At 47.6% G+C, this 143,065-nt stretch overlaps 5 protein-coding genes and 1 gene segment (V, D, J or C); 3 read left to right on the top strand and 3 right to left on the bottom strand.

The window, feature by feature from the left end:
- The first annotated feature begins 14,495 nt into the window (after nt 1-14,495).
- On the top strand, nt 14,496-18,726 carry LOC129210746 (olfactory receptor 6J1-like). Its single transcript, XM_054836907.1, has one exon. The coding sequence runs from the start codon at nt 16,685-16,687 to the stop codon at nt 17,630-17,632; it is 948 nt and encodes a 315-aa protein (XP_054692882.1). The 5' UTR covers nt 14,496-16,684; the 3' UTR covers nt 17,633-18,726.
- Nucleotides 18,727-24,613: 5,887 nt separating this feature from the next.
- On the top strand, nt 24,614-25,579 carry LOC129210830 (olfactory receptor 1020-like). Its single transcript, XM_054837130.1, has one exon. It carries the CDS (start codon nt 24,614-24,616, stop codon nt 25,577-25,579), a length of 966 nt encoding a protein of 321 aa, XP_054693105.1.
- A 22,036-nt stretch (nt 25,580-47,615) lies between these two features.
- Nucleotides 47,616-73,212, bottom strand: LOC129210650 (NACHT, LRR and PYD domains-containing protein 3-like). 4 transcript variants are annotated; one of them, XM_054836633.1, is made up of 10 exons: nt 73,089-73,212; nt 69,004-69,303; nt 68,510-68,548; nt 66,330-68,052; nt 64,374-64,466; nt 62,533-62,703; nt 61,323-61,493; nt 60,709-60,774; nt 55,531-55,701; nt 47,616-48,392 (listed from the first exon to the last, which is right to left on the bottom strand). In XM_054836633.1, exons 2-10 carry the CDS (start codon nt 69,281-69,283, stop codon nt 48,299-48,301), a joined length of 2,808 nt encoding a protein of 935 aa, XP_054692608.1. In that variant the 5' UTR covers nt 69,284-69,303; nt 73,089-73,212; the 3' UTR covers nt 47,616-48,298. The 4 variants fall into 4 exon arrangements, 3 of the variants coding, with proteins under 3 accessions (XP_054692608.1, XP_054692610.1, XP_054692609.1); XM_054836635.1 differs by lacking the exon at nt 64,374-64,466; XM_054836634.1 differs by lacking the exon at nt 60,709-60,774.
- Nucleotides 73,213-76,093: 2,881 nt separating this feature from the next.
- LOC129210654 (T cell receptor delta constant-like) lies at nt 76,094-91,369 on the bottom strand. The segment is given in 5 exon segments: nt 76,094-76,801; nt 77,247-77,366; nt 77,837-77,899; nt 78,626-78,910; nt 91,134-91,369. Coding segments are annotated over 4 exon segments (540 nt in total).
- Nucleotides 91,370-107,029: 15,660 nt separating this feature from the next.
- LOC129210652 (olfactory receptor 14A16-like) lies at nt 107,030-107,989 on the top strand. The gene has a single exon (XM_054836636.1). It carries the CDS (start codon nt 107,030-107,032, stop codon nt 107,987-107,989), a length of 960 nt encoding a protein of 319 aa, XP_054692611.1.
- A 16,367-nt stretch (nt 107,990-124,356) lies between these two features.
- On the bottom strand, nt 124,357-125,292 carry LOC129210653 (olfactory receptor 14C36-like). The gene has a single exon (XM_054836637.1). The coding sequence runs from the start codon at nt 125,290-125,292 to the stop codon at nt 124,357-124,359; it is 936 nt and encodes a 311-aa protein (XP_054692612.1).
- Between the last annotated feature and the right edge of the window lie 17,773 nt (nt 125,293-143,065).

Below are 143,065 nucleotides of genomic sequence, written 5' to 3' on the forward strand. Positions count from 1 at the left end.
AACAGAAACCACCACCACACAGACTAGAAAATGGCTGTATGGAGAATACACGTGGAGAGCACTGCACACTACTTTCCTGTCAGGACGCAGAACGTATTCTGGTTACACAGCAGAGATGGGCCACGTGAGACACCCACCCACACGTGAAATCTGGGGACGCTAGGGAATGAAGGGGAGGGTCTCTCTGTACATCAGGCACACTCTGCCTACAGAAGCACACAAACGGGGGAGGTGAGGCTTTACAGGTAGTAAGTATGGGGCTCTTCTGCCTGTATGCGGAATATAGGCTGTCTATAGAGCAGAGAGATGTCGCTGTACTTAGAACATCTACTGCTCACCTGTACAACAGGCCCAGAGAGGCTAACCCAGTGAGGAATGCCTGCAACCACGTACACCAGCACAGGCCTCTCAGACTCTGCAGGCAGGGTGGGTGTGTTGGGGGGGGGGGGGGCAGCAGACTTCAAGCAACATCATCTCACACCCCACGTGTGAAAGCAGAATGACTGGGCACCCGTCTCTACCCTCCGCTGGACTCCTTGTCCACAGACAAGGAAAAAAAATGATCAAGGATGCAAAGGTCAAGGGCATGCTCGGCTGCAGCCACCATTCGGTTGTAGAATTTAAAAACCTGAGAGAAGTGAGCAAACCAGCAGAATCACAACACTAGACTTGAGCAGAGCAGACTGCCGCTTCCTGAAGAGCTTTGGATGAGGGGCAACAGACAATTTGCAGATTCTGACTCAAAACAAAGAAAGTCACTCACCACGAGGGTGCCCAAGCACTGGAACAAGTTGCCCAGGAATGACACCGAATCTCCATCCTTGGAGACAGCCTAAACGTGACCGGACACAGCCCAGAGCAACATGATCTGACTGGACCTGCTCTGAGCAGGAAATCAGACTAGATGGCATCGGGAGGACCCACCCGACCTACCCCACTCTACGAATCCCCACAGATTTCTCATTTCACTCCAGTACTCTCCTGTTTCATCACTGGCCACTGCTCATGTTGAGAGCTCTACGAAAGTGTTTGCGGAGCACAACACTTGTTCTTAGGACATCAAGAGAGTTGCTTGAGGCAGCAACCCTTGTAAGGCCCTGATAACAAGTGAATGTCACAAACACCCATCTTGACGTGGACAGGGATGGGCTGACAATGACGAGGGAGTGTTGACCAAGAACGGAGCCTGCGGAGGCAAGATAACGTCTTCTGAGACCACTCCTCTATTTCTGAAACAAAGACCACCTGTGCCCTGTGCGCCATATGCCTGTGACAGATCACCACTCACTTGGTCAGCCCTGGGGTGGGGGGGGGGGCAGTGAGACCCCCAGGACCCCCACAACCCACCAACTCATTTCTAGAACATTTCTGAACATTATGAACATTCTGAACATTCCCGAGCACATACTGCGCCTGCTCAGACAGGCCCCCACCTATGGAGCGGGCACATCAGGTTATAAAAAGGGAAAACACAAGTTTTCGGCGCGCGCCCACCACCGGAAGACTACAACTATGAGCAGAGAACATCACTGGATCCAAGGGTGGTGATATCTTTTCTCTCTCTTTTCTTTCTTTTCCTCTCTATCACTCTCTTTGTCTCTAACTTCATTTTCAGCACATTAGGGTAATATCGTCACACGTTTTGCTAAATCCTTACCTTTCATAGTTCTGCTAAGTTTTGAGCCTTGTTATGACTTTTGCCAAGCCTCTATCTTTTGTAGTTCCACTGAGTTTTAAGTAAATTTGTGATTGGTTTGAACCTCTAAAGTAACTGTCGTTACTTCTGATTACCGCGCAGAGAATTAAACAGTTAACCTCACCCTAACCCCGAGTGGGATGGGACAACCCTTACCTTCCATCACTTCTACAGAGCTGAAGCATGGCAAGCCTAAGGCACACTAAAGCCATTTCAGACAGGTAACACAAATGAAGGCAGAGTTTAAAGGCTATGTCTTCCCATCAGAAGCCATCTCAGACCAGATGGGGGCAAGTAAAACAGTTCCTGAAAGCACAGGGCTGACAGGCACATGAGAAGACACAAGACAGCTCCTCTCGGGGAAAGTGGGCCATGTGCAGCTCAAGGTCCTCCCCCTGCCTTTCTCTCCCCCAGGGGGAAGAAGGAACCGCAACCAGCTAAACTTGCTGTCACCCTCATTGAGGGCACTCAATGAACTGGTCAGACTGTTGGGTAGTATCTGATACAGAGACACCCCCCTTCTGGGCTAAAAAGAAAAGTCTTTTTTATATATATATATGTTATTGAAATCTATATACTGACATCAATATTTACAGACTTCTAAAATACCAGTACTTTTATAGAAATATCATTCATAAAAATATTCCCATTTAAATATAAATGTGGGCAGGACTACAACTCAAGCGGAGCGTGCCACATACAGCAAAGGCAAAGCATGTTTAGCCAGGGCAGCTATCTCAGGGCGACTCGGGTGCAATTTTGCTCTGCAAGGGTCCACAACAACTGCAAACCTTGCTCCTGGCCTCCCCACCGGGAACAAATGGTCACTTTTCCCAAATGCAAGATGCTACCACAAGCACCAGATATGATACTGTCTTTACCAAGCAGAAAGGGGAATCCCTCCACCCTACCAAGTGAATTCACCTTGGGAAGGCAGAGAGGAAGGAACCAAGGAGATTGCCTTTCAGGAAGGCAATAAGCCTCGGACAGAACAGGCTGATCTAAGAGCAGAGATGAGTTTTTATGAAATGAGTCAAGTGGAAAGTATTTTGGCCTTGGTGACATCCCACTTTCTAGCAAGAAGTAATGCATTTCAAAGCAAAGGCTATTCTAGAATCGTCTGAGCTGCTGCTGCCGCTAAATGTCCCCATTTCCTGTGGCTGGGTGCAAACAGACCTGTCAGACAGACAGACAGACAGCAGGTGTCAGGTACCGGTACTTGGAGGGTATGCAGACAGGAAAAGCTCAGAAAAGGGAGAACAGGCTACACTTAGCTTTCAGTCGGTTCAAAGCATCCCGCACCATCACTGAGCGTGAGCACAAGCTACCGCTACGCTAGCTTGTGAAATCTGGACTTGGTGTCAGCTAAGAGAGGCATTCGTTTCTACCAAGTTTTGCTTCCATTCAACTTTTCACCTTCAGAATACTCTTTCTTCACAACTTAGTTTCTTACCAGCCAGCTTGAAAGCCATCTAAGAGCAGGTCCCCGCTGCGTATCACAGAGAAGCCAACTTGGTGACCAGTCTGCTCTAGTCTCCTCATCTGTCTCAAGCTCATCAGAATATGCTGCAAGAAAGAAGCAGCATTACTACACTGCAATATAGATGAAAAATAAAGCAGAGAGACTCATTTCTGGGCTGCCAAACAGCAGAATGCAGCACATTCTGCAAACAGCTACATAGCAGGGAAAGCAATGTGCAAGCCAGCGCACTCTAGACTAGACCCCACAGAACTTTCACAAGCATGAGGGCGGGGGGCCTCTCTGAAAGCCAGTCCCCTCCTCCCCCTGGGAGCAGCAGGGATGGAAGAGCAACAGGCACCCTCACCAGGAGGTGGGAGGCAGGAGGCAGGGGCAGGAGGGCTGTAATAATCTTTGGTGAGGTGGAAACCGGCAGCACCTGAGGTCCCCAGCCTCCACCTCCAGTGCTCAGCCTCTGAACCGCTGGCACCTCAGCCTTCGTGCCTGTCGCAGCGCCGGGTCCTCACGGCAGGGCCGGGCACAGGCTCCGGACCTCTAGGCAGGCTGCCCGCCGCCTGCTCCCCGGAGGAAAGCGGCCTTCTCCCCTCGCCAATACCTCGGGATCAGGTGCCCGCTCCCCCGGCCGTCCTCCCCGAAAACGACCCCCCCCTCCTCCTCCTCCTCTGGGCAGCGCCGCTCCGGCCCGCTGGCAGCTCCACGCGCAGCGCCCCGCTGCCTTCAGCGCGCCCCAACCCCCCCACCTCGCGCCGGCCGTTCCCGCCCGAGCCTTCCCGAAGCCCCGCGAGCACCCGCTGCCGGAGGGAGGCAGCGCCCGCCTGGCGGCAGCAGGAGAGGGGAGAGAAAGCGGCGCCCAAACCAGAGCCGGCCCTGCACAGTCCATAGCCACAGCAGGTCATTCACCTAGGTAGCAACAATGTAGTGAGGTCATTCAGGAATGACAATTTACTGACAGCATAGCTCGGACTTGGGGTTTTTGTTGGGTTTTTTTTTTTTTGCTTCCTCCCTTACAACCATTTCCCTGGTAATTAGCCTTAGATGATTTCTCAGAACACAGAGCACATTCTCTACAGACAACTTGCAACCCTTCTGGTAGCAGTTAGACTAAAGACGTTAAACACTAAACATGTCAAGTGCCATGGAGATGGTACCCTTCCTTTCTTGGCTGGTGGAGTCTAAATACACTTGCATGGAAATTAATCCTGCTGTGCTTAAGAGTGCAGTCGTGCCAAAGAGCACGAAATAAAGGTTAATGGAGCCCTGTCTGGCTGTGCAACCTCGCACGGCTCACTATGACTGCCTCAGGTGTGAACTTGCTGAGCCCAACCCTCTACAAGCTTTGCCCTCAAGAGAACTAAGCGAGCCAGGCAAGAAGAGAGGGGGAAAAAAACCCCTAGGAAATACGAACAGCACTTCAATTAACAATTGCCCTTCTCTCCCCCGTGCACGGAACATCCATTGTTCCCTGCTCCTTACTTAGCAAGAGGAGTTGAATTTGACACGCTGAGTTTCACTTCCACGTGGAAGTTTTACACGTTTACAAGAGAAGCACTTTGCCATCCGTAGTCACGCTTGGCTGACGACCTGCCCTGAGCCGTACACACACCGTTCGGGTAAGGAAGGCATTCTTGTGAAAGGCACGGCTACAATAGAAAGCCTGCAAGAGTTAGATTGCAAGTAAGAAGGGCTTTAGAGATGCACACAGCCCAGCTTGCTTCATTATCAAATCTTGATAATTTTAATTATAATCATTTAGTTATAATGTTTTTAATTTTAATAAATAAGACCTCAGATGCAGTTTTAACCGTGTTCCTTCCAAGCTTCAAGAGAACACGTGCAAAATATTTGTTCTCTCAGCAAGAAAATCACTGGTCCAAAGAAAAATTTATTAAAAAAGACAGCCACGCTTGCAATATTTGTTTTAGAGCATCCTAAGACTGTAAAATTGTATGTTACCTCAGGATTTCCTATCAAAAGAAAAATAAGAATAAAAAGTAAGTATGAAATCTTGAGATCTAAATCTATACAGTTAAAACATGAATCATTTCTGTGCACACATTTTGCCATGGGGACAGGAGAAAAGTTATAGAAATAATTTACTGCAGTAGCCATTTGAGATGCTGAGAAACACTTCGGTAACACCTAATATATTCCCTGTTTTCATTGTAATACTCCAGCTCTGAATGGGGGAAGTAGAATACAGAGATCCAGTAATACCACACTAGACCATGTCTAATTCTCAATAAAACTCCCTAAACTCGGGAAAACATGCACTTGCCGTGCAGCATTTTTGTCAATATGTAAGATACAAGAGCATAAAACCACATCAGTTGTGTCTCACTTCAGCTGAAAACCATCTGACAAAGTGAGTGCAAGTTTGCACTGGCCCAGCAACCTTATCACGGACAAGGCCAAGACCTCCAGCTTAAGAAAAGCAAGAGCGCAGTGTAATGCATAGCAAGCTGCAAATCCAGTGGTTTTCACTTACGGTAGCTGAAAGCATTTTAGTCCCTTCTTTTTATCCATCGATGGGTTGTGGTTGGCTTCCTCCCCTCCCCCCCCCCAGTTTGAGCTATATTCACCAACTTGAGACAGAAGCAGGGACAACTAACAGACCAAAACCAAGGTGAAGGGGACCCTGTATCCTCCCCTTGCCAGGCAGAAGGCAGTAGCCTCAAAGGGAGGAGTGAAGGGAAGCAAGTCCCCACTCGGCGTGGCAGGCAAACCTTCTCCTCCTCGCCCACCTTGCCTTGCCACGTACCCCTGTACAACAGGTAGGAGGCTCTGGCTGTGGAAGGCCACTCAAGGGAGGATATGGATGGTAGTCGAGCTACACCAGAGGTAGCGCCTAGGCCAGAAAGGCCCGCACCTCGTGTTGTGACCACCCCCACGAAGAAGAAAAGGTGGCTTATAGTTGTAGGGGACTCCCTTCTGAGGGGTACAGCGGGGCCATTATGCAGGGCAGACCCTCCCCTCAGAGAAGCCTGCTGCCTCCCGGGGGCCCGCGTTAAGGACATTATGAGGAAACTCCCCAGCCTGGTACGGCCCTCTGACTATTACCCACTGCTGCTCCTCCATGTGGGTGGGGATGAAGCAGAGACATGTAATGCAAAAGCGATCAAAAGGGACTTCAGGCTCTTGGGATAGTCACTGAAGGATTTGGGACCGTAGGCAATATTCTCCTCCCTCCTTCCAGTTGAGGGCAGCAATGTTGGGAGGAACAGGCGGACCCAGTCCATAAACACGTGGCTCTGTGGCTGGTGTCAACGCCACAACTTTGAGTTCTTTGACAATGGGACGGCCTATACGGCACCAGGCTTGATGAACTCTGATAGGATTCACCTCTCTCAAAGAGGGAAGAGGATCTTTGCCCAGGAACTAGCGAGGCTCATCGACAGAGCTTTAAACTAGGCTCGAAGGGGGAGGGGGATAACATCAGGCTTGCCTGCGACATGTTGTGGGACGACGTGTCCAACATGTTGGAGGGACAGGGTGCTGGTGAGGGCCCTCAGCGTATTGCTCAGAGACGTGCTGGACACACTGCAGCATGCTCGAAGCCTAGAGGACATGAGCCAGGGGCTCCAGATGCAATGGGAACCAACAGGGAGACACTGGGAGAATACATCAAAAGAATTCCAGCCGCTCCAGCCAATAAGTCAGCCTCATCGGGAACAAAACTGAAATGCCTCTACGCGAATGCACGTAGCATGGGGAATAAACAAGAGGAGTTGGAGACGTGTGCGCGCCTGCAAGGCTATGACCTTATTGGCATTACAGAGACGTGGTGGGATAGGTCCTATGACTGGAGTGTTGGGATGGAAGGATACAGGCTCTTTAGGAAGGCCAGACAGGGCAGACAAGGAGGGGGTGTCACCCTCTACATCAATGACCAGCCGGATGGAGTGCATGGAGCTCCACCTGGGGATGGATGAGGAGCCAACCAAGAGCTTACGGGTCAGGATTAAAAGGAGTGCTGGGGCAGGGGACATCATAGCGGGGGTCTGCTACAGGCCACCTGACCAGGGAGACCGAGCAGATAAGGCCATCTATAGGCAGATAGGAGCAGCCTCACATTCACAAGCCCTGGTCCTTATGGTGGACTTCACCATAAAAATATAGCATCAAAGCAATGAAAGACAATGTAAAGTCAACGTCCTCTTGGATTTGCAATGCATGTTCCCCTCATTCAGGCTGCAATCCAGATCTCGAACACACTGACTGATCCTCCTCCCACAGTTATCCAATGCTGCACCCAATGTTTTAACTTCGTCCAACTTTGCCACAGCCAACCGGGCAATGCAGCAGGGATATAGGGAACCAAAGAGCAGGATTGTGGGAACTGGCAGGGGAGTTATGTTCAACTAGTATCCTACCAACAACCTCCTCTTGTAAGGAAATGCTGTGGCGACAGGCAAAGGCAGGTGCGTCCACCTGTATTGCTCGGTGGGTGTCCATCAGCTGCTGGTAAGCTTCATGCTGAAACGGCGATTCCGGAAAGAGAGACTCGCCTTGTTGAATGTGCAGCTCTTTGAGGAAAACTCTGTGGTGTGGCCAAAGAGGATTTTAGGTACTCTTGCGAAATTGTTCCATCCCCAGACCCTCACATGAGCACGCAGCTGCTCTGCGTTGATGCCCAGCTGGGTGAAGGCTCCTTGGAAATGAGGGATTTCTGCTGAGATCACTGCACAGCCCGACTGCCCTGGCAGCTGCTCTCCTGCTTGCTAAGGTAAGCGTGTTGCCTGGTGAGAGGCAGCTGTCAGTTTTCCACTCCTGCTTCTGGAGTGTTTCCTCTCAGGCCCACCCAAAGACTGGACTACACAGGACTCGTGGCATCAGTGTTCCTGATGTCACTCTGCCTCTGTCCCCTGTAAATAAGCAGGAAGGGGGGATGAGAACTGAGTCGTTTGGAGATAAAAGCTCCTGCGCACCCTGCGGCAGAGCTGGTCGCCCGTGGGGGGGAGCCGCTGGCTCCCAGCTGCCCTCCCGGCGCTTCCCCCTGGGCCGTGGGTGCTGAATCCCTCCCGGGGGGGCCTACAGGTTTTCCTCCCAGATGCTGCGGATGCAGACACCGCTTCTGCGCCACAGCCATCCTCCTCTCCCCAGCAGCCCCGTCAGGAGCAGTGGCGCGGTCTTCTGCCGAAACAGGAGGAGCGAGAGCTGCGCGGCAGCGCTTCACCTCCCCGCCCGCACTGACGGTCCCTCAGGGCGTCCCCTCCCGTCACGGTGATAACCGCGCTCAGTGGTGAAGCGGTCCCGTGGGGGCAGGCGAAGATTTGCCCCGCGAGTGGACACACACGGTCCGGACCAGGTGCTGGGACATAAGGTGCTCTGGTGCCGAGGCAGGCGGCAGCGGGGGCCATCGCTCTGCCCCGCCGACCCGCTCCCAGGGCGGGCTCAGCGCGGGAGAGCCGCCCCCGCGGAGAGGCCCCGCCGAGGAGGGCCGGTCCCGCCAGGCCCCCCGGCCCGCGCTGAGGGCGGCGGGGCGAGCCGGGATGGCGCCGGGGGGCGGGCGGTACTTCTGCACGGCGGGCGGCGGGCTGGAGCCCTTCCTGGCGCGGGAGGTGCGGGCGCGGCTCGGCGCCACGGAGGTGAGGGGGGAGCCGGCGCCGCTGTCCACCCGGGGCGGGGCGGCGGGACCGGCGGCCTCGTTCGCTTCGCGCCCCGGAGCCGGGCGGCCGCGGCGTGGGCTGTGCCGCCGCCTGCGTGGGGCCCCACGGGTCTGGTCTTGGTGTGGGTCGGAAGGGACCTCGACAGGCCGCCTGGTCCAGTCCCTGCCGTGGGCGGGGACCTCTGAGATTTCAGGCCGCGTCCCCTCGCCACCCCCACCCGGTGAGCTGAGGTCTGCGCTGCCTCCTCCGTGCTGCTGGGCTGCTGGAAGCGCTCACCCAAAACGCCTTCCCGGTTTGGGTTCTGTGTTTTCCCCTGGGGTGGACTGCGTCTGAGGAAAGGTCTTCTGCAGCACAGAGGCAGAGCCGGGCGAGCTGAGGAGACTCAGTGCTGTAGAGCGACGGGTTTTGGTGCTTGGGAAACTCCCCCAACGCTTGCCGTGCCTGTAAATAAAGGTATGGCACCGACTCCTTCCCTCGGGCCATCCCCTCTGGTTTGTTCACAGGGTGTGCTCTCAGGAATGCGAAGCCCAGTTCAAGTCCTTTTCGTAAAGTTAATACTTGACTTAGTTTATTTATTAACAGCTGTAGTTCTAACTGACAATAATCGAAAGCCTATCTTTCACTCAGATCTGTTTTCAGGGCTTTTTTTTTTTTTTTTTGTGCCGAAAATGGCTTTAAGAATGTTTTAAATAGCTATCTTACCCGCCTGTGTTCTGCCAGCACTGTACACACGTGTGTATGTGTAACATCACCCCCCAATAAAATTAATGAAAGTGAAGTCCCATTCTGGACCCCTTGTATGCATTTTAAGGATGAGTCATTTTCCTTTAGGCGCAGTGGATCCAGACGTGTCTGTTGTGTCACCTGTTCATTACACAGATTTCTTGTAAATCACAGCTACTCACGTCCCATTCTCTGTCAGTGTTGGGATAAGAATTTCAAGTAAGATGGATATCTGCGTGCTGGTGGGATTTTATTTGGGAGATCCTAGATGGCCTTCAGCTTGGAGGATCAAATCTAGCCATGATTCTAAATGAGAACTAGAAATACCTTTTCTCCCTTTTCTCTCTCCCCCCCCCCCCCCGCTTCAAGATTTTTACGTGAATTGGCCTCTATATTCTTCGCAATCCGAGGAATGCCTGGGTCTCTGCTGGTGTGGTACGTGGGTGTTGAGAGCTCAGCTGTGCCTGCGATTGCTGCTGCTGCTGTGCTTCCTGGGTTCACACACTGATGAAATCTGAACACAGCCTCTGTTAACAGCTGTTGTCAACCTGTAGGAAAATCAAATGCTGAGACTGAACTACTTGCCCTGAAACTGCTTTTTCTTCCAGGGAAAATGCTGCATGAGCTCAAAAGCCTTGTCGTTGAGGAGTCAAAGCATTGGCTGGATGTCATCTCTATCTGGAGAAACCTTCATGGGCATGAGGGGAGAAAAAGATGATGTCTCTCAAGAAAACCAATCGCCCCTGAAGAGAAAATCAGAAGAAGAGACAACTATTGCAACTAAAAGGCAGGAAACAGAACAAGTGAGAGACCGTGGCTGAGGAATGTCAGACAGAAGCTGGAGAGAGGTGTGTGGTACCAGAGAGAAAGAGCGATCAGGATTGCCGGATTGAAAGCAAGACTTCCTTAGAAGACCCATCCAGAAGCAGTGGAGAGAAACCTATTGTGAGTGAGCAGCTTAGCTTCAGTTTCAGAGTTTCTCGTCGTTGCGGTGGAGCGATTGCCAAAATACTTACTTCATGGGTATGCTGAAATATCTATGTTTTAAAAGAATTTAGCAAAGGTGAAGGGAGCTGTGTAGTTTCATTTGTCACTTCAGTTGTGTGTTGTATGTTTTAGAAAAACAAAGCGATCTAAGCTTTTTCTGTATTTTCTCAAAAAAGCTCTTAGCCTGCCTTTACCTTAACCAAGTGGAAATACAAGGGCTGTTGTTAATTTCTGGGCACTGTTACCTGAATACTTTTCAAATCAATGCCTTTTATTGAGGATAAGTCAAAGAAAGAGGTTGAGGTAGCTGGGCCTGTGAAGTCTCGTGGAGTCTGAGGAGCAATCTGATGGTAGTTTACAGGTACTGAAAGGGGCGTTGCAAGGATGATGGAGCCAGACTGCTCTCAGTTGTGGCAGTCAGTGTAGAAGAAGGGGCAAAAGCCAGAACTTGCAGTTTCAGTGGTTTCTGGTTGGGTATTGGGGAGAACTTGTTCCCCAGGAGGGTAGTGGCAGCCCTGGGATGTGTCCTGGAGGGGTTGGATCTTGGTCCTTGGACATTCTTCAAGAAGGAAATCTTAAAGGCACAGGAGAAGGTCATCCCCGTGTGCCGAAAGGCAAGCCGGTGGGGAAGAAGACCAGCCTGACTGAACAGAGAGCTTTGGATGGAACTCAGGAAAAAAAACAAAAAGAGAGTTTATGATCTTTGGAAGAAGGGGCAGGTAACTGAGGAGGACTACCAAGATGTCATTAGTCGATGCAGGGAGAAAATTAAAAGGGCCAAAGCCTAACTAGAACTAAATCTGGCTAGTGCTGTAAAAGACAATAAAAATATTTTGTAAATACATTAACAACAAAAGGAGCACTAAGGAAAATCTCCATCCTTTGCTGGATGCAGGGGGAAACATAGTGACAAAGGATGAGGAAAAGGCTGAGGTATTTAATGCATTCATTGCCTCAGGCTATCAGTAAGACCATTTGTTCTCTGGGTAAGCAGCCCCCTGAACTGGAATATAGCAACAAGAGCAGAATGAAGCCCCCAAAATCCAAGATGAAATGGTCAGCGACCTGTAACATCACTTAGCCATACACAAGTCCATAGGATGGGATCCACCCAAGGGTACTGAGGTAACTGGTGGAAGTGCTCACCAAGCCACTTTGAATCATTTCTCAGAAGTCTTGTCTAATTAGGGAGGTCCCAGTTGACTCCAGGTTAGTAAATGTGACACCTATCCACAAGAAGGGCCAGAAGGAGGATCCAGGGAAGCCTATCATATTGAGTGCCATCATGTGGCACGTACAAGGTGATCAGGCCCATTTCATGGGTTTATGAAAGGCAGGTCCTACCTGACTAACCTGATCTCCTTTTATGACAAGGTGACCTGCTTAGTGGATGAGGGAAAGGATGTTGTTTACCTGGACGTTAATAAAGCCTTTGACACCATTTCCCACAGCATTCTCCTGAGGAAACTGGCTGCTCATGGCCTGGACAGGTATACACTTCGCTGGATAAAAAACTGGCTAGATGGCTGAGCCCAAATTGTTGTGGTGAACGGAGTTAAATCCAGTTGGTGACCAATCACAAGTGTTCCCCAGGGCTCAGTATTGGGGCCAGTTCTCTTTAATATCTTTATCAGTGATCTGGACAAGGGGATTCAGTGCAGCCTCAGTAAATTTGCAGAGCACACCAAGGTTGGTGGAAGCGTTGATCTGCTTGAGGGTAGAAAGACTCTACAGAGGGCTCTGCACAGGCTGGATCGATGGGGTGATGCCAAGGTTCAGCAAGGCTCCTGCACTTGGGTCACAACAACTCCAAGCAACGCTACAGGCTTGGGAAGGGGAAGAGTGGCTGGAAAACTGCCCGGTGGAAAAGGACCTGGGGGTACTGGTCGATAGCCAGCAGAATATGAGCCAGCAGTGTGCCCAGGTGGCCAAGAAGGCCAACAGGATCCTGGCTGGTATCAGCAATGGTGTGGCCAGCAGGACTATGGAAGTGATTGTCCCCCCGTAGTCAGCACTGGTGAGGCAGCACCTCGAGTACTGTCTTCAGTTTTGGACCACTCACTACAATAAAGATATTGAGGTGCTGGAGCACGTACAAAGAATGGCAACAAAGCTGGTGAAGGGTCTAGAGCACAAGTCCTTTGAGGAGTGGCTGAGGGAACTCAGTTTTTTTCATCTGGAGAAATGGAGGCTGAGGGGAGACCTTATTGCTCTCTACAGCTACCTGAAAGGAGGTTGTAATGAGGTGGATGTTGGTACTTCTCCCAAGTAACAAGCGATAGGACAAGAGGAAATGGCTTCAAGTTGTGCCAGGGGAAGTTTAGATTAGATATTAGGAAAAGTTTCTTCTCCGAATAGGTTGTAAAGCACTGGAACAGTAAAGCACTGCCCAGAGAAGTGGTTGAGTCACCATTCCTGGAGGTATTTAAAAGACGAGTAGACATGGCGCTTAGGGATATGGTTTAGTGGTGAACTAGGTAGTGTTAGGTTAATGGTTGGACTCAATGATCTTAAAGGTCTTTTCTAACCTAAATGTTTCTGTGATTCTATGATAATTTCAGAAGCATCACTTCTACAGACCCACTTCAATGGTCTCCTTCCAATTTCCCTTTAAGCCTTCTCTTGACTCTAATGCCTACAGCACCATAATTTGTGTATTATTTGTAATACTGAAATTAAGACACTCGGATAAGTTCCGAATGTTTTTAGTCATGGAAAAATACCTTTTAAGTCTAAAGGAAAACAGAATTAGCAAAAAAGTTATCAGGCAACAAAACAGGAAAACAGAAAAGGGGGCTGGCTGAGTTTAAACAGGTTGCTCGTCAGTAGGCTTCTCTGATAAAGCTCTGCACTTGGTCACCACCCTGTGTTCACATTAGAGCCTACTTCCAACTACCTTTTTTGTTGGTGCCATCTCTGTTCTTAGTTGGCATGTGTGAATGGCAATGAACACAAAGCTGGAATCACCAGTGAGTAGGATACGAGGTGTGTGATCCAGCAGCTCGAGCAAGACTGCAAACTCCCTGGACGCCACTGTCTGGGTGGATGCAGTGGGGAGACCATGAGGATCTGGGTCCAGGTTCTGGAATAGAATGAGTGCCTGAGGCAGACCTGGGTCTTCTGATGGTCTGGAGAAGGCTGATGGGTTTCCTCCTTCCCACTGGCAGCACAAGACTCACAGGGTCCTGCTGACCATAGGGCTCAACGCTGCAAGAGCTGAGGAAGTCGTGGAGGAAAAGCATGGTGCAACTTGCCAAAATGGGCTTTAACTCCTTGCCGGGCCTGGCTCTCCACACTATACCTGCATGGATTGATCAGGATACACTTCTTCAGCTGCCACCAGCATTGGGTGAGCACCAGGGAGGACCCTCAGCTCCCTTCCGTTAGGGGAGCAGTCGCTGGGAACAAGTCCATGGGCAGAGGCTTGCCAGAAGATGGGGCTGGGCTGCCCACCCTGAGTGCGAAGAAAGTCCTACTTTCAGGAGCCCTGTGGAGAAGGGTGGACTAAGACCCTCCCTGTACTCAGGCAGAGGGAAAGTATTCTTCATTGTCATCAAGGAGGAGACTCCCAACGCCTTGAAGAATGAGTCCTGTCACTTAGCTTTAGAGGAAAAAATTCCCTCATCAAAGCAGAGGTACCTTGTCCTATTTTAGACTCACTAAAATGTGCAGAGAGGCTTTTACAATATTGACAGTTTTAACACCAAACCCTCAGGAGATCAGCTTCCTTTGGGAATGGAAGGAGAAAGTCCTTCAACGACAATGTCTATCTCTTCAAATCTCCCAGAAGGCTGCAATGAAGAGGCCAGATGTCAATTTGTCAGTCAGGGTCCCCCTTGCAAGTGCAGAAGAGGAATCTACTCTGCTCATCTACCTTTAGAAATCCATTTCTGCAATAAATTGAATTGTGTCCTAAACTCCATCAACAAACAGACGGAAAAACTAAGGACATTACTCAAACATTCTAAAGACAAGGCAGGGAGCATGGAAGTAACTCCAAAGAAGCTGCTTTCACAGTTTACATCTCTTGACAGCATTTTTTAAGATTTTGTGCTTTTCCTTTCCCAAATTGATGTGGTTTAGGCCCAGCTGGCAGCTGAGCACCATGTGCCACTCGCTCACCCCTCCCCGCAGTGGGCTGGGGAGGAGAACGGAAAAACAACGGCAAAGCCTTGAGGGTTGTGATAAGGGCAGTTTACTGGGACAGCATGGGAGAGGGAAAACAATCAACAACAGTACTGATAACAGATATTCACAATGGGTGATAACAGAGAACAATTTACCCATCCAACGACCGACCAACCGGACGCTCAGCCTGTCTCAGAACTGCACCGAAACTGCGCCGCCCCCTCCCCTGCCCGACTAGCCCCCCTTTTATGGTGAGCATGATGTCACATGGTATGGAATAGCCCCTGGCCAGCTTGGGTCACCTGTCCTGGCTCCTTGTGAAATTAACTCTGTCCTTGCCAGAACCAGGACAAGAATACTTCACAGAATGCATCTAGACTTCTTCAGGGATTAGGTCACCTAGCTACCAGCTAGCATTTTAATTAATCTCCCATCACCCTCTCTGCTGAGGAACCTCTTATCACACAAGGCCATGACTCCTCAGGGAATGTAACAAAAGACTTTGAACAGTTTTATATGAAAGGGGAAGGAAAACCAAAAACTAACTCAGTGTGGAGCGAGTGCCTCAGAACAAATATCATTAATATATGATCCCAAAAGGCTTTACCACAGCCTTGAAAGGAGACATGATAGATTGTTCTTTAGGGGTTGTGAGAGGAGAGGAAAGGAGATGATACTTCATACAAAGTCTACTGGGTTTCTGTTTCCCCTCAATAATGCTCCCAGCACATCGTAGATTAATGTAAGTGCTTTATCAAATTTCACCTCAATTTTCATTGATGCCTACCTTCTTACTTGCTACCGTTCTGTGATATTCCTCCTTTTCCTCTGATATTTCTCAGGAATGAAACCTGTGCCTGGATATCTACCCCATACTTTGATTTTAGTTTGTTGACTCAACTACACAGAGTGGGGTGGTTCTGAGGTTTTTTTAGGCTTCTGTAAGATTTACAAGCAATAACGGCAGGACAAAAAGGACATGGCTTGCATAGAGGAAGGCTGTCTTGAAAGACACACTGCACCAAGAATTCAAACTTTTCAAGAACTTAAATAATGAATTCAGGACCAACTTCTTATGAAATGAAGCTTCATTTATACAGTGTTCACAAGAAAGAAAAGACAAAAAAAAAAAAAAAGAACAACCACCACAGGAGAGAGAGGGGGCTCAATTTTCTATTAGTTTATTTAGTTTCTTTATTTGTTTTCAAGGTAATTTTTTTTTACTCCAACTGAATGAATTTCCATTCTCTGCTCCCCCCACCCCAAAATCTTTTTATACCCTTGGGTTTTTCCTTTTGATTATTCCTCTCTTCTTAAAGCTGCTTTTATTTTTCCCTCTGACAGCCAGAATATTTTATCAAATCTGTTTTTCAGCAAGAAAGCTGGTAGTGATTGAGGAGGAATCTGTTTATAAAGCTTTCTGTTCTACCTGGCAAAGTTCAAGCATGGATGGAAAGACAGTCCTGAAAACAGTATAGTTTTAAACACAGGATGTTTGTCTTTTCCCTGTTTGGCTCTGGTTTTCCCTGAAAACCAGATCTTTCCCAGGGAATAAAACTACCCTCTTCTCTAACTGTCCTGCTTACCTTTACTTCCCACATATCTCCTCGTTTGTCACCATCTTCATGCAGCCTTCTCTCTGTCTCCCTCCTAATGAAAAGGTGAAAACCATTTCATTGAGGTGTTTTATTGTTCACTACAGTACATTTTAGAGCATCCTAAAATACATGTTTAAATAAACTACAGTAAGAATGATTGAGAAATGGCAATTTTTTTCCTCCAGTGACTGTAAAGGGACTCTGGACTAAAGAGCTCAAACACAATGCCTTACATATTATTTACAGTAGATTCCTACTGTAACCCCCATACTAACTTTACTCTTAGTGCACAAAATGGTGCCTTGTTCCTCTAGGTTGAGTCTCCTCTCTTGTTTTCCTTCTAGCCTTTGCTCGAATGTCTTATCCTTCTACATTCTTTTGCTCTGTCTCATCTTCTTTTAACTTCCTGAAGCATTGTTTCCTCCACTGACCTTCTGCCTTTACTCACTGCAGCTTGGATACAGAAATGTTGAACGATACGAGGGTCACAGAGTTCCTTCTCTTGGGCTTCCCCTCCCTTCACCATCAGGAGCGCCTAATGGCAATTGGTCTCCTGGCTTTGTACCTGGTGACCTTAGGGGGAAACCTACTGATCATTTCCATTGTTCTTGCTGAAAGCGAACTCTACAAGCCCATGTACTTTTTCCTCTGTAACCTGTCTTGTTTGGAGATCTTCATCACGACATCCATCATACCCAAAGCCATAGGAAATTTGCTGATGGGCAGCAAAGCCATTTCCTACCCAGGCTGCTTAACTCAGTGCTACTTCTACTCCCTTCTGGGCTACATCGAGTTTGTCCTTCTGGCTGTGATGTCCTATGACCGTTATGTGGCCATATGCTATCCTCTTCAGTATGCCATGGTCATGAGCAGTCAACTTTGTCTTCAGCTACTGTTGGGCTCGTGGACTGCGGGCTTCTTGGCCACCATTGTTTCCACTGTCCTGGTTGCCAAGATGCCCTTCTGCAATGACAATCGTATTGACCACTTCTTCTGTGACAGCATGCTTTTGATCAAGTTGTCCTGTGCAGAAACACAGATTGTTGAGCTGATCACCTTCATGGCCTCGTCCGTCATCATCCTCGGTTCACTAGGCATGACAGCAATGTCCTACCTTTGCATCATTAACACCATACTTAGATTGCCCTCAGCTTCCTCACAGCAGAAGACATTCTCTACATGCTCTTCTCACTTCACCATTGTCATCTTGGGCTACGGTAGCTGCATTTTCATGTATGTCCAGCCTTCAAGTCATCACATTTCCTATAATAAGGCAGTTGCCCTTCTCAACACAGTGGTAACTCCTTTGATGAGTCCCTTTATTTTCAGCCTGAGGAACCAGCTGATGAAAGATGCTGTCAAAGCAGGCTTGAAGACAAGTGTGATAATCTTCAGGAAGCACTTTTCTGTCTAAGAAGATATTTTGTAAATGGATTTTGAAAGGGAAGAGGGCTGGGAATGCAATTGCGGAAATGAGATCTCTCTTTCTTAGCAGTGTAAAGTTTCCTGAAATTAATATCACACCAGGTTCTCTCCTGCAACATATGATAAGAATGAAGACCTTAGCTGGGAGTGCCTTTCAAATGACCTAAAAGCACTGTAGAGACCCTGCCTAATACCACAATGGCATTTTCTAAGTGTGGAAACCAAGACAGAAAGCAACAAGCAGAGGACTTCGTCCCTCCATGGCACACCGAATTCTCAACAAACTTCACCCTCTTCCAGTTCTGATGAAACTTCTCATTGCTCCTAAATCTGGTTTCCTGATTATTTTTGGTAGCAGATCTTTGTTGAACCTCTTAATCTTTAGAAAATGACAGAAAATAGGCAGAACACAATAAATAGAAAAACAATGACTTTGTTTCTCTTCCAAGTGGCACTTAAATCTCCATATTTTGTTCTCCTGCTTAGAACAAAAAAATGCCTAAAATAAAGTCCAGTTTTAACTGTCTAAAATTATCTCTCTTCTACTTTGGTACAAAATCTACAATACTTATCTGCAATGTAGTCTTGGGTAACAAGATCTAGATCACGTTTGGTGAAATAAATGTCCAGTCCTTGACAGAATGCTCTCAGACAGCAATACTTTAGCTAATCTGGAAAATTCAGATTAATTAGTTTATGCAAACATAGACTTTTGTAAGTGTCTAAAAAGATGAAATCATCATCTGGCCTCCTTTGATAGTGGGGAGGAATCGGCACTCTAGAGAGTGATAACATATTGTGGTCTTCAGGAGAACTGTACTTAGCATAGACTTGACAGCTTAATTCTTCAATATGTAATGCCAGGTGCACTGAGCCACATGCTGGGCAATGTGTGGTAATTGGCACAAGTGAGGGGGTCTTGCTAGTGGGGCCATCCTTTGAAGACATGAAGATTGCAGCTGTACCTTAAACTCTCTTCAGAATTAAACAGAAACATCTCCTCTTCCCTCATCCCTGTCACAGCGTTGCCATTTTGTAATTTTCCTGGATTACTTTTCACTCATGGTTTGCAAGAAAAATAGGCTCTTTTGGAAACAGAGTCAAAACCAGGATTTGCTCATTCATGTAAATAAAAATATGACATTGTCATTCAATGCAGACATTTTTTGCGTTTGATCTGAGAGAGTTTTCTTGCATTGTTTAAATAACTTCCCTTCCAAGCCATGGAAACACTGAAATATATAGATCATTACATCAAGCTGACATGTATGTTACTTATACAGAAAACTAAGATGGATGAGTGTAGTCCCAAATGCCTCAGTTAGTGGGATGAATCCTATCCCAGCCAAGCTGGCAAAGAGTGCCGCCAATGCTTCTTCAGCAAACAGATTTATGGAATCATAGGCAGTGATTTAGCTTAGCTGTCTTAGGAATGTTTTTGTGAAAAATCCTACCCAAAGTCATTTGTGCATCAATGACTCTGATATTTTTGTGTAGATAGCTTAGGTTTGACTGAATCTCCACTGGTGCCTCTACACAGCAAATATCTGAGGTCCTTTGTCTTGCTCTAATGGTACGTTCTCCAGACTGTTCTTATTCACCTCATTCACACCAGGAAAATGTCCGAGTGCTGCTGCGGGCATAGTTCATTCAGGAAAGCACTCCTTATAAGTAAAGCACAGGTCACTCCAAGAGCTGTTCCTTACAAGGCATATATGAACAAGTGTGCTGCTTCCTCTACTCTGGGCAGATGCCAAACTGTATTTCAAGCCACAGGTGCATGCAGAACATCCTTAGTGTCAGCCTACAAAACAAAGCACGCATTACAGCCCTCACTTGATTTCATGCACTCTGGGGGGAAGAAACACAGAAATACAGGACTATTTCTCTGGGCTGCATGGAATCCTCGTGAGACCCAGGAGACATGGAAGTTACGCACTACAAGCAGCATGGCCTGAGGACCAGGGTTTCCTCCCTGTAATGGGTGTGGACAATAAATACAATACTTTCACACTCTAAAAGTCTTAATCTGGAAGTATATTTTCTTTTCTTAAAACTGAAGATAGATCAATTGGCGTTCCTGTTTGGAAGTTTTAGTAGTTTGGGGACAGAGGCAAGTTGGGGGCTGGACCCTCAGGGCTCACAGATGGAAATGGGCTTTCTAAAATCCTGCTGGAAAGAGCCAGATGTGGGATTTATGGTTGAACTCAAGGATAGGGAGAACCCCTGGATCAGCCTTAGGATCTGAGGCAACTGCGCCTTCAAATCAGCTCTTCCCAGCTGGACACTGCCAAGGAATAACTATGAGTGGTGGTGTTCAGGAAGCATGGTATGCACGAAGCACACCCAGAGCTGCGCCAGGGCCTGGAGAAGACTTCAAGCAGAGCCAGGGCTGATGGTGACAGTTCCCAACAGGTGTCCAGCTCAGGAAGATGCAGGTAAGGTGCCACAGAGGGAACACTGACTGTGACTTCTTTTGCAGGGATAGGATTTAACAGCAGAAGGGAGACAGGACGAAAGGCCCTTTGAGATCAAAAGTGCATGAGAGCTGCCACAATGAAAGAAGACAGGGTTACAGCCTTGGTGAATAAGGGAAAAGCAACTGATATCATCTACCTGGACTCATGCAAAGGATTTGACACTGTCCCACACAACATTTCCAAATTGGAGAGATACGGATTTGACAGATGGACACATATTCTGTTGGTTGCCATTGAACTGAAGATCAAAGCAGTTTCAGTCAGCTCTGACAAATTTTACCTTGAAAGTACCTCCTTCTTTTGATCTATGATCCTGACTCATTGCAAATGGCTTCTGTGGAGACTTTTGCAACTATCTGAGATGAATGCCTCCCAAATCACCTTCTCTGAGACACTCCTCTTGGTTCCTTCTACTACCCATGGGAAGACAGAAATTTCCCATTCATGATTCTTCATGTCCTAAGATGGGTGACCATATAGTCTCTCCACTGACCACAGAAAAGGGCCTCAGATGAAATGCCTAATAGAAATATTACATTGGCGCTCAGATCTAAGTTCAGAGCTATGATTTTGACCTTAATTTAGACTACTGCTACATTAAGTGGGATGATTCATAGTTCCTGAATCGTAAGTGAGGCTAGATGATGAGGTCAGCAGAAGGTATTGTAATAAAGATGTCTGTACTTGGACAGAACTCCTCTGTCAGGGAGCAGCAAGAGCTGAGATGGTCCCTACAAGAAGATAAGCTGCGAGCTGAGGGACACATCATAGCTGGCAGCATAGGTGCCTCTCCAGCTAGGCCGCAGCCCCAGAGTATCTGAGGAAGGCAAGCAGGACAGGCATGGGGATGGTGGCCTGCAGTCAAGCCAGGAAGTCAATCCATTGGTTAGCTTGAGGTTCAGGTCCAGTAATCACCAAGCAGGCCCATAGTGATAAGGTGGTGCCAAGATCAAGCCAGGAAGTCAGTCTGAAATTGAGGTCTAGATCAAAGGGCTCCATGGCCAGACATAGACATGGGTGTGGGAGAGTCAGAGGCTGATCTGGAGATCAGTAATCTTACAGCATAGGGGAGGGACTGAAGGCCTAGAGCTCCTGTGCCCATGACTGTGGATGGAGGGCTTGGCTAAGGCTGATCAGGGTCATTGAAATTTATTAATTCCCTTAGGCCTCTGACATCCCCCAAACTCCAAAAAACAAGTTGAACAGAGTCTATGAAGCTAAGCAGGGCAGTAGGCCTGAGGGAAGATAAAACAGAAGGATGTCTTGGTGGACTTGGAAGAAGATATACCAGTTTTGACTCCCTGAGTAGCCAGTGTCACCTTAGCCTGAAGACCTGGAGAAAGAGTCTCTCTGACCATTCTGATCCTCAAAAGTCCTTGTATCCAACCTGGGACACTATGGCCTGGATGGTATACAAGAGTGGATGAAAGCTGTCTGGATTAGTGGTCTCAAAGGGCAATGGGGAATCTCCTGTACTCTGCCCAAAGTCCAGCTACTGTCTGGCAGGCTGCTCTGATCCAGAATACTGCATCCGGCACCCCACCACCTCTGTACAAGAAAGACACTTGTAAACTTTCATGAACTCATCAGAGACATTAAGATGGTCAAGGGGGTAGAACACCTCATCTGTGAGGACAAGCTGAGGAAAGTGGCTCTTGTTTAGCTTGGTGAAGACACACCTTAAAAAGAATGTACTAGCATCCTTCCAGAATCTGAGGAGGCCACTGAAAAGACAGAGCTGGGCTGTTCACAGAGTTGCCTGGCAGGAAGACAAAAGACATGGTCATAACCTGAAACAGGGGCGATTCTGACCTGGAAGAGGAAGAACATTGACCGTGAGGATAGACAGACATTGAACCAAATTGTCCAGGCAGTCTGTGGAATATCCATCCTTTGAGGTTTTTCAAGACTCCACTGGACACAGGCCTGACCACCAAGTCTGATTTCACTGGAGACCATGCTCTGTGCACTTGCTTACTGTAAATGACTTCTCAGAGTCCCTCTTTCCCTTAATTTTCATTGGAGAGACAAAGGAGTCCACTTTTCATGAAGTGCAAGTCAACAGAGCTGAGCAGTATCATGCCTTCTTGCTCCTCTTGACCTAAAGCCAGAGCAAAGGAGAACCCTGTGCACCGTTCCTTTAGGAGAGTGGAGTCCTAACTGGGAGTCTAGATCAGTAGCAGATCTCACTTCAGCCCCCAGCAATTTAGGCACCCTTGCCTCTGGGAAAGGTTAGAGTTTTCTCTCTCAATAGGCAGAACCTTGCACATACGGGGGTGATTCATCCTGTCCCACATTGCCATTCTTCTCAGCTTGGAGGAAATGCCTCCTTTCTCCCCACTGACCATTCATGGTGTCTGGAAGGAGAAGCTGTGACACATATCTCATTGTAGTTCTTCTCCATGAGTTTGAAGAGATCACGGCTCATTCCCCTAGCTCATTTCGCATCTTTCTAAGAGCATAAAGATCCAGGGGAGGGCAGTTCAGGGCTTTCATCCCCACAGGACTCACTTTCTGTGATACAAAGAGAGCATTGAGGTGCAGGATGAACCTTCAGGAGACTCTTCTATAAACCCAGGAGGCACTGCAGAGCTGGCGACATTCAGGTGCTGCTGAAGGCTCACAGGAGGAGATGCTGGTAGAAGAGTGCCTGAGCAGAGCAATGACTGAGTCTTGGGTCAGGGTCTGCAGGCAGAATTGGACAGGGGAGGATGGAACGTGGAAGAGGCAGAGGATGACACACAGACCTTGCCTTTCACCCTCCATTACCCTCAGAGGAAAGGTCATCACATCATGCTGGGGATTCCCGGTAGGGGCTAGATTTGCTGAGGTAGGTGTGAGTGTGATTAATGCACCAGTGGCAAGTAGGAAGTGAGACCATGTGTCTTGGTACAGTACTGTCCTGTATCTCTTCTTTTTCCAGTTCACTCCTTCCTTCTTTCCTCTAGTTACCCTCTCTGCATCCTTGACACTGTTGAAAAGAGATACAGGCAGCATGGTTGTCAGTGCAGTGTCAGAGCTGTGCGGCATAAGCTCATGGCACTTGTGCACCTCAGTGGACATGAAGAGGTTTGGACAGAGTGTATGGGGCCACTGTGCCAAAACATATTCCTTGTCGTCTCAACTTTCTTAATCTCTCTCCATCTATTTCTCCATCTTGCTTGTATCTTAGGGATTGGTCTCAATCACTCAGCTATCTCACAGTTGTCTCTCAGCCATCTACATGGGATGTGATTTACAGAGAGCAGTGAATCTGAGGCATTCTCCTCATGGAAGCACCTTCAGGGACAAGGCATCCCAGCGTAGGTTGGGTGAATCACTGAGTAAAAGGGCTCCTCCATCCTAGGAACTCTCTGGGCTGTCTAGGTGCATACCTTGGCCATCTCCAACTCTCTGTAAAAGGTATAAAGTTCAAGACAGGGAATCATCAGGGACAGTGTTTTGTTTGACCTGAGCGTTATGAAAGCACAAAGAGGAGGCATGGGCAAAGTGCTCTGTCTTTCAGCCATGGACATTCCCTGAGCAGGCAATTAGGCATTTACTGGAAGTTTGTGCTTGACCATGATCGTGCACTGCCTCAGCAATGTTTTCATTGCAATGCTGAACAGGGAGCTCTGAGAACGCAGATGGCAATCCTGAGGTGTAGGTCTGTGCTGCTGCAGGGAGGCAGCCCAAATGGACTCAGAAATTGAAGGTGAGGAGGAAAAGATGTTCAGCAAATGATCATCATGCCTGTCCTTTTCTCTCCTCCTTGGTCAACATCAGTTTTCCTTATTTGGCTTAGATAGCTCAGGTACCTCTTCTTTGGAATTCAGTTTTCCCTACCCTTCTCTCCCAAGTTCACAACTGCTTATAAGTCTCTTGTCTAACAGAGCCTGTGCAGTGCCTTCAGCTACCAAGCTAGTAACTCCTGGGCACTCTCGGTCAGTGCAAAGAGAAGGACTGTCCAGGACAGAATTGTCTCATCAGAAAGTAAATGCTTCAGGGAGTTGAGACCACTAATCCTATTCAGTGTTCACTCCTCCGCAGTTTGAAGAAACAACTTATGGCATGATGCGTTCCCCTAAAGGCTTTTTTGCATGATGGGGCTTTTCTATCTGGCCCATCTTTCTGTTGCTGGAAAGCAGGGCTTGGCTAACGCCTACACTAGATACTACTAGGGATAACTTCATGTGTCATAATGTAATGTGAGAAAATGAACATTCTTTTTCATTCCACAGAAATAGACACCTCAATGCACCTCATCTCTCTAATCAGAGGAGGTTCTTCTAAGAAAAGCAGATTGGCCCTCTCGAAGAACCTGTTCCTGCCCTTTCACTAGGAATGAAGCCCCTAAACTAAGTGTGAATTTAGTCAAATGAGGGAAAACTTCCATGTTGTCTCTGGCAGTGCGTTCCTCCTAATTCCTTTTTACAAGAAACACAGAAATGCATGCCCTTCCTCAGGTTCCCTTCCTGCCAAGTGGGGAAAAGAAGGTCCTACAGCACTTCATGGAGAAAGAGGAATGGGACAACCGGACATCACCAGTGGAGTTCCTCCTGCTGGGACTGAGTAATGTCCCCAAGCCTCAGGTGCCTCTCTTTCTCCTCTCGCTCATGATCTACATGGTGACCATGTTTTCCAACATGTTCATTGTCGTGCTGGTGGTGGTAGACTGGCATCTTCACACACCCATGTACGTCTTCCTGGGGAATTTCTCCATTGTGGAAATCTGCTATACATCCACTATCCTACCAAGGCTGCTGGTCAGCTTCCTTACTGAGGACATAACCATTTCTGCTCAAGGCTGCATGACACAGTTTTTTTTCTTTGGCTGTTTTGCAGGTACTGAGTGTTATCTGCTGGCCACCATGTCCTATGATCGGTACTTGGCCATATGTCAACCCCTGCTCTATGCAAGCCTCATGAATTGGACGCTCTGTCTTCAGCTAGTGGCTGGTTCCTGGCTGGCAGGATTACTAATGTCTACCATAGTCACTGGGCTATTTTCCAAACTACAGTTCTGTGGTCCCAATGCAATTGATCACTTCTTCTGTGATTTTGCCCCATTGCTAGAGCTTGCCTGCAGTGACACTACGGTGCTTAGTCTAGTTACTTTCATAATCTGCTTTCTGGATGTAGTCTTCCCATTTATACTCACATTGGTATTCTATATATGCATCATAGTTGTGATCCTGAGGATCCCAACCAGCATGGGGAGGCAGAAGGCCTTCTCCACCTGCTCCTCTCACCTCATCGTGGTCACTGTTTTCTATGGCACTCTCATCGTTGTCTATATGATACCCAGGACAGCCTCGCTGAGGCAGCTCAATAAAGTGCTCTCTTTTTTCTACACCATCCTCACGCCCATAGTCAATCCACTCCTCTACAGCCTGCGGAACAGGGAGGTCAAGGGGGCTTTTGAAAATGCACTTAGAAAAACTGTGGCCTGCATCGAGAGCTCATACTGGTTGTGATCCACCAGGAATAAACAGGTTGTGGTTATGTCAAGTGTGGACAACTCTTAAGTGCGTATTTTGTGTACCAGGTAAATCTTTAGAAGTGCAGAATCTGGGGACTGTTTGGGGAATGAGAATTGGGAAAAGAGAATTTGTGTCTTAAAGAAATATAGGTCTGGTGTTGAAGAGTGTAAAAAAATTCCCTGGCTTTCTTCCTTCTTTAATGTAAACACAATTGTGATCCTGCAAGTTGGAGCTGTTGAAATGCCACAGCTGCCCAGGAGTGGGAGAAAACTCACTTTAAACATGCTGTTGTCTCTTCTGCTACCTAGACAAGATGAGGGGTGTGATTCCTGCATGTCCGGGATTCCTCAGGACATCTCCATATTGACAGTGAGAAGAGGGCAGCTGAATCAAGGTCTTCCATTGGACATGTCTAAATCTGAATCCCATCCCTCCTGGTTTTTGGGCTTCCTAGCAAAGAACTGTGAAGGCTAATCTGATAGGGTCAGCCCTTCTGAAGAAAAAAACCTAAACAGAAAAGTAGATCCTTCTTCAGAAGAAAGCTACACAAACTAGGTCTCAGTTTCTCAGTTTTTTAACACAGAAATCATATACTTCCTCCTTCTTTCTTTGTCATAATCCAGCCTCCCGCCCCCAAAACTTATGTTTCCCACTGGCTGACTTAGATCTTCCACAGTGAGTTCTGTTTTCTTCTCTTCCTATCCTACTCTGCTTTCCTTCTTTTACTCCCACATTTCATGCTTACAAGACCTCTGAGGCTCTCTTCAGCCTTTCCTTGCTTTGCCTCATCTGCAATCATGGATGAAAGCCTGATTTATTTCTTTGTTTTGTTTGTTTTGTTTTTATAATTGAACCAATCCTATCCTGCTGCAGTGGGAGATGAAAAGAAACAGGGCTACTAATAAAGCAAGCTCCTCTACTAGTCAAGTCCTATGCCCAGAGAGATGAATATGATATAACTGTGTGACATAAATCAGTCATTAAATTCTGGGTACCCTTAATTACCTCCAGGATATAAACATAAGCAGTATGTAGATTCTCTGGGTGACATTCATATAACTGAGGTTTGAAATGTAGCCCTCTAAGTCTTGACTTAGTGACATTGCTCCCTTGTCTGTTTTAGAACTGTACTTGCAGAGGGCAATTCAATCCCAAGAACCAGTGTCTCAGAGATGACTAGAAGTTTTTTTGATCATTGCAGGATTCCCTTTTCTCATCACAATAACATTGTGCTGGCTCGAGTGTGGGAACTTACAGTAGCAGTATGGTATGGGTTCTCAGAAATATAGTGAACTCTCGATACACATAGACTCCTCACATTAAGGCATGTGACAGCTTGCTCTGCTCTGAGCGGGTCTTGGACTAGATGACCTCCAGAATAAGAAACTCACTTGAGAATCCCTGGATTCAATTTATTTTTAAGGATAAGTCCTCTGAAATTAATCTCAGCAAACTTTTAGGATCCAGTTCTCAGCTAGTCAGGCACACTTCCAGATTAGCCGCAGCAGAGAATGACAGGTCGTCTTCTAAGATGTATGCCCTCATCAGGTAGGATGGATTCTCCTCTGGAGATCCAGAGATGCTTCTTTCTCATAATTGCCTATGGAGGAAGCTGAGGTGATGGCTTAGAAAACTGGCTCAGACTTTGGCACAAGAGGCTCTATCACTCTGTATTCATAGGTCTTCAGAGCCATTTGAGAAACTCTAAGCTGGCCTGCTTGGCCTCAGACTCCTACTCCACAAGGTCACGGGTTTCCTGTAGGTGATGTGCACATGTCCAGTGCATCTGGCATAACACTGGCTACCAACAAGATGTGCCAACCAACTGAGCTTCCTCTTTGAACATGCCTTCACACTCAGTGAGACATTTTGAGAGGCAGGCACCTCACCTTATGCTCCTTAATTGTCTAAATTAGCACTAATGACTTGAACAGTAGATGCTTTCCTTCACTGACTAGTAAGGAAGTCAAGGAGAGACATCTTTACTGTAACCACTACTAATTAGGTAATAAAGTGCTCAGAGCTTTCTTTTTGTTTTGGTAGTTCTAAAGAATTCCTTGACCCTCCTGTGGAATCAGGCCATCTTGACCTGTCCCACACTAAGCAGAGGTCTATTAAAACTCACTCTCCCCCCTTTTCTCCACATATCAGCAGGGGAGAAGTTCTCTTTCCCATGCATATCGGGAGAAGACAGGGATAAAGAGGTTTCTACATTCCTGCACTGTATCCTGAAATCCAAGGGACCAAGTGTCTAGTTTGCTTGGTTATTGCACAATCGTCAGGATATATACAAAAAACCCAAAAGTATGAAACCGTGAATGACAGCTATTGTTTTATTAGAATAAAAAGGCATTCACAGTCTTATTTCAGGAAGAATTATGGATATTCTACAGACTTGGTTAAGCTGAAATCACTGTGGTGATGTCACCGAAATTTGGGAATAAAAGAAAACTCCTTAACACCAATTTAGCCTTAAGAAGCAGGCATTTCCTTTAATTGCAGCGCTGGGTATCAGGAGGATAGTTCCTCTAATCAGGCATACCTAACTCTGGTTCTCTTGTCATATTTATACACAAATATTACAAAGATTACAAAGTGGTACACTCCCCGTTACAATAATTGGTTCATATTTCTTCGCCTAGTATGAAGACTAGAACGCACGCTCAGTTCCTTTCTCTGCCTCTATCTTTTGAGTAGGTGGGGCTTATGGGTCGGTGGTCGTGGGGACCCTGGCCCAAATTACCAAATTACCTTTCCCCTAGTTTCTCAATACTTCGGTGTTGGTAATTGTTCGCTGTATGCCTCAGGAAGATAAGGATGCTCCTAGTATCCTCCCTTTCTGAAAATTATGTACATGAGGACCTTGAAGTGTCTTGTAGCTCCTCCTTTTTATCACGATGTGTAACAGGTGCTCATTCTAAGAATCGTTAGCCTTCTACCTAAAGTAGCAATGAATAGTTTCTTATCACATACAATACAAGTAGGCCTCTGTTACAGGCCTATCTTTCTGGCTACAGTACTATCTCTCACAGTATACTTCTGGATAAAATGCCCAGCACACAGCTAGACAAGTGCATAATACGTGAGCCATTGGTGGATAGGTAGGGCTCAAATGGGGTGACATCAGGGGAGCAGCCAGTCAGCCGCAGGGTTCCCCAAGTCTCGATTTTAGGGCCAGTGCTCTTTAATTTTTTTATACACGATCTGGATGCAGAAATCGAATGTCCATGAACTAAGTTTGCCAATGACACTAAACCAGGAGGAGCTGTTCAGAAGAGAACCAGGATTGATTTCTCCCTGCAGGCCCACAGCTCCCATGGGCTCACTGTTCAGCTCACAGCTTTCCTGATTGTTTTTCTCAGTGCCCCCGTTCCTCCACCTAAACTTTGTGGTCCTCAAGCTGTATATAATGGAATTGAGCAGGGCCCTGAAGATGGCATAGAAAATAGTCCAACTATTTTAGGAAGGCTGTTCTGAATATCACACAGACAACAATGAGGGTGTTGTACAAAACAGTGAGGCATTACTGAGGTGAGAGGAGCAGAAAACAGTACATGCAAAAGGTAAATAAAATAGTAATAACACCACTGCGAGTAGATATGGTGCTGTCTCCAGTCAGGAAGCAGGCCAGCAGCTGGGACAGGGTGGTGGAGCTGTAGCAGGTTTCCAGGGAAGACAGATTCTCCAGGAAGGAGTCCATAGGTTTGAAAAGATACTGGTTTTCCACAAGGAACACAATGATGAAGGTGTTCCCAACCACAGTCCCAGGGCAGGTCATGTGAGAGAGGAGGAAGAGATTTGTTAAAAGGTTAGGGACATTCCCCGTTCACACTAGGGGAAACTCCATTGATGATGTCTGATTGTCCTATCCCTCTTTCTCCATGGAAGGCTAAGGCCCTTCTTATCCACTCTCTTCCAGTAGGACACCTGGGAGGGAGAACATTTGTTTCTTTGTTAGTTGCTTAAAGAAATTGTGAAGATCCGAGAGGTGAAACATGAAGGTCTCTGTGCCTCTGAGTGCATGCATACTCCCTAGGTGTGCTCTGTGCCCTTGCACGCAGAGGCAGTGCAGTGCAGCAGTCGTAGTGTCTCCCTGGCCTCCTGCTGCCACTCCCAGAGCTATCAGGCACCTCAGCCCAATGTTGTATTGCCCAGCTCTGCACTCGTCTGAGATGTCCCATGGCATTAAGAATGGACACAGGGACCTCAGTTCAAGGAAGCACATCCCAGTGCTGTATTCAGTTGGTTTCCCAGAGGACATTACTCTCACTGTGAAGTGACCGCAATACGCCTTCATGGCACTCCCAGGAATTGCTGATGGCATTTGTGCTCACTTGGGTTCACTTCCCCACATGCACACCATGTGCAATGCTTATGTCTCATCTGTACAATGCAAACATGGAATTCCCACCTAGTCATTCCATGTCCCTCTGTGGAGGGAAGAACAGCCTCCCTGAACTGTGCTGAGAGGCCACTTCTAGAAATGGTGGTTGTTACTGGCTGGTCTGTGATGATGGTCCTGGGGGAGCTTCCCAGGGGTGTCCAGAACATACAGGCAGAGAACAGACGCTGTGCTGCTGGTCCTTTTTGTCTCTCCCAGGAGGCCTGGTTGTGTGAGGACACTGCTGCGTGCTCACACTCCGCACACTCACACACTTCAGCTTTTCACTCGTGCTTTCCTGTCCCTGGCACTTCCCAGCCTAGCCCCTCCCTGGGCCCACCCCCATCTCCCTGTCTCAGCCTGGCAGAGAAGCCCAGTCTGGTTTGGCCCTGCAGCAAGAAATAAAGGAAATGGAGGTCAGTGACAGCATCTCTCTGGCTGGCGTGCTCGCGAGATCACGAGCCCAGAAAGCCTGCAGCCCCAGTGCCAGCCCCACTCCCCAGAACATGCGTTCATGTCATGCATGAGAGAACTGGCTCTTCAGACAGCTCCTCCTGCTCCACTCACAGGGCAGCCTGCCCCTCTGCTGCCACCCACAGCAAAGGGTTTCTTTTTCCAAGTCTTTCTTGCACACACATGGTGCCCTGCTCTTCTCCCAGACATCCCATCTCCCCACAGAGCCTTTCCCCAAGGAGACCACATCTGCACTGGCCTGGCCAGCCATTCCTGAACCCTGTCCCCATGGTCCCCACAGCCCCTCAGCTGGGGGTGCTGTTCTGCGGAGCATAAGGGCTGTTGTGCCCAGGGCCAAAGGGTGACTGCGGGGCCGTGCCGGTCAGGCTGGGAGGCAGACCCAGCTGATGGTGGTCACTGCCACAGACCACCTCCCACACAAGGTCTCATGTGGCCATGGGGGTGGCAGTGTGTGCTCAGAGGTACCCTCCCTAATTCCAGTGCTGTGAGATGTATTTGAGGGCTTCACTGGATCGAGGCTATGAAAGTTGACTGAGGGTAAGTTCGCGAGACTCTTTTCCCTGTGCCTGCTTTGTCCCCTGGGGCTGCCAGCTCTTGTTTGCAGGTTCACACCCAGAATTAGCATATTATCCCTGGGTGACTCCAGGATGGACAGGCTCATGCTGGGTGGACTCCATTTACTGCTGACTCTCTGGCACGTGCTGTCCCCGCAGATCCTCTGTACTCTTCTGGCAGCTCCCAAGTCCCTCCAGAAAAACATTCACCTGCCATCAGTGCTAATACATGCTGTAGAGCCCCAGGCACGTTAGTGTGACACCATTCACTATTTGTGTGGGTGTTGGCCACCAACAAGCAAAACCTGAACCAGTCCTCAGTCCCTAGAAGGCCATACTGGGACCCTGTTCTCATCACCCTATGCCCCCAGAGAAACAGCAAAACAACAAGCCTCTTAAGAGTCTATTCCTTGAACATGTTCTTGAGAGCAACTTTGGAAGAAGACCTAAGCCTTCAGGCACTGCAAACTTACTCTCCTGTTTCAGGAAGATTTTTGGCAAGTCCCTGTCATGAACACCATTTGGTGATGGCTGATGGTCCCACAGGTAGCAGAGGGCTCTGCTGTGGCCTCTGGAGGAGTCAGTCCTACCCTACAGTAATAGGTAAAAATTAACATGGGGCGATCTCAGAATAAATCCACTTGTGATATCAAAGAGCTTTTCAGCATTGTCACTCCCAATTCACCTGACAGCAGAGCTGAGCTGTGGGGATTTTGTTTTGGGTATTCTGTTCTAATGCCCCACCACACCTGAAGCAGAAATCCTTGGCATTTCTGCTGCTCTCAAAGTGAAACCTTGTGGGACCTGAGAGGCAAAAGGACTTAATGCAGGGTGAGAAGATCTGGTCTGTCCATCAGCCCTGGTCCTAGCTGTCCTGTTCTGACAGCTCTTTGAGCTAGAGAACGGTCACCTGAGAAGAAACTGGGCACTGCTGAGAGCAGATGAATCCAGTTTCCAAGTGCAGATCTCCAAACTCCTCACCCTGTCTCCAGACTCCCTTTCCAGCCAAGGACACAGGGAGCTCATTCCAATTTCCCAAATGCAGCCCAGTGGTAGTATTTCTCTTGCCTTAGTGTCTCCACAGCTGCTCTGCTGGGCTCCCAGATATTGCAAAACAGCAATGGAAAGCTCTGTTGTTTTGGATGTCCTAAACATGGGATGCTCTGGAGTGAGAGTAACCTTTTCTGCCACCCATGAGCCCTGCGGGGTCCAGAACCCTACAGGTAAGAAGGTCTCTTGGTCACTTTCTTCCCATGGACGCACCCACATGGGAGGATCAATGGGGTGAGTGTCTGAGATTCAGCCGAAATCCTCATCCCGAGAGCCTCAAAACAACAGTAGCAGCATGGGCAGGTGGAGAAACAAAGACAAATACCACACTGCTTCTGCCAAGGGAGGGAGGGACAGAGTCATGCCATGGACCCTGTGGTCTTAATGGCAGAGGCTCTGCTGGGTGGGAGAGGAGACCAGTGGGTTGCTCCAGGGAAGGTGTCTGAACTGCAGGGGATAGCAAGGAGCTGCCTGAATCCCCTCTCAAAAAGAATTTCTGGTAGCAGCTCCCTCTTACTTCCTGCCCATGTCTCTGCTGCCTGGAGCTGTCACTGCTGGGAGCTGTTTCACTGTCCCCATGTCTCCTCTCTGTCAGAGCTCGCAGATGTCCATCCCACCCACTGTGTGCCCAGCTCTGCCCTGCAGATACATCCTGGGGACAGACCGCTGTATAAGGGCATGTCAGTGTTTGGAGATCCTACAGACCAGCCCTTCGGACACCACAAAGATGATGTTTTTACACTGAGGTGGGTGAAAGGACTTCACAAGCTTCGTTGCCAACCTATGGCTCTCCTAGTGCAATACTCAAGGAGTCACAGTCTCCTGTACAAACCTGACAGCTCTATTACCATGCAACCTGCCACCCTATCACAGCAGGAAACTGAAAGCACAGATTCCAGAAAGTGCCTTCCCCTTCAGGTAGCCCCTGCTTTGACCACCACTTGAAAAGCCCTGCTGAAATATCCTGCTGTCAAACATGTTCTCCACATTGCAGAAACTGGGAGAGCTGCCCTGCCATATCCTATCATCAGCCATGGGAAGTACCAGCTTTAGGTGACAACTCTGACCACCCCATCTGCATTGCTCTGCAGCCACAAACTTACCATGTCAAGGGCTCTGAGGTTCCTTCTCCATTGAGCTCTAAGTTGTCTTTGTACTTCCCAAAGCCTTTAACATCTTGTTCTTTCATCTCCCCTCAGTGCCTGCAAGCAGCGCCCTCAGCCTTGCTGCACTTTACACAGCAGCTGCTCCTGGGAAGAGTTGCCTCTCTGCAGCGCTGCCTACTTGCCATGAGCTCACTCTATCCCAGGAGCCTGGTCCAGCTCAGCAGCAGAGGACCAGCCCAAGGTAGCAATTTTGCTGCCCCTTCTGGGCTCCCTCCAGGTGTGCCTGGGGCTCCAGAGGAACTTACTGTGAAACAGGCTGAAGCAATTGCTGATGTTCCCTCCCTCAGCGGGAGAGACACTTCTTTCCACATGTGTCATTTCTCCTATCAGAATTAGATTTAGGTCCAGGAATCACCTTTTCATTGTCCCATCATTAGTCAGGACACCCAGACAGGGTCAGGGAGGGGTCTCCTTTACCCCTGCTAAGGGAAAGGATCCAGCTGGGTAAATTGAAGGCATCCCATCCTGGGTTTATAGTCCTGGAGTTAGAAAGGGACTCAGCTCCCTCCCATGCCTACTACAGAGCCCTCCCACAGGAGATGGGATTCCTCTTGCCTCAATCCAGGTGTTGACAAAATACTCTTGTATAAGCTCCAAGTTAATTAATGGAGATGGAGGGCAGCAGCAGGTTGTTTGGAAACAAACATGCGGTGATACCTGAGATGCCAGAGGTGGTCCAAGATACAAGGATTGCTAGCTGCAAGCTCTAGTGCAGCAATGCTGAGAAACAGAGCAGCATCTGGGGGGCATCTTGTATGCTGGTGAAGTCCTTTGGCCAGGTGCACGCTGCATCTGGAGCTTGCAGTTGGTGTATCTGGCGTGGTGATGTGGTTCAGCCCCAGCTGGCAGCTGAGCACCACACGGCTGCTCGCTCACCACCCTTCTGCCCCCAACTCCAGCGGGATGGGGAGGAGAATGGGAAGACAAAGGCAAAGCCTCGTGGGTTGGGATAAGGACAGTTTACTGGGACAGCAAAGGGAGAAGGAAATAACAACAGTACTGATAACAGAATGTTCACAATGAGTGATAACAGAAAGCAATTTACCGATCCGATGACCAACCGACTGGACACTCAACCCATACTCAACCCGTCCCAGAGCCGCGCCGGACCCACCCCTCCCTGACTAGCCCCCTTTTATGGTGAGCATGACATCACATGGTATGGAATAGCCCCCTGGCCAGCTTGGCTCACCTGTCCTGGCTCCTTGTGAAAATTAACTCTATCCTAGCCAAAACCAGGACATTATCCACCCCTTATTCTATACCATCTATGTCATGCCCAGATCATATACAGATATCATTCCCTTAGTCTATGGGCCATCCTTCTAAAATGTCCCTTGAGTTCATTTAGCCCATGACTTTGGGTTCCATCTGTCGTGACAGTCTCTCAGGGCAGGAGCGATGCTGCATGTTGCTGGATTGTTGCATGCTGCATCTGGAGTTTCGCAGCTGGTGTATCTGGCGCGGTCCATGCTCGCAGTCTATGCGTCGAAGATGTTGATTTTCAAGGAAGTTGCTGGGCACCAGTTGCTGAAGCCAGTTCTAGTTCCATCATTGCAGCACTTTGCTCAATTTCATCACAGTCCATCCTTCATTAATTTGGGTGATTCTTATGGTAATATCATTGATACAACACAGAGTAATTGTGCCAATGATGACATACAATGGCAGGGTTATTTAGCAATTAACATCATACAATTTAATTTAAACCTAAAATCAAATCCCCTTGAGGTACACATCGGACTTCCCCATCCTTTCTTGTCACCCACCAAGTGCACCCTGGTCCCTGAGCAAAAGCAATCCCACATATAGGTTTGCCTTTGCCTGAAGCAGGGATAACCCAGACTGTTTTACCCAACATATTTTTCATGCGCACTACCGGAACTTTATCCCCTTCTGCAGGGTGTAGAAGTTTTGATTGGGCAGGGTTGGCTCTATTGGCAGATCCCCTAGTGTTAACTGACCAGATGGCCTTTGCTAAATGTGTGTCCCAATGTTTGAGGGTCCCACCACCCATTGCTCTCAGTATAGTCTTTAGCAGTCCATTGTTATCATTTGATTTTCCCAGAGGCTGGTGCATGATAGGGGATGTAATACACCCGCTCAATGCCATGCTCTTTGGCCCAGGTGTCTATGAGATTGTTCTGGAAATGAGTCCCGTTGTCTGACTCAATTCTCTCTGGGGTGCCATGTCTCTGCAGGACTTGCTTTTTAAGACCCAGGATAGTGTTCCGGGCGATGGCATGGGGCACAGGATATGTTTCCAGCCATCCAGTGGTTGCTTCCACCATTGTAAGAACATAACGCTTGCCTTGGCGGCTTTGTGGCAGTGTGATGTAGTCGATTTGCCATGCTTCCCCATATTTATATTTCAACCATCGTACTCCATATCAGAGAGGCAACCCACTTGGCTTGCTTGATTGCAGCGCATGTTTCACATTCATGGATGACCTGTGAGATGGCATCCGTGCTCAAGTCCACCCCTCGATCACGGGCCCATCTGTATGTTGCATCTCTTCCTTGATGTCCTGAGGTGTCATGGGCCCACCGAGCTATAAATAATTCACCCTTACGCTGCCAGTCCAAATCCACGTGAGCCACTTCAATCTTAGCAGCCTGATCCACCTGACGGTTTTTTTGATGTTCCTCAGTGGCCCGACTCTTGGGTATGTGGGCATCTATGTGGTGCACTTTCACAACCAGCTTCTCTAGCTGGGCAGCAATATCTTGCCACAATGGGGCAGCCCAGATGGGTTTGCCTCTGTGCTGCCGGTTGCTCCACTTCCACTGCTGTAACCACCCCCACAGGGCATTGGCCACCATCCATGAGTCAATATAGAGGTACAGTGTTGGCCACTTTTCTCTTTCAGCAATATCTGAAGCCAGCTGGATGGCTTTCACCTCTGCAAACTGGCTGGATTCACCTTCTCCTTCAGCAGCTTCTGCAACTTGCCGTGTAGGACTCCATACAGTGGCCTTCCACCTTCAATGCTTTCCCACGATGCGACAGGACCCATCAGTGAAGAGGGCATATGGTTTCTCATCTTCTGTTAGTTTATTATTTGGTGGGGCCTCTTCAGCACGTGTCACCTCCTCCTCTGGCAACATTCCAAAATCTTTCCCTTCTGGCCAGTCTGTGATCACTTCCAGAATTCCTGGACGACTGGGGCTTCCTATTCGAGCTCGCTGTGTAATCAGTGCAACCCACTTACTCCACATAGCATTGGTTGCATGATGGGGCCCTCTCTTTGAACATCCAGCCCAGCACTGGCAGTCAGGGTGCCAAGAGGAGCTGTGCTTCAGTGCCAATCACCTCTGAAGCAGCTCGAACCCCTTCATATGCTGCCAATATCTTCTTTTCCGTTGGAGTGTAGCGGACCTCAGATCCTCTGTATCCCCGACTCCAAAACCCCAGGGGTCGTCCTCGAGTCTCCCCTGGTGCTTTCTGCCAGAGACTCCAGGTAGGGCCGTTCTCCCCGGCTGCAGTGTATAGCACATTTTTCACATCTGGTCCTGCTCAGACTGGCCCAGAGCATGGACAATTTCCTGTTTAATTTGTTTGCCTAAGAAAGCTTGTGTTTCCTTTTTGTTGGTCAGTGCAGACATGGCTGCTATTTTGTTGATCACATCCATTGGGATCTGACAACGCCCTTCGTGTCCTCTTACTCCTAAAAACTGAATCTCCTGCACAGGCTCCTTGACCTTACTTCGTTTTATGGTGAGACCAGCTTTCAGGAGGATTTGGACTATTTTCTTTCTCAGAAACTTCTTCTGCTGAGTTGCCCAATACAATGATGTCATCAATGTATTGCAGGTGCTCTGGGGCTTCACCCTTTTCCAGTGCAGTCTGGATCAGTCCATGGCAAATGGTGGGGCTGTGTTTCCACCCCTGGGGCAGTCGGTTCCAGGTATACTGGACACCCCTCCAAGTGAAGGCAAACTGGAGCCTGCACTCCGCTGCCAAAGGGATCGAGAAAAATGCATTAGCTATATCAATTGTGGCATACCATTTGGCTGCCTTTGACTCCAGTTCATACTGAAGTTCTAGCATGTCTGGCACAGCAGCACTCATCAGTGGTGTGACTTTGTTCAGGCCATGATAGTCTACTGTCAGCCTCCACTCTCCATTGGACTTCCACACTGGCCATATGGGACTGTTAAAGGATGAGCGGGTTCTGCTGATCACTCCCTGACCCTCCAGTTGACGAATCAGCTTATGGATGGGAACCAGGGAGTCTCTGTTGGTGCGGTATTGCTTCCAGTGCATGGTTGTGGTAGCGATTGGCACATGTTGTTCTTCAGCCCTCAGCAACCCCACATCAGAAGGGTCCCCCGAGAGACAACAGTTCAATTTCCTCTGTCTCTAATGCAGCTATACCAAAAGCCCACTGGTTCCCTTTTGGGTCCTTGAAATATCCGCTCCTGAGGCAGTCTGTGCCCAGGATGCACGGAGCCTCTGGCCCAGTCACAATGGGGTGCTTTTTCCAGTCATTCCCAGTTAGACTTACTTCAGCCTCCAACAGAGTCAACTGTTGGGATCCCTCTGTCATACCAGAAACAGATGGGTTCCACTCCTTCCTTGCTCGATGGCAATAGGGTGCACTGTGCACTGGTGTCCACTAGACCCTTGTACTCTTGTGGATCTGACATGCCAGGCCATCGGATCCACACAGTCCAATAAACCCAGTTGTCCCTCTCCTCCACCTGGCTGCAGGCAGGGCCCCTCTAATCCTGTTCATCGTATTCGCTACTCACTTCTTGCAAAAAGGACTTCTAAGTCCCTTCAGGAGGATCATAAGTGCGATCAGGCCTTTCACTCAGTCTGGGGGGCTTCCCGCTGGAAACTGGAGCAGCATTTTTCCTGAAGGAATCCCTTTTTATGACTGTCTTGCCTCGCAGCTCATGTACTTGTGCCTGTAGGGTTGAGGTAGGCTTTCCATCCCACTTCCTCGTGTCCTTGCCATGGTCGTGCAGGTAAAACCACGGGATGCCTTGTGGTGTGTATGCTCTATATCCACTCTCTGGAGCAGAGGAACGCTTGCTCCCAATAGCTGAGATACTGGTCTGTACAGGTGGGGAGTAGGACCTGTCCTCTTTGAGTTGCTGGACTTCCTGGGACAATTTCTGCACAGCTGAGACAAGGGAGGAAGAAAGGGTCTCTTCATATTGCCGGAGTCGGCCAGCCACTTCATCCACTACTAGTGCCTCTTCGCTTTTCCAGCCCATTACCATCAGTGAGTTGGCGTACAATGATGGTGCGCTCCATGCAAACTTCCGCCACATGGATCAGGTACATTGGACTTTGTCAGGGTCTGTGGGTAACTGTGCGTTGTCCGGATCATAATAAACCTTCTCCTACATGGCTAATTCCGTCAGGTACTGGATACCTCTCCATGGTGGTCCACTTGCCTGGCTGACATGCAACATCTTCACTGAAGGGATACCTTTCCCTCACGCTTGAAAGAAGTCACCTCCAGAGGCTGAGGGCTTGTATCTTTTTCCCAATCGCCTTGTCAATGCCCCTTTCCCTAGACAGAGATCCCAGCTGCTTGGCCTCCCTGCCATCTAATTCCAGGCTACTGGCCCTGTTATGCCAGCATTGGAGCAGCCAGGTAATGATGTGCTCCCCTGGAAGGCAGCTGAAATCTTTCCTCACATCTCACAGCTCACTCAGGGACAGGGATCGGGTGATTACCTCTGGTTCTGGCTCTTCTTCCTGTTCTTGTGATGGTCCTGGTTCATCATCATCCTTCAAATCCAGCAAACTGATTTGTTTGTGTATTTCTTCTTGTGTATAGGGGTGACTGATACCGGTACGGGTTGGTCTTTTTGCTCAGCTACAGTCCATTGTCGCAGGGGTTTGAGTAGCCACAGTGCCTGTCGTGGGGGTTGGGGTAGCTGCCATGCTGGTGGGTCTGTTCTCCCTCTCTTCCCCCTGATGGTGCTGCCTACTATCGAGCAGTGTTTGGTAGATAGTGGCCAGGGGCCAGCACAGCACAGTAAGTTGTGCCTCCTTGGAATAGCCACAGCATTTTCCCTTCAAATATTCTACCACTTTATCAGGGTCCTGTAGTTGTTTGGGGGTGAAGCTCCAAACCATTGGGGGTGAAAAGGTCTCTAAATACCTGCCCATACTCTCCCACATGCCATGCCAGCCCTGACCATTCATCCTTGGGGAAGATCCCTGGGTGGTATTCTTAAAACAGTTCTTGGTAACCCTGAACAGGATTTGAAACACATTCAGGAGACCTAGCAATGGGAATATACTGGCCTGAACATTCCAAGGGTATTCAAAATTCTCAAAAACTGTTGTAACCAGCCAAAAGGGAAAAGGGGAGGTGAAAGAGTTGGAGAAGGTACCCACCTCCCATCTTCCCCATAGATTGTGTGCAATTAATCAATTCTGAGAGATGTTGTCCAAGGTACAGACGTGACAGAAATGCTATGTACAAATACCAGCTTAGGCTCATGACCATCTATGTTATCTTAAGCTGATATCACACAGTACAACAAAATGAAAATACGAACCCCTCTCCCAGAGGTGATGAACAGCACTGCGGGGATTACATAGAGTAAATACAGGTTTACATACCACACCCACGTGACCGAACAAAACATCATTGTGACCAGTGACTGTTTAAATAACATTATAAATACTTATCACAACTCTGTTTTAACACACTTGGGTCAGATCTGTTGTTATCACCCTTCGTGCTTCATGTTGCATGCCAAAAATGACTGTCATGGTTCAGCCCCAGCCGGCAGCTGAGCATCACACAGCCGCTCGCTCACCCCTCCCTGCCTCCAGCAGGATGGGGAGGAGAATTGGAAGACAAAGGCAAAGCCTCGTGGGTTGGGATAAGGACAGTTTACTGGGACAGCAAAGGGAGAAGGAAATAACAACAACAGTACTTAGAATATACACAGCGGGTGGTAACAGAAAACAATTTACTGATCCAATGACGGACCGGACACTCAGTCCACACTCAGAATGTCCCGGAGCTACGCTGAACCTGCCCCTCCCCGACTAGCCCCCTTTTATGATGAGCATGACGTCACATGGTATGGAATAGCCCCCTGGCCAGCTTGGCTCACCTGTCCTGGCTCCTTGTGAAAATTAACTCTGTCCTAGCCAAAACCAGGACACTTGTGAAATTCAACGAGGCCAAGTGCAAGGTCCCACACATGGGTTGGGGCAATCCCCACTATCAGTACAGACTGGTGGATGAAGGGATTGAGAGCAGTTCTGTGGAGAAGGACTTGGCGATACTGGTGGATGAAAAGCTAGGCCAGTCATCTTCCCTGCTGGTTCGTCTTATGGCACACGGGGACAGTCTGCTCCTGCACCTTTAAGACTTCTTTCTTGAAGAATGCCCAGCCTTCCTGGACCCCTTTGCCCTTCAGGACTGTCTCCCAAGGGACTTTCCCAACCAGTGTCCTGAGGAGGCCAAAGTCTGCCCTCCAGAAGTCCATGGCAGTCGTTTTGCTGACCCCCCCTCCTTATTTCACCATGAATCAAGAGACCATTTGGTGGTCGCTAAGCCCAAGACAGCCTCCAACCACATCTCCCACCGGTCCTTCTCTGTTGGTAAACAGCAGGTCAAGTGAGGCACCTCCCCTGGTAGGTTCACTTACCAGCTGTGTCAGGAAATTATCTGCCCAGGGAGGCAGCAGACTTCCCTGTGGGATGGGTCTGGTTGGCATACTGGGGCCTCTGTTCTCCTCAGAAGGGAATCGCCTATGACAATCACCCTCCTTTTTTTCTTAACAGAGACAGTCATAATGCATGGAGCTGACTGACTCACCCTAGGCAACTCCCTCACCTACATCCTCATATACCTGGCCCTCAAGTTGCAGAGCCCCTGGAACACCTGTTGTGTAAGGGCAACTGGGAAGGTGACGGAGCCCAGGAGGGGCTTTGCCTGCTACCCTGAGCAGGGACCTGTTTCCATTCCTCGCCATCTCTTAGGTCCCCTCCTTCTGCTTGGTGGCAAGAGGGGAAGGGATCCTCTGCTTCTTGTGGAGCCTTCATCGGCTGCCTTGGCCTCAGGGATGGCAGGGTGTGGCTCCACCAATCTATCTCCCTCTCACACTCCCTGATACTCCTTAACCTTTCCACTTCCTCTTTCAGCTCTGCCACCAGGCTGAGCAGATCATCCACCTGGTTGCACCTAAAACAGCTGTTGTCTCTGCTGCACTCCAGTCCAAGTGACAGGCTCAGGCACTCCCTGAGTTCATTTTATAGGAACAAGCTGACTTTCTTGCATCAACACTTGGAGGATTGGAAACCTTAGCAAATGGACTGCTTGTTTGTCTGGGATAATTGTGTGTAGGAGGTAGTGCTTGACATTTTCAATTTTGGAGTTAGGCGCTCTCTAGAATGGCACAGAGAGAGGGGATGTTTATGTTGCTAGGCAGGCACAGACCCCCAGTGTTACTAGGGTTGTGAAAGCGCTGCTGTGAGAAGTTTCAGGCCAGAAACATCTTTCAGTCCTGGCATCTTTTGTCCTCTCGCTGTCTGTGCCGTGTCAAGCAAGTGATCCTACACAGGAGGTGTCAGGGCTGAAAGGTGTTTCTATTCCCTTATCTTCCCTGAGCAGCATTTTCACCATCCCAATAACATTGGGGCTCTGCATTTACCTATCCACCTATCAGTCCCCTACTTCTCTCTCTCGCTGTCTAGCAGAGTTGAGCTTCAAAATTGAAAACGTCCAGTGAGTGCTCCCACACAAAAGATGCCAGGACTGAAAGATGTTTCTGGCCTGCAACTTCCCTCAGCAGCCATTTCACAGCCTCATCAACTCTGGGGGTTTGTGCTGGCCTAGCCACCTAACAATCTCCTCACTCGCTCGTTTTCTCCACAGATCTGCTCCAACGTTGAAAATATGAAGTAACTGCTCCACACGGGATATGTCATAACAGAAAGTTTTTGCTGGCCCTCACCTTCCCTTGGCAGCCCCAGCAATGCTGCAGCTCTTTGCTTGTGTCTCCACCAAATGGTCCCTTCATTCTCTCTCCCTCTTGACTGAGACCAGATGCAAGTAAAATTTTTTGCCCGGGCTCCCACATGGAATGAACCACAATTGAAAGTCATAGCTGGCACTCACCTTCCCTTGGAATAATTTTCAGAGCTCCACCAGGACTGGGGTTCTGCACTTCCTGACCTCCTAACTTTCCCATCACTGTGTTGCTTTTGCCAGAGCTCTACACAAACGTTGACTTCATGCTGTAAGGGCTCTGAAATAGAAAGGTCCAGGACCAAAAGCTGTTGCAAACCCTTCCCTTCCCTTCCCTTCCCTTCCCTTCCCTTCCCTTCCCTTCCCTTCCCTTCCCTTCCCTTCCCTTCCCTTCCCTTCCCTTCCCTCTCTTTTATTTAATATGTTTTCAATTAATGCATTCATTTTTTTAATTTAATTTCCATTTCCCATTCCATTTAAATTCATTCTCTAATTTAATATCATGTTTTAAATTCATGCATTCAGTTTTTAATTTCATTTCATTTCATCATTTCATGTCATGACATTGACACTGACATTGAAACTGATATTGTAATTTCTGTTCCATTGCATTGCATTCCATTCCATTCCATTCTTTTCTTTAATATTATGTTTTCAATTAATGCATTCAATTTTTTCATTTCACTTCATTTGATTTCATTTTATTACTTTTCATTGTCATTTCCATTCCGTTCCATTCCATTCTTTTCTTTAATATTATGTTTTCAATTAATGTATTCAATTTTTTCATTTCATTGTCATTGTCATTGTCACTGTCATATCTATTCCATTCCATTGTTTTGTTCCGTTCCTTTTAGTTACATACCATTCCATTCCATTCTTTTACATAATACCATATTTTCAATTAATGCATTCATTTCATTTCATTTCATTTTATTTCATTTCATTTCATTGTCATTCCTATTCCCATTCCCGTTCCTGGTCCCATTCCATTTAGTTATATTCCATTCCATTCTTTTATAGAATAACATATATTCAATTAATGCATTCAATTCTATCATTTCATTTTATTGTCATTCTCATGTCATGTCATATCATTATCATTATGGTTGTCATTATCATTTCCATTTCATTCCATTCCATTCCACTCTACTCTGTTATTTAGTATCATGTTTTCAATTAATGCATTACATTTTCTCATTTCATTTCATTTCATTTTTCCCGGTCACCTGTGCTACTGCTTCAGCCTGAACAAGTCCTGATATTACTTCCAACCCAACAAGCACATATTGTTTCCCTTCTGATTTCTTAAAAGGCCCTATGTAATTGACTCACCACATTTCCCATAGTCCTTTTCCATCCCTCAGATGGAGTGGGGGATCTTGTAAGGGGTGCTTTTCCACTCCGGTATGGCACAGGCCACAGGCAGAAATTACCATGCTACAAAGTTGCTGGGTAACGGGCCATCCTCTGCTCCCAGCCTCCTTAAGAAGATCTTTGACTCCCGAGTGACCACGTATCACGTGTAGCCACTCCAATAAGTGTTCCCATTTCTCCTCTTCTCTCTCTTCCGCCAGCACAGCCAGGCGGGTGAGTGAGTCTACCTGATTGTTCAGAACGTGGCTGGGTGATCTTCCCCTTGGTGGGCAGCTACCCACCCCACCAATATGGGTTTTCCCTTGGCCACATTTCATATCTCCTCCCACTTTTCCATTTGCCATATGGGCACCTGCTTTACTTCCCACTGATGTTGCTGCCAAAAGGAGAGCCACTCGGTGCACCCCTTGGTACGGCACAAGAATCAGTGTAGATGTGTACGGATTCCGTCCTGCCTGTCTCTCTCATTACCACACCCCCAAACTGCCATCAGTTCCCCCAGCTGAGCGCTCCCTTCTCCTTCTGGTACAACGTGCTCCCCGGAATCAACATGTAGAGCCACTGCTTGGTACTTCCATACTTTCCCCTCCCTCCTCCAAGAGGCCTCACTGAACCAGACAGGTATTTGTCAGGTGGGATTCAAAGGCAGGGGCTGCCTTTCTGCAGGAAGGAGGGGTTTCCTCACCTGAGGGAGTGGGTGATTTTTCCTGGGTTTGGAGCATCTTGGGTGCTCCCTCCCCCCCTTGCTGTGTGTGACTGGAAGGCTCCAGCTGGGCATACCACTTGTAACCGGTTCCTGGTGGGACTCCCCCAGGGGTGGGGTGCTGCCAGTACAGGCCTCAGGGCATTAAAGGGCCCTCCTAGGGTGAGGGATTGTTGCCGGAGCATTCTTTCAGCCTCCTGCAAGGCTAGACTGACCACAAAGAGGCCTTTCTCCCAGACCGCGTATTGCTTTTCTGCATCTTTGAAGCTGTGTGAATGAAACCCAATGGGCCGGTCAGACCCTCCGTTCCACGCTGCCACACGTGTATAGGTGCCCCAGGAATGGCAAAACCCCATTCCATCTGGAGCGGATCTGTTGGGTGTGCTGGGCCCAAAGCTTGATCTGCCCCTGCTTCAAAAACCAATAATTTTAGGGTTTCCTCATGAATAGGTGTCCAACCCCAGGTAGCTCTTTTGCATGTTACATCGTACAGGGGATGAGCTATGATAGAAAAATCCAGAATATGTTTCTTCCAGAATACCAGCAAGCCTAGGGTATATTGCAGCTCCTTTCTGTTTTCTGGGATTTTTATCTGTTCTAAGGTAGCCAAGGTTTCAGGGGGAATACATATGGCTCCTGCTTTCCACCATATACCTAAGAACTTCACGTCAGGGGAGAGGAGTTGTACCTTTTCTGCTGGAACCTGAAGTTCTAGACTTTCCAGGTGAGTAATTATTTTCTTTTGGGTTTGTCCCACTGCAGTGGCATTGGACCCCCCCCCACCAATATATCATCAATGTATTGGTACATTTTAACTGCCCCCTCGGGGATGATTTCTGATAGTGCTTGGGCCAGGGCGTGATGTGCCAAGGTAGGCGAGTGCCGATATCCTTGGGGCAGATGAGTAAAGGTATATTGTATACCTTCCCATGTGAATGCAAATCTATCTCTATCGCCTTCATGTAGAGGAACCATGAAAAACATATCTTTTACATCAATGGTGGCTAAAATGTTATGGGACTGTTCCTGTATGGTGACAATCAGTTCGGCTATATTAGGCACGGCCACTGTCAGGGGACTGGTGCCTGCGTTTAAGTGCCGATAGTTGATCATTAGCCGCCACTTCCCGTTTGGTTTGCAAACTGGCCACACTGGGGAGTTATAAGGGGAGTGAGTTTGAATAATTACCTCTTGTTCCTTCAGGTCTTTTATCACCGGAGCGATTTCTTCCCTCGCTCCCAGTGGTAAGGGATAGGGTTTCACATTCACAATTTTAGATGGGGGAAGGGTAGGAGCAGTCTGCAAAAGCCTTATCAGGGTTGCCGGAGATCCGAACTTCCACTCCCTCCCCGCCGAGTCCATCCAGGCTTTCCCTTTCAATAAATCCAATCCCAGAATATTCGTACAAAGCACTCCCAATACCATAGTGGTCTTGGTGGGGGTGGTGTCTCCTGGCAACCAGCACTTTACTGGGGCTGTAGGTTGGGGGTTGGAATATCCGAACACATCGGTAACCCATATCTGTTTTTTATCAGAGACAATCCCACTCCGGCCTGCGGTATCAGCATTTAAAGCAGACATTTGGGCCCCTGTGTCTACCAGAAAAGTGACTGGAGTCTTAAAGGGACCAAGGGGAAAGGTCATAAGTAGGTCCCGCTGCTCATTTTCTGTGAGCCTTCTAAAATACACACACTGGCCATCCCCTGGCTCACTCACTGGGGACGGTGCAAGAAGTTTCCTGACTTTGGAGGGCATATTTACCAGCAGCTGCAAATTGGGGAGGGGTAAGCCATCCATCAATTCTCGGGGAATACCCTTATCTAGACCTTCCTTACACAATCGATTTCTTGAGGCCCCCCCCACAAGGGTCCCATCTCAGGGGCAGAGCATTTTCTCCTCTGTCTTGGTCCTAAGGACCGCTTCTTGTGCCTTCCCCTTCTTCCCAACGTACCCCACACACCAGCCATAATTGATCAATTCCCATGCAATTCCCCCCCCAGGTAAGACCCGGTCTGCCCTGAGGTCCCATGGCTACAGTGGCTCTTAGTCGGTCTTGGATTTGCACAGCATCAATCTTCAGTCAATCAGGTAACCCTTTAATCAAGGGAGTCATCCTATCCGGATTGGCAAACAACAGCATCGGGGAAGGTTGGCGGGGAGCTAGGCGCCTGTCATGCATTAGTTGGAGGCAAGCCGCCATCTGTACACTCTCTGTAAGCTGGCTTACTCCAGGGGTGGGGATGGCAATAGGATCTCCTCTCTCCAATGGGTCTAACCCTCTGGCCCAATATGCCACCCTCTGGGTCAGGGACCAAGGTTCCCGCTCGTCATCTACGGTCAAAAATACACCGGGACCCCAATAGCCCTGAGCCTCTTCCTCTGAAAGCCTTATTCTGTCTCTGCCTGTCAGGGAGACCCTCCACACATATTCCGTCTCAGTTTCCTTAGCCTGCCTACTATATTTTTCCTGTAGTTTTGCCAATTCAGTAACAGTATAAGGTATCTCCTTAGTGGTAATGGCGGGTTCTGCATCCTCGCCATCATACGTGGCTTCACTTCTAATAAGTGGCCAGGGCTTGGGAGCAGGGTCAGGTTCTGTCACTGCCCTCAGCTCCTCCCATGGGTAGTGAGGGGCAACCTCCCTCGCAATGGGGGTCGGCTTCTTTTGATGAGCTAGAAAATCCTGGTTCACTCTCAAGGTCCCCAGGGCACTGCAACTTCATCTCTCTTTCCCTCACAAAAGCATCTCGCAGGCTACCCTTCAAGTTTTCCATGATTCTTTTCTCATCCGCTAACACTTTTTCAGCTAGTTGCCGTTTCACCTGTTCCATTTCCAATTCTGCCTGTAGTTTTCTAACCAGTTCCTGAAGGGACTCATTTGCCTCCCGCTCACCTTGTGTGACAATGCATTTGTCCTTCTGGGCAGCTATCGACGCGGCTCCCAAGACACCACAAACCACAGCCTTTCCCTCTCCAGGCTTAAACTTGTTTCCTGGTGCTAAGTCTCTTATCTGTTCCGCTAGAGTTGTCAGGGACTGCCAGTGTCCCTCAGCCCAGCTATGCCCTTTCGGGGTTGGGCAAGCTTTATAGCTCTTTAACAAATCCAACAGCGGGGAGCAGTCAAGATCAGGCTTATCCTGGGTTGCTGTGACCTACTGCCAGAGATTTCGGCTTCAACCAATTATCAGTTCTCCTTTCTTCAGCACTCTGGCTGATATCCCTTTTACGGAACCTCTTTACCGCTTCTCCCAGAGAATCCTGTCCATGACGCCAATTTAATGTCCCGTCCCACTTGGTGGGTGAGGGGGAGGTTAACTTTTAATTCTCCGCATGGTAATCAGGAGTAACGACAATTACTCTAGAGGTTCAAACGAATCACAAATTTACTGAAAACTCAGTGGAACTACAAAAGTTACAGGCTTGGCAAAAGTTATAAAACTTAAAACTCAGCAGAACCATGAAAGATAACGGCATAGCAAAACTTATAATGATATTACCCTAAAGTGCCAAAAATGAAGGTACAGACAGAGTGTGGATGAGAGGAAAAGAGAGAAAAAGAAAGAAAGGGAAGTAAAAACATATCACCACCCTTGGATCGAGTGATATTCTCTGCTTGTAGTTGTATTCCTGAGGTGGCAAGTGCATGCTGAAAACTTTAGTTCAACCCTTTTATAACCTAGTGTGCTCGCCCCATAGGTGGGTTTTGTCACCACTGAGCAGGGCAGTGTATGTTCAGGAATGCTCAGGGACATTCCGGAATGTTCAGGAATGTGTTGGTGGGTTCTGGGGGTTTTGGGGGTCTGATATGATCATGAAGGGGGATCTATTTGAACTGCACTTGGATAAAAGTCAGATCCTATTGTCCTGAGGATGATTCGCCCTGAGACTGTTTGGCCAGTCAAGGCCCCACATGCTCAACATTGTTACTGGTATTAAAGAAGAATCCTTGAAATGGAACAAACATTTATTTGGTCCCTTATTAACTTTTAACCCATGTGTTACACTAGTGTCAGGCCATGAGGCCTGACACCTAGGCTGCAAAAAGTCATTTTTAAAAGATGCACCCTATTTTCAGGCTGGGCTTGATCTTTTTTAGGTGAGCCAGCTCCCGATGAGTTTCTTCACTGAGTCCATATTTGCTGAGCCTTTGGAGAGAAGAAGGAAAGAAGAAGAATATAAAATCTACCTTAAATATTTCCTTTGTCTAAAACTTCAAAGTCCTGAACAACAAAGTGAAGCATAACTGTGCTCAAAACACTCCTCTTGCAGCTGGCCACCAGACCCATAACTTCCCTGTTAAAAAAAAGGCTGAAATCTGTCACCTTTTGCGCTCCCACCCCGGCCCCCCGCCCAGAGTACACACATGGCCAGCGACAAACACCAGCACTTGGAAAGCAGTGCCTTCACCAGCACCCATATAAACATCTGTAGCAAACACGTAAACATGATCAACACTGTAGGCCAAATCCTTCTCTTGAACAGGAGCCATTAACCACATATCCTCATAAACCAGGTATCCTTACCTTTCATATATTTTTAAACTTACTTTCCCTGCTCCCTGCCTGCTGTTTTCATTGTCCTCAGTTTGTCAGGGGAGGGCAGTGGGAAGAGAAAGGCCAGAAACAGTTTGAGCCTTTCCACCCACCTAAAGCCCCTTGCACAAAAAAAAAAAAAAAAAAAAAAAGGTAAAAAAAAAAGTTTTAAAAAAGTGTCCATTAATGACATATATAATACTCTACCAGGATAAGCTGAGTATGTAGAGTTGAGTGGGCTGTACTTCAGGGGGAAGAAAAGTGAGGCTTCTGCTACAATCACCTTCTCAGCCACAGAGCACAGTGCAAGACTGTCTTTTAGAAGAAAGGATCTCAGTAGCTCTAGGAATGATTCTTGACCCATTAAACCTTGCCTACAAATGGCCCTCTCTGGCATGACAGACTTCTTTGTACAACATTCTTTTCACTGCAAGAAGACATAAACCACCAAAGTTCACAGTAAGTCCTCCATGGTTTTAAGAAATTAATTCGTCTCTCCTGGGAGGCAGGAAGTAAAAGAGCTTTCTGCCTCCAGTCTCAGGTCTTATTCCACGCATAAGCAAAGATCTAATTCTAAATAGTTCATATCCTTACATCCTTCATATCCTTACTAAGGATCTTAAGAGGAGGCTGATATTGAGTGATAGTTTTAGGAATGGAATGTAGCTGTCTGGGGAGGGGAGTGACAAAGCCAGTAAAATAATTTCTGGACTGAAGCAGGTGTCAATTACACCTGCCAGTGCAGTACTCTGACTATCCCACAGAGGGAACTACAGAGTCATAGAATGATATAGGAGGGTGGTCTGATGGTCATGTAGTCCAACCCCATGCTCCTAACAGGGCCAACTTAGAGCGGGATTTCTAAGGGCCATGGGCTTTCAGGATTTGAGTATTTCCAAGAACTGAGATGTCACAACCTCTCTGGATCATTGTTAGTCTTTTACCACCTTCATGATACCAGTCAGTAAATAAATAAATACCCTTGCATTTAAATGGAATTTCCCTTCTTGCAACCTGTGGTCATTGCCCCTTCTACTGTTTTAGTGCAGTGGTAAGACCCACCTTTCACCTTATTTTTCTTCAGCCTCAACATATGTTGTCACATATGCCATATGCTCCAGCACCCTGAAAATCTCAATGGCTTCTTCTGGACCTTCTCCAGTGTGTTGATGTCTTTCTGGTCCTGTGGAGCCAGACTGGACACACTACTAAAAATGAGGTCTCACAATTGCTGATCAGAGGGGAAGAATAATTTCCCTTTACCTGCTGGCTACAGTATGTGTCTGGCTTGCTTTGCTGCTAGGGCATGCTGTTGACTATTACCTTCTTTTTGAGCAGGCCCCCCATGCCCTTTCCTGCAAAGTTCCTCTCTAGCCAGGCAGCCCTCAGCCAGTCACAGTGTATGGGGTTTTTTGGTTTGGTTTTTTGTTCGTTGATTTTACATACTTTTGTTTTCATTTCAGGGGAAGAACTTTGAACTTGCCTTTACTGAGCTTCCTGAGCTTCCTGTCTGCTCAGTTTTCTAGCTTGATGAGATGCCTCTGAATGGCAACCCTAAGTTGCAGTGTGCTGACTGCTTCCTAATCTGATACCTTTCATGTTAGTGCTGCAGGCAAGTAGCTGTTGAATAGGCCCTGGCCAGCAATTTATCTAACTGAACAGGATGAGCTACTGGATGTTACCACAGAAATTTCAGACATGATATATATAATACTGTGAGAAGCTGTAAAAATATACATTCATGACTTGGGTGGCTGGATTTCATATATCGTAAAACAACAGTCTTGTGAGAAATAGCTGAACTTCACAGATAACTGGAGAGGAACTTTGGGGAATCTTTTGAGGTGTAGAGTCTTGCAAAGCCAACAGCATTTAGGTGCCCATACCAGTGATAACATTTAATGCTGAAATTGATCAGCGTCAGAAATAGTGAATTTGGAGATGTATGTAGCAGAACAGACACTAATGGGAAAAAGTAATTATGAATTAGAAGTTGAATTGGAAAAGGAAAGAGAGGAAATATGACAATGAAAGGAAGGGTGAAGAAATGGGAAAAGCATTAATAAGATGTGTAAGTCATGTGACTAGTGCTGTCTGGAGGTGCCTTTTGCTCAGCCCTGCACTTGATTGCAACAGCCTAAATCAGGAAAATAACTAAAGCCTATTGTTCAGGTGATACCACAAGCATCAGAAGGTCCAGAGAAGAATGGGGGTGCTAGGGATGGGAGACTGAGGGGGAGGCAGTGCTTTACATGGCCAGCAAGGAACACTCAGAATAGACAGATTGAGCATTTTGGAGTTGCCATGCTAGTATGTAGTTCAGATATGACTGCATCTTGCCAATCACATCCTAACAATCCTCACACTTGCTGAGAACACATCCTGTTCCATCATGAAACTGTTAAAAAAAGACTTTGAACAGTATTGACTCCAGCACTGATCCCTGAGAGATGCCACCTTCAGTCTTCTGCTAGTGGGATTTTTACATTGCTTATCAATAACATTCGAGTCTAGTAGTCTAGCCAGTTTTCTGTCCCTCTTATCATTCACTTACAAAGCTCTGTCTCAGCAATTTGGCTACAATGATATTTTGGAAAACTCTTTCAAAGGCCTTGTTAAAATCAAGGCAAACAACATCCACTGCTCTCCCCTTGATCACTGAGCCAGTCACACCACTATAGAAGGCAATGAGGTTGGTCATGTGAGATTTGCTGTCAGTCAATCCATGCTGACCATTCCTAATCGCCGCCTTCTTTATGATCTGGGACATGGTTTTCAGGCTGATTTGCTCCATAATCTTCCAAGGGACTAAGGTGAGGCTGACTGACCTACAGTTTTATAAACTCTCCTTAGTATCATAGGAATATAGAATAATTCAGGTTGGGAGGAACCTCAGAAGTTCATCTCATTCAAATTCCTTCTCAAAGCAGGGTAAACTACTAATAGTCAGACCAGGTTGCTCAGTCACATCTTGAAACCCATCCAAGGATGGGGATTTCACAAATTCTGTGGATGAACTGTTCCAATGTTTGACAGTCCTCAATTTTGGGAAAGATTTTCTTCATATATAGTCTAACCTTGTCTTGTTTCAACCTATCATCATTGTCTCTCATTATTCCATCAAGCACCAATATGAAGAGCCTGGCTTCATCCATTCAATAACCTCCTGCTACTAGGAGAGGACCTAGAGTGCTACCAGGTCCCCACAACATCTTCTCTTCTCCAGGCTGAACAAGCCCAGTTCCCTCAGCCTCCCCTCATAGGAGAGCTGACTGATCCAGCTCCCTGACTTTCCTTGTGGCCTTCCAATGAACCCAGTTCTGTTTGTTGAGGTCTTTCTTGTACTGGAGTGCCCAAAGCTGGACACAGTATTCTAGATTCACTTTGAGCACTGAATAAAAGGGGATAATCACTTCACTCAATCTCCTTCCTTTGCTCCTTTTAAATGTGGTGCACTTTGCTGTTAGCCTTCTTTGTCACGTAGGCACACTCTGACTTCTGTTCACCTTGTGTGTTACCAAGACTCCAAGGTCATTTTCAGCAGAGCTTCTTGTCCTTCTTTGAGGTCTACCAAGACCCCCAGATCCTTCAACAGAACCACATTCTATTTCTTGAAGATGAGTGTGATGTTTCTTTTTCTCCAGTCACTAGGAATATCCCATGATCACTGTGTCCTTTCCAAGATGGTAGTGCGAATTCACAGCAACATTGGCCAGCCAGCTCAGTACCCTCAGATGCCTTACATGTGGTTTCATGGTCCTGTATGATCAAACAGTTAACATGCTGCCTAACTGTATCTTCCTTGGTGGAACGTCAGAAATACCACATTTCCACATGTCTTGCCAGTATACCCAGGGGCCTGGGAGACCTGAGGATAGATCTCACCAGTAAAAAATCAAGGCTAAGAAAGACATTGAGTTCCTTGGCCTTTGTCACTAAGTTCCCCAGTTCATTCAGCACTAGAACACACTTTTGTTTTCCTTATGCTGCCAATGTACTCAGAGTAGTCATTTACAGGATCACAGAACCACAAAATGGTTGAGGTTGGAAGGGATCTCTGGAAGTCATCTGGTCCAACCTCCCTGCTGAAGCATAGGAGCGAGTTGCCCAGGAACATGTCCAGATGACTTTGGAATATCTCCAAGAATGGAGACTTCACAGCCTCCCTGGGAGACCTCTGCCAGTGCTCAGTCACCCTCACAGTAAAAAAGTGTTTCCTTATCTCAGATTGAGCCTCCTGTGTTTCACTTTGTGCACATTGCCTCTATTCCTGTCAGTAGGCACCACTGAAAAGAGATTGGGTCCCTCTTCTTTGCACCTTCCCTTCGGGTATCTATATACATTGATATAATGAATATTGTGAACATGGGTTCACAAAGGGAAAGTCCTATCTAACTAATTTGATATCCTTCTACAATAAGGTCACCCATCTAGTGAATGAAGGGAAGGCAGTAGATGTATTTTTCTGGATTTTTAGTAAGGCTTTTAATAATGTCCCTCACAGCATCCTTCTGGACAAGTTGTCCAACTGAAATGAGCGGGTACACGGTGCACTGTGTAAAGAATTGGCTGGATGGCAAAGCTCAAAGGGTTGTAGTGAATGGGGCTACATATGGCTGGTGAACAGTCACTACCAGTGTTCTTCAGGCTCAACTCTAGGCCAGTTCTGTTCAATATATTTATCAATAATCTTGATGCAGGAGTTAAATGCACGATAAGTAAGTTTGCTGGTGATACTGAACTGGGAGGTGCTGTTGACTCTTTTGAGGGACAAGAGGCCTTGTAGAAGGACCTGGATAGACTGGAGCATTGGGCAGTCATCAGTGGCAGGAAATTTCAGATGAACAAATGCCAGATTCTGCATCTGGGATGGAGTAATGCCAGACACAAGTATAAATTGGGAGAGGAATGGCAGAAAGGGATCTTGGGTGCAGGTTGATAGAGCCGATGATTATCCCACTGTATTTAGTGTTGGTGCAGCCTCACCTTGAGTACTGTTTGCAGTTCTGTGCCCCACAATTAAAAAAGGATGTTAAGGTACTTGAATGTGTCCAGAGGAAGGCAATAAAGCTGGTGACAGGGCTGGAAAGCATGTTGTCTGAGGAGCAGCTGAGGACACTTGGTTTGTCTAGCTTGAAGAAAAGGAGGGGTGACCTCATTCCTCTCTACAGCTTCCTGAGGAGGGGACGTGGAGAAGGAGGTGCTGATCTCTTGTCCCTAGTATCCAGTGCCAGGACGTGTGGGAAGGGCTCAAAACTGCATCAAGGGAGGTTCAGACTTGACATTGGGAAATATTTCTTTAATGAGAGGCTGGTCAAACCCTGGAACAGGCTTCCTAGAGAGGTGGTTGATGCCCTAAGCCTGTCAGTGTTTAAGAGGCATTTGGACAATGCCCTTAATAAGGTGCTTTAACTTTTGGTCAGCCCTGAATTGGTCAGGCAGTTGGACTAGGTCCCTTCCAACTGAACTATTCTATTATCTTGTCTTAAAGATCCTTCCTGAGCCTTATCTTCTCCAGGCTGAACAGTCCCAGCTCTCTCGGTCTTTCCTCATAGGAGAGATACTCCAGTCCCTTAATCATCTTTGTGGCCATTCGCATGGGCAAGAGTATTTCCATGTCTCTCTTGTACTGGGGAGCCCAGAACTGGACACAGCTCTCCAGGTGTGGTCTCACCAGTGCTGAGCAGATGGAGAGGATCACCTCCCTCAACCTGCTGGCCATTCTTTGCCTAATGCAGCCCAGGATACCATTTGTCGTCTTTGCCACAGGGACACATTGCTGGCTCATGTTCAGCTTGCTATCCACCAGGATCCCCAGATCCTTTGCAGCAAAGTGGCTTTCCAGCTGGTCAGCCACCATCATGTACTGATGCCTGGGGTTGTTCCTCCCCAGGTACAGGAGTTTGCACTTGTCCTTGTTGAACTTCATGAGATTCCTGTAGGCTCATTTCTTCACCCTCTGGAGGTCGCTCTGGATAGCAGCATGATCCTCTGGTTTATCAATGACACCTGCCAGTGTTGTGTCATCAGCAAAATTGCTGAGGGTGCACTCTGTCCCATTGTCCAGATCATTCGTGAAGATGAATACTGACCCTGGATTGACCCCTAGTCACCACTAGTGATTGGCCTCTAGCTAGACTGCTGTTGAAACTTCTGGGGGATTGGAATGAGGTAGTTTTTCCTTACTTGTATATTATAGATGAGGCAAAGTACACCCCCTTATCAGGTGTTCTGTAATCTGTGCAAAAAAATTTTCTTCAACATTGTCCAGCGAACTTTTAGCTTGCTTGCATCTGTCAGGAAGATGCAGGAGCAGGGCTCCTCCATGATGGAAAAAGCTGGAGGCCAAAGGTAAACATAGCATAGGCTGTCCTCCTCGCGGAACAGAGCGCAGTCCCATAGGATCAGAAAAAATGAGCAAAGCAAGATTGCCTCCATTCAGTTCCCTTTCCACACTGCCCTGCTATTACCCAAAGTCAAAGATCAATAATTCTACTCAGCACACTTGAGAGCTTCGGTCCTTCTTAGCAGTTCTACAGAAGAATGTGCCTGGTGTACCCTCTTTATTATTCCTATTCAGAAAGCAAAGTCTAGATGCAAATTATAAACAACATCACAGGTTTGTTACATGGACCTCTCTCCATCCATGAAGGAGCACGTCCGCAGCACCAGTCTTATGAGATTCTCAAGTTCTGAAATTTTCCCCATAGGCATACTGGGAAATGCCTAGAAGAACCTTTAAGTCCCTTACCACAATTCTTTAAGGTGGCAGGCAGGGTGCTTAAGCTTCTCACATAGCAGGACCACTCCAGCATCTCCCAGGGCATTAGCACCCAGCCCCAGCTCCAGCAGGGTCTGGTTGGTGCTGAGCATAGTGGCCAGATCCCCACAGCAGGCGTCTGTGAGACTGCAACTCCACAACCTGCAAGAAGAAGCACAGAGAGGGCCCAGCGTTTCAGACCATGTCTGCTTTAATAAGCCCAACCACCAGCCCCTCTCCTGGCCAATCAACACTGAGAATGGCCAGAAATCCTGCCCAGAAGTGGCCAGTGATGGACCAGTGCTGGACACACTATCTGCCAGTACCGTTACCTCTCCTCAGCCACTCAGCTCGTGAGAATGGCCCACACAGGGCTTGGGCTGTGTACCTCTGCCCTGACCAATCTGCAGCTAGGGCACAGGGAGAGATCTTAGAGCTCCCTCTTTGAAGACCAATCCCATCCCCACGTGGGCATGACACAGAACCTCAACAGTCACCCAACAGCTCAGCATGGAAGGGAACTCAGGAGGCCTCTAGTCCAATCTACAGCTGTCCTGGTTTCAGCTAAGATAGAGTTAATTTTCTTTCTAGTAGCCAGTATAGTGCTGTATTTAGTATGAGAATACTGTTGATAACACACTGACGTTTTTAGTTGTTACGGGGTAGTTGATGTGTCTATGCTAAGTCAAGGACTTTTCAGCTTCTCACGTCCTGCCAGGTGCACAAGAAGGTGGGAGACCATGGCCAGGACAGATGACTCAGACTGGCCAAAGGGATGTTCTCTACCATATAACGTCATACTCTGGATATAACTGGGGAAGCTAGCGGGGAGGCAGATTCTCTGCTCAGAAACAGATTGGGCATCAGATTGGTTTATTTTCCTTTCGCATGTGGTGAGCAATTGCATTTGTGCATCACTTGTATTACTGTTATTACTATTATTATTACTATTCTCTTCCTTTTTTGTCCTTTCAACTGTCTTTATCTCAATCCATGAGGGTTTTTTTCTAATTCTTGTTCACATCCCCTTGCGGGGGGGAGGGGTGAGCAAGCCGCTGCGTGGTGCTTAGTTGCCTGCTGGGGTTGAACCACGACAACTGCTCAAAGCAGGTTTGGATATAGGGTCATATCAGGCTCATCAGCCTCTTCCCATAATGCTTGTGTTTCAGCTTCCAACAGTCTTGGTACCCTTTGCTAGACTTATGCTACGGAAAGAAGCCTGAGAGAACTGGGGGAACAGATCTGTGGAAAGCAGATCTTCAACAGACTCAGTTCAAGGCATGCTGGTATCTCAGTCAAGGCCCATGCAGTCAGTCAGTGACTGCATAACTGCAGCTGCAACTGGCAATGACCATTTTTCATTCTGGGCACTATTAAGCCCTTTGGTCTTTCACAGGGACTTTGCAGGTACTGCTTGGTGAAAGTCAGCTCCTCCTTGAGCTGAATATTCAGAACTCACACTTCCATTATCCATGACCTGAAAATCCTCTTTTTAGTGGGCTCTCTTCCAGTGTAAGATCTTTCTTTAAGACAGGCTGTTTCCACTGAAAGGTTGCATATTTTACCATATTTTGCAGGGAGCTAAGATGAGGTTTAAAAAGCAGGATCAATCTTCCTGGATGAGGGATTGTTCAGAAAAGAAAGGGAGACTATGTAAGAGGGAAGAAAAGCTGATTTCTGGCTAAAACAATAAACTTTGTAATGCAGAATGTACTTGTTTGAACAGGAAAAAAAATAATTGGTTAGTGACAAGGAATGAGGCCTGCAAATTTCAGAGACAAATCCAGAGGAATGCAGAGCCTCAGCCTGAGCATAACGCAAAATGGTAATCAAAATGAGAAGGACTCATAGGATAAGTCATGGATGAGGGGTATGGACAGAGGGAATCTCTTGAGAAGTGAGAACAAGAAGGAAACAGATGAGTAGAGAGGTCTGGAAGATGTCCTGTTTTTTGGCTGGGATAGAGTTAATTTTCACAAGAAGCTAGGAGGGGACACAGCCAGGACAGGTGACCTAAACTAGCCAAAAGGGATATTCCATACCATATGATGTCATGCTCAGTATATAAGGGGGGGGGGGGGGGACGGGGAAGGACAGGCTGGGCATCAAGCTGGTGAGCAAATTGCATTGTGTATCACCCACTTTGTATATTCTAAAGTATTGTTTTTGTTACTTTCCTCTTCCTTTGCTGTCCTATTAAACTGTCCTTATCTGAACTCACGAGTTTTACCTTTTTCTTCTGGTTCTCCTCCTCATCCCACTCGGGGGGGAGGGAGTAGTGAGCCAGCAGCTTAGCTTCCAGCTGGGGCTAAACCACGACAGAAGAGAAGAAAAAGGGAACACTGGGTTCCTGCTTAAAGATAGATTTGGACAGCTTCAAAAATGAAGAGTCAGGTTATTTCATCTGGTTATTTTTCTACTTTTTCATCAGAGATGAAATATTGAAAAAGGATGAAATGCAGAAACACTCTCAGTGAAATTTCTTTTTGAAAAGACAACACAGCCATGAAATGCAGTCGGTGCATGATGCTGAGAGCAGGGGTTCCACAACATCAATACACCATCAAAGACATGGATGCCTGTGAGGAGAAACAGAAGTGAAGGAGAGAGCAAGACAGCAAGCTCAATCCAACGAATCATAGCGGACAGTGTATGCACCTGTCCTGGGTTCGGCTAGGATAGAGTTAATTTTCACCAGAAGATGGGAGGGGACACAGCCTGGAAAGGTGACCCAAGCTAGCCAAAGGGGGTATCCTATACTGTGTGATGTCATGCTCAGCATAAAAGGGGGGGGGGGGGGCTAGTCGGGGAGGGGCGTGTGGCTTGGGGACAGTCAGGCTTTGGGACGGGTCTGAACATGCGGTCTGAGTTGTACGGTCATTGGGTGAGAAACTGCATTGTGTATCACCACTTCTGTGTATTCTGTTTAGTACTGCTGTTGTTACTGCCCTCTCCCTTTGCTGTCCCAGTAAACCATCCTTATCCCAACCCACAAGGTTTTGCCTTTGTCTTCCCATTCTCCTCCCCATCCCGCCGGAGTTGGGCAGGGGGTGAGCGAGCAGCTGCGTGGTGCTCAGCTGCCGGCTGGGGCTGAACTGTGGCAGCACCTTTGCAGGGCCAGGGGTAAACAGGGCCATGGCAAACAGGTCTGCCAAAACATTCTTGCCTTCTGTTAGATATCTCCTATGCTTGGGATATTTCCCAAAGGCACAGTACTTTAACAGAACCATTTTCCAGAAACTCTTATTTTGCCAATCTCAAATCAAGTGCAGGCCCTGGCAGCATTCCAACACTTCTCGAGCAAAATGTTTTAAAAGCTCTTTTACCCTCTTTATATTTTTCTGCTGTCAAGCTCCTGTCCTTGCTCTGGTGGACTAGCGTGGCCATTTTAATTATACACCCTCCCTGCATTGCTTTCAGGGTCCATTTCCTCTTGAACTGGTTCAATAGATGATGTCATAAATCTTCAGAACTGTGTTGGGTTTGCGTGGCAAGGTTTTGGTAGTGGGGGGGGCTACAGAGGTGGCTTCTGTGAGAAGCTGCCAGAAGCTTCCCCTGTGTCTGACAGAGCCAATGCCAGCTGGCTCCAAGACGGACCCGCCGCTGGCCAAGGCCAAGCCAGTCAGCGCCTCTGTGATAACATATTTAAGAAGAAGAAAAACACTTAGAGAGAGAGCTTTTGCAGCCGGAGAGAGGAGTAAGAAGATGTAAGAAACTCTGCAGACACCAAGGTCAGTGAGGAAGGAGGGGGAGGAGGTGCTCCAGGCGCCAGAGCAGAGATCCCCCTGCAGCCCATAGTGAAGACTATGGTGAAGCAGGCTGTCCCCCTGCAGCCCATGGAGGAAGGATGAGGGGGTGTAGAGATTCCACCTGCAGCCCGTGGAGGACCCCACGCCGGAGCAGGTGGAGGCACCTGAAGGAGGCTGTGGCCCGTGGGAAGCCCACGCTGGAGCAAGCTCCTGGCAGGACCTGTGGACCCGTGGAGAGAGGAACCCACGCCAGAGCAGGTTTGCTGGCAGGACTTGTGACCCCGTGGGGGATCCACGCTGGAGCAGTTTGCTCCTGAAGGTCTGCACCCCATGGAAGAGACCACGCTGGAGCAGTTCGTGAAGGACTGTAGACCGTGGGAGAGACTCCATGTTGGAGCAGGGGAACGATGAGAGGAGTCCTCCCACTGAGGATGAAGAAGCGGCAGAAACACCGTGAGATGAACTGACCGTAACCCCCATTCCCCGTCCCCCTGTGCCGCTGAGGGGGGCAGAGGTTGAAGCCAGGAGTGAAGTCGAGCCCGGGAAGATGGGAGGGGTGGGGGGAGGTGTTTTAAGAGTTGATTTTATTTCTCATTCCTCTACTCTGTTTTGCTTAGTAATAAATTAATTCCCTCTCTAAGTTCAGTCTGTTTTGCTCGTGCCGACAATTAGTGAGTGATCTCTCCCTGTCCTTATCTCGACCCACAAGCATTTCGTTATACCTTTTCTCCCCTGTCTAGTGAAGGACGGGAGTGAGAGAGCGGCTCTGGTGGGCACCTGGCCTCCAGCCAGAGTCAACCCACCACAAGAACATTCACAGTATTGCTCTCCTCCCTTACTGTCAAATCAGGCAGGAAAAGCTAAGTAAAACTTCCATTGCTGAATGATTTCTGAATTTCTGTGTTTCTGAGTTCTTTTTGTCTTCCAGTTCTACTGTCTGCTGTTAGGCCCAAGAGCTTCCTGAAACTTTGCTACAGTACAAAGCATGTCCGCCTGTGTGGTTGTGGGCTGAATTGGAAGGCCAGGAAGATAAAGAAAGGACTCTCAGCTGGCACCAGGGATCTCTGTGCAGACAAATCTGTCAAGCTCTTCAGTTTACCTGGAGAGAATATCTTTTACTGTTTTAGTGGATTTCCACTTCCAACTACCAGGAGTGGTTCACTGTTGGGATTTTCTCATTGCTCCGGTGTTCACTAGAATGATTAATTTTTGTGAAGAGCAGAATCCTGTTTGCAGCCTTACATTGAGGGGTTATAAAGCATGTGCCTGCTATGAAGCTGGATGCTTGAGCTTCCATAAAAGTCACAGAAAATGTAAGGCTGTATTATGTTGCTTAAACAGAGGCATCCAGTGTCATTGGAAGTACTCCAGGCTAATTCAGAAATTTACCTGGAGCTGACAAAAATAACATAATACTTACGCAGGACCTCTGCTCTTCTGGAATGGAAGCTGGAGGCCAGGAAGCGTGCGTGGGTAGAAGATCTGACTGCAAAAGGGAGATGCATGACCCAGGACCACATGTCAACAGATAACCATGGTGACAGCGGACTAAGGAAGATCTTGAAGACTCCAAGAGATAGGGGAGTGAATCTCCATCTTAGTGCTATCCTGACTGTCCCAGAGAATGTCCCTGCCCTTAAACAAGTCATCCAGGGATCATCTACATTGCAAGAAGAGAAAAAGTAACCTTCAGAGAACTCTTGTTCCTGGCAGGGGAGAAGAGTTTTACACCAGGGTAAATCACCTCAGATAAAGTGGGAAGCTTCTTTCATTGGGTCACACACAGTCTTCCAGCATTACTTCATCTGGGCTTTCAGAGACTCAGCCCTGAAGAGACCAGGGTCAAGGAAATAAGGTGACTCGAGTGCTCTGCCATTGCCCATTCTATACCGTGGCAAGGCATGCTGTGAGCACTGGGCAAGTGGTGGCTCAGCACTGGAGACACACAGGTGAAGCTCCTTAGCCCCAAATACATGCTTTCTCAAGCTGCCCCATGGGACAGTCTGGGAAATCATCAAAAGGAATGGTCCTTACCCCAGTACCCGCAGCTGGCAGGCAAGGTGTTTCAGCCCCTCACACAACAGGTGCACTCCGGCATCTCCCAGGGCATTAGCACCCAGCCCCAGCTCCAGCAGGGTCTGGTTGGTGCTGAGCATAGCGGCCAGATCCCCACAGCAGGCGTCTGTGAGACTGCAACCCCACAACCTGCAAGAAGAAGCACAGAGAGGGCCCAGCGTTTCAGACCATGTCTGCTTTGATAAGCCCAACCACCAGCCCCTCTCCTGGCCAATCAACACTGAGAATGGCCAGAAATCCTGCCCAGAAGTGGCCAGTGATAGACCAGTGATGGACACACTGGCTATTCCTTGCCCTGGAAATCTAATCTGATTTCTAGTCTTTTCTGTCCTTGGTCTTCCATGGACCCTATAAAGAGACAATTTCAACCAGTAGCAAATTCTGGTCACAGGGATTTCGTGCGTAATAGTGCTTCCATTGATGTCACCAGAGGCACAGGGCTGGATTCCACTACCTAAGAAGGAATGTCCAGTGCTATGTACCTCAGAGTAACTCAGATACCTTGCTGTGGGTATCTGAAAGGGATTACACAGGCCTTACGTAAAAGCCCTAACCCTCTGAAAGGGTTTGCTGGAGGCCCCTGGACTGCATGTGCAAAGTAACTGACTAGAAAAGGAACTGTGTGACTCACCAAATATCAACCATCACCATAGCTGCAGTGTGCTAATGCAGACTTTGCATGTAACTAGAGTGAGAGGACTCAACCTCCAGGTCAGAACTGGGGAGGCTTTGGAAAGAATATCCCTGGGTGTAAGCTGATTGTCCAGAGAGCATCTATTTAGCAGATTCAGGGGAAGGTTCACTCAGCAGGGAGGAAGAGCCTCACTCTAGAATGATGAATCCTTCTGAGAAGAGGGGTTTTTTTGTTTGCACACAGACAGATGATATGTCTGCTTACCTTCAACACATGCTCCTTTGGGCCTGCCTGTGCATATCTGAATTAGCAGGTTCCATCTTGCAGAGGAGTGTGCATGGAGAGGCACCTCCTTTACATGATTCACACAGTCTTAGCAGGGCAGGCTGGGCGCATGAGGTGACCAGTGATTGACCACGAGAGAGACACATCACTCAGCCTTTCCCCATCTATGCAGCTGCCAGGCCCAACCACAAGCCCTGTCAAGGACCCAGACTGGGCAATTCCCTGAGGAGCCTGCTTGCTGTTCCTCACCCCAATCTCTGCAGCCGGCAGGTGGGATGTTTCAGCCCTTCACACAGCAGTCGCACTCCTAGATCTCCCAGAGCATTTCCGCACAGTCTCAGCTCCGTCAGGCACTGGCTGGTGATGAGCACCGTGGCCAGAACCCCACAGCAGGCAGCTGTGAGTTTGCACCACTCCAACCTGTTGGGGAGATGCACAAAGAAGAGTAAGGGCTGCTCTAAGCACTGGTGAAGAACAGACTTGGGCAGTCCAGAACCACAGCAGGAGTCCTGCACTCCACTACCGCCTCACCACCCCTCAGCCAATGCTCACCATGCACTGTAGTCGCATCTGTCAGCCAATCCCCTCTTGGAAGGGCTTCGCTCCTGCCCTTCTGCCCTGGCCACCTGGTAGCTTGGGGAGGAAGAGGTTCCACAGCCCGACCCCAGCCCTCTCCAGGGGCCAATCCCAGCACTGCTCCTGCACATGCCCTCCGGGCCCTGTACGACCTGCAGCTGTCTGTGTCCTGGGACTCCCTTTCCCCACAGGGCTCATATCTATCCTCAGGCCTGGGCAGGAGCACCTGGCAGACCTTGCACAACCAACCTCACCCTTGTTTCCCTCTAAGCACGGGAAGTGGGGCTGGAGGCAGCCTGGGCAGAGAGTTCCGGTGCAAAGGGACCTCTGATGTTTTGGGATATGAAGATTCCTTCGGAACCCATTGCCTTGCATTCAGAGTCCCTGCTGAGTCTGCCTTAGCTCACTACTGCTGTTTGCAGATTCCCTAAAGATGTAGGGAACCTTGCTTAGCTAGCTTCAGCTAAGCAGGTATCTGGGACAGCAGCAGCCATGTGCAGCCATGGGGCATCTGAGTCCTGCTGCCACTCGGCACTCCTTGATCTCCTCCCGAGGACCCTGTTCAGCCTTCCAGTGTGAGCTCTTCCTGTGCCAGTAGGGAAGCACTTTTCCATATTGCAGAGATTTGACCATCCAGGAGTCCTGTCTCCTCTATTCCAGCAATAGTGTGCTGCCTGGATACCTTTTCTGAAGTCTAGAGATATGGAAACTCTGCTGGAGGGAGTCCCAAAGTATTGTGATGGTGAGAACAGGTAAAGAGGAGGGAGACACAGATGAAGGAGGCCAAAAGCAGATGTGACAATAGGGAAGCAGTCTTGAGAGAGTGGGTGCAGTGCGAGAATCCCTCAGGGGAATGCTCAGGAGAGCGTACCCCATGGAGAACACAGCTCACACACATTTAAAGGAGAGAGAAAAACAGGTGACTACACAAGAGATAAGCTGTCTAGGACTACCATAGTTGTGTGCCTTGCTGACATTCTGAGTTGATACCAAATACAGCCCAGTGCTGTTTCCAGAGGAAAATAATCACCTTGCATCTTCTGTCACTTTTTAGTTACCACCTCAAGCAAGATGTCAGTAAGCAGCCAGCTAAATACAAAGAGAGGGAAATATCTCAGTTTCCTTTTTTTGTCCTAAATCTTAACTTGGAGCCAGGGAGAAAGATGATACAATATTTCTATACATTTAACTCAAATGTGACTGAATTTACATAGGGAAAGGTATCTTCAAAATACTCTCATTCCTAAATCTTTTCTGTATTCCAATAGTTTCCCATAACTACTTTGTCATATCAATCTCCTCCAATTTGTTACTGGTATCACACTTGTACCAACACCATCTCACTGAATCTGAGGACAATTCAGCATTTCCAAAACTTCTTGAAAAACATTAATGCTGTCATACAAGCATCAATAAAGAAGGTTGTTCTGTCAGAGAGTGTGGGAGGGAGGGAAAATATAAAAGTTAGGGTTTTCTTGGCTTCTTTTGTTTTCTGAAAGAAAATAACTTTTTACCTTAAGATCTTTAATGTACAGTTTGGACTCTTCAGTGATTGACAAAGCAAGTAAATAGGTGATTGCTTCAAGTAAATAGGTGATTGTTTTTTCCTGAAAAAACCCACCAGAAAACAAACAAACAAACAAACAAACAACAAACAAACAAACAAAACCCCACACCACAACAGAAAAAACAGAGATTAATTTAATATTCTTCTCTGGCTATAGTTTGCATTTATGCTTCAAAAAAAAATTAAACTAGCACCCTTGCAGGTGTGATGTTAAATGGCAGACTATTCTACAGTCACAGTTCAAAGCAAATCACCTTGGTAAACACATACAATACCTCCCCAGGGTCTGAGTCACAGCTGCTTGGAACACTCCAGATATCCCTGTGCACTCCGCGTAATAAAGGGAGCTATGTGTATGAATTCTGTTTACTCATGGTACCTTTGTTTGTGATATGTCTCAAGGAAATATTCTGTTCTCTGAAATTCACATGTCTAAGCAAGTACTATTTGGTTACAGGTACATTATACACAGTGCAACAACTATTCATGTGCTTGCACATTAAAATGGAAGGAGCTGCACCCACCATACAGGTAGGGCTCTTCCATTTGTACTAACAGGAGGATTAAGCAAAATTTCTTTATTTTGGCATGCTACAGCACAGAAAGCCATGGAGTTTGAGAAGCCCGGGAACCTATGATCCTTGGCTTATTACAGTAACTTTGTGGGTAGTTTTGCCTGCACAGAAAAACACATCTGTGCAGATTTGGGATCTGTTCCCAGATAGCTGGGAAGTGCCCCCAGAGTTACTCTGGGCTGCTGGCACTGTCTGCCCCTTCCATAACAATGGCTCTCAGAGTTCTGCTCCCTCCATAAAGTGGAGTGCTGGTTGGGCACCTCATGGTTATCACATAGCTCTAAGAAGGACAAATGTGCTTGGGTAGAAGTCCACCTCATCGTAGCTGTTTTGCTGATGCCTGGCCAAGTTGAGTTCATTCCCTACCTTATAGCATCATGTGGTACAGATATACCTTGAGGAAAAGAACAGGAAAAACAGACTGATATCACATACTGCACATGGTGCTTGAGGTCTAAACACTCAGAGCGTTTCCCCTTAATGTGGAAAGCAGTTTTGTACCCATAAACCAAAAATCAACAATATTCTATGTTTTGCTGTGCTCAAAGGGCAAAGGCCTATATTTGTGCTGCCTATAGGGGGAAAACTTCCCTTGGCTTTCATTGGGTCTAGGTACCACCTCCTGTCTTCTCAGGATCCAACATTTGGTAAACAGAGTCTCAGCAAAGAAGTTGTTTCACCCACATTAACTGAAGTGGGATCAGGATGAGGCATAGGAAGGGGTTCTGTTCTCAGGGACTTATAAGGGTCACTGCAGAGCTGAATGGGCTGCTCCCTCCTTGCTTTTGAAACCTGTTGACACAGGAAAACTTCTTTTCAGGCCTTTGATTTCAAGACCACCAACAATAGGAGGGTGAGTGGAAAGGAAACCCTGCATGGAGTTGCATTTGTGTGGGATTGTGTTTGAGACTAACATGTCCTAAGTCAGTGTGTACAAGGAAGCCAGAGAGTTCAGTAGGTTGACCACAGTCAATAGTTTTCTCATAAGTTCAGTCAGCAGTGACTACAGAGTGATTTCATTTGACCAGCCAGCAGGCGACTATCTGAATGTTAGGTGACTTTGATCGTCTTTGATTACAATGGGAACTTAGACACTTAGCTGACATGCACTCTTGTATTTACATGCTTACCCTTGAACTGTCATCACCAGTAATTACTAGTGCAACATCCCATTAGGCTCATCACAAAGCAGCTTCCATCATTGCACCTTCACCTTAAGAAAAGTTTAGCCTTAAATTTTTAATAAGTTAGTCAGTCATCTATTGGTTACTGAAACTCTTTCAGTTGCTAAGAGAATTTGCAAGCTAGGGACCTAGGATTTTACTTACAGATGTGACAGCTTTGCCAGCTGTTGGTCTAAATGTTCTTCATGGTCTTCTGAGATAAAGGAGCAATAGCCCACATCAAGTGACTCCAGTTTAGGCCACTTCTTTATACTGAATGAAAGAACTATTTGATCTAGTTGGGTGAAACTGATGTCTCGTAGATATATTCCGGTGAAATAACCCAATGTGGTTTTCACAAAACTTTCATCCTGGATTTCATACAAACAGTGGCAAGCCTCCAAATTGTGAATCACTGCTCTTTTCTTTGCATTAACAGCTAAAGCTGTTTTTTGGCTAGTTCGAAGCCACATTAGTAATTCTTCTTTAATTTCAGAACGAATTTTGCACCCTGTTTCTTTTTCCAAAGCATTTCTTCGTTCCTTATTTAAGAGACCAAATAGGAACCGCACAGTTAACATGAAATCATGTCTTGAGTTTCCATAGTTTTCTAACAATTTTCTCACATCCCTCTTAGGATCTTCTTGCTTATCTCTTGTTTTGCCATCATCTTCTAGGACATAGAATAGAGATGCAAAAAACTCTTGGACACTCAGATGAATGAAACTGTAGGCACTCTCACAAACAATGCCCTTCTGAAAAGTGCTTTCATTCAAAAAAAGAGGGAGAGTGTCTCTCTGATTTAACAAGAATTCATTGATTGCCTCCTCCTCAAAGAGGACTCTTTGCTTCCAGATCCCATCAGCAGCCAGGCAACAAAGTCTTTTCAGGATAATGTGCAAGTTCTGTTTCATCTTGCCGCTCAGAGATTTTAGCAAGCTGGAAACATAAAGGATATATATTCCTGTAGTTGTCTTGACCGTTTGTGCAAGATCTTCACCACTTTCAAGCTGTTGTTTCATAACAGTACAGACAATCCAGCACATGATGGGGACAAGGCACATGGTGAAGACCATTTCATTTCCTTTAACAAACTGAAAGGCTTTCCTTCCCTCTTCCTTATTTTCAAAAAACTTGTGGAAATATTCCTCCCTATCAGCTGCAGAAAATCCCAGTATTTCAGCAAAGCGTTCACACACCAAGCACTGTTCTAGCTTCTGCAGGGCAGCTGGTCTCGATGTTATCAACAGGGAGCATTCAGGGAGAAGGATTTTCCTAAATAAACTGCTCAGGATGATTTCCACTGGCTTCATCTCCCAGGGATCAGAGCACAGGTTATTTTGTGACTGGTCCAAAGAAAACATGAGTTCATCAAAGCCATCGATGACAAACAAGATTTTTTCTGGTCTCCTCAAGATCTCTACAAGAGGTGGATTATCACTTGGACAGCATTTTGAGATCATGTCAGCCATACTCCCCCGAGCTGGAAGAAGATTACCCTCACGACAATGTATGTAGAAAACATAGTCAAACTGTATATAGAGTCCTTCTGATGCCCAGTCCAGCATAATCTTTCTTACTGTCATTGTCTTCCCAATTCCTGCAGCTCCCAATATCACGACAGTCTTTGGTGTCTGTCTATCCCTGTCAGGTTTAAAAAGATCACTTATAGCAATGGAAGAATTCACTTGTTCCTGCATGATTTCTGCATGTCTCTGTCCCACAGCCATGATTTCATGTTCTTTCTTTTTTTCATGGCGATGTCTACTAACAAGAACCAGCCTTGTATATCTGGAGTTCAGAGTCACCATCTCACCAATACGAGCATTCATGTCTTTTATCCAGTGGTAATTCTTTTGTACATGTTCTCTGTACTTCATCTTGTAATCTAAATCAAGGATATGCAATAAAAGAATTTGGAATTAAAGTCAATGTTCATTCACCTGCTAAAATTAAAACATTTTGGCTGCAAAATTATTGTACCTTGAGTTTACCTCATCTCTTTCATTTTAAAGCATCTCTAGATCATTCAATAAGCCTTGTTCTTCCAATTCTATTATTGCTGCTGAGATGAAAACAAGTCTGAAATGCCCATCACCCATCACTGAAACGCAGTCACACCTCAGTTGAACTTGAAACAGTGCTAAGAACCAGTTTCTACTACTGACCTTTATAGCAGTACACTTTATTTTTTTCTTTCCCACAAGCATGTGACAGCTACTTCCTTATTTTCCTTTTGACCCTTCTGGGGCTTTCAGGACTATGGCTATGACCATACACTTTATACTACTAGGTGCAGTGTGTAGGTGATAAAACCCAAGCGCATCTATCCCAATGACACATACCTTGGACTAATGAAGCAGGGGGTGGACTGGGCCTCAGGGCTGAAAGAGAAATTATAATGTAGCTGTTAGTGGAGTAGTACTACAGAGACTGTCAGTGATGTTTGTCAGGCAGGACCAGAATAGTCCTCTTGGTGTCTCTGTCTTTAGAACCTCCCCTAAAATACCTTGGGCAAGGCAGAGCAGACAAGACAGCAGAGCAAGTGCTTCTGGAGACCCTAGTATCCTTACATCATAGGCCAGGAGCAGGTGGTCCTGCAGAGTGTGCAGAGATTGTGGCAGCAGTCCCCTAAATAAGCAGGAAGACCAATGGCAAAGGAAAGTCATGCAATTCCAGGCGTTAAGGAGGCAGCACCGTGGCATCCTTTGGGTTTTCAGACTTCCACAGGGGACTGAAATCTGTTGTCTCTCTATTTGATGAAATTTGTCCTAAATATTTTCTAGGAACAAACAAAAAAAGAAGGATGCAAAAGTGCCAATAACCAAAGCTTCTTTACCTTTTACTTTCTCCTGTTTGAGCTTAGCTGCTGTGTCTCTTTGGTTGATCCATTCAAGCACATAGATAGCTACATCCACAGCAAGGTCGGCTCCATAGTGGTCACACATGTAGCCTGCAAGTTTAACTGGATTGTTGGCTTTCTTGAGCAAATATTTGGAGAGATTGGCCATCCCATCATAATCAATATATGATAATTTATACTTAAACTTCTCAAACATATCCAGCGTAAGGTCCTCCAGTGCTTCCAAAAGGAAGTCCTTGGTATTCTCTCTTGCCATCGTAGTATGCTAAAGATACCCTGGAAAACAGCAGAGGTTCAACAACAAATTGTTTTCTGAGAGCCACCAGGCACACCCTGGGAAGAGGCTCACTGACTGTTACGGAGCAGCAGCTGCGATCTGTATGCTCCTGGAGTCAATCCGTGTGCCACCAGAGGCACTGCTAGCTCTCCTGTGTCAGTTCTTCCAGGAATCTGTTAGTCCACAGAGCCTAGATCATTACATCTGTCATTTTACCCACAGTGCTTCTCTGCTTCCAGCTCTGCACTTTCTTGGCTGCAGGTGCAGGAGGGTGAAGTGTGCCTAGATCAGGGTGATGGATGGGGCTTTCCCCAAGTGACGTGCTAGTATACTGATAAAGTGGATTCCTCAGCCATTCCTTTTCGAACGGTTGCCAAAACCCTGGGAGGAGTTTCTACAGGAAGCCAGAAAGGGGCTTATTGAAAAGTGGAATGTGGTCTGTGCATTGGCCACAAACACGCTTTCCAAAGGGGACGTTCCTTCACCCTTTCTTGTGTATGGCTTCATTTCAATGAGAAACTGTGAAGCCTACAGGATTCACTTGGGAAAGGCTGATCATGAGGATGTAGTCCCACACCTGCACAGCAAAGATGTCAGCCAAACATTGAGAGTGATGATATGGAATTATACAGGAGAAAAAGGGGTCATCCCCACCATAATTCATGTTTACAATACTCTTCACCCTCCACTTACACTGGTTTTGGAGTTACTTTCTGTTGGCTGGACACATTCTGTGTGATAAGTACGACTGAACCCAGTCCTGGACAGTCCAGCTCTGTTAAACAAATGTCATACAACCCTTGAAGCATTCATTGGGTCTGTTGAGAGCTGCAAGGGCCTTTATTATATTATATTGCCTTCTGATAATATCACACATGGCTTAATTTTTACTCTAAGGATTGTCTGTTTTAAAACCCTACTTTAAAACCCTTTTTTTTCCCACTATATTGTGCAATTACCTTCTTCACTGATCCTGAAAACTTGCGAGTATAAACAAGTATACTTTCACTGGGTTGTATTTCAAAACTAAAAATGCAAACAGCTTTTATGAGATGAAATGGATGATCGGGGAAAGTGTATGAAGGGACATTCTTTTGGACATAGAAATAAGGTTTTGGCTTGTGACAAGTTTGTCTGAGGTTCTTCAAAACTATGCAGCAACTATTACAAGAGGAGGAAAAAGAGGATCTATTTTTGTGGGTGGGGGAATGGGGTGAGCATGGGAGAGAGGCTCAGTTCCTTAATGTATGAAGCAGAAATATCCTATGCAGAAAAGTCTAAGGGAAGTTGTGATCAAAACCTATCTGCAGGTGCCTAAATACAGGCAAAATGAAAATGAAAACAAAGCAAAACAAAACCAAAAACAAACCTCAAAAGCTCGTAAGTTGGGGAATGGGTCCAAATAAATTATTAAGATGAGTGAGTATTCTGCAAAATGCCCTCTAGAGATTGCAATACTGAAGAGGAGAAAATGTGATTGTATTTGTGCTTTCCTTCAGTTAAATTAGACATGTCTACTAAGGCATCTGTGGTGGTTTAACCTTGTCTGGACACCAGGTGTCCACCAAGCCGCTCTATCACTCCCCTCCTCAGCAGGGCAGGGAGGGGAGAAAAATAGGATGGAAAAAAACAACCCCAAACTCGTGGGTCAAGATAAAGGCAGTTTAATGTAGCTAAAGCAAAAGGCCGCGCGTGGAAGCAAAGCAAAAAGCAAAAGATTATTCTCTACTTCCCATCAGCAGGCGATGTCCAGCCACTTCCCAGAAAGCAGGGCTTGACTACCCGTAGCGATTGCTCCGGAAGACAAACATTGTAAAAAAAAAACCCGAATAATACCACCCCCAGCCTGCTGCTTAGGCAGGGGGGTGGGAATGTTGGAGAGACAGCCTTGGTGTGTGCTGGCACTGCTCAGCAGCAGCCAAAACACTGGTGTGCTATCAACACCTTGCTAGCTAGCAAGAGACAGCACAGCACTATGAGGGCTGCTGTGGGGAGAATTAACTCCATCTCAGCCAGGTACAATACAGCATCTCTTCAAAATAAAACTCAGCATAACTGAAGCAGTTTATTTGAAGCTTCTGCTGAAAGAACTTGAATGGACCTGAGAAAAATGGGGAGGGGAGGTTTTTTAAGATTATTTTACAACTCCTCTGCCTGTCAGGCAGATCAGAAGCCTTAAATGTAGTTTCATAGTGCCTCGATGTTTGCTTCATATATAAAAGAAACGAAGACTGTGATACATTGTCTCACCACAAGGCCAACATCCTCAAAACTCTATATCCCACACCAAGTACCATCCTTTGCCTTCCTGCACAGTCCTCTACTGGCATCTCAGAAAGCCTGTAGTTGATGTTTGAAAAGCTAATGTTTGGAATAAGTATTAGTGTTGCTAGGAGCAGAAGGAAGTACAGGGTCTTTCTAAAGAGGAACTATTGCTAACAGCACTCTTCCCAACACAGCTTCAACCTCCTGAGACATGAGGAAGTTCTCTGTCATCTTTCTCCCCAGCCACACCACTGATGAGAGCATTTCTGTTGAGCCAGGAAACAGGTAAGCAATTTACAAATCTGACCCAGAGCACAGGGGCTGGATGCTGCTTCTCCTCAGCTGATCTAACAGCAAGAACCCTCCATGAGGGCAGTCCTTCTCTTTGTGTCCCTCCATGCTGGCTGAGCACTCTCAGGGCTTCTAGTCTGACTGACAGTTCTTTCATTTCTCCAGAAAAGGAAGGCTTTTCACAGTCCACATACTGTTAAAGTCCTTTTTACAAACAGAAGAAAAAATTGATGCTCTGTCCAGGAAAAGAGCAGACACCTGGCCCACTCCAATAGGCCTCCATAAACTGACTCATCCATCATAGAGGTAAAACCAGATAAGAAACAGGCAGGAAAAGACTCTGGGACCAACATATAGTGACCAATTCTGCAGAGACAGATGTCTCTGGAAGTGAAAACTTATGTCCTGACCCAGCCAGACAGCATCAAATCTCACAACCCTACTCCGCATGGCAGCCAAATATAAGTACCATGAGCCATGAGCAGCTTTTCAGGGGACTGAGCATTCACTTGGTATCCTGGGCCCAATGTTATAGGTCCCTCAAGCAGCCCTGCTCCAGGGCAGTCTCAATTCTTCCAAAACATGTGTTCACATCAAGAGCATCTCCTTAACCCCTCTGGCAGGGAAGCCAGAAATCCAGAACCAGGAACACAACAAAAGCCAAGTGCTCATGGTCAGATAGCTGGGTGAAGGACATCCAACCCTCTTCTACAGGGATCACCATGCTGAGGCCTCATCTCATGGCTGGGAAGAACTGCATTCATCTTTCAGAGGGGCTCTTTCTGAGGCACTGGTTGATCTGTCCCATGAAATGGGAGATGCTGCTGGAGACACTCCAGCAAATAGGGACATGGGTTGGGCACACTCTCAGACACCAAGCCATGTAGGTAGAACCCAACTCTGCAGTCTGAGCCCAGGACCCCCAGCACACCCTGGCCCCACAGACTAAGAGGTGCTTGTCTCTTGCTGACGGTGGGACTGGGGCTTGACAGGCAGCCAGGCTGCCCCACGTCCCATCCCACATTGCTAGTGCCTGCCCCCAGCCTGCTGTGCCTTGGAAAGCCAGGAAGGAGCCATGCCTCCTTGCCCATCTCACACCCTCGTGGCACACAAATGGAGTGGAGCAGGACATGAGCCCAGGGCTTCCACACCCACCAGAACTGTCCCTGGCCAGAGCACTACAGGGCAGTTGGAAAAGCCCTGAAGTGCCTGGCCATGAAGTACCCACCGTGTCGTGCTACGGAACGGGTCCAGCAGGGATAGGGATCCGAGGGTCTGTTCCAAAAGAGCAGCAGGGTCAGGAAGCTGCAGGAATTCTCTGATCCCTGTCCAAGCAGAGTTTCCCTTTTGACAGGCAACTCTGCTTCTGCCCTCCCTCCTTCCTTCCCCACTGGGCTCCACCTCCCCCTTGCCTGCAGGGCCAAACATCTCAGAGGGGCTGGGCAGGATCCAGCTGCAGCAGGAGCTGGATAAGACAAACATTTTCTGTGAGGGATGAGTTTGAAAGGATTCACTCCTCCATCCCTGGGAATTGTCTTTGGAAGAGGAGGTGAATAGGCCAAAACGGAAATGCTTTTTGAATGATTTTCCAGACAATACACATGGATGACCCCAGGAGAAACGTGCTCTGTACTGAAGAAGAAACTCTGCTCTGATAGCAGGTCTCATGGCCACAGATTCCGCAGGTCACCTCCACATGCTGTCCCCCTGCCCTTTCCAGCTTTGCCCTCTCTCCAGCTCCTGTAGAAATGACAAAAAGTCCTCTACTTGCCTGAGGCCCAGACTTCTCTCTCCTGGTCTGCCTTTGCCATTTGCTGCTGAAGGTTCATGTTTTTCTTCTGGGGGCAGGAAGGATCACCTGCAGCTCCTGCTACTCATCCCAAGATGGAGTCAGCTGGATCTCAGTCTGTTGTTTCTTGCCAGGCCTGGGTAGAAATGCACAGGCAAACTGAGAAACAAGCTAGCCTCCTCTCTGGAACACAGCAGCTGCTGAGGCTCAGCTGTCAAATAGCAAGCGAATAGATTCTCCCCTCCTGAGAGAGAACTCACTACTAACACATGCCCAAATCCTTTCCTCCCAACCCAACTACTCGTGTCCTGATCAAAGTACTATTGGAGCCCTGTCCTCTTAATCTTTGTTTACATTTTTCCTCTGTGAAATACCTTCACCTCACTTTTTTCTCCCAGGTCTCAAGGGTCGCTCCACAGGCACAGGTCAGTCCTGGAGTCCCAGGCCCATCCCGGAAGCTGCTCTGCTGTTCCTCTCTTCTCTTGAGAAATTTCTGGTCTGCAGAGGTTGAGAAGAAAGCAAACAAGTTGGCAGCTGTCACTGAGCTCTGACGTTTTGTTTATCATAGAATCATAGAATCTTTAAGTTCAGAAAAGACCTCTTGAGATCATCAAGTCCAACCGTCTATGGTTCCTATATTATGGACCTCTTGCAAGGAGGTCAGTGCCAAGATCAATCTGAATTTCCACCTTAGGCACCTTTTCAGGTTGGGACAAAGGCTAGTATTACTCTGCATAAATTTTGCTACTCACTGATTATGTTTCCTCATCTGGCATGTTATTGCACCTATAGACTGCTTTCCTGTGGGACTAGCAGGAGTAGTAGTGGCTATATATGATGTGTTGAAACCTCACGTCCTTCCGTCCGTATTCAGAAGGCAAGGTTTTCTGTTACAGCAAATTAATGCCAACATGCAGAAGCTTGGAAGGAAGTGTCCCTTTGGCAATACTGCAAACCGCTCAGAGGCAGCTTCTATGGGCAGGTGATTTCAGCTGCATCTTTTACCCACAACCCTCTGAGTGTGCACCTGCCCCACAGAAACAAAAAGGATCAATGCTTGTCCTCGTGAGAAAGATTCATGAGGAGAAGCTTCCTATGGTATGAGGTACATAACATCTGCACCATGCTGCAGAGTTCCTGGGGCTCCAGTGACAACCCAGGGATGCTGCAGGGCAGCTCTCTGCTTCTGCAGGCTCTGTGTCCCATGGACCAGTTTGGTCTGGGGCTACCCCACTTGCAGGAGGATGTTAAAGAGCTGCTGGGAACAGCACCATGCTTGGGGACAGAAGGGCACCAGAGTGCTGGGCACTACCTACAGGGAAATTAACTCAGGGTCAGCAGCCAGCGTGGAAAGGAGCCAACACAGTAGCATCTAGGTGCTGTGAGAGCAGTCTAGCCTGGTCTGGTTGTGTGGCTGAGTCACTAAGACTGCACGAGTGGAGTATGGCCTGCTTAACTGGGACAGGAAGGAGGTTGTTACAAGGGACGTTTGTAGACTAGCTAGCTCCACATAGCCATCTGGCCCTTGGGATGCCTAGGAAACGAAAACATGACCACTGTGGTTTTCCACGCTAAGTGTGTGCTCCTGGGACCTGACCACATAGCTGCAGGACCTAGAGACAGTGGTTTCACCACAGAAATGTCCCATCTTCTGGACGGGAGTGAGGGTTTGAACAGCTAAACTTGTCAAGCTTAGGGAAATAGATTTTGCCATTCACCCTTGTCGGGGCTACTTTGGACCCAGCAATAGTTCAGTCAACATCTGAAAAACGTTGTGGGCCCAGCCCCCCAGGAAGTGGTTAACATGTTTTTAAAAGCGAGGCGGAATTTCCTTTGCGTAGAGTGATTTAGTCATGTGTTTTAACCACAGTATCCTGCTTCAAGCAGGCAGCATCTTGCAGCTTGTGAGACAAAAGTCGGTGTGGGGCTTTTTTTGACTGCCGACCAAACGGCTAGGTTATCTATCAAAACACCCCAAAGTGTTTCCTGTTGGCCCCTTCCTAGTATTGGTGAGTGGGGAATCAGCAGCTGTTCTCTCACCTTCTGAGGTCTGTACATTAATTCTCATATTGCCCCTTGTCTCAGCTGTTTTCTCTTTAGACCCATCTCTCTTTTTGTTATCATCCATATTTTTGAGCCTGAGTAATTTGAAGGGGGCATGAATAATTAAAATAATAATAATAAATATTTAATATTTAAAATAATTAAAATAATAATTAAAATTCCTTTAAGCCCAATAGGGCCAGAATTCATAGCCCTCCTGAAGTCTCTTAAATGTGCCAAAGATCTCTCTCTTTCCCTGTGGAAAGCCCAAGAAAGACACATTTAATAAAGAGGAAATCTATGCTGTTGATGGTTTTCTAGTTCTCAGTGGTCACTGCATAGGACAGCGCAATTTCAATAGTTTCCACCCAACTTTTGGAAGAAAGGGCACAGTGCAAACCAAGCATAAGAAAACTTTATTTTGGTGTATATTAAGGAAACCTAAAATGCACATACCATATACTTAACAAAAGACAAAAATGTTCTAAAGAAGAGATGGAAATCAAAATACTACTGTATACCTATCTGAAGTGAATTTCTTCAGGTCCAGTGAAGATCTAGTTACCTGCACTAGAAGATTGCCACTAATAAAAGGTGCAATTCTCTCTTCTAAAAATTAAAACTATACAATGCTCCCTTTGTGTCTGGGATCTCTAAGCAGAAAAGCATTACTTCTTTAGACAATAACATGGTATTATCAGACATAATATTTTTAAAGCATAGTAAGTATAAAGCTCCATTTTAAGTTTCAAACTATCTAAGCAATTTGGATACTTCAGTGCAATGGATATAGGAGTAGGAGAACTAACTATTCCTGCTTAGCAGAGGGATGAGGGAAATTTCTTACAGCAAAAATTGTCCTAACAATTAATGAAACTAAGCTACACAACTTCAGCAGTATTAGCTGCCTAAGAAGGCTTCCAGATGGTTAACTGAAGAGCACCTTGGTGAAGTAAAAGGACTCAGAGATCAACAGGAACTGGGGGTGGGGGGTTGTTGATTCTTTAGATGTTTATTGGTAGCAAAGCTGATCCATGGTTTTTAAATTATCCTGCTGTGTGCTCTTTCCTGCTCTTCTTCGGCTTATTGCTAGCTCACTTACCCGGTACCTGAAAGATCAAAACATGTTTGTTTTAAATCCTTATTCACATTTAATACAGTGGTGCTGAGTTTCTGTTAATCTGGAATGGATTGGGCTTTTTTTTTTTTTTTTTTTGTCATTTTGGTTACCTAATCTTCAGAATTTTCCCTTCTCTTTTCTCTGTCCCTTTTTTCACATTTGTTGGCTTTTGGGATTCTCCTTTTATAGTTCTTGCTGATATGGACATTTATCCAGACTTTGTGCGTGAAGCTGAGATGCTCTGGACTAGCCCGATGCAAAGGTAGTTGGCGGATGAGATGTAATTTGGGGGTCACGTATTAACTTATCCAGTGGAAACAGGAACACCTGGACTGATGTCAGTCCTTGTGGCATTACAGAAGGATGCAAAGCCAACTGATCACTCATTGCACTTGCCTCCTGTGTTCCCAGGCACTGAATGATGTATTTCCTACCTCAGAGGAGAAACAGCTTGATACTCATGATTGAATTGAAGGCAACGCTTTTTGCTAGCAGGACTCGCAAACCCAAAACAGCCATGAACAGCGTATTCACTTTCTCCATTTTGACATCTGCTTTAAAAAGAAGAAGAGGAAAGAGAGTGGACTGTCTTGATAGTATCCCCACCCCCCCCCACACACACACACAAAAAAAAAAGGAAAATCCACACATCCTAGGTGGATGAGGGAAGCAGGAACGAAGGAAATGATGACAGAGGAATGTATCAAGTACAGGGAAGAGAGGAGATGTCTGCCAAGTGAGGAATTTACTTCCCATTGCTGTTTTATCCCATGGAAATTTCTCAGCTATTTAGTCTGTTAACCTTATTGAGGTTATTCCTCAATAAGTATTTCCAATTCCAACATTTCTGCACCAGAGAAAGCAATTTTTCATGTTTTTTATTGAGTCCACAAAAAGTGCAGCTTATTGCTTAATAAGTGTCTGCAATTTGGACATTTCTGTACCAAAGACAGTGCATTTTCATGCATTGTTACTGAATCTCCAATGAAGTACCCATACTCTCGTAAAGGATTAGGCAACTAACCTTTTGTAGAGGCATATGTAATGTTGCAAGCACTAACTGTTTCAAATTCTTCAGTCTTCTCTTCTGTTGAATGATTGAGAGACATGATAAATTGTATCCAAACTATATAAACCAAAAATTACACAGAACATACTATAGCTCTTTTCCCAGCAGTAGATAAGCAGTATTGGAGAATCACATGGCAGGACATTAATTCTGAGATTTACTTGAAGAGAAAAATTAGCTCTCTATATGTGACTGCAGAAAAAAACCCCCAGAATTCTTGAGTTTTATTTTCTCTCCATTTTGAAATGAACTTTACCATAAGAAAAGAACGGTTTAAAAAGTGGTCAAAAAATAACCAAAATATTTTTGGGTAAAAAAAATCACATGTCCTTTTTTATTTTGTGGTTTTATAAAAGTTATTTCAAGCTTTCTTCTAGCAGGCATGTATACTCATGTCCTTGAACTATTTTACCTTAGGTAAAGCTAGACTGGCAAATATTAGAGGTGGGTTTGTTTGGGGGTTTTTTTGTTGTTGGTTGGTTTTGGGGTTTTTTTTTTTTTGGGGGGGGGAGTTTGCTTGTTTGGGTTTTTTTTACTTTTTTTATGAAGAAAACTCCAGGTGATTAAATAGTTGAATTAAGGTCATATATGCTAGGTGCTTTTGAATATCTCATCTTCACCTAAGTGCCTAAATACCTTTCTGACTATACTTACATATTCCTGCTAGGTTTTCGAAGGGCAAGAAAAAAACCATGGAAGATGCATCTCCCAGAATCACGTTGCATTTGGACCATAACACTGTACCTGGAAAAATTATGCTGGCTGTAGTCTTGTTCCCCTTGTGCATAGCCTTGCAGGCCACTTCTTCATCTGGTTCCACTCCAACTACCTTCATGGTACTATACATCCCCTCAGATGTGACAAGAGGTGCCTTCAGATCATATACAATGTCACTCTCGGGCACATCAAGGCTGATGTTCTTAGGATAGAAAGCCTTTGCCAAACAAGCCATGTTCTGTTTGTTGTTATATTGTTTGGGTTTCTTTGATTTAAGCACAATGACTTCTGGGGCAGATTCTTCTTGACTCTCTGAAAAAGAAGCATCATTTTGGGATGACTATTTTCTGCATGCTTTGCTGAGAGCTAAACCATCAATAGTTCAGATATAGTCCAGCCATGACTGCCCCCCTGACAGCTGAGTGTCTTTCTGTGTTTATTTCTTCCTCCTGTTTCCCAAAGACCAGATCAAAGACAGAAAGACAGTATAAGGGTGGGATTTTCATTGGAGCTTCTAATCCCTTGGACTTCTAAGCTTGTTTTTACCAGAAGTCATATATGACTATACATGGTTTGAGAGCAACGCTGTGGAGAAGGTCTTGGGGGTGTTGGTGAATGAGAAACTCAGCATGACCCAGCAGTGTGTGCTTGCAGCCCAGAAAGTCAACTGTATCCTGGGCTGCATCAAAAGAAGCGTGGCCAGCAGGTCGAGGGAGATGATTCTTCCCCTCTACTCTGCTCTTATGAGACCCCAGCTCTGGGGTCCCCAGTACAAGACAGACATGGAGCATATATATGTGAATTCCTTTAGGTGTGGGACTTTGAAATGAGGAAGGGAACTTTTAAGAATACAACAAATATGATCATATCATTTTTGAATTCATAACAGTTTAAATACTAAAAAGAACATTTACTGCAAAGGTAGCCTTATGTGCTTGTAACATGATACATATTGGAAGATCTTTTTTTATTACCCAAAAATTCTTTACCTGATGAGGCTAAAAGGCTTAAGCATAGCATATAGGCAGAGAAGACAGTTTGTTACTCCACTCTACAATGCTGTTCCAATAAGTGGGATTGCTTGCAGATACAAAGTAATCTGTTTCTGTAATATTTCTATGTGGAACTTGACCCGGGCACATAAACCTCTCTTAAATTAACAAGTGAATAGTGTTAAGTGAGCTCTGGAGAAGTTTGCAAGTCAGGAGGCCATCTGACTGCATAATGCTGAGCCATCCTGAAGAACAACCCTGGGGTGTCTAAGAGAGGAGTTTAGTGCCATTCCAAATACACCATTTATTCTGTCTTCTCTCTGACTGTCCCTTCAGAAAGAAACAGATCTCTTGTAGATCCTTAGAGCATCTTTGTACGAGGGGGTGTAGGGGGAGAGTGGTTGTATTTGTATCGCACGCAAAAAGCAATATGCAATATGCGATATGCAAACAATTGTACTTCTTTTTACTCTTAATCTTAACAAAATACCATAATTAGCTATATATTCCATCCTCTTGTGGATCTTGGCTTCCTCCAATGAGAAGTATACAGGGAATGAACCAAATAATTCCATAGGTATTCTCTTACTGAATTCTCAGGAGATCTCTCAAAAACTGTGTAGTGATTAAAGGATGTTTTCTGTGTCTTTTGTACTTGGAGATTCTCAGGAGGTCCAGCTCCTGCAGTGTTCTTAGCTTTTTTAATTCCTTTGAATATCTTCCACTCCACCGACATCCCCCCCCCCAAAAAAAAAAAAAAAAAAAAAGGCACTAAAACCAGTCAGGATACCAGCATTCTGGAAACCTGGAAAATCTATTCTTGTCTGCTCCCTACTCCCACAGGAACTGGAGCTGCATCCATCTACCCCAAAACAGTCATGTAAGATGTCCTAAAGATTTAAAGGCAGCTGCAGGGCTGTATGGGGTTTGCAGATGTGAGCTGGCACCTAAGAGAGTCCCATGCCTGTCTTGGGAGTGTGTGTGTTCAGGTGGTGGTATGCAATTGAATGTTTTTGGACAATAAAAATCAACAAAACAAACTCACCCATTGCCCCAACTTCCATGCTGTCACACAAAAGCTAGAGAAGATGGCCCATCCTTACAAAGACCAGGTTTAGAAGAGTGCCATTTCTAAATATCAAAGGCTTGCTAACATTTCAAGCAGTTGTTACAAAAACATGGGAACTACTTTCTCCTGCAACTCTTTACATCTCCTTTTTCCCTTTCTACACACCTTCGTGTTACACAAAAGAAAGCAAGCAAGTACTTTCACCTCATATTGAAGCTAGGCTAAGACACCATCCCCACTGGGTGTAAACAACAGTCTTAAATTTAGCAGTGTGGCTACAGGAGGCAGTGGGGTAATTGCTGATGCACATAGGTAGTAAATGATCTTTGTTGTTCCTGAAAAGCTTTGTTAACTAAATATGAGCAGAGGACTCAAACACCTGGTTGGAGAATGCATGTTCAAGAGATCCGAGGCAGCAGAAATTTTTCATTATGCTGTCACCTCACACAATCTCTTTGTCCACTGCACCACAAACTTAAGAAATACATAAGTAGTAAAACAAGTGGTACTTACTTGGCTCAACTGAAAAAGTGATCCCAGTTCCAAATACGAGCTTGTCTGTTGCCACACTGTTTGCACATAATCAAATAAACCCACATGGCTCACGACAATCTAAATGTGTATAAAACCAGTGAATAAAATGCCAGAAGTTTGTCCAAAGGATCCATACGTGGACTGCTATGAAAGTGCTCCAAAGTCACCATTGTTTGCAAAATCGTGAGGGGAGAAAACAATAATTTCATAGTAGACTGATTTCAAACAACTTGATCTGGGCCAAAGCTTTTAAAACCCTTTTCTCTTCTACTAGCTCAGTAAGCAGTATATTTCCAGAATAAACGCTCATAGGAATTCTGCAGTTCTTCAACACGTTCCTTTTTGCCTTTCTTCCTCAAAATGTATTGTTCCTTTTGCAGTCTCAGGTTTTTGTATGAGACCTTACAGTGTCTGTGTCACTGTGCTACTCCCAAGTTCTCAACACAGTGATATACTTGGTTACAAAAAGTGCCTCTTCCTTCCCTTTTACTGTATGAGACAGGTAGTCTTATACCCTATACACCACCTGAAGGAATCACATACACTTTAAAATAAGGACCAGAAGCTTGTCCAAAAGAGGGGACTTTGAACCTGCTCAGAACCTGTAGAATTATAATAAAGGATTATAATGTTACTCTGGGAAGGCTCAGATTTTAGTCTAATGAAAAAGCAAAAGTTGTTTGAGTATTATTCTACAGCAATCGGTGAAACTCTTCAGAGCTGCAGAAGTGTTCTGGTTGGTTTTTTTTTTTTTCACTTTGAACTATTTTTTGTTGCCCAGGAAGAAGAGGAATACACTCAATCTGGGGTTTTAGAGTTGTTATCTTTCTGGATGGGCCAGTGCTGAGGGTCATTTGGTGCCTCAGGAAGCCTTTATCATGCTTTTGGTGTCTTCAAAAGTGAAAAAGATACGATTGTTCTTTATTACATGGAGATATATTGTTCCGTGGGAGGAGTTACTAAATAAGGATTTTGCTCTGAATGCTGCAGAGTAAATTGATCAAATCCTGCATGATGGACAAGTTCTGCATCCTTAGTGCCACCTGCACCTAAAGATTTGTGTGAAGCATACTACGCAGATGAAGATAAATTTTGTCTGAATACTCACTTGGTATTTGCATATTAATCACTTGATATTTTCACTAGGGTGAGTGTATGAGTACTTCCACCACCGCTTAACCACACGTGCCGACCCTCCCACCCCCTTTCCCATTAAACAGAATGATCCTTGATAATGGACATGCCATTAATGGACATGTCGTGGCTCTCTTACCTTGAGGTAGTAACTCTAAGCTAACCTCCTGTTAACAGCTTTATAGGGAAAAAAGACCTGGGTACAGATGGACACAGGTGGTGTACCAAGGAAATGTGATTTAATACTGCTCTCTAACTGCTGTCAAGCTGGAAGAGGGCAGGAAGGAAGGGAAATGTATTAACATTCCAAAAAAATTACATGTGTAGGAAGACAATAAGGCAATTGTGATCTAGTATAGGATTGATCTACCCAAGTGAAAGGACAGCAAGAGGAGAGGGTTCAAAACTGTCAGCCTGAACAGTAGTGCTGAAAATTGTCAGTGAGGGTTAACAAACATACACAAAAAAAGGGGTCAGAGTGGGACCTCTAGCTGCTGGCATAAAGAGGCCAGGGCTGGAAATGGCCCGAGAGTGGATGGGCCCTACTCTCTTCCCTGAAGCTATTAGTTGCCTGGGTGATTTCAGGCAAGCTCTAAGACCTCCTTGGAGTTTAGCAGCAATGGAGACTGTGCAGCTCCCATCTCCCATGACAATCTATAGCCCATGAAGGTGTTTAAAAATGAATGAATGAACTTAGATTTTCTATGACAGTGATGTAAGTTGGTATTGTCAGAAACTCAGAAAATGTTCCTTGAAGTGGTCCTTGAGGAGAAAATGAATGGGAAGAAATTGCAACTGTTATGGGCAAAGACAATGAGATCATGATCTGTGTCATGGAGAAAAATATTAATCATGCATTTCAAGAGGGAATTAGTGCATGATCTCTTTAATCATTGAGCTGAAGAAGAAATAGATGTGGAAAAGGAGTGAAGAGGGGGGAGAATTGTAATACTGGATTGAGGTGGTTGATAGAAGGGTCTATTTCAATGATGATGCTCAGTGATAGAGTGTAGGGTCATGATCAGTGTGGCTGGTCAGGGAAAACTGGAGCTGTCTTCCAGCCACATGGTGTTAGAGACTTCTCACCTAGCTTCCAGGGGCTGCATCTGAGGTAGTCATCTGAATGTTGTGGAGAGAGAGTCATGCCCCAAGTGCAATTGACTGAGCTATTTTGTCTGTCTAAAATACCTTGAGAAGTGACAAATTTCTTTAGAACCACTTGTTTCTCTGTAATGGATACAAAGGGGATGTAATGAGTAATTTAGATGGAAACTTCTAAACTCTAGCAGGTAAAAATCTATCTGCTGAACTGGTATTGATAATTATATGTTCAAATGGTCTTGAAACCAATGTCCATATTTGTGTGCAAGAAAAACTGGCATGGTATACAGTGATTGTCCCATAGCTTGAATCACAATCAGCATCAAATGTGTTCTTCAGGATGCTGTTGTCTGTGGGAAGATGACATCATGAGGAAGTGGAGTATGTTGCACCTTCAGGCTTTTCAGGAAGTCAGTTTGTGTTGGGTGGTTCAATCCCCTTCAACCACTGTGTGATGTAGTCCACACAGTGATGAATAGTCATACAAAAACATTTATGTTTTCATTTCAGTATCAGGTGACACCCCTTCTTTGATGTCTTTTGAATGCTGCATTTTGTCTTTCTCTGCTTTTTTATTGCTGGATAATCAAACCACACAGCAATTGCCATAAATTAAAAATAGCATTGCCAGCATCACTTTTATGGTAGATTAAAGGAATAATGCAACTCTCTTTCTGAAACATTGCCCATACTTGGTGACACTGAATATGATCGATTTGGATTGTAAGAGCCCTTTTAACTCACATTACTTGATTCCAGATATATTTTTAATAAAACTCTAGAGAACTAAGGTAGGATATTTTCCTAAGAATGTCAAGGACCAGCTGCCCCAAACTGTAAGTTTAATTTTTTCTTACGTATCAAGACTATTCTGGACCTAAACCTATTCATATCTCTGATATTTTGTTGTTCTAGCAAAATGAGCCTGTGATGCACAAATTCTTCAGAGGTTAATTTTACTTGATATCAGTGCCTCTTTTTCTGTGTGGATATGCTAAAATTTGCGGGGGGGAGGGGGAGGGGACTGAATGTTTATCCCAGAAACACAGAGTCACAGAATGAATGAGGCCGGAAGGGATGTGTCTTGGTTTCGGCAGGAATGGGGTTAATTTTCTTTCTGACAGCTGGTGTACTGCTGTGTTTTGGATTTAGGATGAGAATAATGTTGGTAACACACTAATGTTTTCAGTTGTTGCCAAGCAGTCAAGGAGTTTTCAGCTTCTCATACTGCCCTGCCAACGAGAAGGTGGGGGGCACCCAAGAAGCTGGGAGGGGACACAGCCAGGACAGCTGACCCAAACTGGCCAAAGGGATATTCCATACCATATGATGTCATGTTTCATTTATAACTGGGGGGTGGGCTGAGAGGCCTGTCAGCTGGGGGCCTGGCGTGGCAACTGGGGGTCTTGTGTGGTAGCTGGGGGTGGAGCATTGACTTCAGAGTGATGTCATTTGTCTTCCCAAGTAACTGTTACGTGTGATGAAGCCCTGTTTTCCTGGAGATGGCTGAACATCTGCCTGCTGATAGGAAGTGAGGAATTAATTCCTTGTCTTGTTTTGCTTGCGCATGTGGGCTGGGAGGCTGGGCAGCCGGGGGTCTTGCAAAACGTTGACTTTGGGTGGTAAGAATTTGTGCTGTTCATCACTTGTTTTGTATTTCTTTTGTATTATTATTTATTATTATTTTCCTTTTTGTGTTTGTCCTATTAAACTGTTTCTGTCTCAACCCACGAGTTCTCTCACTTTCACTCTTCCGATTCTCTCCCCCATCCCATCGCAGGGAGGGAGTAAGCGAGCGACTGTGTGGTGCTTAGTTGCCAGCCAGGGCTAAACCACCACAGGATGTTAGAAGTTTATAAAGTCCCAACCCCCTGCTCAAAGCAGGGTCAGCTAAAGCAGGCACCTAAGGACGATGTCTAGTTGAGTTTTGAATATGGAGACTCCACAACCTCTCTAGGCAACCTGTTCCAGTTTGATAACTTCAGTTAATGCTGAAAGAAAACTGCAGGAAACATTGAATCCTGAAGCTCAATCCTGAGTTAAGGAAGAAGAGGGGAGAGGAAGGGAAGTGAAGGCAGGGAAGTGAAAAATTTTGCCTCCAAGATGGCATCGCAGGAGCATAAGACTGGACTTGGAGGAGACATACTAGATAGCTTCTTTGTGCATGGTTGCTTGATTAGCACAAGCTCACACTGTAAAGGCTCAGCTGCCTCCTTCCAGGAAAAAAAAAACCTAGTATAATTCTTGGTCCTCAGGCAGTCTCTACTCATACTTTAACCCACATTTACATTTCTGTAGCAGTTTACCCTGAACCTGGATCATTGCACATCCATTCCTTTCATACCACAACAATAATTGGATTTGTCCAGTCTTCATTTGTAAGAACAGTCAACATCATCTGAACCAAAGATGACATATCCATTGAAGATGTAGGTGTGCATTATGTTTTTTGTGTGGGCAGACCCCAAAGCACACATGCAAAAGGCTTCCCAAACATAGAGATGTACGCTGACCCCCAAAATAAACAGACATGCATTGTCACATGGAGACAGAGCTTACAGCAGAGATAAGAAATTTTTAGTCATTTTGCACAGCAAAAACTGTTCTCTGATGGCTTCTAATATGGTCTTACTGTCTAAATGGTCTATGCAGAGATAAGGAGTGGGGGCTGACTTACTGTGGCTGTCTGTGCTACTTGTGGGATTCCCTAAAGAACATGAAGCTACCCTTCAGCCATTTCACAGAAAGCCAAACTCGTCTTGAGAAGACTGTGTAGGAACTGGTTCTGTATACAATTATCAAAAACACTGATAATATTTCAACCTCCTCACACTTTTTTTGCCCTGCTCTTCCTAGAAGAAGGATCTGCAGAGCTGATGACTTGGCTTTGAAAGGATGAAGCACTGCACTGGACTCTCAAGAAAGGATATAGTAAAGCCAGGTTTTAGGTACTTCCCAGCAGTATGTTGGATCCAGCCCCAATCTCAGCTGCTATCGGTGAGGGGTATGCCAGGGATGTTGCAGGTGACTGACTCAGAGATCTTTTTCATCCCATATATTTCTTTGCACATGAGAAAGGGTATCTGGAAATGACAGCAGCTAAATGAATAGCTGGTAAGATACCAAGGAATTGATTTATCCCGCTTATTCCTATAGACTCTCTTTTATGGGATGCATAGACTATTAGGGTTGCAAGCACACATTGTCAGAAACACTTGTTTACATTCAGTTGCAAAAGCAAGGAAAATTATTTCTCACCCTCTCCTCACATTCTAGTTTACATTGTGGTTTAATGAGAAGACAGGACAGGTTGCACTGATCAGGTGTAGGACACAGTCCGACAAGCTTACTGAATATCCATCTATTTACCTGTGACCAGTCCATTTTATCCTTTTCCCCTCTGCTTTCCTATGTTTGTTCCTCCCCAAACCACCTTGATCCCTGCCTTGTCCTGACTTCTTTTACTCCAGAAAATATCCTAAGATGTTCCAGGCATCCCATAATGTGCCCCATACCCCCAAGGCAGTAATACTCCCCTCAGTCTGAAAGGTGCTCCAGAGAGCATCTCCCGTTGACTCATCTTGATGAGTTTCATACCTGAACCATGAGACTGATGGCTTTGTTGGGACAGTCTGGGAAGGAGATAAAGCAGGGCCTCTCATTTTCTGAATATGTTATTGGAGCTCACCTACCTGCCATTGTGCCTCTTCTGTTCCTTCATGTTTGTGAAGATAAGCCCTTCATGAGCCGATCACCTGGCTGGGAGAAGCTGGGTCAGGGGATTATTTGGGTTCCCCGACCTGCCATTTTACCTCTGTGTTCCTTTGTGTGTGGAGATTACTTTTTTATCATGCAAGTCAACAATATAAAGCTATACTTTGCTGATCTTAAGGAAGCCTATGTTGCTGTTCCTGTGTTTGCTCTAAGTTTTAATCCCAATAGAGCAAAAGTTGCAAGTGAATTAAGTAGTGCAGAAGGAGTGAAAAAGAAGGTCTTTTAGGACTTAACTGCACTGCTCAGCCTGGTTTTTTAGTGTTTTAATTATGGTGTGTAACTGATTGCTCTTCTGCAAATACAGAGGCAGGTATTGTGGTTTATGTCACAATGGGTTAACTTCACATTAATTACAATGCAATAATTGTGTCCTTATGAAGGAGTTTGGATTTTATTGCCTCTGTAAATGAAAGATTAACAGCGCAAAGAACACTAGAAGCTACAGAAAAGTTATCTCTATTTTCAGTTTCCTTGCTGACAGGAGTTGATGGTTGTTAGTGGCAGTGGCCAAGAGAAGCAGGCTGTTAAATACTGTGATTCTGACCACACGAGCTTGGGGCAGGGTGTCCCTGGAGGACCTCCACAGTTAGATGTCGTGGAAGATAGAGTCTTACCACCAGCACTTCAGGCTCAGTTGGCTGAGTTTGATCAGGTGGAGAGCATCCTCCAGACTGTTTGATATTTACTTGTTGGTGGATCATTCTGAGCTGTTGTTACTCATTAATTGGTGTAACAATTCACAAGACATCTTGCATAAGTTTAGTTCTGCTCTTTCTGCTGGTTATGCATTTTTTTCATAACACCTGCCTAACTGTGCTTTTGTTTAACTAAAGCTACATACCTAACAAAGACATAGCAACACACTGAAGGTCAAACTGTGGACCTCTGACATCAGTGCAATCATTCTAGTACAGACAGTCAAGTAGGCCAAGACAGGTACGTGCTCATGCTCCAAGGTTTCAGCAGGCACCAGTGTGCAGACTTGTTACTGAAAGATGGAAATTAATACCCCTGTTATATCAGCAGATTCTCTGACTTTCCTGTTGTGGAGTAATTACTGGAGGTGGCTTATTGAGACCAAAGCAGTGTTGAGGGGACTTCCAGGGTGAATATGCAAAGAATCTGTTCCATAAGAATGCAGGAGAGGTGGTCGATGCCCCAAGCCTGTCAGTGTTTAAGAGGCATTTGGATAATGCCCTTAATAAGATGCTTTTGGTCAGCCCTGAAGTGGTCAGGCAGTTGGACTAGATGACTGTCATAGGTCCCTTCCAACTGAATTATTCTATTCTATTCATTCCAGACCTCTGGAAGTCATCTGGTCCAACCCCCCCTGCTCAAGCAGGGTCACCTAGAGCCAGTTGCCAAGGACTATGTCCAGATGGCTTTTGAGTATCTCCAAGGAGGGAGACTCCACAACCTTTCTGGGCAGCCTGTTCCAGTGCTCAGTTGCCCTCACAGTAAAAAGGTCTTTCCCTAAGTTCAGAGGGAACCTCCTGTGTTTCCATGTGTGCCCACTGCCTCTTGTGCTGTCACTGGACACCATTGGAAAGAGCCTGGCTCTATCCTCTTTACAACCTCCCTTCAGCTATTTATATATTGATAAGATCTGCCTGAGTCTTCTCTTCTCTGTGCTAAACAGTGCCATCTCTCTCAGTCTTTCCTCACAGGACAGATGCTGCAATCCCTTAATCATCTTTGCGTCCCTTTGCTGGACTCTCTCCAGTATGTCCATGTCTCTCTTGCCCTGGGGAGCCAACCACTGGACACAGCTCTCCAGGTGTGGTCTCACCAGTGCTGAGCAGAGAGGAAGGATCTCCTCCCTCAACCTGCTGGCAATGTTTTGCCTAATGCATCCCAGGACACTATTTGCCTTCTTCCTTCCTCTTCTCTTCCACCATGTCTGTGCCCTCAGGTGCACTTCCCTCTTTCCTGATGGTCCCCTACTTGCAGGCTCCTCTGACCCAAAAAGCCACATCAGCTCAAAAGCCTTTTCCCTTGTGCAGTGAGGTTTTACACATACTGCTGCAGACTGGCACTGCTGGGGCCCTACCGCAGGTCCAGCATGTGACAAAGCATCCATCCACTGCCATGCCCAGAGCTGTGAGGGTAACTACCCACCAGGGATACAACCCCCTTCTTTACAGGAAGGGGCTGGACAGGTGGCTTGGGGCAGATTTGGGCTGCACAGAGGAGCCATGTGCCCTCGTGTGGTCCCTACGCTGGCTCCACAGCATCCCTGCCCAGAGAGATGCCCTGCGGTGGTCCCTCTGCCCACATTCTCCTGGGACTGAAAGAGCAACAGGGTAGCGGTGAGGAAGAGGTGGTGATGGTAGCTGGTGGGGAAGTCTGTAAATGGAGGTGAAAAGTCTATGCTGTGTGAGGGGTTTGGGGATTTGTCCTGCCCATGAGACTTACTCCCACGTGAAATTTTATTTCTAACTTCCATTATAAATGTCAAATTTTACTGCAAATTCAGTTGTCCGTGGATAGGTTGGAAGTTCCAACGTCTATTAATCCCAAACCTCACCGCTATTTCCCAGAGCATGTACAGGCAACTGTGATTTTGAGAAAGAGCCTTGTCACCACAGCAGTCCTCCCCCTTTCCGTGCTGCCTCTCCCTCCACTGGCAGCACTGTGTGCTGCCTGGCACAGAAATAGGTGGCCGTGTCTAAGGCTGTAAGGGCATGCAGCTGCAGGGAGACCTTGTTTTTTTCTTTATCTGCAGAGATGGTGACTCGGCCTTGGAACAGTGGGGCATTGCCTGTGTTATTCCCAAAAGGATAGATCCAGCCTATAAATTGCAGCTCCCCTCCTGGGGCCTGACGGACACAATTCCAGTCATATTGAGGGCTATTCAGAGGTGCTCCCATTATGGTACAGGTGAGTGGGAGTGATCCAGAGACCTTCCCCTCCTTGGGACCAGATGCCACCATCTCTATGGGGGAAAGGGTAGCTGGAAAGACACAGGGCAGGTATGAGATGTGAGTGTCTGTGAGAAAGCTCATGGGTGCAATAGTCCATCCTGGGGTTGCAGGGTGCACAAAACCACTATTTTGGCCTTTAGTTCCAGGAGTTATCCCCAGAGGCAGTGGCTTGCCCAGGCACCACAGACCAATATTTCTTTGTACTGCCCAAAGGACTGGTGAGGCAAGACACCCACAAGCATCTGTGTAACTGCTGGTAAATGTGTCATATCTTTAAATATGAATCCAGAAGCTTGGCAGGAGAGCATGGAGTCCCCAGACCTTCCCAGATGTCCTTCTTTTATAGTGGGAAGTTAAAGCTCCAAAGCTGTCCCCATTCCCCCACAAACCCTTCTCTCTCCCTGTGCTGGATACCCCAATATGTGGATAAATGAGATGTGTCAGCGCAGGAATGCATGGGATAGGCAGTACAGCGGGGCATGGAAATACCTGGGCACAGAAATGGCTCTGTGTTCCTGGGACCCCTCTTGGGACCTGCCTTACCTCCTGCAGTTGCTGCTAAGAGGAGACATGACAGCATCAGGGCCATCCTGCTGCTGCTCCTTCTTCTCCAGCCAGAGCTAATCCCAGAGCCAGCCTGGCTCCCTCATTCCCACCCACAGCAGGACAGTGCAGGGCTGAGCGATGCTCTGGGGATCTGGAGAGAGGGGTCAAACTACCATGGGAGGACAGAGCTCAGATCTGTCTAGGTCAGGAAGAGCCAACCTGGGCTCCCATCCCTTCTAGCCCTGGGTCTGGTAAACATCTCTTCTATGCCTGGCGGTGGGGTACTGCAGGGCTATGTCAGATCTCCATCCTTCTATCGGTCCTCCAACCTCCACACATCCTATGGAAGGGCAGGAAAGGGACAAGTATTTTGAGAACGATACAAGTCCCAAGCAGAGGGAAACACACACACACACACACAAATGTCCATGTCCTTTTCCCAGGAAAGGGGGAACTCTCACCTTTAAGGACTGCAGCAAAGGTGATGACCAGCATCCAGAGGAACATTGCAGGCTTCCCCAGAGGAATTTGCATAGTGCACAGTGAAGTAGGAAAGTAAAACTGTGGGGCTGAGAAGGGCTCAAACCTTCCTTTCTTTGAGTCAGCAGAGAAATGCCCTGTCCTACCAGTGCCGAAGGCTCAGACTTCCTTGCAATTCCAAGCAGGTTTGCAGCCTTTTCTGAACAACCCCTTTGCAGTTGCAGGTGCTTCAGACACTGGGAAGTTGGATACATTTGTCACTGCTGGCCTGGGTGGGGACAGGAAACCACATTCCCTTTTTTGCACTGCTCAGACTGCACAGGAAACACAGGGACCTCTCTTGTCTCCCCAGGGCCCCTCGCGCCAGTATCTCTGAACCTCCTATCAGAGGTTGTGGGCCTGTAGATGTTTGTGGTCATGTAGATGGCTGGGAGGGGACAGGCATGGCAATGTGGAGAGGGTGTTCTCCCTCAGCATGGCCCAAATCTGTTGCCCAGCACCCAGCCAAGGGCCATGGCTACCAGATCTGGGAGGGAGCAGGAGGATTTTCACTTCTGGATTCTCCATGTCCATATCACTGTGAGCTTTCCCAAAGCACTGAAATAGAGCAGGCAGTTTTCCCGTTCCTGTGTGGTGAAGAGCAGGATCCCACCTGGGAGGAACATCTGCCCCAGGGCAAAATGGGCCACGTGGCCGTAGGAGAATCCTGTTGCCCACCATATATTGCAGGGGCCCATGGGGATGCTCCAGTACTGCTGATAAACGGGAGAAGTCTCAGAGCTGTAAGTCCCTCAGAGAGCTCCCCGGTCCCCTGCTCATTGCCCACACCGCTCAGTGTGCAGACTGACTCTCATGTCTTTTGGAAACGAAGCAGGGCTGTCTCCGCTGCTCCACTCCACCCAGCACAGAGAGGCTGGCTGGGGAGCTAGAGGAACAGGGAGAGCTACTGCAGGTGGAATAAACACCCAAAGCGATTTAAGAGTAGCAAGGAGAGCTGTTAGAGGGGTTGGAGACAAGCTCTTTCCTGGGTTAGCACAGAGCACGTGGAGCTCTGTTGGGGACATGAAAAATGTTGAAGATGCCCTTCAGGCTTACATCCTGCTCTTGGGCCCTGGTGTAGAAACGAGGCAAAGACAGGAAGAGTCCAGTTGCTGCAGGAGTTCTCTACCGTCCCCACAGATCTGGCTGCAGGATATCAGGAGTTCATACAGGCTGAAGAAGTGACAGGAGGGGCTAACTGAGCATGTCCATAGCTGCAGAGAGAGAAGGGAAGACAAAACCAAAGCAGAACATCTGTGACTCAGCCTCAGTAATAGAATCATCTCCAGCCACAGCCATGTGTGATATAAACCAGGATGAACTCGTGTCTGTTTAATACCATCGTTCAATTTCACAGGTTAAAACATGGAGTTAACTTTCTGCATACTCCTCCCACACTCTCATGTAGCCAGAGCAAGTCCTAGACAGAACAATGATGAGTGTCCCGTAGCTGTTAGCTGAAATAGCAGCCACCACTGTAGGGCCAGGCCATGGTAATCTTCAGCCAGAGAGGCTATGGCCTTCAATTAGGATAAAAATATTGCTAGGAAATTAGGTGGGCTTTTCAAAAGAGCTTGCTGGGGATGGGATGCCTTGACATGCATTGAATTGTTCTTGCTTTCTCTATTCTTTGGTTCTGTTGTCATGCTTGGTCTGTGTGGCTATATTTCTTTGTGAGCAACTAAAGTGAGTTATTTCCAGCTTTCCTCTAATGTCATGAAATAAGAAAACTGTTTTAGGATGTAACTAGTGGGGTTTTTTTTCTGCTTTAACTGTTGGGTTAACAGGTTGGTCTTTACTTCTGCTGTCGTTGGGAAGGCAGAGAAAGAAATACCAGGACAGGCTGAACCAGGACTTGTAACTGACAATGAACTGGAGATGATATTTTTGCAGGCCTCATAGTTTACAGGGTTTACAGGTTTACTGTCTTTGTGCAGTGCACTATAAATGCACAGGGGAAGCTCCTCCATACTTTTCCTGCCTTCTTAGGGTGAGACTCAGTTGGTAAAAAGGGAGAATACTCCTCCTTTGCTTTCCAGGAAAAGCAGGGTGGGGGGAATGATATGGATTGCACCAGAGAAGGGCAATGGGAAGGAGGAGGGAAGAGCACTGGCACATGGGCAAAAGGAGTCTTCTAAGAGCACTGAGCAGGGTTGCGGACTCTGTGTCCCTGGCTGTGTGTCTGGACAGTGGTAGGTAGTTGGATCTGCAGGGCTCTAGGAGTATGAGTACAGGGTCAGATTCATGTTGGTGAAGGGGGCTGTGAGATGGAGGATTAAATTTTTTGAGGGATGGGTCATATCCTGCATCTCCATCTCAATAAAAGAGACACAACCAGTTCAGAGTTTTTTCTGGGGCATTCCCTATACCAGTTTCCTCCAAAGCTTGAGTTGTGAAGCTTTCCTAAACCAGGCTGGATAGCATCAGCTATAACTGCAAGCTGGCACCCTGGGAAGGAGAGTCAAGAAACTATTCTGACCATAGAGATGAATGGAGAATGTGTATGTGTGTAGTCAGGAAGACAGAACTTTTCCCCGGAATTCCCCTGACCTCTACTTCCCTCTTCAGGCTGGAGAGGAGGAGGCAGGGGAAGGGGATAACGGACACTTCCCCAGTCATTGGAAACAGATGGCAGAAAGGGGTCAGATACTCCTAGGCAGCATATCCTACTGCCACCATCAGGCAAAGCACAGGGGACTGGAGGGCCCACTAGCCGGACTCAGGAGGACACATTGTGTGCTAGCCAGCCACCAGCCCCCGGATACTCACTGTGTCCCAGGAGCAGTAGTGAGAAAAGCCATTCCAGCACAGAGCAGGGAGAGAAATTGCTTTGTAAGCTGCACTGGGAGCTGAAGCTGCCAAGGAGGAGGCTGGAGAAGGGGTGAGGAATAAAGGGGGGAGCAGGCAGGTGTCAGTGCTGACCTGGAGTCAGTCTCACAGTACTAGAACCTCACTTTTGTCTCTCGCTAGAGGAGCAGCCCTCCACAGAGCAAGCAGGGTCTGTCCTGGGCCTGGCATCTGGAGGTCTTGGGGGGTCCACTGACCTCATGAGAGGCAGTTGAGCCTTTTGGTGAAAGGTGAGTCTGCCTTCACGCCCACCTTTGCTCTCTGGCAATCAGATCCCCAGCACTCTTGAGTCTCAGGGCTGCTATAAAGATGCATGAAGATCCGGGCTGCATCTGTGGCCCTGGAGGTGGAGATGGGGAACAGGCTTTGGGAAGGCTGTGGTACCTTTCGTGCCCCAGACCAGCAGCCAATGCTGAAGACCCTCTACTTAATGCCTCACCTCTAAGTCACATCCAGTAGACTGGAAGCCTGAACTTCACATGAAAGAAAGATAAACTCTGCAGCCTTCCTCTGTGCTGCATTTCCATGTGGCATCTGGTAGAACAAATGGAGGTACTAAGGCCAAGCTGCTGTATAACCTCCTGTATTTCCAGGTCTGAGCAGTCAAATAGAGGAGACTGAGTCAAGTAGGGCTCAGGGCAATGTCTGAGAAGGAGAGAGCCAAGGGGAGATCCCAGTGTAAAAGTCAGGATGGAGCCTTGCAGTTGGGGAGTGAGTGGGAAGGAGCGGATGAACGTTAAGAAGTCATTTTATTCACAGTGGAGATGCACTTAGTGTTGTTTTCTAGGTCAAATGCAGCAATACTAAGTGTTGTGGTGCTCCAGTCAGCCTACAAGGAAACCCTTTCCTGAGCAAACAGGAAGGCTGTCTATCCAACCCCCATCTCCAAAGGCCAGTAGGCTGGGAGTGGGCAAGTTCTTGCTTTCCTGGTGCTCCACCAGGTCTGGGAAGTAGCTGAAGAAGGACTGGTGACCCCCGCTCCCCATCTCTTAATGCCATCATCCTTCCTGGATAAAAAAGTGAGGCTCGAACCCTGCGTCAGGGCTTGCACTGAAGGAAGCATGACCGATGAGGCCATTTGAGTTTGCATCTGTCCCTCATTCTTTTTTCCCAGCAAACATCCTTGAGACAGTCTCCCCCAACATGTGTGCCAGCCCTTACCCCAATAGGGCTCCTCGGCTCTTGTCCAGCTGCAGCACTGGAGTCACACTGTGATCACAGGAAGAGCCTCTGGCTGGAAGCCTCTGTGGGTCCCCATGGAAAAGGGAACATGTTGAGGACATCCTGACCATCCCCGTGCCGATGGGACTCTCAAGAAGGGTCCCTAAATTCTAAGATGCAGTGTAGCTTCTTATTGCATCAACAGTCAGGAGAAATTGCCTAGTATTCTGAACACCCTAGTGGAAACAGGCAAAGGTACATGTGCATACACAAACACATGAATACATGGTCTTGTACGCACACAGAGCCATGCACACACAGGATGGACACAGCTGACCATACACAGATCAATGCCACTAGGGAGCAGTACCCTTACAGCCACTGCACCAATAGCAGCATATACGATGAACAACACAACTGTCCCCAACCTGTTGTCCTCTCAGGCTGATCTGGTGTGAAGGTCACGAGTGGTCCTGTGTCCCCTGCAGCACTTAGCCACGGGCACACACACCTACAGTCCCTCCAGTGTGTGCCTGGGCTTTGGACCGGCCCAGGTGTCCTGCCCAGACTTGGGGCTGTTACCCACTTGGCAGCTCCAATCCTGGGTCTCTCCAGATCCTGGTATCCTCCTTCTCTAGCCAGCCCTACCTAGAGCTGGCCAGTAAAGCATGTACATACATTCACCCCCAAACTCATACACAATAGTGAGCACACTCACACAGCAAACAGCCTGGAACAGACTTTAATAAGAAGTCAAGACAGACTACAGTGATCAGGCACAGTGTTTGGCCACAAGAAACCCAGAAGATTCCTGGAGGGTGTTGAAGACGTTTTGAGACAGACAGTCAATGAGCTGACTAGGGCTACTCTCTTACTGATAGACAAAGTGGATCTGCATGGGGTTGTGAATGCTGAGGGCAGCCACTGCTGCAATGACTATGAGATGGAAGAGGAGGACAACTGAGAGAATCACAGCACAGGACTGCAGGAGGGATGTTTTTATCTAGTTGAGGATCTGCTTGAACTGTCCTGGAGGTCAAAGGGGCTGTGGGTTACTCTTGGATCTTCAAGGACAACATCTTCAAAGCCCAGGAAAACACCAATCTGGTGTGCAGGAAGTCTAGCAGGGCCTGGCAGGAGGTCATCGAGGATGAACAGGGACCCTCCGACTTCGGAATTCAGACACCAGAAGGAGGTGCAGAGAAGGTGGAGGGGTAACAGGCTCTGGGAGACAGATAGGGGCATGGCCTGTGATGGAACCAGGAACGCTAATGCTCAGCTGTAGCTGGAACTAGCCAAGGATGGGGAGAGCAACCAGTAGGGCTTCTGTAAGTGCATCATCAGTGCAAGGAAAGCAGCTAAGGGAAACTTGGTTCTCCTGCCCAGTGGGACAAGGAAAAGGTGAAGGAATTCATTGCCCTTCTTTACCTTGTGTTTTCTGGGTAAGATCTGCCCAGAGGCCTTCCTGACCCCCAAATCTTCTAGCAGCGTCTATGGTTGTGAAGCTTCAGCCATGGTAGAAGAAGATGCCACTGGGGATCACTGATGCCATCTAGACACACACCATGGGACCAAATGAAATGCCACCAAAGGTGCTGGGGGGGCGGACTGGTATCATTGCAAGGCTGCTCTTGATCAACTGGGTATTTGGCTGATGGCACATCTTATTGCAAGAAGGTAAGAAAGGGAATCTGGAGAATGAGTGGCTGGTCAGGGTCACCACAGTCCCTGGGAAGGTGATGGAGCAACTCCTCCTGGAAGTAATTTCCATTCACAGAAAAGATGAGATCTGGAAGAGCCACTAAAGAGAAATGGAAAGCATCCCTGACAGGCTTGGCTGCCTTCTACAATAAGATATACAATGACTGTGGGCACAAGGGGAAAGCAGGGCATTTTCTTCACTTTACTAAGAGCATGGTGGGACACCTCACCTATACAGCTAAACTGGTGAGGCATTCACTAAATAAATCAGCCATAAGACGGTGGAAATTTCATTGGTCCATTAGGCCAAAAAGCTGTGACCAGTGGTACAAAGTACAGCTGGTAGCTAGTTACTAGTGGCATCCCTGAGTGATCAACGCTTGGCATGACATAGTTTGATATCTTTATTAATGGCCTGGACAATGGGATGGAGCACATTCACAGCACATTTGTGGATGATGCCGAGTTGGGGGTGTGCTCCTAAGAAGTCTCATCTTGTTTCTTCTAGTATTGAGCTCTAGATAACATCCAGAGGTCTTTCCATTCTGAGTTACTTGGGCAGTTAATCAATCTGTCCTGAAGAGCTCTGTAAAGACAGAATGGGCAGAGGAAGAAGAAAAGACAGTGAGGCAGAAGACAAGGTATGAAACGTGTCAATATAAATATTGTGGTTCCTCAGAACAAAATTTATCTTCTCTGAGCATCAGCAAGAAATGTATTTTGTCGAGTAACCATATATACATATATATACCTATGTCTTTACCTACACCTATACACACACTCACACATATATAGACACTCACATAGAAAGACAGATAACACAGATAACACAGATATGATCAGATAAGTGCAAATCTGGCCACTCAGAACATTTCACTGAAGCTTGTCATCCAGCTTTGCTCTATTAGCTCAGCACAGAATCACAGAGTCACTGAGTTTGGAAGGGACCTGTAGAGATCACCTAGTCCCACCCTCCTACTTAAGTGGGGTCAGCTAGAGCCAGTTGGCCATAACTGTGTCCAGCCTTCTAATGAATATTTCTGTGGATGGAGATTCCACAGCCTCTCTGGGCTACCTGTTCCAGTGTTTGACCTCCCTCACAGCAGAGGAATGTTTTCTAGTGTTCAGATGAAATCTCATGTGTTTCAATGTGTGCCCATCACCTCTTGTCCTGTCACTGGAGACCACTGACAAGAGTCTGGCTCCCTCTTCTTCCGTCCATCCCAGCAGGTTTCTACACACATTAAGATGCTCACCTGAGTCTTTTCTTCTCCAGGCTGAACAGTCTCAGCTCTCTCAGCCTCTCCTCATATGAAAAGTACTCCAGTCATTAAAACATCTCTGTGGCCCTGCACTGGACTCATTCCAATATTTGGTGCTTTTCTGTGACTTCTATTCCTGCACAGAAGAATCACAAAAAGACCAAACAAAATCATAAAAGATTATCATAAAGGCCTTGTTATAGACAATCATGTTCCTTAGAGCTCTGGAGGGAGCCAGGAAGGTTATAATAGGCATCATAAATATCCAGGAAGCCCAAGGCTTCTCCTGAAGGGTGACTGGGTTCCACCTGAGAAACTGAGAGGCAGTGCTAGGCAGTGTGTAGGGCTATGAGAGAGGGTCAAGAGAAGGCAGTGAGAAACAAGGTGATACATGATGGCTTCAGCAAATCCTTCCAATTATGTTTCATCGCAGAAATGGAAAGCAGTTGATGTCTGTGGGTGGAGGAGGAGGTGACTCCTGGGAATATGATTCTATTCTATAGTATGTCAGGGCTGAAGGCCACTCTGAAAATCAGAGATGATGGGGATGTTTCCATCCTGCATTTATGCCTCAGCCTGGGAGATGGTGAATTCCTGCTGCTGGGGGGTGGGGGGGGGGTGGGGGTGGGGGTGGCTGGTGGCTGGACAGTGCTCATCATGTTCCATGAGTTAACCTAGCTCTCTTCCACTCCTTCATCCCCATACTTGCCTTGATGTAAGAAAACATCCATCAGCCTGAAAAAACACATAACCTCCTGGAGTGAGGTCCCATCACTGCAGGGGAAGAGGGAAATGTTTGTGAGACACAGGTAAGTGCAAGGAGAGAGTGGTGTGTGCATAGCAGTGAGTGTGTTAAAGGCAGGAAGACAATCTGAAAGAACATGACAGGGTGGTCATGCTGAAATGAAATAGGTTGAGTTTTTATTTTGAGTCAGCACAAGAAGGAGGATGTGTATTTCTTTGCTTGGATATGGAATGAGGATTCAAGGAATTCTGGGGCTGGGATGCAAGCAATTCTGGGGCTGGGACATCTTGGGTGATAGAGGATTAGCACTTTGAAAAAAGCTGGACAAGTTGTGGGGAACTCATAGGCATTGGCAAATCCTTAGAAAACCACAGCTTTGTGTTTGAAGCAACAGCCAGTGAGGACAGAAAGACATCAATAAAGCTTGGGACATCATGGGGTCAGAGTGAGGTGGGGAAGCAGGGGGTAGTGTAGTTAAAGTCTTCAAGGAAACAGGCACAGGCATAGGACAGTGTAGGACAGCCTGTGGGGGGGAGAAACTAAAAGCTTTGGTAGGGCAGTTGAGTTGTCCATCCCTCCCAACAAAACTGAGGTCCCTGTCCTCTCAGCTACGGCTGCTGTCTCTTCCACTGAGGCCCATGAGAGGACACTGGTTCATTCAATGAGGCCTCAGGGCCTCATTAATTCCCCACACCACCTCCCCACCCCCCATGCCCCTACTAGAGTCCTACCATTGTCATTCACTCAGCATCGCACATCTACCACATAACACTTTCCCCAGGAAAAACCCTGAGCATCCCATGAGTGAAAGTATACCCCTTCCGAGGGGATGGCGGGGGGCGGGGGGTGGGCAGGGGTTGTCCATCCTGCTTGGTGAAACACGTAGAGGACTTTCAGAGCCACCTCCACATTTGATTTTCCACTTGTAACCAGTGCCTGTGACTTCCTGCTTCACCAGTCCCCAGGGATGAGCACCTTGTCATCCTGCAACCCCACCATTTCTCTCATCAGCCACTGGGGACTTATAGCAGCCTTGTTCATAGCTGAGCTTTCTCCTCTAAAGTCTGTAGCTGCATGGTTCAACGCATTGGCACCACTTACCACCTGCTTTACTTGGAGAATGAGCTGCACACAGACACCAAAGGATGTTTTTAAAATTGCCAACCAACAAAAACAAAAGAAGGCATAGTTCAGTTAATAAACAAAAGACATTCCTCGGCTGTATAATAAGTCCACCTTACCTCCACTGAAGTTTACATTACACAGTGGATAACCTTGGACCAATGGAAAATATCTTTTTTTGTCAAGCACAGATCACAAGACCCCCCAAAGCACTCCCTGCCCTGGACCATTGATATTCACTCTGCACACAGTGAGTCACACGCTGAAGGTGTGAGCTCCCTTGATTCATAGAGGGAAGTGAAGAGACAAAGTGAATTAAATGTTCTATTTTGAATAGAACTAATCTGCACTAATCTCAACAGGCATGACTTCTAGAATGTCTGCAGCATCTAGATCCACTCATTTTTCATTCCCTTCAGGGTAAATTACATGTGACTCGATCATAGGTGACAGAAGCAATGACACTGATCTCTAATTTTGGACACCTTTGGTGCAATTGTCCAGACCTCCCTTTCTCATTAAGGGAGATAAATCAGTTATTTCAATTGAGATGCCTTGGCCTATCATGCCTGTCCACCAGCTCCTGGCCCACAAAAGCTACTGTCATTCCTGGGTCATGTTTCCCAGTCCCATGTGGGGGTTTCAGCTACTCCAGGCTATTTTGGAGGCAGTGCCCACCTCTGTTTGGGCACCTGAATCTGCTCCTGAATGAAGATGTTAAAACATATGCAGAAAAGACCTTGGTGTAAGAATTCATTTTCAGAATTTTGAGGGTTGTCTACAAATCCTCATGAGTTTTTACGTAGGCCATGGACAATTAAGATAATGAGACTTTCTCTCCCTCTGTGTAAATTTGAACCTATACAGTCATTTCCAAAATCGTATTTCCCGCAACACTTTGAATAGAGAAACTGTGTTCCCAGGACATATTTAGAGTGGCACCTTGCACATCTAAGTTTCATATCTAAACAGAGCTGGAAGCAATGAAATGTGAAGGAGTTGGATAAATCACCCTACTATTTCTTTGCCATAAAGCAATTACCACAACTACTAGCACTTCCCTCATATTATCCCCGGTTTTGAGCTGGTCAAATATTTATGTGATGTACAATGGCACAATACCATGGCCCTCCAAGTGTCAGACCCCAGCCAATACACAGAGGCTCAGAGCACAGCTGTATGGAGAAGCCGAGCACAGCTAAGGAAAGCAAATGTCACTGCTATCTTCAAGAAGGGCAAGAAGGATGACCCAGGGAACTACAGGCTAGTCAGCCTCACCTTGAGGCAGAGTGTACCCTCAGCAAGTTTGCTGATGACACCAAACTGGGAGGACTGACTGATACACCAGAGGGCCGTGCTGCTATCCAGAGTAATATCTTCTTGAGAGGCTGAAGAAGTGGGTCAACAGGAGTCTCATGAAGTTCAACAAGGAGCAGTGCAAAGTCCTGAACCTGAGGAGGACAACCCCAGGCATCAGTACCTGATGGCGACTGCTCAAAGCAGCTTTGCAGAAAGGACCTGGGAGTCCTGGTGGACATCAGGCTGAGCATGAGCCAGCAATGTTCCTTTGCTGCAAAGAATGCTTCCAGCAGGTCGAGGGAGGAGATCCTTCCTCTCTGCTCAGCACTGGTGAGACCACACCTGGAGAGCTGTGTCCAGTGGTTGGCTCCCCAGGGCAAGAGAGACATGGACATACTGGAGAGAGTCCAGCAAAGGGATGCAAAGGTGATTAAGGGATTGCAGCATCTGTCCTGTGAGGAAAGACTGAGAGAGATGGCACTGTTTAGCACAGAGAAGAGAAGACTCAGGGGGGGATCTTATTCATGTCTACAAATAGCTGAAGGGAGGTTGTAAAGAGGATAGAGCCAGGCTCTTTCCAGTGGTGTCCAGTGACAGGACAAGAGGCAGTGGGCACAAATGGAAACACAGGAGGCTCTGTCTAAACATCAGGAAACACCTTTTTACTGTGAGGGCAACTGAGCACTGGAACAGGCTGCCCAGAAAGGTTGTGGAGTCTCCCTCCTTGGAAATACACAAAAGCCATCTGGACATGGACCTTGGCAACTGGCTCTAGGTGGCTCTGCTTGAGCAGGGGGATTGGATCAGATGGCCTCCAGACCCAACCTCCCTCCCAATCACCATTCTGTGATTCCATGCTTCTGTGATCATGTGATTCTGTGATTACACACAGTTGCTTTGCCTGTCTAGTGAGTGCAAGGGTTGCTGTTCTGGAGACTTCCTCAGTTTGCTTACAGAAGGTTCTAACTCCCACCACGATGTCACCTTCAGTGGAGTCTCCTGTATTTCTTGCCCACAAATGCTCACTCAACCTGTCGTCTGTCCCATGGAGAGCTCCATACATTCGAGCTTCCCCAGCTCACAGAGGGTATCCCCCCAGCCTCAGTTCTCTCACTCTCCCCAACCCCACCCAGTCTCTCCTAAAGACCTTGTGTCTATCCATCACAGCACCCAAAGCTTTGCAAGCTGACACAGCTGTGATTCCCTCAGCAGTGATGGCATGAGGAGCACCAGGTCCTTCTGCCCATGTCTGAGGCTAAGGATATTGGTGCATACCTGGGTGGCAGCAGCTCAGCAACATCTTCTCATGGGAAAAACTGGAACCAAGCACCCAGGACTCCATGTATGCAAAGGCTTCAGAGCAAAGACATGCTGGAATGGATTGCAGGTGGTAATGTGCTGGTGAAACGAGATGTCCACAAAGACAACAAACCTTGCAGTCCCCAAGGCCAGAGGAAATCAGGCCTTGGCTGTGCAGCCCTTGCAAGAGAGGAGTTTGCTGCCTGAGGTGACTTCTGCAGCACCTTGTCCCAATTTCCAGTAACATAAGGTACCACTGAGAAAGTCCCTTGGTGAGGTAAGTTTGTGATCCAGCCATACTGTGAACATCAGTGGCATCTTTTTTCTTTATCTCATCAGGCAGGTCTGTAAGAGAAAGGAGAACAATCATGGGTTGAGAGCATAGTGGCAGGAGTGGAGACCATTGTGTGATGTGCCTCCTAATTCTGCAGCACCTCTGGGTGTAAATGGGATGGACCTTGCCTCCGTACTGCAGTGCTGGTGTTCAGGTGTTTGCACACAGGCACTGGACCCTGTTGCGTAAAGGGTGAAAGTCTGATGTGTGGCTGAGGGAGGCCCTTCCGTTGAGTCGCAAGGTTCAGAAAGGACCCCCTTGCTTTCTAAACTCCTTCTCAGAGAGGAGCCTAGATGCAGCTATGTCCAGTCTTAGTCCCAGACTTGGTCAATGGTTTATGTCTAAAGGATTATGTATAGACACATATTGGAGTCAGCGTTTGCCTGTCGGAGCCCCCAAAGGACTCTGACTGACTCAGTTTCGCAAAGTTGAAATTAATAGAGTTTATTAAAGTGGCAGATATAAAGAGTTCAGAATTGCCATTGATAAATGCGCTTACTGCAATAGCACTAATATATGACTATGATTATAATTATAATGCTAGCAAAATACTATCCAGAGCATTCTCACCAAAAAGATGAAGTCGCAGTGCTTACCAAGAAGGCATCCCTGTCCTGAGTGGACGAGAAGGAGCACAGCCCGTTGACTGCATTTTCGGAGTCTGCGATTCCTTCTCTCCCCCCACCCCGGGGATAACTTCCTCAATATCCTTTATACCCCAGCCTTAGCTGTCCCCTCTCTGGGGTGACGTTTAACATGATTTGGGTAGAGAGTCAAGTACTATAGTCATATAGGTTTAGCATGTACTCCTTTTAGCTCCTGATCATATTTAGGGGTGTCAACTTTAATATTAATTTCACAGATAATTAAGCAAAAGGTCTCACTCTGGGCACCGTGGCCTTCAAAATTCTGTGTAGAAACAGTCTATCTGTTTATGCTGCATTCTTTAGCCAAAACAGGGCCATCTTGCAGCTGTAGGACTCCTTTCTGCTGCTGCTTCTCATACCAGCCTTGTGGATCTCCATCCACAATGTTTGTATAAGACGTAAGTGGACGCTGGTATTTTTAACCTCTTATGTGCAATTCCCACAGACCCCTTTGGGACACCCTGGGATATCTGCCCTGCACCAGCTCCAACAGGGCACAGACGCCCTGGACATCCCGTGCAGTATATGCCAGCCACGTGTGTTTGTACTGGGTACCCCAGGCACCTGGCATGGCAATAGAGGCCTTTCTTATGCCATTAAAATAAGTACCCAGAATTAATGTAGGTGCTTGCAATGCAGGGATGTGCATATGTCTTAGTTTTGTAGCGAGCCGAGCTCTAGTGAATGTGATGGATGGAGGCAAGAGAGAGATCTGACCCTCCTTCTGGTACACTCCTCCATTTGGTTAGCTGAAAGTCCAGCAGCCAACAGGGAAATGTGAGTCTAACAGACGTTCAAATGCCTTAAACATTTGGTGTAATCTGAGGTGACCAAGGATGCCCCTTCCTACTGCCACGCAGTTGATGCTCAGGCAGAATTTGGGTTTCTCATATGCTCTGCAAGAGTTGTAGATGCTCCGAATGCCACCAAGTTCTTGTGTACAAGTAGCTGACTGCCACCCTCTGTCCCACTGGTCACAGCAAGAGCTCAGGGAAGGGGCACCTGCTTCGTGCACACCTGAACTGCAGCAAGAAGTATGCCAGCTCCTGTCGGTCTGGAGATCTGAGTCCCTCTTTAGCCTCAGGGCTTCTAACCAGAGATGAGATACCTGCATGGACTCAGCCTTACACAAGGGGAAATGACCCCTGCCTGTCACTGCTGGGGCAGTAGGACAGGGATAGGGGCTAAGGGAGCGGAAAATTTCCTTCTCTCATAGACCACCGTGTTCTGGTAGGACAAAACATTCTTACAAAATCAGTCTCTCCAATGTTCAGAGAGGACCATTCTGTGATTACTTCAGTCTGCTTCAACCTACACACCCCAGGAGTGACCCTGCTGCATTTCAGGAGCTGTGGAAACATCTCGAGGGAGGCTGGTGGTGAGCAGAGACAGCGATGCCTTAGACTGGTGCTGTGCTGCTGAGCTTGGACAGGCTCTTGGGACAGTGAGCTCGTGACAAGCTTTGAGAACTGCAGAGACAGCTCTGCCCAGGAGCAGCTCCTCTGCAAGGTGCAGCAGAGCTGAGGGCACTGCCTGCAGGCACCAGGGGGAGATGAACAAGGCAGAGAGGTTAAAAAGTCTGGTGTGGGAGGACCGAGGAAAGCTCACCTGGGGGGAGAAATCTTCTCAGCCCTTTACATGGTAAGTCTCTGGAATGTAGGTGAGCATCCTGGAAGTATCTCTTAGAAGTGGCACATACCATGGTTTGTGCAGAGGAGGAGAAGGTGCTCCTGAGCAGGGTTTCCCTGCTGCGCTGTCAAAGGACAGACAGGGAATGACATCTCCCTTCTGCCTGGAATGTGTGCAGGGGTGTGAAGCTGGGTGTGCACCCAGGGGTGCCCAGGGCTGTCCTTCAGAGCAGGGTCCCTGTGCCCCAGGGAGCCATGTGCCAGGGCAGGGACTGTGCTGCCAGGGTCAGCAGTACTCAGCCTTCTGGGGAGCTCCCTGTGCACTGCGGGAAGAAGCTCTTGGTGGAAGAAGCAACCCCTTTCAGGGCAGGTCCTGCTTTTGGGAGGGTGCTGTGTGGATCAGGGGCAGCTCACACATCCAGATCTCCCCCAGGGCATCTCTAGCAGAGACTTTTCAAGAGGAAGCTCTCAAGTATGAACAAGTCACTGAGATGCCTGATCTGTAACTTCAAGCGGTCAGCAGGTCTGCTAGGAGCCTTGTAAAGCGCCTTCAGCCATTCCTCTGCCTGTGGACAGCATTAGCATCACCTTTGCTGGACCCTTCAGGGTTGCTCTCACCTGCCCTTTTCCACCTGCAAATATTAACATGTGCCTGGGCAGCGACCCGCAAAGAGGCAGGTTTCTGTAGGGCCAAAGTGGGTGGACAAGGTTTGGGATGGGGTCTGTGAGCACTGAAAGGGAAAAGACATGGGACAGGGAACCATCTCCCAAGAGGAGAACCTCCAGGCAGCGGGGATATGATCAGGGAATGAGAGGAAAATAAAAACAGAAATATTGTCGGAGGGAGAATTCAGAAAAATCCATATGATCCCCTTCAATGCACGCAGCTTCCTCTGAGCAAGCTCCCTTGCCTACTCTCCCACTCTGCAAAACCTCTGCCTTCAGGGCTGCAGGGTCAAAGGCATGAACCACCAGAGCTCCGGAAGAGCAGTGGTGCATCTCTCCAGCCATGTGCCCTTTTTCTGTCTGTAGAGCAGAGGGCCTGAGTGCAACTGCCTGGCAATGTTGATGGCTGGGAGGTAGCATGCACAGCTGGGTAAGAAGAATGCTTTGGTGTGCACCTGTGTCCCCTCCCTCCCCTCCTCTCGACTGTTAACATATTTTTCGTTGTTACCCCACTTGACTGCATCAAGGTTATTTTTATCTTCTTCTTGCTGTCAGGCTCTCTGGGCATGGGAGTTTCATCTGCAGAGTCAAACACTGATCTTGTGGGGCCTTTCACAGGCAATCCTCTTGCTTTGCAGGACTGTTCTGTTCTCCCTGAGTGCAGCAGAAATGCTGAGGGTTTCTAACAGTCAAGAACACTCCTCAAGTGATATAGAGGGCAGGTGTAAAAAAACCTCACTTCTCAAACTTCCTTTTGCAATCCCCCTTCCTTAGCAATGGAAGTGCAGACTCTGACAAGCCCTTCTGCATTAGGAGTGGTTTCATCTCAAAAATGTAAACATCAGGACTGGCCCCTGCCTCCACCATTCCCATGAACCCACTGATGCAGGGTGACTCCTCTGGAGGCAGCAGGCAGAGGCATTGCTCCTCACAGCACACATAACCAGCACAAACCAGCACTCCAGCCACGGAGATGAAGGAAGGTCTCCTAGACAAGGAAAAGGTGGATTATGTAGTAGGGAGGAGGAGATCTTTGTGAAATGGCTTTCATTTTGCTCAGACGAGACTCTCCTAACTTTTTACTGTCTTCATCTCCTTGAACAGTGCTGCATGCACAGTGGCAGCAAATGTCCAACAGCAGCTCCATCACCCAGTTCCTCCTCCTGGCATTTGCAGACACACGGGAGCTGCAGCTGTTGCACTTCTGGCTCTTCCTGGGCATCTACCTGGCTGCTCTCCTGGGCAACGGCCTCATCATCACTGCCATAGCCTGCGACAACCACCTCCATACTCCTATGTACTTCTTCCTCCTCAACCTCTCGCTCCTCGACCTGGGCTCCATCTCTACCACACTCCCCAAATCCATGGCCAATTCCCTCTGGGACACCAAAGCCATTTCCTACTCAGGATGTGCTGCCCAGGTCTTTTGCTTTTCCCTTTTGATGTCAGCAGAGTTTTCTCTTCTCACCGTCATGGCCTATGACCGCTACGTTGCCATCTGCAAACCCTTGCACTACGGGACCCTCCTGGGCAGCAGAGCTTGTGCCAAAATGGCAGCAGCTGCCTGGGGCAGTGGGTTTCTCAACGCCGTGCTTCACACTGCCAATACATTTTCAATACCACTCTGCCACGGCAATGCTGTGGACCAGTTCTTCTGTGAAATCCCACAGATCGTCAAGCTCTCCTGCTCAGACTCCTGCCTCAGGGAAGTTGGGCTTCTTGTGATTGGAGTCTGCTTAGCATTTGGGTGTTTTGTTTTCATCGTGCTGTCCTATGTGCAGATCTTCAGGGCCGTGCTGAGGATCCCCTCTGAGCAGGGATGGCACAAAGCCTTTTCCACGTGCCTGCCTCACCTGGCCGTGGTCTCCCTGTTTATCAGCACTGGCATGTTCACCTACCTGAAGCCCCCTTCCATCTCCTTCCCATCCCTGGATCTGGTAGTGTCAGTCCTGTACTCAGTGCTTCCTCCAGCAGTGAACCCTGTCATCTACAGCATGAGGAGCCAGGAGCTCAAGGATGCCATTAGGAAGTTGATTTCATGGATGTTTCTCAGTCATGATGAACTTCCCATCACTCTCTATAAGTGACTTCCATTCTAGGTCTATGCTGTGTTGGTTTTAATTATCATTGTCATCATTAGCATTAGCATCATTATTATTCTGCTAATTACCATTATCATAATTGCCATTTTGTAGTAATTTTTGGTTATTATGTTCCTACATAAATGTTGGGATTCATCTCACTTCTTCTGAGGAATGAACCTGCTCTGTCCCACCTGAAACCTGTGTAAAAGTATATCCAATGCTGTGTCTGAGGTGACTTCCTCCTAGGATCTTCCAAGCACAGTGCCTGGAGACTTGACTTGTCTTCCAAGGCTGGTGCAAAGAAGAGGCATGAGCAACTGCACCCCAAAAGGGTCTGTTGTTCCATGGGTTCAGGTCACAGTGTGACCTGTTAGAGTTCAAGGGTTGGATTTATGACTCACCTGCTGGTATCTGGTGACAGTGGTGGTGGGGAATGTTCACTGAGGTACATACCCAGGGCCATCTCACTTATGACATGTGGATCATATCCTTAAGCAGGAGTCTGGAGCTGCCTGGAGAGCCCAGGAGATCTCCACATACTGTGTGTGCCTAGGATGGGCAATGAATGAAGCTCCACAAAGTGGTGGAGTCACCCAAAAAGAATGTGCTAAACCCAGGTATCTCAGGGATATAAGGACTCTGCAGCCCCAGAGCAGGCACTGGGGACCCAGCAGACACAAGGAAGGGAGGTTGGAGAGTGATTTATGTCACCATCGGGCAACAGCTGAACACATCTAATGTCCTTGGAAGTATACCATAGTCCCTTAAACCACCTGACATATCCACAGAACTCCTGGGAAGGGCGATTAGCAGCAGTGATCCCCATCCATCTTGGGGCCATATGAGCAGTACCAGAAGGGGGCCAGGAATGTCCAGGCAGTCATAGGATGGATGGGGAGAGATCAGATGGGGGGGGCAACCTGTTCTAGAAATTGCCTCAAATAGAAAAATGCTGGTATTCAGCTAATCCAAGGCAACGTCCGGACTGTGGGTACCCTAAAGCATGCTTATGGCATACAGAGACAGAAGTCCTTGATGTTCTGGTGCTCCACCAGGCCTGGGAAGTGGCTGAAGAAGCCTGGTGCCCCCCACTCCTTATACTTAGTACCATCATCCCTCCTGAAAGGGTGTCATGGAGAGGCAGTCTGGGACCCTGTGTCAGGTCTTGCACTGAAGGAAGCCTAACAGCCAGGTGAGTTTCCTGCTGTCTGTCAGTCCCTCTGCCTAGCACATATCCCTTGAGACAGTCTCCCTCACCCCATTTGCTGGCCCATACCCCAAATGTTACCCCCAGCCTTGGCCCTTTGTACCTTCCATTTCCAGCCATGGCCAGTCACTATGGTCCAGGTCTGGGCTGATCTTTGAAATGTGACCAGCTCCATCTACATCGGGGGAGTGTCCAGCCTTTCCCTAGCTCACGCATGCCCAGACCCTGGCAGGCCTCAGAGCAGGGCTATCTGAAAATCCCTGCATGGGACACAGCTGAGTCTGGGTAGGCTGTGAAAGCAGGAGGAACATGGGGGGATGAGGCACTGTGGTGTCTTGTACAGACCATACCAGGAGCATGTTTTCCCACCCCTGAATGCACCCTGCACAGTGTGGTACCTGCACAGTTGGGCTGTGGGGCTGCACATGGGGCAGTGGGGCAAGGCTGGTGCAGGGATGGGAGTACTACTCACCTGTGCACAGTAGAGGTGAAGGATCATCACCTCCTTCACCCTGCTGGCAGCACTCTTCCTGATGCAGTCCTGGGTGCTGGTGGCCTTCTTTACCATGAGGACACATTGCTGGCTTATGTCCACCTTGTCCACTAGGACCTTCAGGTCCTTTTCTGCAAAAGATTTTTCCAGCTGGTCAGCCCCCAGTACTTACCTGTGCATGGTGTTATTCTGGGGGAGCCCAACAATTCAGAGAGTTTGCAATCCACTTCACTTTCTACTTGTCTAGGCCATACTTGGGCAGCTTGTTCATAAGGGTGTTTTGGGAAACTAGTTCAGTAAAGATTGAGGTGAGGAAGGCATTGAGTGTCTAGGTCTTTTTCATATCCTTTGTCACGAGTGCCCCAGCACATGCACCAGTGAGCCCACATTTGCCCCTAGACTTCCTTTTGCTGCTTAGGTACTTGTAGAAGCCTTTTTTGCTGCCCTTACCAGATTCAACTTGAAATGGGCTTTGGATCTCCATCTCTGCATACTTGGGAAGTTATCATCAATGTCCTCCAGAAGCTTTCTGGATACTTCTTTTGTTTATATAAATCTTTGCTTGTTTACCCCACCCATCACTTCCTCACTCCTCCAAAATTCTTGTTTAAAGCTCTTCTTAACTGGTTCATCAGTCTGTTAGCAAAGATAATTTTACCCCACTTTATGAGGGTATAGTTTTACCCCATCTCATCCTCACCGATCCTCAGAGAGGTTCTCATAGTCATAGAAACTAAAATCCTATTGCTGATACCAGTCGCACAACTAATTGTTGACCCATGGGAACTGTCCAGTGCTCAAGCCTCCTCACCAGCAAGATCAAGAACACCACCACCTAGGTCACCATGCCCTTGAACATCACCCCCAGAGTCATTTAATTATACTCGATACTTTGGCTGTATCATTGATGCCTACATGGAAGAGCAGTAAGGAGTGAAAGGCCAAGGGCCTGAGAAGCTTCATCAGCCTCTCAAAAATGCACCTTTTTATCAAGGACAGTGGACAGAGTTCATTAGGAGCTGCTGGAGGTTGCTAGTAGCTTGTTGGGGTCAAGGAATCCTGTGGCTGGCCTTTCCTGGCAGCAAAAGGCACCCTTAGCTTCCTCGGAGAATTCCCAAGAGTCCACAGATGATCTTAGAGAAAGTAAGTCCCCAGACAACATTTTCAGGACACTGTTAGACAAAGCCCTGAGGAACTTGGTGGTAATTCAGCGTTCATCCTGATGTGAGTGGGAGGTTGGACTGGACACCTCCCAAGGTCCCTTCTAAACTGAAGGGTGCAGTGATTCTGCCACATTTTTGGCATCCAGTGTGGGGCTCGACAATGGCAGTTTTATATTAAGCGTGCTATAGCTATAGTAGTTATTAAGTGGCAAGCTCCAGTGTGGGTCATGGAGTTTGTTGGCTGCACTGCCTATCTCTTTATTTTGCTGAACTTTGGAATATGTTAATACAAATAATGGCTCTGTGCTTTGCCTTGGCATTGATGTTATTTCTGTGCTGGGGGAGCTATCTTGTGGATACAATACAATGCATCTCCCTCTCCCTACCCGGGACTGATGTGATTGGTTTTATTATGCAGGCTCCCAAGGTCTTTGTTCACCCTCATGTGAGCTGTTTAATATTACTACTTAATACTGTTGGCATATTGTGGGTTTTGTGGAATTTGGTCTCGTCCTGATGTAAGAAAAGATAACTTTTCAGTGAGGTGATACTGAAATGTGCCCTGAGGTGTCCGGTCGCTGGGTGGCAGGGTGTGTGGAAGGATTTGGGCAGGTTCTAGGACGGTTATCACCTCCCATAACCTGGGACCTTACACCTGAACAGGCAAGCAACCCTGGCAAACTGACGCGCCACCTAATAGAAGGGTGCCTTGCCTACCCCAGTGAAAACCAACAGCTCCTAGTACTGTACTGGGGCCTGGCCTGTGCCTATTGAGCCACAGTGCAGTGCTCTCAGAGGACTGTGGTTGAGGCAGGGACCTAAACTGCATCCGAGGACACCATGGCTGAGACAGGGACCCAAAAACCAACAACTACAGTCATTGCCCTAGTAGTAAATAAGAAATAGTGGACAAGGGGGAAAAAGAGAAGGAAAGGTTTGATCAGGAAGCTGGTCCTTCAGCAAAAAAGTGGGAGGAAGGAGTGAGAGAAATCGGGCAGGAAGCAGAAACTACCCAGTCCCTAACCTCATCAGAACTTTGAGACACACGGAAAGATTACAGGCGACAGCCGGGTGAGCCTGGCTGCTCCGATGCTGGGATAATGGGGCCGACAGGCAGCAACTGGAAGGTAGGGAAGCCCAACAGCTAGGATCTCTTGCTAAAAACTGGGGAATTGAGAGAGGAATTGGAAAAGAAGCAGCAATTTGCAGTCTCTGGAGACAGCTCCTCTCAAGTGTGAGGGCAAGAGGTTCAAGGAAGATCTTGTGAACTCCCCAGGAAAGGGGACTACCACAGATGAAGGCATCCAGTGCCTGAGAGAATTAGCAGTGCTGGAAGTCATCTACTGTGATCTAGATGATGAGGATGTCTCTAGAGATCCAGAGGATGTCCTATGTACACAGGCTATATGGAGGAAGGTGATTCAAAGTGCCCCAGCATCATATTCTAACAGCTTGGCAACAATGTATTGCCTGGATATGGACACACCAACTGTGAAGAGAGTGTTGTCTTGGCTCCAAATCTTTGAACAAAATCTCTGTACCTCCTCATCCCTACAGGCCAGCACCTTGGCTGTCAGGGGCACCCCAAGAAATCAGTCCTTTCCTGCTCCGATCAGAGGGAAAGGGAGCCCCAGGTGTATGCTGCATGGTCCACTCTGGTTCTTCCTGTGTGACCAAGGGGAGGACGTGAGGAAGTGGGATGGTGAACCCACCTTTAAGCTGGAAGCCCGTGTACACAAACTGATGGGGAAGACAGCTGTTAATAAGGGGTCACTCAAAAAGGCTATTAGCGTAGTTGCTGCAGAGACACAAGAAGGCAATCAGCGATCTCCCAGAGACAGAAGAACTAAAATCACCTCCCTTGATCCTAGTGAGGAGAGTTGGATCAAGATTGGACAGTTTGGCACTGCGAGGGTCAGACAGTGAATACTCTGACCAGGAACAGGAATAGAGGGTCCCTGCCTTCAGCCAGGAGGAGGAAAGGGATGACCGGGTATACTGGACTGTGTGGATTCAATGGCCTGGCACATCAGACCCACAGAAGTAAAAGGCTTTGGTAGACATTGGGCACAGCGTACACTGATACCATCAGGGTATAGGGGCACAGAACCCATCTGGATCTCAGGAGTGACAGGCAGATGCCAAGCATGGTCTGTACTGGAGGTTGAGGTGAGCTTAACAGGGGACAAGTGGGAGAAGCACCCCATTGTGACCGGCCCAGAGGCCCCTTGTATCTTTGGCATAGACTATCTTAGGAGAGGGTACTTTGAGGACCCAAAGGGGTACTGATAGGCTTTTGGTGTAGCCACTGTGAATGCAGAGAAGATTGAACAGCTATCTAATCTACGCTGTCTGGTGTCTCAGAAGATCCCTTCGTTGTGGGATTGCTGCGAGTTGAAGACTTAGGTGGACCTGGACCAGGAGCGTAAGGATGAGCTATTTCTAGATTGATGGGCTCATGAAACATTGGGACATCTACGGAGAGACGCAACATACAGATGGGCTCGTGATCGAGGGGTGAACCTCACCATGGAGGCCATCACACAGGTCACTCATGACTGTGAAATATATGCCGCAATCAAGCGAGCCATACAAATAAAATCTCCCTGGAATGAGGGTGGTGGCTGGGTTTTCAGTATGGTGAGGCCTGGCAAATTGACTATATTGGACCATTGGCATGAACATGCTAAGGTAAATGCTACATACTCACCATGGAGGAAGCAACTATTGGTTGGCTAGAAACATACCCTGTAAACCATGCCACTGCCCGAAGCACCATCCTAGGCCTTGAAAGGCAAATTTTGTGGCGACATGGTACCCCAGAAAGAATCAAATCAGACAATAAGCCTCATTTCTGAAATAACCTCATAAACTCATGGGCAAAGAAACATGGCACTGAATGGATGTATCACATCCCCTATCACCCACAAGCCTCTGGAAAGATTGTTAAGACTGTTAAAGACTATGTTGAGGCCATTGGGAAATGCAGCATGGAAGCACTGGGATACAAATTTAGCAGAAGCCAGTTGGCTGATTACCACCAGAGGATCAGCTAACTGTCCTGGTCCTGCCCAGACAAAACCCCTACATACTGTGGGAGGAGATAAGGTCCCTGTAGTACACATGGGGAAGTGGCTGGGGAAGGTGGTGTGGATTGCTCCTCCCACAGGAAAAGGCAAACCCATTCCTGGGATTGTCTTCGCTCAAGGACCTGGGTGTACTTGGTGGGTAATAAGGAAGGATGGGGAGACCCAGTGTGTGCCTCAAGGAGATTTAACATTGGGGGAAAATAATCTGTAATGTGAGTTGTATGTTGTAGGAAGTAATGGAGCAGGAATGACCTGAACCGACGAAGACTGAGTTTCGCAAGGAACCAGATGAGGGCAACAATGACCCAAACCAAGCCGGTGCTGGTGCCCAACAATTGAACATACTGCTTCTCCTGTCCTGAACACCCATCCTGATGGACTGGGCCCAAGTCAGAGCCTGTTTGTGAACATCTGGCGAAACAGAGGAAGCCCATTGAATGGATAGTAACATCTATCTGTTAAAGGACTGGGGAAGTGGCTGGACGATGCCTGCTAATGGGAAGTAGAGAATAAATCTTTTGTTTTTCCTTTGCTTCCACACACAACCTTTTGCTTTTTGCTTTATTAGACTGCCTTTATCTTGACCCGCAACTTTTTTTGTTGAGGTGTTTGGTTTTTTTTCCTCCCCATCTGATTTTTCTCCCCTCCCTGTCCTGCTGAAGAGAGGGGTGATAAAATGGCTTGGTGGACACCTGGTATCTAGCCAAGGTTAAACTACCACAACAAAGCCCTGAGGAACTTGATGGTAATTCAATGTTCATCCTGATGTGAGTGGGAGGTTGGACTGAGGACCTCCCAAGGTCCCTTCTGACATGAAGTGTCCAGTGGTTCTGCAACCTCTACTGATAGATACTGCAATTCTTGGAGTCATTAATTCCTCTTCTGCAAGTGGATTATCCAAGCATGACATCCCTCAGAACAATCCTCTCCTCATGGTGTGATGTTGCTTCTTGGGCCTGAAACATTTTAAGTACAAGGTTTAATTCTGGATGACAGTGTGTGCAAATTGTACCCTCCACATAGCCTACAACTGAGAGTGACACTTGCAGAACACCGTGGCGGGAGGGTGATGATATTCTAACAGCCCTGGAGTCCTTTGCAGTTCCAAGAGAATACAGCAGGATTGGAAAAACCGTGAACATCTCAGGCATGCATTTGTAAGGTTGACCTTCTCACTGTGGGAGGCTGAAAGGGCTAAGTTTCTTCAGTCAGGAGAAAAGAAGGATTTGGGGAGACCACATAACAGCCTTCCCCCACCTACCAGGAGGTAAGCAGGAAGAGTTCACTGTTGTACATGATTGGGGGATGAGGGCCAATGTGCAGTAAGAAGGTTTCCTAGAGTTGGTGCCATCTCTGTCTTTGGAGGTTTTCAGGCCTAAAATTAATAAAGTCCTGTAAAAACTGCTGTGACCTGATAGATGACCCTGCTGTGAGCAGGAGGTTGGACTTGGGACAACCTAGTCTACAGCCTGAGATCACTTCCAGCTCAAACAATTCTGTGTTTCCATTCACTACAGATCTTCCTTTGATGCTGGTATGCAAAGCACTCAGAGTCTCAGTGACCATAGAAGTAAGTCAGATGTAAATACGCCTAGATCAAGTGCAGCTTTCTTGTCCTACTCCAGTCAGTCTTTCTCAGGTGAAGAGCTGCTTGGCAGATACCCCAGAACAGCCTTGATCATATCCTTGGCTTCACCTCGTATTTTCTTTTTCTGTGTTTTGCCCCTTCCACGTTCTTCCCTTTGATCACCCTCATGACCTCCTGTACAATCAGCACACCTCTGTTTATCCTTTCCTCATTGACCCTGATTTTACTTGCATTGTACCTTCATTTGGTGATTCTGGGATGGTCACCATGGTAATACCTACTACCCTGGCCAGCAATTTCATTTAACTAGCATCTCCATCTTCACCTACACGGTAACAGCAGACACAATGGAGCTTCGGCCCAGCAGATCTTGAGAAATGGATATGGTCAATAGAAACCTCTAGATGTTTTCCAAGGAGAGGGGATCTTCCGATGTTGTCTACCAGGGGGCTGAACAACCGTGTACATAAAGACAGGCTCAGACCTGACTGGATGAGGAGCAACCTCAAGGACCGTGCCTCAGTGGGCATTATGAGGGATGCTCTATGAGTCAGTGGTGCTAAATGTGAATAAGGCCATGTGCCTATTGGGCTGCACTGGGAGGAGTGTGGCCACCCAGACACGGGGAGTTATCATTCCCCTTGAGCCAGCACTAGTGTGGCCACATCTGGAATAGTGTATCCTGGTGTGGGGCTCCCCATTCAGGAGGAGCGGAGAGGAATTGGAGAGGGTCCAGAGGATATCTGTGAAGATGGGGTTGGGAGCCATGTATGAAAGGGCTGAGAGACCTGGGCTTCTTAGGCCTGTTGAACAGAGGCTCAGGGTAGTGTAGTAGTAGCTTGAGAAATCTTGAAAGTTGCTTACAAAGATGATTGCATGTTTTTCTGGCAGTGGGAAAGAGTATGAGGAAGGAAAACCATCAGAAGCTGCAGCTTTGGAAGTCCAGACTGAACAGGAGGAGGAAGAAATGTCATTCAAAAGGTAGTGCTGTGCTGATACAGGTGATGGAGAGGGAATCTGTGATCAGCCTGTAGCTTTGTATTTCAAGAAAGAGCCAGTGAGGATGGAGAAATCAGTGAAGGTAAGGACATGCTGTGGTGAGAACAAGCTGAGGAGGTGGGTGGGATGTCTACAGCCTGCAGGGAAACAGGTGCAGGGGTGGGACAGTGTAGGACAGCCTGCAGTGGAGATGGCTGAGGGGGTTCATGAGGCTGGAAGGCTCCAACAGAACAGATGTCTCTGCCACCAAACTCTATTATGAAACACATTGCCTTCATAGCACTGGAGCCTCATTTCCTCCTTGAATCCCCCAGGGAGGCTGGGAGGTGTTGTATTTTTGTCCTTCACTTGACATCACATAGCCTATATCCTACTGCCCCAGGAAGAGCCCTGAGCCATGCGTGAGGGACAGGATCTCCCTTCCCCAAGAGGAGGCGGTGGTCAAGAGTTAGTATTTGGCTTGATAAATACTTCAAGGCTTTACTGAACATCAGAGCCACCTGTACAGTGCTGCCATCACTGCCTCCAATTTTCTGCGCTAAAGAGTCCATGGGGAGGCTTTGTTAGTAATGGCCCTCAGTGGGGCCAATTAATACTGCAAGAAACTTCAGCAGTTCCTTCTGAATTTGCCTTCTCAAGCAGTTTGTTCAATCTCCTCTCAGTGTCTGAGATTCATGGATTTAGGACCAAATACACCATGGGGCTCATTACAATCCTGTAATTTGCTTCAAGTCTTCAAGACTTGTACAGCTAATTGGAGAGGTTTCAGGAGAGCCGTGAATGATGAAGATTTCAGTGATCATTTCGTAAGAAAGGATTTTTGCTTTTTAAGGATATTTTTATAATTTTTCACTTTACAGAAGAAGTGATAGCAGCCTGCTCCTACTGATACTGATCCAGAGAGTCCCATAGGGAAGTCTGGGTGGGCAGGAAAAGCAGTTTCTCTGAGGCCAGACACTGTATCAACAAACTTCTTCCTCACTTTTCCAACCCTGCCACTCCTGTCATCTGCCCCCTGGGAACTGCATCACTTTTCCTTACATCAGAATTCTCCACTGAAATCTGCAGCTTCAGTGTGATGCTACAGCTCCTTTGCACCAACTCCCTCCTGCTTTCCTCAGAGAACTGCCTGCACACAGGCACAGAAGGATTTCTCTTCATTTGTAACAAACAGAAGTTAGACACAATACAATTTAATGAACAAGAAAACACTCCTTAACTGTATCTAGGTCCAAGCTGCATCTAATGATATCCACCTTCTACAAGAGATACCTGTACAAGAACTCTTTTAGGCAGAGAGATAGGAAAGATCAGATATAAACACAACAGAGTAGATTAAAGAGTAAATTAGGTTTCGAGAGATAGGGCAAGCTTCTAACTCCCTGAAGCTCAAAGCAGCAACTAGTTGTGAGATATCTAAATGAACAAAAAGGAAGAAGAAGAGGAAATCTGAAGAGCAGTGGGAAGGGCACATGTCCAGATAGTCTGCTGAAAAGATGCCCTCTGACATGGTTTAGGCCCAGCTGGCCACTGGATAAAACCACAGGATACCTCGTGGTGTGTATGCTCCATATCCCCTCTCTGGAGCAGAAAAACGCATACTCCTAACAGCTGAAATACGGGTCTGCGCAGGTGGGGAGTACGATATATCCTCTTTGAGTTGCTGGATGTCCTGGGACAGTTTCTCCACAACCGAGATGAGGGAGGAAGAAAGGGTCTCTTCATATTGCCGGAGTCGGCCAGCCACTTCGTCCACTGTGGGTGCCTCTTCACTTTTCCAGTTGATTATTGCCAGTGAGTTGGCGTACGATGATGGTGCACTTCGCACAAATTTTTGCCACATGGGTCAGGTACACTGGACTTCATCAGGGTCTGTGGGCAACTGCGCATTGTCCGGATCATAATAAACCATCTCCCGCACAGCTAATTCCCTCAGATATTGGATACCTCTCTCCATGGTGGTCCACTTGCCTGGCCGACATACGACATCTTCACTGAAAGGATACCTTTCCCTCACACTTGACAGGAGTCGCCTCCAGAGGCTGAGGGCCTGTGCCGCCTTCCCAATTGCCTTGTCAATGCCCCCTTTCCTAGACAGGGATCCCAGCTGCTTGGCCTCCCTGCCCTCCAGTTCCAGGCTACTGGCCCCGTTATCCCAGCAGCAGAGCAGCCAGGTAATGATGTGCTCCCCTGGAAGGTGGCTGAAATCTTTCCACATATCTCGCAGCTCACTCAGGGACAGAGATCGGGTGATCACTTCTGGTTCTGGCTCTTCTTTTTGTTCTCGTGATGGTCCCGGTTCATCATCATCCTTCGCTAAGTGAACTGATTTCCTTGTGTATTTCTTTTTGTGTATAGGGGCGACTGATACTGGTATGGGTTGATCTTTTGGCTCGGCTACAGTGCCTGTTGCGGGGGCTTGGGTAGCTGCAGGGCCTGTGGGTCTGCTCTCTCTCTCTCTGGATGGTGCTGTCTACTATCAAGCAGTGTTTGATAGATTGTGGCCAGGGCCCAGCACAGCACAGTAAGTTGTGTCTCCTTAGAATCCCCATAGCATTTTTCTTTCAAATATTCTACCATTTTATCAGGGTCTTGCAGTTGTTCAGGAGTGAAGCTCCAAACCATTGGGGGTGAAAAGGTCTCTAGATACCCACCCATACTCTCCCACATGCCATGCCAGCCCTGACCATTCAGCCTTGGGGAAGATCCCTGGGTGGTGTTCTTGAAACAATTTTTGGTAACCCTGAACAGGACTCGGAAAACATGCATGAGACCTAGCAATAGGAATATACCGGCCTGAACATTCCAAGGGTATTCAAAATTCTCAAAAATTGTTGTAACCAGCCAAAAGGGAAAAGGGGAGGTGAAAGAGTGGGAGAAGGTATCCCCCCCTGTCTTCCCCATAGATTGGGTGCAATTATTAATCAATTCGGAAAGATATTGACCGAGGTATGGGCATGACCGAAATGCTACGTACAAGTACCAGCTCAGACTCATGACTGTCCATGATATCATAAGTCATTATCACACAGTACAACAATATGAGAACAGGAACCCCTCTCCCAGAGGTGATAAACAGCGCCGCAGGGATTACATAGAGTAAACACTGGTTTACAAACCAGAGCCATGTGACCAAACAGAACATCATTATGACCAACGACTGTTTCAATAACATCATAAATGCTTGTAACAACTTTGCTTTAACACACTTGGGTCAGACTTGTCGTTATCACAACCCCTCGTGCCCCACGTTGGGCGCCAAAAGGACGCTGGTTTAGCCCCAGCCCGCAGCTAAGCACCACACACCGCTCGCTCACCCCAGCGGGCTGGGGAGGAGAACGGAAAAACAACGGCAAAGCCTCGAGGGTTGGGATAAAGGCAGTTTACTGGGACAGCAAGGGAGAGGGAAAACAATCAACAACAGTACTGATAACAGATATTCACAATGGGTGATTACAGAGAACAATTTACCAATCCAACGACCGACCAACCGGACACTCAGCCCGTCCCGGAACCATGCCAAAACCGTGCCACCCCTTCCCCTGCCCAACTAGCCCCCCTTTTATGGTAAGCATGATGTCACATGGTATGGAATAGCCCCTGGCCAGCTTGGGTCACCTGTCCTGGCTCCTTGTGAAATTAACTCTATTCTTGCCAGAACCAGGACACCCTCTTAAACCTGATCCTTTAATCAGGACAGGTGGGAACACCTGAAAGATGACGTAGATTAAGTATGCGATGTAACAGTAGGGTACTGGTAATGCAAGTATGGGGGAGGTCTGGCATGGTGGAAAAACAGCCATTTTATTAAAAGTACTCAATTGTTTCAGGTGATGAAAATGTGCTCAATATTTTTTAAAAGCTGAAAAAAGTTGTTCACCTTTCTAGGCAGGCCTCATTTGTCTCACCATAAACATCCAGTGCCATTTTTCAAGACCCCAGTGTACCTTATGTATTTTCATGAGACTGGCAAACATCACAGAGGACTGTAGGAGACCAGGGTTCCTCAGCAGCTGCAGGTGGAGCCTGGGCAGAGATTTCCAGGGCATTGATGCTGGCAGTAGGCGTCTGAGTTCCTGTAACTGAAGACATTTGTATCCCACATCCAAATCCAGTTCTGAACATCTTTCTCTTTCAAAGAAAGAAAAAAGACACATAATCCCCCCAAAGACCAACACATTAAAAAAAACCCCAGAAAACAAAAAACAAAAAGATTGTTAAAAGCTTTGATTTAGACCCCGGTCTTCAGTTCTTCTTTGTTTCATTTTTATTGACATTAATTAGTATATGTCAGGCTAACAACATTAAGAAAAGATTATTTTGTGTCTTACACAGAGTCCCATGCCTTCAAAACAGTCCCTGTCCAGGACTGTCCGTGACACTCCTCAGTCTTTGCAGACAGCAAGTCACACTAAGGTGTTGACCTCTCTTCACTGGTTTAGATGTTGGTTTAGATGTTGGTTTAGATGGTCACATAGAGCATAGGAAGATTCACGTCCCATAAACATTCGCTCTGTACCCATCAGAAATAGGGCCTGAAGGTCATAAGATAGCTCAGGTTGGAAGGGACCTCGGCAGGTTTGTAGTCCAACCTGCCAGGAACAGGGTCAGACCAGGTTGTTCAAGAATTGGTCCAGTCAGATTTTGAAAACCTCCAAGGACAGAGACTGCACAGCATCTCTGGGTGATCAGTACCAATGCTTGGCTGAGCTCATGGGGAAAAGTTTTTTTCTTATGTCCAGGATGAAACTCCTCTTTTTCACCTTCCACCCATTGTCTTTTATCCTCCCAACATGCACCACGGTGAAGGGCCTGACTCTTCATAATCTCCTTATAGGTATTGGCAGGCTGTGATGAGGGCCTCCTCAGCTTTTTCTTCTCCAGACTGGACAAGCTCAGCTCCCTCAGCCTCTCCTCACAGACCAAATGCTCCAACCCTCTACCATCTTCACTAAATCCCCTCCAGCTTGCCAACATCTTTCCTGTACTGGAGATCTGAAATATGGATGCAGTAACCTCGATAATCCCCTGCCTTGATCTCCTGGCTGTGACTTTGGTCATACAGCCCAGGATGCTGCAGACCTCCCTTGCTGCCAGGGCACATGACTCTCTCCTGCCCATCTTACTGCCCAGCAAGACCCTTCCACAGGACACCCCCAGCCTGTGCCATTTCCAGGCTTATTCACCTGTTGGGGGAAGGAACTAGCAATTGTATTTGTTGGAATTCATGAGTTTCCTGCCAATATGTAGTGTCCTCCTCCTCGAACCCTTTCACTGAGCACAGAGGCCTGGAGACCTTTTCAGTAAAGGCTCAGGCAAAGCATGCATTGAGTCCCTCAGCACCTGCATCTACTGTTATTAAAGCACACTCCCCATTCAGCAGCAACCCTACATTTTCCTTGTTCTGCCTTGGTCTCTAACAAGCCATTGAAGCTCTTCTTTTTGCTCTTGACTTTCCTTGCAGATACCAACTCCAGGTGAGCTTTGTCTTTCTCAAAATCATGCCTGCACGGCAAAGGCAATGCATATAAATTCCTTGTATATACCTGTCCTTGCTGTAACCTCCTGGCAGCTGCTTTGTAGCCCCTGTCAGTGCCCTGTCCCTACTCTGTCCCTGCTACAGTGCCCCACATGTCATCCCATCTGTCATGGAACTTCACAAACCAGGCCAGGCCAACTAACAAACTAAAAACGGGATTTATTTTTACAAGATGGTAACAAAATCAAACTAAGTTTTACTCTATCTGAAACCGCTTTGAGAGTCCAACAGACATTAACAATCTGGAAGTCGGTCAATAACAATAAGGATGTTGGTCAGGATGTTAATACTACACTGCCAACTTAAGAGCTCCTAAGGTTTATGGTCGATGACCCAAAAATGCACATAATCACTCACCCACGTAAGATGAGGTCTCTCAGAAGATAAATAGTAGGTGGCGTCCCAACCCACAGGGAGAGCCCCCGACCGCAGACCCACTGCTCTGAGGGAGACCCACTCAAAATGGCCCTCTCACAGGCCCCATTTACACCCAATTCAAATCTGACCTATGGTCATATATGGTCACGTAGCCCTCCCATTCACCAAAGACCGCAAATTCATCACCTTTCAACTGAAATCACCACCACCGTGTGGGCGTATCACAAACTGTGGTGGGAAGATTTTTGTCAGGTCTTTGTTAGGTTTTTGCGGGCTTTGTTGGAGCAGGTGCATCTGCCACACCATGGCCCCATCGCTCAGGCAAAGCATGGGACAGGCTATGTTCAGGAGTGTGGAAAGGTCACCCCCATTACAATACCAACAGTCCTCAGTTCCCTATCCCCCCATAACCCTCCTACTTTTGCAACTTTCCCCAGTGACCAGGTCCTGCTCTGCCTTGCCCTGGCTTTGTCCCATGTGGGTCCTTGAGGACATCCCTGCTCCATGGTTTGCTGTGGTCTGGAACAAGAGAGGGGCTGGGCAGGTCTGGCCATTCCCCTGATACAGACGCTGAACCCAGCAGGAGGATGGAGATGGCCTTGCAGCAAGACTCACCCAAAAATCTGGGGTGAGTGAACACGGATGGAAATTGCCAGTGTGAGAGGCTGGACGTGACAAATGCCTGGGCCAACGTCCCAGACTAGCCATGTGTCTAAGGGCACAGACTGGCCTCCTCTCTTCTGGACCTGCATATCTCAGGTCCCTTCCATGAGCGCTGGCTCGGCACCACAAACCCACTGGTGCATGTCCTCACTCTGCATGGTCACACTACTCAGCTACCTTTGGTGTTTTCCTCTTCTGGGCACTTTCCAGCCCAGCCCAGCCCCTACGTGGGTCTTCCCACCTCCCCTGCCTTCTCCCCAGCCCAGCACAGCAGCACAGTCTGGGCTGGCCCCATGGCAGTGCCCACTGCAGGGTGCTGCAGAGCTCTGGGCATTCACACCAGAGCCCCAGCCCCTCTGAAGGGCACAGCAGCTCCTGGGGGGCAGAGAGGGGTGTCATTCCACATCAGCCCCAGGCTGGGAGACAGATGCCAGTGTCACCCTATGTCTCCTGCCTCCAAGAGATCCTTATTGCCACTGCTGGCAGCCCCTCTGTGCCAGCCCATCTTGACAGCACAAGACTCCTGGACTTGGGAGGTCCTAAGACTGCCCATACTACTCCAGCGATGGAGCAGCCTGCCCTGAGCTGGTACATGCAGAAATAGGTTTCTCTGTCATTTATTTCCTTGTGGAAGCACGGACTTGTTCCTGTAGTTTTCCCCAGGGACATCCCTGCCACCAGAGAGTCTTTCCACAGGGAAGTGTGTGCAGGCTGGCCTGGCCAGCCCCTCTTGCCCCCTTTCTGTGCTCAGTGCAGGGTCCCAAGCTGGCAGTGCTGCATGGTGTCTGAAAGCCACAGGGAGACAGTCCTAGGCAGAGCCCTTTTGATCATTCGCCATCTCCAGGGGCACCGGGCACCCACATGTGAAGGCTCAGTCCAGGCCTCCTTCCCTAGGACGTTGCCCTGCCTTCCTCTCCTGAGCCCATGGAGAACACAAGCACAGCAGCATGGCATCATGGGGGACAATTTCTTCAGCCTTTTTTTCACTTCAGCTTTGGAAGAAGAAACTCCAGACACCAGCACTGAGGAAATCCCCTTTTATTACAGAGTTGCAACATGGGAAGCAAGCTGTAACATTGTGCCAGACACGTGTACAAGGGCCTCTGTGTCAGGCCAACTTGGTTCATGCCTCTGGAGAAGTGCAGTGAATACAAACATTCCAGGAAAACCAGTATTATTACAGATAAAATGTGAAAAGCACAGAGGTTTCCTAAGATAAGTGGAAATCACTTCAGAGGAGACATGGGCAGCTTATTGTTGCTGAAAGACAACTGATTGAATAAGCTTCTTCAGCGCATCTTTGAGCTCCTGGTTCCTCATGCTGTAGATGACAGGGTTCACTGCTGGAGGAAGCACTGAGTACAGGACTGACACCACCAGATCCAGGGATGGGAAGGAGATGGAGGGGGGCTTCAGGTAGGCAACCATGGCAGTGCTAGCAAAGAGGGAGACGATGGCCAGGTGAGGGAGGCACGTGGAAAAGGCTTTGTGCCGTCCCTGCTCAGAGGGGATCCTCAGCACAGCCCTGAAGATCTGCACATAGGACAGCACAATGAAAACAAAACAGCCAAAAGCTATAGAAAGACTAACCACAAGAAGCCCAACTTCCCTGAGGTAGGAGTCTGAGCAGGAGAGCTTGACGATCTGTGGGATTTCACAGAAGAACTGGTCCACAGCATTGCCGTGGCAGAGTGGTATTGAAAATGTATTGGCAGTGTGAAGCACAGCGTTGAGAAACCCACTGCCCCAGGCAGCTGCTGCCATTTTGGCACAAGCTCTGCTGCCCAGGAGGGTCCCGTAGTGCAAGGGTTTGCAGATGGCAACGTAGCGGTCGTAGGCCATGATGGTGAGAAGACAATACTCCCCAACAATCAAGGAGAGAAAGCAAAAGACCTGGGCAGCACATCCTGAGTAGGAAATGGCCCTTGTTTCCCAGAGGGAATTGGCCATGGATTTGGGGACAATAGTGGAGATGGAGCCCAGGTCAAGGAGCGAGAGGTTGAGGAGGAAGAAGTACATAGGAGTATGGAGGTGGTTGTCGCAGGCTATGGCAGTGATGATGAGGCCGTTGCCCAGGAGAGCAGCCAGGTAGATGCCCAGGAAGAGCCAGAAGTGCAACAGCTGCAGCTCCCGTGTGTCTGCAAATGCCAGGAGGAGGAACTGGGTGATGGAGCTGCTGTTGGACATTTGCTTCCTCCAGAACTCAGGCGCTGTCCAAAGAGGAAAAGACATTGACAATTTAGGGCAGGCATCTCGGAGAAAATCTCTTCTGTTTCTTACAGAAACCTCCCATATCACCTCCCTTCTTCTCGAGACTCACTTCATGTTTCTTTCTCTCAACCAATGGGCTCCCCAGGAGTAAGAACTGCTCTACAGCAGTTTGCACACTGAAGTGGCAAAAAGCCCCATATATTGAGGAGATCACTGAGGATGGACACCCTGGGCTGAGTGCAGGAGCCTGAATGCAGTGACCCTGTAGGAATAGTCTTCATGTCCTGCAGGGAGAGATTAAATTAGCACTCAGGCCACCTGCCTCTGAAAAAGTGCCCTGGGAGGGATTTCTCTTTTCTGGTTCTAGTCTTCTAAGCAGAGGTGTCTGGGTTTGATTCACCCACCACTGTGACATACCCTGCCCACACATCAATTTACCCTCCACCTGCAGGCATGATCACAAGAGAGAAGCAGGTGTGAACTATGTCTATGTGCACATCCTCCCTTGGGAGAGGTGCACCCATTAGCATCTTTCACCCCATGTTCCAGATGATAGGGTTTAGCACAGCGATTTACCGTTACACTTTCTTCATTTTTAGATGCCCTCGTCACATTGGAGGAGCGTTCATTGAAGGGTAGAAATCCTCAGCTTCTGGATTGCTTTCAGCATAAACACTAATGAGCTATGAGAAGCATGTGCCTGAGTGCAGAGTCAGGAGAGCTGGTTTCTCCACCAGTCTTGTTTCCAGCTGCCCCATTCTGTCTCTCTCAGCTGGAGGATGATCACATTCAGAAGTTACTCTGAAAAAAGAACTGGAGAGAGCAGGGGTTTCCAGATCCAAAGGGCGGCTCTCCAAACTCCTCTCTATCATTCTCAGCCTAGATGTGCAGGGAGTGACACAGAAGTTGTGGCTCCTCACTCAGATGACCAGACCAAGCACTCTGGGGTGTTGTGTCCGCATCTGACTGAGGTCTCAACACTCACTCTCTAGCCAAAGGCATGCAGGTCTCATGTCATCTGTCCACATACTCATGCTGGAAAATGCCCAGCAGCATTACCACAGGCTCAGTGGCTTCAGTGCTTCACTTGTGGGGCTCTTAGATAGATGCTATGGGAGCACTGCACTCTCGTGGATAACAGCTTGGTATGACACTGCAGGGAGACAGTCAAGTGTCCTGAGGTGCTGTGGCTTTCAGAGAGAATCTGCTTATTTCCTAAATCCCATTGACTGCACTCCTCCAATGATGACAGGTTAAAAGAGAGGGAGGCAGTAAAAGATGGGATCTCTGAAGGGACAGTTGGTGCATTCGCCACTCCCACACACTGCATTGCCTGGGGTCCCAGAAGTCAGAAGGGGGCTGGGACACCACATTCCCACCATCTGTGGAAGGATGGTCAGGGTCAGCGTCTGAACTGCAGCTGAAACCCCCACCCCCAGACTGCCTTAAAACAATTACAGCAGCAGCATGGGCAGGTGGAGAAACATGGAGAAATACCATGATGCTCGTGCTGAGGAAGGCAAAGAGGCAAACACTCCGGATGGTCATTACCTTACCCAGCTGTGCACACTTCTCCAGACATCGGCACCACTGCGCAGTCACTCCAAGGGTGTGCTCTAAGCCCTCTGTAATGCAGCAGGAAACAGGCATGTGTAAGGAGAGAGAGACACCTCTCCTCTGCTAAAGCTATGGCTGCAGAGGAGGCAGCTCATGCCCTGGCCACCACCATCTTCACGGTAGAAGCTGTTGTGACAGAGGGAACCAGGGGGCTTGCTCAGAGGAAGGCATCTTCACTGAAGGAACTGACAGGGATTTGCCCAAATCCACCCACCACAGCACTTTTGACAGCACTTTCTTCTCCTTCTCTGACATATCTCCTCTGCCTGGAGCTGTTTGTACCTGTAGCTGTTTCTCTGTCTTTTCCCATCCCACTCACTCTGCACTCAGCTCTGCTCTGTAGGAACATCCCAGGGGCAGGACGCTGTCCAGGGGCACCTCTGTGTCTGTAGGAGCTAAGGAGCAGGTCACAGAAATTCTGATGTGTCTGTAAAAGGGAGGTTGTGGCTGGGGGCAGCTGGGTTACAGTGCTTTGAGGTGCTTCTTCCAGATTTACTCATCTCTCAGTGTAAGAGATTGGGAGTCTCAAAGCTTACTCTAGAGTGGGAACAAGAATTTCAACCTCCAGCTCAAAACTCAGACAACCAGGCAGAGTCAGGAAAGATTCTTCCCTTTCCAGTAGCCCCTACCTTGATGTGCTTCTTGAAAAGTCGCCTCAGAAATATCCCAGGGGTAATCTGGAGCTGTGAGGAGCCCTGATTCCATGCAGCACCCTCCTGAAAGCAGAAGGAACCTGCCTTCCTCCCACAGATTCTCCCTGCAGCCTCGTGAGGAGCTCCCCAGGCAGGCTGAGAGCTGACCCTGGCAGGCAGCAGAGTTCTGCCCCAGCACACAGCCCCCTGGGGTGCAGGGACCTCGCTCTGAAGGACAGCCCTGGGCACCCCTGGATCCACACCTGGCTGCACACCCCTGCAGCCATCCCTGGGAGAAAGGAGCCATTGTGCCCTATCCCTCTGACAGCGCGGAAGGGAAACCCTGCTCTGGAGCATGCCCTCCTCCACACTACGAAGATCCTGAGAGCCATCCTGCCAGATCGTATCTGCCTGGGGATGTGCCACCTCTAGGACACCCACCCAGGTTACTCATGTGCCCTGCTGCCAGAGACTTACCATGTGAAAGGCTGAGATTTCTCCCTCAATGATCTCTCCTCTGTCCTTCCACCCCAGACTGCCTCAACCTTACTCTGCCCCGCTCACTTCCCCTCAGTAACATCCATGCAGTTCCCTCAGGCCTGCTGCCCTTTGCAGAGGAGATGCTCCAAGGCAGAGCTATCTCTCTGAAGTGCTGCCAAGTTTCCATGAGCTCCCTCCATCCCAAGAGCTCGTCCCAGCTCAGGAGCAGAGGACCAGACCAAGACATTGCCTTCTTTACCCCCTCTGGACTCCCCTGAGGTGTCCCTGGGGCTCCAGTGGAACCTACTGTGAAAGAGACTGAAGTAATCACTGATGTTCCCTCCCTCATCTGGGGAGAGACACTTATTTCCAGCAGTGTCATTTCTCTATCAGAGACAGAGTTAGGTCCAAGAATCACCTTTTCTTGTCTTACTATAGACAAGACACCCAGACAGTGACAAGGAAGGATCTGCTTTATTTGTGCTGAGGGAAGGGATTCAACTGAGTCAATCAAGGCATGTCATCCCAGGTTTGTTGTCCTGGGACAGGAAGAGGATTCATCTCCCTCCAAAGCCTGCCACAAACCCACAGGAGGCAAGATTCCTCTTGCCTCAGTTCAGGTGTGCACAAAATGGGCACCTGCGTGTGAACTGCTTGTCTCAGCTCCCAAGCTAATTAATGGAGGCAGAGGTCAGGAGTGAGTTGTTGAGATGCAAACACTTGGTAACGTTTGAGGGGCAGGAAGCGGTCCAAAATATGTACAGGTAACTGCAAGCCCTAATGGAACAATTCTGAGGGATAGGGCAGCATGTGAACATCTTAGAGGCTGATGAGAAATCGCTTTGGCCCAGTGAAATGATATCAGATGCCTACACTTAGTACAAACAAACCTGTCCCTAATCCTTATTATCTTTATGTTCAGGGCAGCTGACAGAGGTATTCATCCTACCAAATCATGTGCCAGAGAGAGAGAGTGCTCAGTCTCTCTCTCTTCTCTATTTGCTGTATTTACCAGATGTCCAGTGAGTACAATAGCAGTAGTCTCATGGACACCTCCACATAGTTTCACCTAATCCGGTCCAGCTGCTGAATTTATTAGCCAAATACAGGCCTGTAGTGCTAATTCAGATACCAAAACCATCCACCACAACTGGAGCACACAGCTGACAAGGGCAGAGCAGGACCTATGGACAGCTTTCCTCATTCAGAGCTGGTACACGACAGATACTCCAGATCATCTCAGGCAGATTTGGTGCTTATGAGCAAGTGACTGATTCCCACCACTGCCATGAGGCAAGGCCTGTCCCATCCCTATCCAGTAGGTGCGGGCAGTGCTTCTCCTGCATGCTTGAGTCGTCCCCTGGGACTGGTCCCTACTGGGACCAATACTATTTAATTTCTTCATCAATGACATAGATACTGTGATTGAGTGCACTCTCAGCAAGTTTGCAGATGACACAAAGCTGACTGGTGCAGTTGTTCCACTTGAGGGAAGGGATGCCATCCAGAAGTACCTTGACAGGCTGGAGAAGTGGGCCCATGTGAACCTCATGAAGTTCAACAAGGCCAAGTGCAAGGTCCCGCACCTGGGTTGGGGCAATCCCCACTATCAGTACAGACTAGGGGACGAATGAATTGAGAGCAACCCTGCAGAGAAGGACCTGGGAATACTGGTGGGTGAAAAATTGGACATGACCCAGCAATGTGTGCTTGCAGCCCAGAAAGACAAGCATATGCTGGGCTGCATCAAAAGAAGTGTCTCTGGCAGGTCAAGGGGTGATTCTCCCCTTCTATTCCACTCTCATGAGACCCCACCTGGAGTGCTGCATCCAACATCCATTCTCCAGCATGAGAAACACATAGACCTGTTAGAGTGGGTCAGATGTTGGTGTACTCAGAGCAGCTGCAGCTTTCTTGTCCTGCTCCAGGAAGTGTTGCTCAGATGCAGGGCTGCTTGATAGGTATATCCAAACAGCCATGATTATTTCCTTTCATTCCCTTTTCACCCTTTTCCTACCTCTTTAGTCCTACTCTTTAGTCATCCTTAACCCCTCCCATGCAAAAAAGCCAATCCCTTTCCACCATTTCCCCACTGGCCCTGCATTTGCTCACTTTGTACCCTGCTTTGGTGGTTCTGAGGTGGTTACCATAGTGCTTTCTACCTTGATTAGCAACTCCACTACAGTAATACTCTTTTCTTATCTGTAGTGTCCTGTGGCTACTTAAATTATGATCTTGTTAGAGACACCATGATTCAGGATGACTATTGGCACACATACTTTAAAAGCTTGACAGTTGGAGGTTCAGTCCAGAGGGACCTTGACACACCTGGGGATTTGGCCAATAGACATATAAGGTTTAGAAGGAAAAGCTGCAGAACAACTCCATGCAGCAGCATGGGTAGGAGCCTGACTGGCTAGGGAGTGCCCTGAGGGGAAAGGCCTGGGCACCATGCTGGATGCTATATGAGACAATGGGCCTCACATTTCAAAAGAAAAGTGGAGAAACTGGAGAGGGTCCTGAGGAGGTCTGCCAAGATGGAGTGAGGGGCCTAAAGCATGTGCTCTGAGGGGAGTCTGAGGGAACTGGGCCTCTCCATCCTGTTGAAGTGGAGGCCCAGAAAAACCTATTAATGGCCTACACCTACCTGGAGACATGATGAAGCGAAGCTCTCTTTGGCAGTGGTCAATGATATGACAGAGGCAACAGCAACAAACTGCCTCTTGGGAGCTTCAGACGTAGCATTAGGCAAAATACAAGTGACTGGGAGGAGCATTGCTGTGATCTCCACCTTTGGACCTCTTCAGGTTTCAGCTCCACAAAGTGGCAGCCAACCTGGAGGCTGGACTAGACAAACCACCAGCAGTTTCTTTCCCACCAAACCTTTCGTGACCCTGTGCCTTGCAAAGTGTCCTATGAGAAGAGCTGGAAGTGAGAAATGGAAGCTCTGCATTTGACCGCATCCCTGCACACAGCTATCATTATGCCATGCGTTCTGTGACTCAAGGGAACTTCCATTTTCCTGGCCAGAGAACTCTGATTTTTCTGCAAGTTTCCTTGCATAACTACAGACTATGTGGTGTTTTAGGCTGCAAATGGAACTGACACAAAGTCTCTGTCTTGGGTACTACCAAGTACTGTCTTACTAAAAGAAAGGGAGATAGAGGGATCTCAGAGCTTCCAGGTTCCTGCTGGAGGCATCAGAGAAAGAAACAGAAGGTAAGTTTTGAAATAGCATGGCCTTTAGATCATTTTGCATGTGATGGCTCTTTTTCCCCCTTGCAGTCATTGACACCCAGAAACCTCACCTGCTTTTACTTCCTCTTCTCCCAAAACCTGACCAAGTAACAGGAAGAAAGGAAGCAGAAAGGGCCAAGGCCTCTGTGAATGAGCCAGGGTATGGGACTTGGATGGCCTCAGTGTCATTTTATTGTACACCTGATAAAGAACCAAGCTGGGAAGTCAGTCTGCAAGTCCAAATCAACAAGGTCCATGGACAGGCAAGGCTGTGCCTAGGGCTGGAGACCACTATACCTACAGCATTGATCAAGCTGGGGCTGAAACTCAGGCCTGGGCTTAAATGGCCTCCTGGGCCCATGGACAGAGGTGTGGCTGGAGGCCCTAGGTGAGGCTGGTCAGGGGATTAAGTCCTAGAGATGCTTTCAGGGCTCTAACACTGCCCCCATGGGATCCCACCTCCCAGTGCCCTCAATAGGGCAAATTCTCATTCCCTGCTGTCCAAGGTCTGTGTTTGGCTACTCTCCATCCTCACCTCCTTGTGGTGCAGGGACACTGCAATTTCATGGTGACTACAGCCAAGGTCTTCACATCCCTGACTGGCTCTTCCTCTTTTGTGACTACCAGGTCCAAGTGAGCATCAGAGTGGGCGGTCCATTTGGCAGTTGTGCTAAGGAGAATCATACAAACAGAATTTTTTGGGTTGGAAGGGACATCAAAGATCATCTAGTTCCCACCCCCCTGCCATGGGCAGTGACACCCTCCACCAGACCAGGTTGCCCAAAGCCTCAGCCAACCTGGCCTTGAACACTTCCAGGGAGCCAGGGGCATCCACAACTTCTCTGGGCAACTTGTTCCAGCGTCTCACCACCCTCTTAGAGAAGTGTGTTCCTAATCTAAATCGACCCTCCTTCAGTTTAAGGCCATTAGCCCTTGTCCTATTGCTACACTCCCTGGTAAATAGTCCCTCTCCATCTTTCCTGTAGGCCTCTTTAGGGACTGGAAGGCTGCAATAAGGTCTCCCCAGAGCCTTCTCTTCTCCAGGGTTGAACAACCCCAGCCTCTCAGCCTGCCTTCATAGCAGAGGTGCTCCAGCCCTCTGATCATCTTCATGGCCCTCTTCTGGACTCACTCCAACAGCTCCATGTCTTTCTTGTACTGGGGACCCCAGACCTGGACACAGTACTCCATGTGGGGTCTCATGAGAGCAGAGGGGCAGAATCACCTCCTTTGACCTGCCTGTCATGCTGTTTTTGATGTAGCCCAGGACACGGTTAGCTTTCTGGGCTGCAAGCACACATCTCTGGGTTGTCCACAAAGCCCATGAGAAACCTCCTGGACTGTTTGCATCTTGCTGTCTTACCTGTCTGGTGAATACCAGGGAGACTGATTTGCCCATAAGGGCCAGAGTCAGCGTCTCTGTTCACAGCAATGAAGTTGCTACAAGAAGTCCAAGGGCCATCAAGAGAGACTTCAGGGCCTTGGGATGACTTCGTTAAAGGATCAGGAGCACAAATAGTATTCTCCTCTATCCTTCCACTTGCAGGGAATGATGAGGGAAGAAACAGGAAGAGCCAGCAGATCAAATCAATAACTGGCTCTGAGACTGGTGTCACTGGCAGGATTTGGGGTTTTTGATCATGGCTTGGTCAACATGACACCAGGCCTGCTGGCAACAGATGGGGTACACCTGTCTCAAAGGAGGAAAAGGATCTTTGTGCAGGAGTTAGCAGGGCCCATTGAAAGAGCTTTAAACTGTATTTGAAGGGGGAAAGGGATAAAAGCAGGCTTGCTAGAGATAGGCATTGGGGTGGCACACCAATGTTTGAGGGACAGTATGCTAGCGAGGTCCTTTGGTCTGACATCTCAGTGGAGGTAGGGGATGGACATCCATACAGCAGCAAAGACACAAGAGTTATTGATGGGTTAGAAACTACAGAAACATCTGAGAACAGTCACATAGGAATTAGGGCTTCTCCCCAAAAAAAAGGTGGCGGGATCAATAGCCCAACTGAAGTGCATCTACATCAATGCATGCAGCATGGGCAACAAACAGGAGATGGAAGCCATTGTGCAGCTGGAAAACTATGATATAATTGCAATCATGGAAACATGCCGGGATGACTCACACAACTGGAGTGCTGCAATGGATGGCTACAAACTCTTCAGAAGGGATAGACAAGGAAGGAGAGGCGATGGGTGTCCTGGTTTCAGCTGAGATAAAATTAATTTTCTTCACAGTAGCTAGTATGGGGCTATGTTTTGGATTTGTGCTGAAAACACTGTTGATAACATAGAAATGTTTTTGTTACCGCTGAGCAATGCCTACACACAGCCAAGGCCTTTTCTGCTTCTCACTCCACCCTGCCAGCGGGATGGCTGGGGGTGCACAAGAAGTTGGGAGGTGACACAGACAGGACAGCTGACCCAAACTGACCAAAGGGATATTCCATACCATATGATGTCATGCTCAGCATTTAAGGGGCTGGGGAAGAGGAAGGAAGGGCCAGTGGCATTCGGAGTGATGGTGTTTGTCTTCCCAAGTCACTGTTACATGTGACGGAGCCCTGCTTTCCTGGTGATGGCTGAACACCTGCCTGCCCATGGGAAGTGGGGAATGAATTCCTTGTTTTCCTTTGCTTGCGTGCGGCTTTTGCTTTACCTATTAAACTGTTTTTATCTCAGCCCATGAGTTTTCTCTTTTATTCTTCCAATTGTCTCCCCCTTCCTGCCACGGGGGAGTGAGTGAGTGAGTGGCTGCGTGGTTCTTAGTTGCCAGCTGGGGTTAAAACTCAACAGTGGGGTAGCCCTGTATGTTAGGGATTGTTTTGACTGTCTAGAGCTTGATAATGGTGATGAAAGGGTGAAATGTTTATGGGTAAGAATCATGGGAAAGGCCAAGGCAGATATCATGGTGGGAGTCTATTATAGACCACCAAACTAGGATGAAGAGGCAGATGAAATATTCTACAAGCAGCTGGGAGAAGTCTCATGATTGCTAGCCCTTGTTCTTGTGGGGAACTTCAACTTACCAGATGTCTGCTGGAAATACAATACAGCAGAGAGGAAACAGTCTAAGAGGCTCCTAGAGTGTATGGAAGATAACTTCCTGACATGGTGAGGGAGCCAACCAGGGAAGGTGCCCTGCTGGACCTGCTGTTTGCAATCAGAGAGGGACTTGTAGCTGATGTGATAGTTGGAGGCTGTCTTGGGCATTGCGATCACAGTTCTTAGAGAAGTAATGAGGGAGGTCAGCAGAACTGCACCTTGGACTTCCAGTGGGCAGACTTTGGCCTGTTTAAAGGCCTGGTTGACAGAGTCCATTGGGAGGCAGTCCTGAAGGGCAAAGGAGTCCAGGAAGGCTGGGCATTCTTCAAGAAGGAAATCTTCCAAGGCAACTCAGGAGGACTACAAGGATGTTGTGAGGTTACACACAGAGAAAATTAGAAGGGTCAAAGCCCAGTTAGAACTTAATCTGTCTACTGCTGTAAAAGACAATTAAAAATGTTTCTATAAATACGTTAACAACAAAAAGAGGACTAATGAGACTCTCCATCCTTTATTGGATGCGGGGCGGGGAAACAGTTACAAATGACGAGGAAAAGGCTGAGGTATTTAATGCCTTCTTTGCCTCAGTCTTTAGCAATAAAACCAGTTGTTCTTGGGTTAACCAGCCTCCTGAGCTGTAAGACAGGGATGGGGAGTGGAATGAAGCCCCCATAATCCAAGGGGAAATGGTTAGCAACCTGCTACACCACATAGACACACACAAGTCTATGGGGCTGGATGGGATCCACCTGAGAGTACTGAGGGAGCTGGAGGAAGTGCTCACCAAGCCACTTTCCATCATTTATCAGCAGTCCTGGCTAACTAGGGAGGTCCCAGTTGACTAGAGGTTAGCCAGTGTGATGCCTGTCTACAAGAAGGGCTGGAAGGAGGCTCTGGGGAACTACAGGCCTGTCAGTCTGACCTTGGTGCTGGGGAAGGTTATGGAGCAGATCATCTTGAGTGCCATCACATGGCATGTTAGGACAACCAGGTGATCAGGCCCAGTCAGCATGGCTTTATGAAAGGCACGTCCTGCTTGACCACCCTGATCTCTTTCTATGACAAGGTGACCCGCTCAGGGGTGTAAGGCTCTGATAACAAGTGAATGTCGCAAACATCTGTCTCGACCAAGGACAGAACCTGCAGAGGCAGGATACCGTCTTGTGAGCCCACTCCCCTATTCCTGAAACATGTAGACATAAGACCATCTGTCTCTTGTGCGTGTGGGCTTGTGAAAGGCCATCACTCAGTCAGCCCTGAAGTAGGGGAGCAATGACTATGAGACCCCCAAGAACCCCACAACTGACTCATTACTGGAACCTTCCTGAGTACATACTCTGCCTGCTCAGTGACGACAGATCCCTGCCTATGGGATGGGCACATTGGGTTATAAAAAAGGGAAACACAAGTTTTCAGTGTGCGCCCACCACCTGAGGACTACAACTACGAGCAGAGAACATCGCTGGATCCAAGGGTGGTGATACCTTTTCTCTTTTCCTCCCTCTCTTTCTCTCCTTTCCTCTCTGTCACTCTCTTTGTCTCTAACTTTGTTTTCAGCACATTAGGGTAATATCGTCCCAAGTTTTGCCAAGCCTCTATCTTTTGTAGTTCCACTGAATTTTAAGTAAATTTGTGATTTGTTTGAACCTCTACAGTAATTGTCATTACTCCTGATTACTGCACAGAGAATTGAAAAGTTAACGTCACCCTCACCCACCGAGTGGGACGGGACATTAAATTGGCATCACGGACAGGAGAAGCAGTAAAGAGGTTCCGTAAAGGGGATATCAGTCAGAGAGCTGAAAAAAGGAGAACTGATTTCCGCTTGAAGCCAAAATCTCCAACAGTAGGTCATGGCAACCTGGGATAAGCTTGATTTTGACTGCTCCCTGCTGTTGGATTTGTTGAAGTGCTACAAAGCTTGCCCAACCCCAAAAGGGCATAGCTGGGCTGAGGGACATTAGCAGTCCCCGACAACTGCAGCAGAACAGATAAGAAAACAAGTTTAAGCCTGGAAGGGGAAAGGCTGTGGTTTGTGGTGTCTTGGGAGCTGCGTCGATAGCTGCCCAGAAGGACAAATGCATTGTCACACAAGCTGAGTGGGAGGCAAATGAATCCCTCTAGGAGCTGGTTAGAAAACTACAGGCAGAATTGGAAATGTAACGAGTGAAACAGCAACTAGCCGAAAAAGCATTAGTGGACGAGAAAACAATCACGGAAAACTTGAAGGGCAGCTTCAAGATGCTTTTGTGAGGGAAGTAGACCTGAAGTTGCAACTCCCTGGGGACCTTGAGAGCAAACCAGGGTTGCCTAGCTTATCAAAAGAAGCTGTCCTCATTGTGAGGGAGGTTGCCCCTCACTATCCATGTGACCAAAGTGCAGGACCCAGCACTGAGCCTTGTTGAACCTCATACAGTTGGTCTCAGCGCACCATTCCAGCCTGTCCAGATCCCTCTGCAGAGCCTTCCCACCCTCAGACAGATCGACGCTCCTGCCCAACTTGGTGTCATCTGCAAACTTTCTGAGGGTGCACTCAATCCCCTCATCCAGATCATTGATAAAGATATTAAAGAGAACTGGCCCCAGTACTGAGCCCTGGGGAACACCACTTGTGACTGGCCACCAGCTGGATTTAACTCCCATTCACCACAACTCTTTGGGCCCAGCCATCCACACAGTTTTATACCCAGTGAATCACACGCCTGTCCAAGCCATGAGCAGCCAGTTTCTCCAGGAGAATGCTGTGGGAAATAGTGTCAAAGGCTTTACTAAAGTCCAGGTGGACCACAACCACAGCCTTTCCCTCATCCCCTTGACGCCTCCTTCCTGACATACCCTACATGCCAGCCATAATTAATCAATTCTTGTGTAATTTCCCCCAATATCCTTGAGCCTCTTCCTCCGAAAGCCTTATTCTGTCTCCGCCTGTCAGGGAGACCCTCCACACATATTCAGTTTCAGTTTCCTCAGCCAACCTACTGTATTTTTCCTGTAATTTTGCCAATTCAGTATTGGTATAAGGTATCTCTTTAGTGGTAATGGCAGGTTCCACATCCTTGTCGTCATACATTACTTCAGTTTTAATAAGTGGCCAGAGCTTTGGAGTAGGGTCAGGTTCTGTCACTGCCCCCAGCTCCTCCCGTGGATACTGAGGGGCAACCTCCCTCACAATGAGGTTGGCTTCTTTTGATAAGCTAGACAATCCTGGTTCACTGTCAAGGTCCCCAGGGCACTGCAACTTCAGCTCTCTTTCCCTCACAAAAGCATCTCGCAGGCTACCCTTCAAGTTTTCCATGATTCTTTTCTCGTGGAAAAGGCCAACAGTCTCCTGGGCTGCATTAGGAAAAGCACTGTCAGCAAATCGAGGGAGGTGATCTTTTCCCTCTACTCAGCACCAGTGGTGCCACATATGGAGCGCTGTGTCCAGTGCTGGGCTCCCCAGTACAAGAAAGTTATTGACCTACTAAAGCAAGTCCAGCAAAGGGCCACAAAGATGGTTTAAGTGACTGCAGTATCTTTCATCAGAGGAAAGGCTGAGAGATCAGAGTCTGTTTAGTTGGGAGAAGAAAAGGCTTGAGAGGACCTTATGAATGAGTAGAAATACCTGATGGGAAGGAACAAAGATGAGGGACCCAAACTCTTCTCAGTTGTTCCAAGTGACAAGACAAGAGATGATGGGCACAAATTAAAACACATTAAATTCCTTCTGAACAGAAGAAAACACTTCAGTACAGAGAGAGTGGTCAAGCACTGGTACACGTTTGCCACAGAGGCTGTGGAATCTCTATCCTTGGAGGTATTGAAAGCCTGCCTGGACACAGTGCTAGGCAACTAGCTCTAGCTGACCCTTCTTGAGCAGGCTGGTTGGACTAGACGATCTCCAGAGGTCCCTTCCAACCTCAACGATTCTGTGATTCTGTGAGTACAAAGGGGAAAAGTAAGACATAAAGAACACCACATAGCCTTGATCATAAATACTGTGGGATCCTGTGGAGAGGCCCCACGCTAGAGCTGGTGAGAAGTGTGAGGAGGAAGGAGTGGCAGAGATATAATGTACTGACTGTAAACCCCCATTCCCTATCCCTCCTGCACCTCTTGGGGTTGAGTTGGGTAGAAGAATTCAGCATGAAGGAGTAATTTGAGCCTGGGGAAAGAAAAGGAGGGGAGGACAGTCTGTAATATTTTTGTCATAGTTTCTCATTATCCAAACCTATTTTAATTGGCAATAAATTAAATTACCTTCCCTAAGTCAAGTCTGGTTTGCCCATGACGGTAATTGGTAAATGATGTTTCTGTGTTTATCTTCCCATGAGTTTTTCCGTCTTATTTTCTCCCTCTGTTCTGTTGAGGAGCTGGAGCGAGTGAGCAGCTGGTTGGGCGTCTGGCTGCTGGCCAGTGTTATCCCACTACACGACCACATCAGGGCTGCTGATGTACAAAAAAAAAGATGCTGACAGATTGGAGCAAGTCCCACAGAGGTCAGAGGATGGTTGGGGCCTGGAGCACATTATGTACAAGGAGTGGTTAAAAGAGGTGGGGTTTTGATAAATCCCTCGGAGCCAAACACTGGAGCAAGGACACAGGCCAGTCAATGGAGATTTTCAAAATTTGTCAAGACAAGGCCATGAGCACCTGATCTAGCTGGAGCTATCTGAGAACAAGCTTGGCTGAGACAGCAGCTGTAGCAAGAGCTAGGGGACTTGGTACGCAATGAGTTTCCTTTCTATTAATAGTGGTGGTGGAGTTGGAAATCACTGAGCCCTAGAGAGGGACAGAGGTGACCATGCAGCAAAGGTCATTCCTCAGGGCTGGGGTGTATGGGCAGAGATGGAAATGGCCAGCGTGTGGGACTGGTCTGGGAAAATTTCCCTGGGACATCTTCCTTTCTTCTCCACCTTTGCTGCCTCGCTTCCTTCACCATGACACCTGGCTCTGCTCTGGGAGCACCCTGTTCCGTGCCCCTACCCTGCACATTCACACAGCTTAGCTGTACACTGTCATTTTCCTCTCCCAGGCATTTTCCAGCAACCCCCTCCCCCAGTTCTCGCCACCTCCCCTGCCTTTTCCCCAGCCCAGCAGAATAGCCCAGTCTGGCTATTGCAAGGTGCTGCAGAACTCCAGGAAGTGACACCAGAGCCCCAGCCCATCTGAAGGGCACAGCAGCTCCTGGGGGAAAGAGAGGAGGGTAAGCCTCCCCAGCAGTCCCAGAGCTGCAGCTGACCCCCCGGGTATGAGGAAGCAGTGTTCATTCTGCAGATGATCCCCAATCTTGACTTCATTTACCCCCTTTTCTGCCCTCACCAGCCCCACTCTCCAGGACAGGAAGACAGTCCTGGCCATGGGGCTCCTCAGCCAGCTCCTGCATCTCTCCAGTCTCCTTTCCCTGTGCCCCTTGAGTTCTCACTGCCTCTTCTGGGATCACAGTCCTCATTTCCCTGTGAAACCTGGACTTAATGCTTTACCTCTGGGTCATTCCACCTTTGAAACCTCTCATGTTATAGGGCTCCAGTCACTGCCTACCCCAGGAAAACATGGTCCATGGAGATCCTCGGGCCTCTCCAGGAAGCTCCAGATTCCTCTCCAGAAAGACATCACCTGCCTTGTCATGTGTGGGACAACCCTGGGTATGTACCTCAGTGAACATTCACCATCACCACTGTCACCAGACACCAGCAGGTGAGTCATAAATCCAACCCTTGAACTCCAACAGGTCACACTATGACAATGAACGGTTTGCTTAGGCAACTTTTGGGGTGCACTTACTCATACCTCTTCTTGGCACTAGCCTTGGAAGACAAGTCAAGTCTCCAGGCACTGTGCTTGGGAGATCCCTTTTTAGTACAGAGATGCTAGGAGGAAGTCAGCTCTGACCCAGCATTAGATACATTTTTACACAGGTTTCAGGTGGGACAGAGCAGGTTGATTCCTCAGAAGAAGTGAGATGAATCCAAACATTTACGTAGGAACATAATAACCAAAAATTACTACAAAATAAGAATGATAGCAATTATGATGATAAGTATAATGATGAAGATACTGCTAATGATGGTAACGATAACACAAAATCCCCAAAGTACAGGCATGCAATGCGATACCCTGGGAGTCATTTGTGGACAAAGATGGGAAATTTATCACTATTGAGAAACATCCATGAGATCAACTTCCTAATGGCATCCTTGAGCTCCTGGTTCCTCATGCTGTAGATGAGAGGGTTCACTGCTGGAGGCACCACTGAGTACAGGACTGACACCACCAGATCCAGGGATGGGAAGGAGATGGAGGGGAGCTTCAGGAAGGCAACCATGGCAGTGCTAGCAAACAGGGAGACGATGGCCAGGTGAGGGAGGCACGTGAAAAAGGCTTTGTGCTGTCCCTGCTCAGAGGGGATCCTCAGCACAGCCCTGACAGGACAGCTGACCCCAGCTGCCCAAAGGGATATTCCATATCAAATGATGTGATGCTCCATATATAACTCAGGGATTGGCCAGGAGGCGGGGCAGCTCAGGAACTAGCTGAGCATTGACTTCGAGTGGTGAGAAATTGTGCTGTTCCTCACTTGTTTTGTATATTATTATTACTATTATTATTATTATTATTACTACTACTACTACCACCATCACCATCATCATCATCATCATTGTCATTATTATAATTATCTTCCTTTTATGTCCTAATAAATTGCCTTTATCTCAACCTACGAGTTTTACTTTTTTTTTCATTTCAACTCTCTCCTCCAACCCATTGGGAAGGGGGGGTGAGTGAACAGCTGTGTGGTTGTTTTAGCTGCCAGCCAGGTTACATCACAACACATAGGAAGAGTTAAGTCTCTCTCTTCATCACCATCAGTATTTCCGAGATCTGTAACCAAAGTTGTCTCATGGAACTCCCTACAATTCCCAACTTTATTCAGGGCAGCTACTCAATGTAATTTCCAAATACAGGCCTGTACTGCTACCTCAGATGCCAAGGCACTCCAGAATAAATGAAGAATGTGCCTGGCAGGGGCAGTGCGGGACCAACCAGAAAACAATGTCCATTCAGAGTGTGTGCGTGACAGTCACCCCAGGGTATTGCAGACAGCTTTGACACCTGTGGGTCAGTGACTGATTCCAATCACTGCAGTGAGGCCACATCTGTACCATACCTGTCCAGCAGATGCATGAATGAGAAGGACATCGCTCCAGGGTCTCTACTCGTGGGGCTGTGCATTCAAACTCTGCTGATTCCTCTCCCTCAGTCCTTTACCCACCTCCTTTGAGGATACAATCAAGGAAAAGGCCTGGATCACAGGATGTCCAGAGCCAAGAAACTCTTTGACAGCACCTTATGCTTCCTGGAGATCACCTTCACATCTGCCACAGGCCCTTTGGGCTGCAGAGACACCAGAGACAGCAGAGTCCTCTCCTGCCAGGGTTGCATAGTCCAGGCCTGTTTCTCTCTGGTCCTGGGGACACCAGGCATTGCTCTGTTTGTGAGACCCTCATTTCATCCTTACATTGCCATCTGCCATCCACTCCAGCATGTCTCTGCTCTGAAGGAAAGCCTTTCCTTGCATGACATCTTGGGTGCAAGATCTGAGCTTCGCTCTGGTGCTGCAGCAGAGGTGCTGCAGCCCAAATGTGCACCCAAATCTACCCTCTGTAAATAGTCTGACAACCTGGAGCACAGACAGCAGGAGCTGGAGCCCCACATGTTGTGACATTGATGAAATACCTGCTGAGGTGTGGTGGGACAGGTCATGCAGCTTGAGGTGCTGCAATGGATGGATACAGACTTCAGAAGAAACAGGCAAGGAAGATCACAAGGGGGATGTCCTCAGTCCAAAGTAGTGGTCTGTTTGTATGGAGGATTGTAGAGGAGATTGTATCCTCTATGGGATGGGCAATCAATTGGGCAAGCCCTTGTGGGTGATGGTCAGAGGACAGCCCAGTTAGGGTGACATCATGGTAGGAGATAAAAAGCAGGTGAGGAAGGGGACAAAGTCTTATTCAAGCAATTTGAGGAAGTCCAGTTCAATCATTCCACATCATCCTTGGGGACTTAATTACACTGACACTCACAGGAAGATGACACTGAAGGGTGCAAACACTCCTGGAGGCTTCTGTGGGTCCTCGGGGGTCATCTTGTTAGCACTACTGTCGGATGGGCCAACATAGGAGATGCTCACCTGGATCTGCTTCTTGCAAACAGGGAAAAGCAGGTCAGGGATGTGAAATACAGTGTCAGTCTTGGCTGCAGAGCCCATTAAGTAGTGGAGTCTCAGCTCCTGAGGGGAGTGAGGAAGAACAGCAGAGTGCAGGCGCCAGGTCTCAGAGGAGAAAACTTTGTCCTGTTCAGGGCACTGGCAAGTGGGATCCCATTAGGGGACCTTTAGGGTCTGAGGGTACCCGTAGGCCTCAATTTGCTTGACCATTCTTACCAGGGTCCTCTACCCTCACTCTTCATCCTCCCCCCTCCTGGGTCCATGAGACCAGGAGCCCATTTGAGCCATGGCCTCAGTTTCCGTCCTGGCCTGAGCTACGGTTGCACTGGTCTCCAGCCACAGCCAAAGGTACAGCCATGCCCAGCCACGGACCTTGTCATTCTGTCTCAGACTGACTTCCTGAACTGATCCTTTATGGGGTGTACAACGGCACAACAACCTGTCTCTCCAAGTGCCAGAGTCCGGCTGATAAACAGAGGCACAGCAGAGCTGTAGCACGTCAGTGCTTCTACAGCTCGGCCTAGGAGGTGCT

Source organism: Grus americana, chromosome 10, assembly GCF_028858705.1.
Source record: "Grus americana isolate bGruAme1 chromosome 10, bGruAme1.mat, whole genome shotgun sequence".
Classification (NCBI taxonomy): domain Eukaryota; kingdom Metazoa; phylum Chordata; class Aves; order Gruiformes; family Gruidae; genus Grus; species Grus americana.

Excerpts from the sequence above, each read along its gene's own strand:
- LOC129210746 (XM_054836907.1), top strand. The coding sequence starts at position 16,685 with ATGTTGAACGATACGAGGGTCACAGAGTTCCTTCTCTTGGGCTTCCCC.
- LOC129210830 (XM_054837130.1), top strand. The coding sequence starts at position 24,614 with ATGGAGAAAGAGGAATGGGACAACCGGACATCACCAGTGGAGTTCCTC.
- LOC129210650 (XM_054836633.1), bottom strand. The coding sequence starts at position 69,283 with ATGGCAAGAGAGAATACCAAGGACTTCCTTTTGGAAGCACTGGAGGAC. Across the intron at positions 68,053-68,509 it reads CCCTGCTTCATTAGTCCAAG|ATTACAAGATGAAGTACAGA; the intron begins GTATGTGTCATT and ends TCCTTGATTTAG. Across the intron at positions 61,494-62,532 it reads TGCCGGCTGCAGAGATTGGG|GTTGTGGGGTTGCAGTCTCA; the intron begins GTGAGGAACAGC and ends TTCTTCTTGCAG.
- LOC129210652 (XM_054836636.1), top strand. The coding sequence starts at position 107,030 with ATGTCCAACAGCAGCTCCATCACCCAGTTCCTCCTCCTGGCATTTGCA.
- LOC129210653 (XM_054836637.1), bottom strand. The coding sequence starts at position 125,292 with ATGTCCAACAGCAGCTCCATCACCCAGTTCCTCCTCCTGGCATTTGCA.